Raw genomic sequence first — 139,988 nt, 5'->3', positions numbered from 1 at the left:
TTGTTGCTGTAATGATCAGAGGAAAGAGCCCTGCAGGCGAGATCAGGAGGCCTGAATCACCCTCCCAACACCCATCCTTTCCCCACCAGGTCACCTTCCCATGCTTCAGTTCTCCCACTTGAGAAATGGGAATTCGAATCTCTGCTTTCTCTCTCAGTTCCCAGATGAAGGTCAAATGAGATCGCAACCACAACATGCTTTATAACCCTTCTGTGGGGCAGGGGACTGCCCAAGTCTGGGGAGGAGCGTGGGAACCTACTCCTGGATCCCTGGCAGTACCCTGGAGAAATAATAGACCCCCAGGGGTTAGTGGCTGGAGGTGGGGGGCAATCACAGCCTTGGCAAAGATTTCCAGGTCTACACTTGGCCCCCAAAATAGTAGAGTTGCCTAAATTCAGAGGACAATAGGGAAGGGAGGCTGTCCACGTAACCACGTAACCTGGCATATAGTACTTGCTCAATAAATGCTCATTGGATGAAGTATCAGATGCTCAGATCTGTGACCCATGACAGGGCAGATCTGGGCAAAGACAGGAGCTGGGAGTCTTTTCGGGTCCAGAAACCAGGAAAAAAGGTCCAGAACCAGAACAGTGACAACAAGAGGGTCCCAGCAACTTGAAGTGGAGGGCGCTGTGGCAAGTCTGGGTGAGGACAAGAGAAAGTGGAGGAGGACTGACAGGGTCATGGCAGGGTGGCCTGAGTGACTGGGAGGGAGGTGCAGAATCCCCCAGGGGGCAGATATATGGCATCTGGTGAGGACAACAGGTGAGATGTTAGCATTCAGGTGGGGCGGGGAGGGAGGCAGGTCTGGAGTCAACTCATGGCTCAGAACAAGTGTTCCTTAGAGCTGGGCCCCTGTGGCTCCCTTTGGGCAAATGCCTGGCTTGTTTTTATCAAACCCAGGCCATGCCAGTTTCTGTATTCACCCTTTTCTGAGTCACCTTTTGCCTGGAAAGTGGCCAGGCTGGGAGTTAACAGCTGAGCTGACTGTCACACTTGGCTCATACCTTCAGCAGGGGAGAGAGACAGACTCTTGGGGTTTGGGGGATCCCGTGGAACACCCTGGACTTAGAGGTGGGCATCAAATTCCTGGTTCTACAATCAACTCCATCACCTGCTTGCTGTGTGCCTCTTGCCTTCTCCAAGCCTCAATTTCCCTGACTGCCTAAAGGCAAGAGTGGACTAAAGCAATGTTTCTCCAACTGTCTCTCCCAACCCAGCTGCATCAGACCCACCTATGCAGCTTATTAAACTTGGATTCCAGTTCCCCATTCTGGAACTACTGAGGCAGAAGATCTGGGGAGTGGGGCCCTGGGGATCTGCAATTTTTTTACCTGCTTTCCTGGGCTTCTATGATGAAGTGAGAGAAACTTTGATGATGACTCAGAGTCTTGGTCCTGACCCTGCCATACTACTCCTGGTATGTGGCCCTTTGATGTCCTGGGCCTCAGTTTCCACATCTCTAAAATAGAAAAGGCAAAAATTAAAGGTCTTCTGGGGGGAAGCAGGAAGGGACTTGCATTTCTTGAGCGCCATCCAGGTGCCCAGCCCTCCATGCTGGGGACTTCTAAGCTGATAGTGTCAGTGAACCGCAGACACCCGCTCTGCTCCAGAATCATGTGCAAAATGGAAAGTTTAATCATTTAAGAGCAAGCATTGGTGACATTGGCAGGGTGCCTGCATCCAGTCGGAGAACCTCAGGCATGGCAGAAAGAAGGTGGTAGCTGGGGCATGGGATGGCGCTTCATTCCTGAGCTCAGACCTTGGGGTTTGGCAGTGGGGACACCTCAGGGATCCAGGCGGTAGCACTCATTTCACTCAAGGAGGTCTTATAAAATGAAATGCCAATGTCCACTTGATCAGACCCCCTGCCCTCCCCCCAGGGGTCTCCCCTCTTCCTCCAAGGCCCTGACTCCAGCCTTTCTCACTCCAGTCTACTTTGTCCCTCTCAGCATATCCAATATCAACATCAGGCTCCTCTCCTCCCCAAGAAACTTCCGTAGCTCCCCACTGCCTTCAGGAGAAAACCCAAACTCTTCAGCCAGTCTTCCAAGTATCCATGCCTCCACGATCTGGCACCAATTTACTATATCCATCTCCTGCAGGAAATAATCCAAACTCTTCAGCCAGCCTTCCAGGCATCCATGCATCCATTATCTGGCACCAATTTATTATTCCCATCTCCTGTTGCTCACATGTTGTTATGAGACTAGTCCTTTTTTTCCCCAAACCCTCTTGTTTTTCCTACTTCTGTGCCTCTACTCGCTATGAGGCAGTGAAAGAGAACAGGTTCTAGGGTCATACTCAGGGCCATGTCCCAGCTGCTCCACTTGCTTGCTAGCTGGATGAACCTGAGCTGGTCGCTTAAGCTCTCTGAGCCTCACATCCTCATCTGAAGTGAGGATAAGACTCCTTATTGCCCAGGATGGCTGTGAGAGTTTCACAAAATAATCAATGGGTATATTAGTCTGTTTTCATGTTGCTGATAAAGACATACCCAAGACTGGGAAGAAAAAGAGGTTTAATTGGACTTACAGCTCCACATGGAATCCACCTCAGAATCATGGTAGAAAGTGAAAGGCAATTCTTACATGGTGGCGGCAAGAGAGAATGAGGAAGAAGCAAAAGTGGAAACCCTTGATAAACCCATCAGACCTCATGAGACTTATTCACTATCATGAGAATAGCATGGGAAAGACCAGACCCCATGATTCAATTACATCCCCCCGGATCCCTCCCACAACACATAGGAATTCTGGGAGATACAATTCAAGTTGAGATTGTGGTGGGGACACATTCAAACTGTATCATTCAGCCCCTGGCCCCTCCAAATCTCATGTCCTCACATTTCAAAACCAACCATGCCATCCCAACAGTCCCGCAAAGTCTTAACTCATTTCAGCCTTAACCCAAAAGTTCACAGTCCAAAGTCTCATCTGAGACAAGGCAAGTCCCTTCTGCCTATGAGCCTGTAAACTCAAAAGCAAGCTAGTTACTTCCTAGATGCAATGGGGGCACAGGCATTGGGTGAATACAGCCATCCCGAATGGGAGAAATTGGCCAAGACAAAGGGGTTGCACGGTCCATGTAGGTCTGAAATCCAGTGGTGAAGTCAAATTTCAAAGCTCCAAAATGATCTCCTTTGACTCCATATCTCGCATCCAGGTCACATTGATGGAAGAAGTGGGTTCCCATGGTCTTGGGCAGCTCTGCCCCTGTGGCTTTGCAGGGTACAGCCTCCCTCCCAGTTGCTTTCATGGGCTGGCATTGAGTGTCTGTGGCTTTTCGAGGTGCATGATGCAAGCTGTCAGTGGATCTACCATTCTGGGATTTGGAGGACGGTGGCCCTCTTCTCACAGCTCCACTAGGCAGTGCCACAGTAAAGACTCTGTGTGGGGGCTGTGACCCCACATTTCCCTTCTGCACTGCCCTAGCAGAGGTTCTCCATGAGGGCACTGCCCCTACAGCAAACTTTTGTCTGAGCATCCAGGCATTTCCATACATCTGAAATCTACGCGGCGGTTCCGAAACCTCAATTCTTGACTTCTGTGCAGGCTCAACACCATGTGGAAGCTGCCAAGGCTTGGGTTTCCACCCTCTGAAGCCACAGGCCAAGCTGTATGTTGGCCCCTTTCAGCCACAGCTGGAGTGGCTGGGGCATAAGACACCAAGTCCCCAGGCTGCACACAGCACAGGGACCCTGGGCCCAGCCCACGAAACCATTTTTTCCTCCTGAGACTCTGGGCCTGTGACGGAAGGGGCTGCCATGAAGTTCTCTGACATGACCTAGAGACATTTTCCCCATGGTCTTGGGATTAACATTAGGCTCCTTGCTACTTATACAAATTTCTGCAATCAGCTTGAATTTCTCCCCAGAAAATGGGTTTTTCTTTTCTATCACATAATTAAGCTGCAAATTTTCCAAACTTTTATGCTCTGCTTCCCTTATAAATCTGAGTGCCTTTAGCAGTACCCAAGTCACCTCTTAAATGCTGTGCTTCTTAGAAATTTCTTCCTCCAGATACCCTAAATCATCTTTCTCAAGTTCAAAGTGCCACAAATCTCTGGGGGCAGGGGCAAAATACTGCCAGTCTCTTTGCTAAAACATAACAAGAGTTACCTTTACTTCAATTCCCAACAAGTTCCTCAGCTCCACCCGAAACCACCTCAGCCTGGACCTTATTGTCCACATTGCTACCAGCATTTTGGGCAAAGCCATTCAACAAGTCTCTAGAAAGTTCCAGACTTTCCCACATTTTCCTGTCTTCCTCTGAGCCCTCCAAACTATTGCAACCTCTGCCTATTACCCAGTCGCAAAGTTGCTTCCACATTTTTGAAAACCTTTTCAGCAACACACCACTCTGTAGGTACCAATTTACTGTATTAGTCTGTTTTCACACTGCTGATAAAGACATACTTGAGACTGGGAATAAAAAGAGGTTTAATTGAACTTAGAGTTCCACATGGCTGGGGCTGGGGAGGCCTCAGAATCACGGTGGAAGGTGAAAGGCACTGCTTACATGGCAGTGGCAAGAGAGAATGAGGAAACAGCAAAAGCAGAAACCCCTGAAAAACCCATTAAATCTTGTGAGACTTATTCACTATTATGGGAATAGCACAGGAAAGACCGGCCCCCATGATTCAATTACCTCCCTTTGGGTCCCTTCCACATGTGGGAATTCTGGGAGATGCAATTCAAGTTGAAATTGTGGGGGGGACACAGCCAAACCATATCAATGGGCAATGCCTGGCACTGCTGTTGTACTTGCCAGGCAATTAATAAACACTAGCTCCTTCCCATTTATCCTCTCTGTCACACCTGACCTGTGTCTGTGAATTTACACTCAAGAGGTCACTTCACCTAATCCAAAGACTAACCCACTAACACCAGAAGGCACAAGGATTTTCTCATCCGAGCAGCCCCTAGGTGGAGCTGTGGGTGCTGCCTTGTCCAGGATTCCCAAGTCACTGGGAGAGGATCCTGGCTGGGAGCACAGGGCAGAAGAGGTCTTGGAAAGTCTTTACTCAGAGAGGCTCTCTTGAGCTGGGGCCGCACTGACACTAGTGAGGGCTACACTGAAGGGAAGGCCTCAGCGCAGTGCCTGGCTGCAATCCCCAGAGGGAATAACTGGGTTGTTTTGGTGCCCTTTGGGAATTTCTTTTTTATTAAAAAAAAAAATCAATTTCTGTGGTAATTTTTTAAAGAAAATACAAATTTGCTAAAAGAAAAAAAGAAAAGAAATCAACATCACCCTCTGAGATAACCATCACAAGAATGATGGTGTATGTTCTTACAGAAGCTTTTCTGTGCACATACAGGTAAACGTGGGTAAAATTTTCCCTAAATAAAAATGGGATTATGCCCTGCGCAGTGTTTTTATAAACTCTTTTTTCATGTACCAATGTATTACCAATACGTTTCTGTGTCTTTTGTTGACAGTGATAGAGTACCCCACCACATACATTGAACATAATTATTCTAACTATCCTCCTCCTGTTGTGCATTAGTTGTTCTTCATGTTTACGAACCACTCTGGGATTGACACCTTGGGCTTTCAACTTTGTTCACCTGGTTCACTATCAACTAGAAAGCCTGTGGTGAATTAAAGATGATCACACATTCTTTGCCACCCATTCCATTGCTGGGTGGAGTCCACTTCCTGTCTCCTTGAATCTGGGCTGACTCATGGGCTGTTTTGACAAAAATAATAGTAGAAGCGACATTGTATAATTTCCAAGCCTAGGCCTTAAGAAATCTGTAGCTTTCACCTTTGCCATTCTGGAATGTCTTTGTTTTGAACCCAGCCACCATATTAAGAGGAAACTTAAGCAGTTATATGGAGGAGAACAGAGGCTCCCTAGCCAAGAGTCCCAGCTGAGCCCCTAACCAGTGGCTGACAAAACTACCAGCTGTGTGAGTGAGGTCATTTGGACTGTTCAGCTACCCCAGTGCCCCAGCCAACGCCACACTTAGAACTGCTTGGTTAAACCACAGAAGCATGCAAAATAACAGAGTTAGGTTTGTTAAGCTACTGAATATCAAGGTGGCTTGTGATGCAGTAGTACATAAGAAACCAAGTATTTCCTGGGAATCACCAGCCTGCTGCTTCTGGGGGATGCTCTTTGTCTTCTGAACCTCACTTGCCTCATCTCAGAAATAGGAGGACAGGAGTAGCATAGTACTCTTTCTAGTAGTCAGCGTACAACTAAGACTAGTGGTGTGGGATTGAAGGTCAGGGTGGTGAAGCTAAGAAGAAACAAAGTGAACCACTTCAGAGATGCTAGGGTCACTGAAAATGAGATATGAATAATACTGGGTGGTTGCAAGAGAATGGAAAATTCCAGGCAGCAATTTCACACGACTGGTGAAATCAAACTGTTGAAATAGCTGCGGAGGGTATGGGCTGATAAGATGGTGAAAAATGGTGTGCACCAAGCTGGCTAAGACCAACTGGACCACACATGGCGCTGGATTTGACCTAGGTTTCACCTAGGCCCTCATTATATGCTCATTAACATACCAAATTACACACCCTCCAGCACGATGACAGTTCCAGGAACACCCATATTTGGTGTAAAAATGAATGGCACCACAGTTCCAAGAAACATCCACCTTTTTCAGGAATCTTTTTTTTTTTTTTTTAGGCGGAGTCTCGCTCTGTCGCCAGGAATCTTTATGAATATTCCACCCCTTGATTAAAGAAACCCACACAGGTAGCAGCCTCAAACCCCCTCACATGACTCTCTTAAGGGCACCTGCACTCCCTTTTTTTCGAGTGCGTACTTTTCACTTTGCAATGAATCTCCATACTTCCACTATTTTCTGACTCATCCTTGAATTCCTTCTTGCAATGGTGTCAAGAGCCTGGATGCTGGCTGGAGTCAAGGTCCCACTGGCATTTGGGGACCTTCCCCAGCCCACCAGCATCATCAGAGTTCTATGCCATTGTGATAAGACTGATGAAGTGGCCACTTTGATGAACCTGGAAGGGCTCTTGTGACCACCTCGACTAACTGTGTATAAGCAGAAATGACATGTGACTTCCAAAACCGGATCACAAAAGTACCATGTGCCTTTCATTTTGCTCCCTTGGGATACTTGCTCTTGGAACCCAGTACACAGAGGGGCCATGTGCATGTGTCCCGGCTGACAGCCAACATCAACCAGAAACCAGCAGGCAGGTGAGTGAAGAAACCTCAAAATGATTCCAGCCCCAGCTGTCAAATCACCCCCAGTAGTCTGAGTCTTCCCAGCTGAGGCCCTCAGACATCTTGGAGCAGAGGTGAGCTGTTCTGACCCACAGAAGCTGTGAGGAAGCTAAAAATGTGTTTTGTGTTATTAAGTTTTGAGATGGTTTGTTACTCAGGATTAATAGCAGAAACATCTACTAAGTGAAGTCTTTAGGAGGCTGTTCAAGTTTGTTATGTCATCTACAACTGAATTAAGATTAGCGGAGATACATGGCATATTCTGGCATGAAATCTGCTGCTGCACAAGGCTTCCGGGAGCCCAGAACACTCACAGGCAGACAGCTGGAATCCTGACATTTTAAGGAGCATCTCTGGTCATCAGTGAAACCTCAGTATCATCCCAAACTGGTGCAGATGCTCAGTGAGGCTTTTCTTGTGTTTAAATTTAAAACAACCTTTCACTTGGTTTTGTCATGGTCAACGCAGGGTGCAGTGACAGTTTGATCCACTGTCACGAGCAGTAGAATGGAGCAGTGTGGTCTGAGCCCCGGACCATCAGGCTGGGTGTTAAGGCCCCTCTCCTGAGTCAGCAGCACTAATCACATCCTGCTTCACCCCTCTTCCCCAGAATTCCGAGCCTTGCTGACCATCCACCGTCATCTGGGCACTCAGCCCCACGCTGCTCTGCCCAAATTCTCATCTGGCCCAATCCAGTCTCTTCCTCCTTCCCTAGTCTCCCAAATCCTTCCATTTTTTCACGTTACGAGAACACATGAGCATGTCATTTGACTTTTGAGAAATCAGACCCAATGGAAAATGAAATCGGTTATTTAATTTATTTCTCTATCTATCTATCTATCTATCTATCTATTTATTTTGAGATGGTGTCTCACACTCTCCTCCAGTCTAGAGTGCAGTGGCATGATCTTGACTCACTGCAACCTCTGCCTCTCGGGTTCAAGCAATTCTCCTGCCTCAGCCTCTCAAGTAGCTGGGATTACAGGGGCATGCCACCACACCTGGCTAATTTTTGTATTTTTAGTAGAGACAGGGTTTCGCCATGTTGGGCAGGCTGGTCTTGAACTGACCTCAGGCGATCCACCCAGCTTGGTCTCCCAAAGTGCTGGGATTACAGGCACGAGCCACCGTGCCTGGCTGAAATGAGTTATTTATAACGCCAAAATTTTTTTTAGGGTAGGAGGGCCCCGTGGAGGGCTTCACTTTCCCTTCTTCAGCAGAGGACTAGGGAGAGGTGGGCTGGGGAGATGGGGGAAGACCCTGCAGGACCTTGTAGGCAGTGGTGAGGGTCTAGATTTTGCTCTGGGCCCACGAAAAGCTCATGGAAGGAAAACCTGGGGAGGAAGGTGATTGAATCCGCAGTTTTAAAAATCCAGCCCTGTTACAGCTGGGTGGCAAATGGATGGTAGAGAGGTAGGAGATCACCAGGACTTGTTTTCCAAGCACTGGTCATAACCTTGGTCATGACCCTGCTAATCAGAGCAGGATTTGATCAAAACAGGGTGCAGTGGGGAAGCCAGGGAAAACCAGCAGATGGCCACGAAAGCCACTCTAGTTGCCCTCACTGCTCATTAGCATAAGGACACTCCCACAAGGCCATGACAGTTTACAAATAACATGGCAATGAGCCATGGCACCCACTCAGAAGTTACCTTAATTGGTTCCAGAAACTTCCAGCTCTTTTCCCAGAAAGTTCCAAATAACCCACCTCTTAACTAGCATATAATTAAAAGTGGGTAGACATACAGCTGCCAACAGCCCAACCGCTGCTCCTCTGGGCACACTGCCTGTGGGGAAGCCCTGCTCTGCAAGGAGCAGTACCTCTGCTGCTGCTGTGCACTGCTGCTTCAATAAAAGCTGCTGTCTAACACCACCAGCTTGCCCTTGAATTCTTTCCTGGGAGAAGCCAAGAACCCTCCTGGGATAAGCCCCAATTCTGGGGCTCACCTGCCCTGTATCAGTCAGGGCAGAAGTGGAAGGTAGGGGAGCAGTGGGGAGGCTGGAGCAGCGGCCCAGGGGAGAGATGATGGGAGTGAAACCAGGGTGGTGCAGAGATGGAAACAAATGGATGAATTCATGAGGATTTATAGCAGGTGGTTCTAACACAGCAGAAGGAGAGAGAGGTCAGCCATGACAGGAATGGAGCAGCCGCCTTCCCAAGCACCACCCACTAAGTCAGGACTTCCTCCCCTTTAGCACTTCCCTGGGCAGGAAGTCCCACCTTACTTCTCTCTGAGCCCCTTCCTCCTCCAAGGGGTTAGTTAGGGTTTGGGCATTACCAAGGAGACCAGGAGGGACCTAGACCCAGGAAGCTGCGGAGGGAAGGGTGGTGGGCTGTGAAGGCCCTCGGAGGGGTCTCTGATGATGTGTTTCCTCCTGTTTCCTCCTCAGAGATGCCTTCCCTGACCACCCAGTGGTGCCACCTCCCGTCCCCTTCCCTCCCCGATATGAGTTCCTGTTTATTCCCTTTACAGCTCTTATGACAATCTCAAATGGCCTCTGTTTATTGATTTACTTATTATTGTTTACCTAGGTTGTAATTACTTAATGTCTGTCTCATGGATTAGAAACTAACCTTCATGAGGACAGAAACCCTGTGTCCCTTGTCAAGTGTAGAAATCCCAGTCCCTGAACAATTGCTAGACAGTCAGTGAATTCAAGACTGGATGGATGATGAAGCCAGAAATCTAATATTGAACCCTACAGCCCAGTAGCTTAGATTCCTGATATTTAAGTAAAAGAAAACAAATGAGATATGAAAAAAGGGTCTTTTTAAAAATCACTAGGAGGAAAAAAAAATCCTTAATTATGTAAAAGGGACTTCAGTATTTCTGCACGCACTCAAGGCTGGGATCAAATAACTCTCCTAAACTGCCCTGAATGTGCCCTATGGCTCTACGGGGAGACGTGGCACTGTCCCTAGGAGGGGTCCCCTGGGCACTGTCTTCATCAAGAGACATGCCAAGGACTTCTCCTTGTCCTCAGTTTGCCTCTGACTAGACCAAGGGGTTCCACATGCTCACACTTTATTATATTGAGCACCTACTGCGTGTCAGCCTCAGTGTTAAGCACCTCAGAAATACCTGACCTTATTTAATATCCTCACACTCATTTTGGAGCATAATAATTATTACTATTATCCATTTTACAGATGGGAAAATTGAGGTTCAGGAAGGCTAAGGACCTCATCAAGTCACACAACCAAGTGACAGAGTTGGGATTTGAACCTCATCCTCCCTACTCCAAAATTCCTGCACTTTAATGATCTCCTGATGCCAGAGTTGAGAGTAGTGAGGTTTGAAGCTGTCCTTCAGGGGACCCTCTCTGTAGAATGCTGTGTGGTTGTTTTAATGTGAAGAGACAGGCTGGTTCCCCTGCTGTCCTCAGAGGGACCATCCTCCCCCCAGTTGTAGCTACAACTGCCAAGTGCCTAGGCGCAGCCAATGAGGGAAAAATCCCCAAACCACCCAGACCCTGAGGGAGGGTTCTTCATGGAAACTCGTCACAAGTGCAGGGAAAGTGGAGTCTTTTATTGAAAGCGGGAATATTCAACCTGCTGTCGGGATGGGGTCTGAGAGGCCTCCAGCCCTAAGGTGACTCTCCTCCTCCTGGCAGGCTGACTATGGAAGGGAATCTTTGCCAACAGGGTAGTTGCTGGACGATTTCTCAGGGTTGGGCAAGGGAGGAAGAGGGTTGGGGGGCCAGGGAGGGACCTGTCATGGAGGCCGAGGGGACTCTGGGCAGGGGTCTGTTTCCAGGCTGAGCCTCTCTGGGACTGATTCCAGCTTCTTCCAGCTGCAGCAGCATCTCTGCCTCTGTCACTCATGCGTTCAGCACCAGAAGGTCCTTGGATGGCAGAACAGAGTAGCTGGTGATGGGTGGGGTGGCTCTGGCTAGAGCCTCGCTACTTACCTGCCTACGGATCTGGCCGGCCATGTTTCCAGGAAGCAGTAACTCTGAACAGCGGAGATAAAGGGGTCATGCAGGCCCCAGGAGCACCCGGCTGTGTCATTATCCGGCCCTGTACAGAGGACCCCTTATTCCCCAAAATAAGAGAAGTAGGCCTGAGTTCCTCTTCACAGTCTTCCAAGATCCAGTTTTCATAATCAAAAAAAAAAATTCTTTGGCCGGGTGTGGTGACTCAGGCCTGTAATCCCAACACTTTGGGAGACCGAGGCGGGTGGATCACCTGAGGTCGGGAGTTCGAGACCAGCCTAGCCAATGTGGTGAAACCCCATCTCTACTAAAAATACAAAAATTAGCCCGGCATGGTGGCGCACACCTGTAATCCCAGCTACTTGGGAGGTTGAGACACAAGAATCGCCTGAACCCGGGAGGTGGAGGTTACAGCGAGCCAAGATCGTGCCACTGCACTCTAGCCTGGGCAACAAGAGCAAAACTCCATCTCAAAAAAAAAAAAAAAAAAACTTCAATAATATAGGTAATAAAAGTAAGAGATGATAACCCATAGACCAAAAGAATTATTCATGAGTCTCTAGCGACAGAAATAAATAATTAAACGAATACATAAATACATGGAGGAGAAGGGACAACTCTTCCTTGGTGGAATTCCAACTGACACATGTCAAAGGAACTAGAGAAGCAGAATATTACCATTAGGCACACACCACAGTCATGACAGTTGCAGGCAAAACCATGAACATTGAATGGCAAAAATTAGTGGGAGAAAGTCTAACGAGAAACAGGATATTCGCATGGTCTCCAGGTACCTCCTTACAAGAGATTGATTAGTTACGAAGGGAAAAATAGTAATTTTACAGTGAAGAAACACCTTAAGCAAGCACCCACAGTGAACACCTCCAGGAATAAGTCACATGGACATCGGTACCCGCTGAAAGGATGCACTGGGGACTGCGTCACTTCTGTGGTGCCCTTGCCAAAAAATATAAAACTTCAATCCAATCATGAAAAAAGTGTCCATCAATTCCAGGGCACATTGCACAAAACAGGCCAGACTCATCGGAAATGTCAAGGTCATGAAACACAAGGAAAAGGTGAGGAACTGTCCCACCTTGGAGGACTCTAAAGAGACGTGACAACTGAATGTAAGAGGGGGCCTCGGCTAGACCCTGAACCAGACCAAAGGCAATAGAAAGGAAACTGGCGAATACATCTGCAGATTCTTCACCATTTTGTACCAATGTTAATTTCTGGGTTTTGATTATGGTATTCTGGTTATGTAAGATGTTAACATTAGGGGAAGCTGGGAGAAGGATACTCTGGAACTCTCTGTACTATGTTTGCAACTTTTCTGTGTGCCTAAAATTATTTCAAAATAAAAAGTCAAAATAAATGGCTAAGACCTATATAATCATAATCATAATCATAATCATAATAGCAGCTGCCACTTACAGGGGAGCCTACAGGGCCAAGCCTGGGACTGAGGTTTTCTTTAAACCTTTCAAACCCAATACCCATTACGCATTTATTACAGGCATTTGTGCTATCTTACTATTCTGGAATAAGGTTCACAGATTCTATCACCTGTGTATACATGTATTTCAAAAACCAGTATAATTCCTTTACCAGAATACAAAGGATAAAAAAGGTAAGTCATTTATAATAAAATACTATGTATTTTGATATGAAAATATGCACACATTCAGGAAAGAAACATTCATTCCCATCAATTTCAAAAAGGCCCTGGGGGCCAGGGAGGGTGCAGTACAGCCCCACTGAGAGCCATTGGTTTGAGCTGCTTCACACTATTTCCGTGGAAACTCTAATTCTCACCAGCTGGGTGACCTTGAGCAAGTGGCCTATCCTCTCTGATACTCAAGTCATTCATCTATTAAGTGAGGGCAAACATCAACCAGAGCTGTGATAAGGCCAAATCCATGAAAAACTATGCATGGGGCACTGAATATCTCAGTAAATAGTAGAGATGATGATGATGATGAAGGTAAACCTGTGCCAATCCTGTTTGTGTTTCCTAACCCCTTTGTTGAAGTGAATAATAACATTTTATAATAAAATGCTGTATCTCATTTAATTTATCACCACAAACTGTATGAGGTGGCCATTATTGTTCCCCATTTTTGGATGAGAAAACTGAGACTCAAAGCAATGCTGAGGTCCTGTAGGATCTCAAGAGACGGGGTCAGGGCAGGGGACTGTCCCAGAGCCAGCATCTGACCCCTGCCCACACTGCCCATCAAAGGTCATTGTCCACCTCCCTTGACTGCCCCCGCAATGTGGGAAGGGGGCTGTTCCCTGAGTCTGAGCCTGTCACGAACGTGAGGGACAAATGTGAGGGGCAATTTCCTTTGGCAAAGAAATTGTCAATTTGGTGCAAAGGCCCCATTCATTCCCTTTCTGGGAGTTTGTTCCAAGGAACTGAATCTAGATACAAAAAACAGTTTGTGCATTGAGATGTTCACTGCAGCATCCTTTATCATAGTGATGGTATTTATAATGGTGGACATTTCCAGAAATGCTTATTATGTGCCAGGCCTGTGCAAGGCACGTTACACACAGAATCTCATTTTCTCCTACCCTATGGGTAGGTACTAGGATTAGCCCCTTTTTATAGAGGAAATAAATGGGGGCTTGGAAGGTTACCCAGCTGGAAACTGGCAGAGTTAGGATTTGAACCCGGGTCACTGGGCTCCAAGCCCTCGTTCTTTAACCCCAATGCTACTGATTCCCTGAGCAAAGCCATGTTTAAAAATAAAACTTCAGAAAGACTGGAATGAAAAGCAGCAAAATGTTCTCAAGAGTAATTGCTGGAATATATATATATATATAGATGCATACATGTTTGTTTAATCTTTTCCATATTTTCCAAATTTTAGATATTGACCACAGGTGGTTTTTATTGTGGAAACAAGAGCCCCTGCATGTGAACTTCAAAGCATCTGCCATGATTATAATTAGCCAATTACTTCAGGAATATTACTCAAAGGCCATCTCCCCACTGGACTGAGAGAGCTTTGCAAGGGCCAGGGTTGTCCTTGTTCACTGCTGGATCCCCAGCCTCCTGCACAGTGCCTGGCAGACAGTAGGTGCTCAATAAAAGTTGCTCCAAGAAACTACATTACATTCAATTTTGGGCAAACCCTTTACTGCCGTGAGCCTCAGTTCTCCCATCTGTAAGACGGCAACAGTGATGCCTGTGGTGAGGGCTAAATGAGACTGTGAATGTGAGAGTGTCTTTAAGGATCCTTGACAGCTCCGTTTCTTGTTCCCTCAGCCCCATACTCGGAAGGAAGAGGACCCTGTTTCCTCCCCTTCCCTCCTCTTCTTTTCCTCTTCCCAGTTCCTAGCCTGAATGCAGTGGGCAAAGGTGATGAGCAAAGGGCAGGGAGGGAAAGCAGAATGGAGCTCCATCTCCTCTTACCTCCAACACGTCAATGTCTGCATTGCTAAAGTCAATGTTGAGGATTTTGGGGAGAGGGATGCCGGAACCCAGCAGAGCTGTAAAATAAAAAACAGTCAGACATCGTCAGTGGTCCAAGAGGTGGTGGTCTCACCAGAAGCTGGCAGTATTTATAAGAAGATTGGCAATTTCTTTTTTCTTTTTTAGAGACAGAGTCTCGCTCTGTTGCCCAGGCTGGAGTGCAATGGCATAATCTCAGCTCACTGCCACCTCCACCTCCCAAATTCAAGAGATTCTCCTGCCTCAGCCTCCCAAGTAGCTGGGATTATAGGCACACGCCAACACATCTAATTTTTGCTCTTTTTTTTTGTTTGTTTTTAGTAGGGACAAGGTTTCACTATGTAGGCCAGGTTGATCTTGAACTCCTGACCTCAGGTGATCTGCCCTCACCTCAGCCTCCCAAAGTGCTGAGATTACAGGCATGAGCCATGGCGTCCACGCCTGGCAATTCTTTCATTTATTTATTTATTTATTTATTTATTTGAGACTGAGTCTTGCTCTGTCGTCCAGGCTGGAGTGCAGTGGCGTGATCTCAGCTCACTGCAATATCCACCTCCCGGGTTCAAGTGATTCTGCTACCTCAGCCTCCCAAGTAGCTGGGACTACAGGCATGCGCCACCACACCCGGCTAATTTTTGTGTTTTTAGTAGAGATGGGGTTTCACCATATTGGTCAGGCTGGTCTTGAACTCCTGACCTCGTGATCCACTCGCCTCGGCCTCCCAAAGTCTTGGGATTACAGGTGTGAGGTACTACTCCTGGCCCTGGCAATTTCTTTTATGCCTCTAGGCCTTTGTCCTTGCAGTTCCTCCTGCCTGGCGCACATTCTCTCACCCTAGCATCCGTGGTGAGTTCTGAGCCCTCTCTGAGACTGTTCAGATGTTACCTCCTCTGCAAGGCTTTCTGGACCCCAAACGACTCTAGGCTCCTGCAGCACCCCCAACTCTGAACTTCTCTGTTAGAGAAACCATAAAATATTAATTCTCTGTTTCTGTATCTGTCACTCCCACCACTTTGTGAGTTCCTTGAAGGCAAGAACTGTGTCCCCTTGGGAGGCTGAGGTGGATGGATCACTTGAGGTCAGGAGTTTGAGACCAGCCTGGTCAACATGGCAAAAACCTGTCTCTACTAAAAATACAAAAATTAGCTGGGCGTGGTGGTGCACAGTTGTAATCCCAGCTGCTCAGGAGGCTGAGGCAGGAGAATCTCTTAAACTCGGGAGGCAGAGATTGCAGTGAGCTGAGATCACGCCACTGCACCGTAGCCTGGGCCACAGAGTGAGACTCCATCTCAAAAAATAAATAAATAAATAAATAAATAAATAAATAAATAAAATAAAAAATAAAAAAGAACTGTGTCCCCAGCATCACCCAGCTCTCTGCCTGGTCTGCCTGGTCATAGAGGAGACAGCAAATGTTTGCCAAGTGAAGTAATGGAAAGGTGCACGTGGAGCCCCAACCATTGACTCTGCCATGAGATGTGCTGTTTGTTTTCAGATTGTCAGAGCCTAAGTAAACCTGCTAATTACTGTTCTGGAAAGAGAGCAGGAAGAGAGAAAAAGAAGTGGGATAGGAAAGAGTGGATGGGGAAGTAAATTAAGTGAAATTTAATAGACTTCCCTATTCCAGCAGGACTTTTCAAAAAGCTAAAGACATTGTGAATCTACCCTGCAGGAGTATCTTCAGCACTTCCCAAATTAGGTTGGCCATGGAATCCTTCTTGCAGGGTATTTTGTGGGACTGCTTTACGGAGCTCACTTTGGGGACTATGGACCTAGTCTAAGATCTCATTTTGAAAATGGTGAATTGCATTTCAGTATGATTAAAAGATTCGCCCCCAAGTTCACACCACTCTTAGTGATTAAGCCATGTAAGAGGTTCCATCTCTTCCCTTCCAGGTTGGCCCAGCCCAGCTCCTGACCCCCGTCGTCTCTCACGGAGGAACCACCACTTTCCCCACCAGTGAGACTCAGCGTCCTCTGGCCACAGGGCCCAGAACAAGGGTTAGTTTGACATCAAGATGGCTCCAAAAGAACCCCCTTTGGTGTAGCTGATGATATCAGCTGGGACGTGCCAGCCCTCCTTGTCTTCTCATCCAGGAAGCAGGAGTGGGAGAGAGTCTGGGCCCAGTGGCCTGAGGGATTGGGCAGTTTCCCAGTCCCAGAATGTGAGTAGCCGATGACCCCCATAGTTCAACAAGCAGCCTTCCCAGTAACATTCCTGAGACACCACAGAGAGCAAAGCAAGCTCAGTCTACTCTGCTTATAAAGTTGGGCAAGAAAACCTCCTAACTTGATATGGCCACCTAGCGGGGCAGATTCTAGACTAGGAAGGAGGTTGGGGATGTCGGTGAGAGCAACTTTAGCTTTATCTGTGCCAGTGGAACTTTTCAAAATGAGAATGTATTCCTGTAGTTCCTTTATAATTAAAAATAAATAAGTTTTTAATGTGAGTCAGAAAATATCTCAATCACATGGGAAAAAAATGGAGAAAAAAAGAGTTTAGAAGGAAATATACTCAGATGTTGAGATTCATTGCCTCTGTGAGGTGAGTTTTTAAAATTGTTTTATACTTTCTAAAATTTGCACACATACAATGTCCATACATAATCGGAATTTTCATAGATAATCAGAAAAATAAAACAATCAGCCAAACAAGAAAGACACAAATAAGGAATGTGCTGGAACTTTGGGAGCCTCATTTGGATCTGGAGGCTTTCATCAACACACTTCAAAGGAAGTGCTCAGAAATACTATTGAGGTAGGATAGATGCACATCCAGCATGCCCAACAAGCCAGTATCCCCCAGTACCCAAGCCACAAGCTCCCAGAGGTGCAGGCACCCACTCTCACCGTTCATTGTGGGCATGAATGCCAGGTCAAAAATCTTCTCCACCAGCACCTCCATGAGGCCAATCTGCAGAGGAAGAAGGAGGACTGAGCCTGGGCAAGGGCTTTGCTCAGCTCCAGAGGGCCCCTTGGGTCTGCTCCCCTGGCTCAAGGTGGAGACACAGAGCTGCTCTGGGAAAGTCTAGGTGCTGGCAGTCAGAACCCCTGGGACCCCAGAATTTCTCATAGGCAGACTTAAGCTGCCCCCCGTCCACTTGCACATTGTGCAGATGGGCAGACTGAGGCCCGGCGTGGGCGCTGGTCCAAGGCTCCTGTGAAGCAGGCATGGAGGGAGGCCTAGTTCCTCCCCCGGGAGGCACAGAGCACAGGGTTCAGGGTGGCCCGGCCCCGATGCTACCATCACGGCATCACGGAAGGCCCAATGGCCCTGGGCCAACACCGCGGGTTCCCATCCCAGCTCAGCCTCCATGGGCCTCTGGGCAGGCTCCTTCACCCTCTAACCCTCAGCTTCCTCAGCTGTAAAATGGGTCAGTGAGCTGAGTTTGCAAGGATGCGGTGAGGATGGTGAGTAGATCACGTAAAACTCCTGGCCTCGAGCCTTTTCATATGTTATCTCCCTTAACTTCTCTAAGCCTTGGTTTCCACATCTGAAAACGGGAGTGAGTAACCCTTGCCTCATAGGGTGGTTATAAAATTCAGACTTAAGCCCCTATATGTAAAATGCTGGACGTTCCAATCTGCACAGGATGAGGGCATGGACTCACTTTCCAGCAGTGCCTCTTCTTAGCTCTGTTGCCTTGGGCAAGTCACTTGAACTTATCTTCCTTATTTGCAAGAATGGGTGTAATAATAATACCAAAATCATAATAAGGTGGTAAGGATTAAATGAGAAAGCCTCATTAAAAGAGAAGAAAAGCATAACTCAGTGCCTAGGGCACATCTCGATAGCTTCATATTCATTAATTTCACACCGTCAGCCCCTTTCTTCGCTTGGAGTCCAGAGATTTCAGTTCTAGTCCCAACTCTGCCCCAACCAGCTGGGAAGCCTTGGGCGGTTTCTCCCTATAAAATGAAGCTGGCAAGACCAGCTTCACAGGCTGCAGCTTTTTGGGTTAGAAAGCTATAAAATAAGCAGCACAATGAATGGGTTTGACTTTTTCTGCACATGTGGAAATCTCATCCAAGCTTGTCCCAGAAAGCTAGCAGATGCTTAGCTGTCTATAAAAAGCAGAGGTGAGCCGTGGGGGAGAAGGAGTGTTTCTGAAGCCTTAGGTGGGGGTGGGGCACCCAAGAGTAAACAAACAGATAAAACAGGACCCAACTGAGAATGTGAGCCTCTCCGATTCCTGGACCCTTGGAAAAGCAGAATTCCACAACCCAGGGCCAAGAAGGGAAGAAGGGAGGTTAGGAGTGAACTCAACTTTTATTCATTTTGTAGATGGGGAAACGGAAGCTCAGAGTGGGTTGATACCGCTCAAGGTCACACAGGAGTCAGTGGGCTCCTGACTCCAGGAAGAAAGGGGTCCTGTAGGACAAGCCTGCCTCTGTGCCTCCCCACCCTGAAGAGGAGCGATTTGGGCCAACCGGCCCCCCATGGGGCAGCCAGTTAACGTGGGACAGCACCGGAGGCAGAGTAGAAGGAGCTGCAAGTCTGTCCTCTACCCCTCCCTTGCCTTGTGGGCCTCAGTTTCTCCATCTGTCCATTTGCATAATGAGGGCTGATAGTGTTGACGGGAGCCCTTTGGAATGAACAAACTCCCCGTGCCCCGCCAGCCTCACGGGAACACCATTCCCAGAACGCCTGTCCTGGGCTCCTTCCCAGAAGATCTCGCCCTGGGACCTGAGCATGGTACTTACATCAAAGTTGCCCACACTTGAGGTTCTGAGGTTGAGGCTGGTCCTGTAGATGAAGAAAACAGCCTGTGAGAAGCAGAGATTGCCTGAAAATCATAAGGCTCTTGCATTGCAACAAATTGTGAGAACCCCTCCCCTAACCTCACGATCACTCTCCATCTGCAGCGATTTAATAAGAACAATGCTGGCTCTTACATGCTGAGCGCTAACTACACATCAGACACCATGCTCAGGGCTTCATGCACCACACAGAGAAGGCTCAAATCATAGCTTTGCCACCTACTAGCTTTGTGACCTTAGTCAAAGTACTTTACCTTTCTTTGCCTCAGTTTCTTCACTTGCAAAGTGGGTAGCTACTAGGACTAAAGGGGATATTCCTGTAAAGCGCTGCTCCAGAGGCCCTGCCATATGCGAATGAGTGATCGCCACCGCCTTGTGTAATCCTTCCAGCCATCCAGTGGAGCAGGAGCCTGAGGCTCCAGGGGAGCTTACTGCAGCCACAGAGCCAGGGAGGGATAGCCCAGGCCTCACACCCTGAACCTGCACTCTCGCTATTGTGCTGTTCTGAGACGGGAGGCTGAGGCCAGAGTTTGAGGTCTTGCTCTGCTCTGTAAGGGTCACCGTCTTGCTGCACCTGAATCTTGCTGCAACTGACAGTCCTACGCGAGAGAGGCCAGACCAGGCTTGCCCATGGGGCGGAAATCTTTCGGGGCTTTTCAGAAGCATCAGCTCAGTATCCAGCAGGAGGGAAATAAAGGCACCTTCTAAGGAAAGAAGACTCTCCACTTTAGACATGTTTTCTTCTTCCTGACCTCGTCACCCAGCCCTCTCTCCCCGTCAGGCACTGCACCCCACAGTATCTGTGCCCTTTTCCTCTCTGCAAAGCTTGCCTGTGCTGCTGTCTCTGCAGGAAACCCCCAACTCTTACACAGCTGGCTCCTACTCCTTATCCAGGCCGCAGGCTGATTCTTGCCTCCTTGGGAACTCCTGGATGTCTCTGATGTGCACTATTTTAATCATGAGTAACTGCCATTTGTGGGCTTAAGAAATATTGATTGTAAAAGAAAAGCTTACAATGATCTAGTCACGTGCTAAAAATTTTACATATGACCTCATTTCATCTTGAAATGGAAATAATGATGGTACTTATTTCCATACGCTGGTATCAAGAATTAAAAGAAGGCTGGGTGCAGTGGCTCACGCCCGTAATCCCAAAACTTTGGAAGGCTGAGGCGGGCAGATCACTTGAGCCCAGAAGTTCAAGACCAGGCTGGCCAACATGGTGAAACCCTGCCTCTACTAGAAATACAAAAATTAGTGGGGTGTGGTGGAGCATGCCTGTAAGCCCAGCTACTTGGGAGGCTGAGGTAGGAGGATCGCTTGAGCTGGGGAGGTCAAGGCTGCAGTGAGCTGTGACTGCACACTAGCCTGGGCAACAGAGTGAGCCCCTGGCTCAAAAGAAAAGAAAAGGAAAGAATTAAATGAAGACACACCTAGGACTTAGCCAAATACCTGGCACACAGAAAGCATCCAATGAATAATAACTATTCTTTTTACAACTCCTTTTTTTTTTGAGACGGAGTCTGGCTCTGTCGCCCGGGCTGGAGTGCAGTGGCCGGATCTCAGCTCACTGCAAGCTCCGCCTCCCGGGTTTTTACGCCATTCTCCTGCCTCAGCCTCCCGAGTAGCTGGGACTACAGGCGCCCGCCACCTCGCCCGGCTAGCTTTTTGTATTTTTTTTTTTAGTAGAGATGGGGTTTCACCGTGTTAGCCAGGATGGTCTCGATCTCCTGACCTCGTGATCCGCCCACCTCGGCCTCCCAAAGTGCTGGGATTACAGGCTTGAGCCACCGCGCCCGGCTATGAGGTAGTGACTATTATCCCCATTTGCAGATGAGAAAGCTGAGGCTCACAGGTGAAGCTGGTTGGCCAATATCACACAGCCCGTTAGTGGTCACGTCAGGATTTGAACCCATATTGCTTGGCTCGAAAGCACACGATGGTACCCAGCCAATGCAGCAGGTCACACGAAACTGGGTTGGCTCGCAGCCCCTCTATGTACTTGCTGGGTGGCCCTGGGTCAGTAAATCCACTGTGTCCAGCCTTAGTTTTTTCCCTACAAAGGGAGAATAATAGCCCTGACTTCCACTGGGACCATCGGAGGGGAGAAACAAGATAATACATACACTTCCAGTACATAGAGCAGAGCCTGGTACATCCTCATCACCAGCACCCTCCTCCTCCCCGTCCTCCTCCTCCTCGTCATCACTGTTACTTAGAGACAGGGTCTTGCTCTGTTGCCCAGGCTGGAGTGCAGTGGCACCATTATAGCTCACCACAACCTCGAGCTCCTGAGCTCCTGCCTTAGCCTCCTGAGTAGCTGGGATTACAGGCACATGATACTACGCCCAGTGAATTTTTTCTAGGGCAACAGGTGTGCACCTATGCCCAGCTAATTTTTCTATTTTTGTAGAGATGTTGTCTTGCTGTGTTTCTCAGTCTAGTCTCAAACTCCTGGCCTCAGTCAATCCTCCAGCCTCGGCCTCCCACAGCACTGAGACTACAGGCATGAGCTACTGTGCCCACCCCCTAGCATCATTATTATTACTGACATTGTTGATTTTGGCAGTAGTTTCTTTCTAAGTTCATGGCTTCACCCATCTTGCCTGGCTTGTGACAACGGTCTTGGCAGGCATGAGCCATTGTTACCTTTAGCCGCTCCTTGGGTTTACCCAGCCCTGATGGCCACACAGGAGCCCTCTACCCGCTCCCTGGTGGCTCCTCCGTGAGCAGCACCAGCACCACCGGGACCCCAAGGCAGCATAGCCCCTTACTTGTCCAGCTTGGCATCAATCATGAGTTTATCTCCTTCTACGGAAAATGAGGCCAAGAGTTCTGTGTCCTGGAGGGAGAGGAAAGGAGAAACACGTCACTGCCATCATGTCTTGGCCAGTGCTTGCGGAGGGCTCACTGTGTGCTCTGTGCTAGCTAGGGCTTCGTTAATCCTGAGCATGAAGGCAGGTTGTTCCCCGAGGCCTGGGTCAGACCTCCTTTTATAAGCATGAGACTCCTGGCTAACACTCACCATGTAATGGATTTGCACCCCCTCTGGAGGGAAGGAGTTTGGAATAATAAGTTGCCAACATTAACTATCATTTGCAAGTGAGTCACAGTAAGGGCTGAGTGAACACTTCTCAGTAAGGCAAATGTCACAGGATCCCCATGATTTATAGGGGGTGTTTACCAGGTGTCTCTGGTAAACAGAGAGTGGGGAGTGGCTCACTCCTCAGAGTGGGCGGGGAGTGGCTCGTAGCCTATGAAACTCACTTTAGATGATGAGATTGGGCATCACCACTGCCAATCATAACTGTCTCATCCCCCAGGAGAGGACATAAAAGGCTCAGGCTTGTCTCTGTCTCTCTCTCCAAGTAGAGGCCTTTTTGTAGGAAAATCCCTTTTTCCTTCCCTGTCTCCCACCCAAAATAAATTGAATTTAAAAGTTGACTTCATGAGAAAACAGTAAGCTTCCAACAGATTCAGGTGATGTTATTAGATAACAAAGACCACAATGATTGGCCTGATGAAGAACTGGGGGCTCTGGGTGCACATGGCAGGGGTGTAAGCTGGTGTGGGAAATGGTGTTTTGAACTGAGGACTGAAGGGCATGTAGGACTTGGCCAGATGGAAAGAGGGTGGGGGAGTAATCCAGGCAGTGGAGAAGGCATGGGCAAAGGCACGGAGGCAGGGAAGAGGTTGGCATTAGAGAGGCAGACAAGAGGCCAGAGAGCAAGGAGGTAAAAGGGTTCGTGAGGCTGCAGTGAAATGGGGCCAAACCAGGCAGAGCTGTGGGCTGGGGAGAAGTCAGGGCCGCATCCCTGGGACAGCAGGAGTCACTGCAGGGTGCCGGGCTGGCTCACACAAACCTCTGGGCTGCTGATGGAAAATCTCCACACAGTAGAGGCTGATGGATGGAGGATGGGTTGGGACAGTCATTCCCACTCATGGGCTAGAATCGACCCTTTAAACCTCCTGTCTTATAAGGCCCAGACAAGAACCCCCACACTCTGTGGCTTGGCATGCTCCAGCCTGGAGCACCTGGTTCCCAACTAGAGGTGGCTCATTTGGTCTCCAGCTCTGGGAGTAGGAGGGACTAGCAGAAAGACAGCAGGTGGGACCAAAGTCCCAAGTGTCTGAGTCTGAAGCCTGAAGCGTTAACTATGGAGGGGGAAATGGCATTTAACACAGCTTAACACATATACCTCTGAGCAGTGTTTACTGAGCATCTACTATGTGCTAGGCCTTAAGCTAGACTGCAGCCTAGGGTCTCACCACAGAGTGAGACTCTGCCTCAAAGAGAAAAAAACAAAATAAGGAAGTAAGGGAGTGACCATGCAGATACCTGATACCTGGGGGAAGAGCATCCTAGGCAGAGGAAACAGCATGTGCAAAAGTCCTGAGGTCAGACAGTGCCTGACATGCTGGAGGAACACTGAGGAGCTCAGAGGTGATGAGGGGATGGTCATGAGGACTTTGTGGGCCATTGTCAGGAGATGGGCTTTTATTTCAGAATTGAAGGAATGCAGAGGAGAAACATGGTTCACTTTTTTTTTTTGAGATGGAGTCTTGCTCTGTCGTCCAGGCTGGAGCACAGTGGCGCAGTCTCGGCTCACTGCAGCCTCCGCCTCCCGTGTTCAAGTGATTTTCCTACCTCAACCTCCTGAGTAGCCAGGATTACAGGCGTGTGCCACCATGGTCCGGCTAATTTTTGTATTTTTAGTAGAGACAGAGTTTCACCATGTTGACCAGGCTGGTCTCAAACTCCTGGCCTCAAGTGATCCACCCACCTCAGCCTCTGAAAGAGCTGGGTTTACAAGTGTGAGCCACTATGCCCAGCCATGGTTCACATTTTAAGGGGATCCCTTTCTATGAAATAATTGTGAAAATTGTTGTATTTGTATCTGTCCCCTGCTAGGTACCAGGGAAAAGAGAGAAGGAACCATATGTCTCGTTTACCCTTTCCCCAGAGTCAAGTAGAAAGCATAACACATAGTAGGTGCTCAATAAATATTGCCGAATGAATGACCAAGACTGGCTTGGCCACACACTGGGGTATATATAACCTGTGAGAATAATATAAGCTAACACTTTGGCAGACTTTCAGGTATGTCAGGCACTGCTCTGAGCATCTTACTCTGATGGCCTTACTGCCATCCCTCTGTGGCAGAGGAGAAAATCAGTCTTAATTTCATTCAATCATCATGTGGTATTTTTTCTCCATGTTACAAATGAGAAAACTGGGGCTCAGAGGGAAATGCCAAGGAAATTGTGCAAGGCTGGCAAGAGAGTTAAGATTCCAGTCCAGAGACAGAGAGTGACTTGCCCAAAGTCACGTAGCTGGAAGTGGTAAAGGCTAGATTTGGGTTAGCGCCTCTGGCCCCAAAGTTGGGCCCATAGTCATAAAGGTGGAAATAGAGGGGATTTGAAGGAGTCTTTGGGCTCCAGGAGACCATGTGGTCCTGTCTTGAGGCCCAGTTTGGGGCCACCAGTACCTCCAGACACTCACCACGTCAATGAGGCAGATGGTAGTCTCCACGTCGCTGGGCAGGGAGACCATGACCTCGGCAGTGGCCAACACCTTCACCAGCGCCTTGTCCTTCTGCAGCGTCACAGATGGTGGGTTCGGCACCTGGATCCTGATGATAAGTGGGCAGGACTCGGGGTACTGCTGGAACACCTGTGGGCAGGCACCAGGCCAGGTGGGCGGGGCCCTTAGCATAGGAGGTACCCAGGGGGTTATCAGCCAACCTCTAAACACAGAGCACCAGGGTCTCATGTTGCTTGGGTTCAGCGAACAAACCACAGGCCAAGCCACTGACTCACTGTGAGAACTGGACAAGGAACTGCCCTCTCTGAGCCTTGCACATGGGGTCACTATGAGAAATAACTGTGATCATGCCAGCAAAATTCAGGCTCAATGCCTCACACCTGGAAACGCTCCAAACTTGGTACTGAGTGAAATGGGGTCTCCCAGGGGTGCCGGCCAGGTGCTGAATGGACATTCTTAATTTCATTCAGTTATTGCAACAACCCATGGGGTAATTTTTTTCCTCCACATTACAGATGAGAAAATGGGGCCTCAGAGGGAAATGCCAAGGAAATTGTCCAAGGCCAGGAGGAAAGTGAAGATTCCAGTGCACGTCTGTGGGCTCGGAACCCAGGCCCTCCCACTGCCTCTGAACACTGTTCCTGAAATGAGAAGTCCACGCCTGGGATATCCCACAGGGAGGTCCCAGGCAAGGGACTGGCTGCCCCTGGGCCTAGATTGCTGGAGGGACTTGAGCTTGTTTGCTGCAGTTTGATTCCCTGAAAACTAATTTACTAAAGGGACAATTCACAAAATGGCAGTTTGCCACATTTGCCAAATAGTTGACTTATCAAAAATACATACTTCAAGGAATACACTTCTTAAATATGTTAACTGACCATAGAGAAATGGGCAAAACCACAATATTGCTTTCAAAACAAAGAAGTCCCCTCCCCTGGTGACTGTGCAGCCCAGGTCTCCAGGACACATTGCTCTGTCCAGCCTGAATTCCCCCTGCTGCAGGCCCAGCGCCACTGAGGACTGAGTCTCTCTTCTACCCCAGCTCTGCTACCGCCTCATCATGTGACCCCTCTGAGCCTCTGTTTCCCCATCTGTAAATGGTGTGCTCCTCCTCTCTGGTCCTGTGGATAGAGGGAACAATTAGAACCAAATGAAGAAGTATATTCTGACTGGGCGCTGTGGCTCATGCCTGTACTCCCAGCACTTTGGGAGGCTGAGGTGGGCAGATCACTTGAGGTCAGGAGTTCGAGACCAGCCTGGCCAACATGGCAAAACCCCGTCTCTACTCAAAATGCAAAATTAGCCAGGCATGGTGGTGAGCACCTGTAATCCCAGCTACTCAGGAGGCTGAGGCAGGGGAATTGCTTGAACCCGGGAGGTGGAGTTTGCAGAGAGCCAAGATTGTGCCACTGCATTCCAGCCTGGGCAACACAGCAAGACTCTGTCTCAAAAAAAGAAAGAAAAAGTATACTCTAAAAAACAATTTCATAAGCTGTAAAGTGCAGTGCACATAGGAAGTGACCCATTAAGTAAAAGGTCCAGTGGATTGAGGGGTCCACCTGCTAGCTGGAGCTGCCACAGTTACCACCTTAGAGAATGATGCGTCTGGTGTTCAATTTGCAGCCACATGAGGGCAATAGTGAGCACGTGCTGAGTTTGGTCTTCCCCTAGAGCCTTTGAATTCCACCCGGGACTAAACAGGGCAGGCAGAAAAGAGGTGAAAAACGTCTAAAAAGGCTATAGATTGCAGCTATCCTTCGCACCTGCATGACACTTCTTAGGTACAGAGCACTTTGCTTCCAGGTGCAAGGTAATAGGCCCAGAACCAGACATGGGACCAGAACTGGGGTGGGAAAGGCCTTTGTTCCAACTCTATATGGTCACTAATTAGACAAAAGCACACTTGCTCTTTTTTTAGAAGAAATAATTTGTAATTATTAACAACAGTAATAATAGTTCACGTTGATCAAATGCCTGCTCCTTGCCTTGGTGCAGACTCCAGGTCCACAGCCACCCTCTGAAGTGAACATGGTTACCTTTTTTTTCCAGATGAGAAAACTGAGGTTCAGAGAGAGGAATTGTGTGCCTAAGGTCATATGACTGGGATGTGCTGACTCATGTCTGCCTGTTCCAAAGGGCTGGCTCTTCCCTCTAAGTTACTGTGCACCTGAGTGTGCCTGGCCCGTGTTGACACCTTTATATGCATTATCTCATTTGCCTTCCTGTGATAACCTATGGAATAGGTATCAGCAGCCTTTTTTGGCAGATGAGGAAGCTAAGGCTCAGAGATGTTAATACTCTTCCCCAAAGTCACACAGCAAGGGAAGTGGCCAGGCTAGGATTAGGCCTATGCAGGCTGCACCACCCATAGAATTCAGGGTCTTTCCACCTCAACCCTCTGGGTCCCCCTCCCCACCCATGGTAGTCTAGCCTGCAAGCCCTTATCACTGTCACTGCACTCCCAAGCACTGAGCATCTTCCCTTCCAATCCAGTTTCTCAAACAACAAGATAGAGAATGAGGCTGAAGGCAATGGGAACTGCCCACCTTACATACCTTGGGGATCAGGGCTCCCAGTGTGGCTGTGGTAAGTGGAGGAAGCTCTTCAAACTACAGGACAAGAAGAAGGGCCATGTGAGTCCTGGAGGCTATCGGTACAGACAGAAATTGCTAATACAGTGATTAAACTCCTACTTGCTTTACGACACCGAGCAGGGCATCTTCTCTCCCTTAAAGACCCTTGGGGAGGTCCTGCCTATCCAGCCATCATCGCCATACATAGATCATGGTAGCTGGTTTGTGATTAAGTGGCCTGGGCTGACTTAAGCTAACCAAAGAGTGTCTCAAAGAACAGCAGGCAAAACCTGAATATTTCTCCTCTAAAAATGTTATTCTTGGCCGAGAACAGTGGCTCATGCCTGTAATCCCAGCACTTTGGGAGGCCAAGGCGGGTGGATCACTTGAGGTCAGGAGTTCGAGACCAGCCTGGCCAACATGGTGAAAACCCCACCTCTACTAAAAATACAAAAGTTAGCTGGGTATGATGGCACATGCCTGGAATCCCAGCTACTCAGGAGGCTGAGGCAAGAGAATTGCTTGAACCCAGGAGATGGAGATTGCAGTGAGCTGACATTGCGACACTGCACTACAGCCTGGGTGACAGAGCAAGCCTCTGTCTCAAAAAAAATATTATTCCTTATTAAAACAAGGAGAGCAGCATCAAGTCCATTTGCATAACGCAGGGTCCACTGAATTCATGACCTCTGCCACATCCTTGAACCACCTGTACTATTATTTACTTAGCATCTTCTTTAAATTGGCTTACTTCTTAAGACCTCAAATACTCAAAATGGGGAGCCAGTACACTTGACACAAAGAGAGGGCCACTGTAAAACCAAATACAATAAAAGCAAAACAATACCATTACCTTCTGCATGGATATCATTGTCTGTGGAGAGCTTTGGGCATGAGCTCTGTTCTCTCTTAGTTAAAAAGGGGACAATGACAAGTGCAAGAGAGGGCTAACTATATACGGACACCAAGTGGAGACTTTTCTTTTAATGGAAGCAAATGTTGGCATCATTTGTATGATGGTTTTGTGGAGAATGTCTTCTTCTTAGGAGATACACAGTGAAGTTTATGGAATGAAATGTCATGATGTCTCCGAAAACTCAAATTGCTCAGCAACAGATAGGATAGATGGGTAGACAGACAGACAGGCAGACAGAGAGAAAGACAGACAGATAGATTGATAATGGATGAGTGGGTGGGTGGATATATAAATGGATGGATGGATTGGTGGATGGATGGATGGATAGACGAATGGATGGAGGAATGAATAAATGGGTGGATAGATGGGCGGATGGTTGGGTGGATGGATAGATAAATGGATAGATGGATAGGTGGATAGATTAGTGGATATGGATGAGTGGGTTGATGGGTAAATGGGTGGGTGGGTGAGTGGACATGTAGATGGATGGATAGATGGATGGGTTGATGGATGGATGGGTGAGTTGAGAGTAGATGGATGGATGGGTTGATGGTGGATGGGTGGGTGGATGAGTGGATAGGTGGATGGATGGATAGATGGATGGGTTGATGGATAGATGGGTGGATTGATGAGTAGATGGATGGATGAGTTGATGAGTAAATGGGTGGGTGTGTGAGTGGATAGGTGGATGGATGGATAGATGGATGGGTTGATGGATGGATGGGTGGATTGATGAGTAGATGGATGGATGAGTTGATGAGTAAATGGGTGGGTGTGTGAGTGGATAGGTGGATGGATGATAGATGGGTGGGTTGATGGATGGATGGGTGGGTTGATGAGTGGATGGATGAATGGATTGATGGTGGATGGGTGGGTGAGTGAGTGGATAGGTGGATGGATGGATAAACAGATTGATGGATAGATGGATGAATTGGTGCATGAATGGGTGGGTGGTTTGATTGGTGGATGGGTGGATGGGTGGGTGGGTGGATGGATGGATAGATAGATAGAGGGATTAGTGGATACGTAGATGGATATATGAATGAATGGAAGGGTGGGTGGAAGGATAAATAGATAGAAGTATGGGTGGATGAATGGGTGGGTGGATAGGTGGGTTGATGGATGGAGAAGTGGGTGGGTAGGAGGGTGAGTGGACACATAGGTAGATATGAAGCAACTGTGGCAAAATTTTAACTAGTGGATCTAACTGAAGGATATATGTCCATCAGTTGTAGCATTTTGCAACTTTTCTGAAAGCTTGAAAGTTTTTGAAAGAAAAAGGTTGGAAAGAAAATGACTCTGGAGCATGCCTAAGGGTGATATTTTGTTATGTATCATTTTGTTACTTATGTATTAGTGTTTAGCAAATGAAAACATTCTAAACATTTATATTGAGGTACATATATGTGAATATATGTTACGCTTTTAAAAAACAATTGAAATAAAATTAAATAAAATTGAATAGGGAGCAACTTTCTCATCGTGAGATTTGGTCTGTGGACCACCTGAAATCCTCCCAAGCACCACACTTTGGCTAGCACTGACATAACTGATGCACACCCATGAGCTGGAGGTGAGTCAAGGGGTGGACCATCTACAGTTCTCACTTCACAGCAAATTCTCCAAGTGTGGGGACTGAGAAGGGTCACTGGCAGCTGTGTGCTCCCCACCCACCCGCCCCCCGGTGGGGCTGTGACTCACCATGCCATTGGTGATGTCCAGGTCTAGAGCGTGTTGCTTCTGCAGCAGAGTCAGCACTGAGCCCAGGAAGTCGGCAGACATGGCCAGCTGGGACTTGGTGTTGTCACCCATGGGAGGTAGCTCCGGCATCGGTTTGGGAGACACAGCTGGCCGCCCCAGTGGGTAGTCGATGAGCCCTCCTCCAGCTTCCCCAACCAGCGTCTGGGGGAGAAGAGAAGAAAGGGGTCATGCGGAGGGAGAAGATGGAAAGATGGGAACTGAAGGCTGGAGTGAGGCCCTGAATCTGCCTCCAGGCAGCCATTTTTGGTTAAACCCACTGAGTCTGAGTGGCTCTTTGATGTATGGTCCCGACTCTCCTCCCGTTTGTGATGCAATGGAACATTTTGCAGTTCCTGTTTCATGGTCACTTACAATTACAGCCACGGTATGACAGATCCTCTCCAAACTCAGCCCTGCAGTGATGAACTAGCATGTGTATGCATCTGCACAATGTATATCTACCCTCCAAAGACCAGACTCCTCTCCACAGCCTATAAGGTGCTGGGTGATCTGCTCCATGAGACCTCTCCAGCCTCCAAGCCACTCTACCTCTCACCTTCCCTCTGTACAGCCACCAGGGCCTTGTCAGTCTCCCCGCAGCACCACCACCCCAACCATGGGGCTTTCCCACAGGATATTTCCTTCCCCACATTCTTCTCTTGTTAAGTTCCACTCATCTGGCAGCTCTCAGTTGAAATGTCACCTCCTCCAGGAAGCCCTCCTTGACCTCCCTGGGTGGACCACATATCCCCTGCTTTAAGCTCTGATAGCCTCGGATCCTTGATCACTGTGCTCATGATTTAGAACTGTATATTTGTTTGAGTGATTTTTTTAATGGTCTGTCCTCTCCAAAACATTCTAATCTCCATCAGGGCAGATACTTTGTCTTGTTCATCACTGTACCTCCAGCACTCAGCCCAGTGGCTGGCATACAGTGGGTGACCAATGAATCTCTCTTGAACAGATGTGTGATTATGAATATATTAGGTGTGCATGCACAGGGGCTGGAAATATATGTGCATGCACAGGTGCGCCTGTATACACGGGGGCATGGATGTGCACCTGCATCTCTGTATCTGCTGGAGCAAGTATGGAGGCGTCTGTGTTCGTGAAGCCTAGGGAAAGTACATATGTGTGTGTGCCCCATACAAAACTAGGGGCCGGATGCGGGCCAGTGCTGGAGAAGCCAGCTTATACCAGCTCACAAGGTCAGATTTCACACATCTCTTCCCAATTCTGCATTCACTGACATCACGTTGGTAACTTGAAGCTGTCCATGGTGGAAGTTTTGATACCATGGAAACTGGCCAATGCTAAAAATCAGGACTTTAAAAAAAAAATCATGGAGAGCTGATGGTTAAATGCTTACTAGGATACCTCTGGCCACATTTATTCCTCCAGCACACCCAGTCCCATAGCAGCAGCTCTTTTAGCACCTAGTAGTTTGATTACCTGGGTTCAGATCCCAGGTCCACATTTATTAGCTGTGTGACCTTGGGCAAGGGATTTAACCTCTCTGTGCCTCAGTTTCCTCAATAAGAAGTGCTTCCCTCATATGGTTGCTGTGAGGATAGGCTGAGTTAATCGTCACAAAGCATGCAGAACGTGCCTGGCACACAGTAAGCATTTGGAATGCTGGCTATGATTATGTTTTCTAACACAGCTCTGAGAAGGCCTTCTTTTAATCAGAAAGGGTCCTGTCAAGTGTTGCTTCCCAGGCATTGAGCAGAAGCCCTGGGAGGGCCTCGCCGATACTCCTGCCTTTGGGAGGAGGGCCACCACACTTTGCCCTGAACCCCAGACACTCACGTTGAGGTCCAGCTCCAGGAATTCCCCGGTCACAAGCGGGAGGCTGGAGAAGGTGTATTGGACGCTTCCCAATATCCCCAGAGGAATCAGAGCTGCGGGCAAAGGAGAGGGTCACGGGGAGGTCCCCTTACCATCCAGATGCCTTCCCTCTTTGTACACTGGGGCTGGGGGTGGACAAGTTAGGCCCAGGCTCCAGCTCCAGACACCATGAAAAGAGCAAAAATTCTGGGTTTAAATCCCAGTTCTGCCTCTTCCTTGCTGTGTGAACCCAAGCAAGTCATTGCACTTCTTTGAACCTCAGTTGCCTCCTCTATAAAATGGGTTTACTGTAACCTCTGGGACTATGTTGGCAGGGGGAGGGGGATGCAATGATATCCTGGATGTTGATAAGCTTTGTAAACTCTGAAGTGCTGTGCACCAGGGAAGGAATTTAGGGGTTCCACAATGCGGTGCTTAGTTGAATCTGTCATTTCCTTGACTGTGTAATGAACAGTTCCAGCTTCTGGGCTTTTCCTTCCTCATCTCTGGCCACAAAGGGAAGGAGATTTTCCTGTCTTGGAAAGCCATTCTCAAACTGCCTAGAGTCCCACAGAAATGGGAGCACTATCAGAGAGGGCTGCCCTGTGTGGCTGTGGAGGCTGTGCACTGCACAACTCGAGGCACTGCCATTCCACTGTAATCCATGTGAAAGGAGGTCCCTGGAATGGTGCACTGCACAAATGGCACAGCCATACAGGGCGGGCTTGCTTTCAGGAATGTGACTCAGAAATCCAGGGTCTGAGATGGTGGTGGAGCCTGGTTCTAAGGCCCTGGTCAGTCTCCACAGTGTGTCTCCTACTAGTCACTCTCCAACCCCTCTGTGAATTGAGAGATTTGAGAGATGAGAAAACTGGGAAGAGTCTCTCCAAGTTCACACAGCGGCCGGGGCAGAGCTGGGGCTCAAACCCAGCTTCCTGACTCCCAGGACAGAGCATTACCTCCCAGACCCCGGTGGAAGCTCCTCTTTCTGGTACTCAGGGGGGTGTTTGGGAGCAAGAGTGAAAGCCAGGTGGCACCTCCCTTGTGGCATTAGCCACATGTCACTTCCAGGGCCTAACTAAGGGCAGGTCTGTGGCTCCCACCACGTTGAGCCCTCCTCCCAGAAAGGACCCGGTCCTTAGTGCCTTCCCCAGGGCTGTACTTGTAGATGTTGGCCAGTGAAGCAAAGCAGGAAGGACTTACAATCCACGAGGCCCAGCTGGTCGTTGACAAGACCCAGTACCACGTCCACGATGGGGCAGAGCTGCAGGGGAGAAACAGCACAAAGCCTTGGTGACATTGCAGGGAGTCAGAGCAAGGGAGCTGGGGATGCAAGAGTAACGATAGCTAAAATTTACCGACTGCTTGCTCTGTGCCAGGCACTGTCCTCGCCACAGCCCTGTGGGGAAGGCTGTCTCTAATTCCCACTTACAGATGGGAAAATTGAGGTTCAGAAAGGTGATGCAACGTGTCACCCAGTTAGGAAGTGCCCAATCCAGGATTCAAACCTGGAACTATGCAATTCTCAAGCTCCCTCTCCTTAGCCCTTCACTAATCTGTCCCTTCGTATTCCTCAGGGTCTTTCCCAGACCCTCCAAAAATATGCCCCAGGCCCTGGCTCTCTCTGTCCCTCTGGGTTACCTGCAGGCCCCCAGGAATGGAGGCTGGACTATGGCCCCTTGGTCTGGGGAAAGCCTGTGCCCCTTGCTCCCATCCTGGGACAGCTTCTTACCAAGTCAGGGAGAACGCCGGCCAGGACTCGGTTCACTAAATTGTCCACGAGGTTGGGGAGAAGCCTAAGGAGACAGGAGCGGGAGGAGGTCAAGGCTCGCAGCCATGCAGGCCTCACCAAGGCTGTCCACCCTGCGGGTCACTAGTCCAGGCTCTGAACAGTGAGAACCTCAGAGTGCTGGCAAATTGTTCTGAAAGCTGGGAGGACAGAGTACATTCACCTTGGACTGACTAGACAGGCCACCCAGGCAAATTGTTGGACTTTTCATGAATTCATGCATTTATTCATTCAATAAACGAAGTTTCTGGACCTTTACAGTGGGTCAGGCCCAGGCTGTAATGTTGCTGATTTTCAACTGCAAAAGTCAGTCCCACCTGCTGATCTGACCTTCAAATGGGCCATTTGCTGCAACCTTATAGTGTCCTCGCCAAGCGAAAATGAATGTGTTTATTTATGTAAGCATCTAACTCAGTATCTAGTACATAGTAGGTGCTCAATAAATGTTTATGAAAGGAAGGGAAGGAGAAATACTGGCCAACAAAATGCGCTCATGTGGTCCACAAGAGAGGATGGATAGTTGGTGCTAAAAAAATTGGGAGAGGTGATCCATTTTACAGACAAGGAGGCCGAGGTCCACAGAAGTAACCCACACGGCTCTCTTTTTTTTTGAGACAGAGTCTCAGTTTGTTGCCCAGGCTGGAGTGTAGTGGTAGAATCTCTGCTCACTGGAGCCTTGAACTCCTGGGCTCGAGAAATCCTCCTGCCTCAGCCTCCTGAGTATCTGGGACTACAGGTGCACACAACTGCGCCCAGCTCTTAACTAACCCTCCCAAGCTGTTAGTTAAGGAGGAAAATCGATGATAGACAAGACATATAGATGGACAGACAGATTTTTGGTCTAAGAATTTGTTTCCAGGGGCCTGCAGTGATAAGGAGATGAAGGAAGCATGACCATCCTACACCAAAGTGTCCCTGACAGCTGAACCTCTTGAGAACTGCTTTCCGCCTCTCGCCTCCGAACACTGCCTGGGTCCCCCCTTCTGAGATTGTGGCTGATTGTTCAATGCTGCGCCAATTCAGCAAAGCAAAGAATTTCTTGAGATGAAGCCCGAATTAGAATGTTTCTCCCAAAGCTAATTATGCCTTTCTCCCTTTTAAGTGGATTCACCTTGAGGGGCTTATCCTGGTTCCACCTCTCCTTAGATGATAGGGGCCTTAAGAATATATATGTGTGTGTATGCATGCGTGCTTTTGTGTGTGTGTGTGTGTGTGTGTGTCGAGGGGATAGTTGGACTTTGCTTTATGTACATTCAGGGCACAAACTCTTTTCCTCTTCTGGGAAATTATCCAACAGGTTCATCAACCCTCCTGTGAAATGACATATGTAAAAGGTTAATCATTGTGACCTTACTTGTCAGGGCACAAGATTAGGCAAATTATATCCAACAATAGAGGACTGGCCAAATAAGTGATGGCTCATCCAGGCAATGGAATATTACGCAGCTGTAAAAAGTTAAACAAGGAAGCTCTCAATGTTTGGATGCAGAAAATTCTCCCAATAGGGCAAATGAAAAAAAGCCAAGTGTAAAACAGTATTTATAGTATGTGCCCCTTTGCATAAAAGGAGGGGGGAGATGAGACTCTAGGTTCATATTTGTTTCATGTGTACAAAGAAATTGGAAGGAGAGTTGAGAGATGAATAACTGGTGAGCTTGGTGGGAGGCAGGCAGAAGGAGGTGGGATAGGAGGAAGCCCTGTGCTCTGTACCTTTTTGTCACTTTATGTTTGTGAACCATGTATTACCAAGTATATACTTCCTAGTGAAAATGTGAATTTAAAAATCTGTGAGGTTTCCATGGGTTTCCCTCACCCTCCTCTCCTTGCCTGGGCCCTGGGAACTGATTTTCTTTGCCTTCATTCTCTCTGAAGCAGAAGTAAAGCCTCCGAGAAGCCCACAAGAATCAGAAGGTTTGGGGTTCAAGTTGCACAATGAGTTTGAAGGGCTGGGGGTACTGGGTCAGAAGATGGATAATAATGGAGAGGAAGAAGCGGGGTCGGAGGCCTCCAAGAGAGAAGCCAAAGAAGAGGGCAGGGAGTGGAGAGAAAGAGACTCCGCTCTGAGGGTGTCCTCATCCGGGACCACCACCGGGGGACAGCATGCTGGCCAGTACACGGACACTTGACACCACTTTGCCAGAGGGTGGAGACTTGGATATTTCGTAAGGAGCGTGTCATAGGAAAACTCTCATCCTCTCACCAGGGTTGAATTCGGCAGAACCAAGAGGGAAATGCTCCTGCAATCTGGGGCACCGGTGCACACACAACCCCTGTTGGACGTATGCACATCAGCTCTCAAGAGGTCCCAGCTGATGCACTGTTTTCCATTCATTATCTCAATTCCCGAAGGAAAAAGAATTACCCCATTTCACAGATGAAGAAACTGGAGCTCAGAGAGGGCAACAGAGCTACCCGAAATCACAAAGCAAGGAACCGTGGAACTGAGATGAGTCTCGGGCATGCTCCTGACCATTCAGATCGAAGCCTTTTCAAAGCTGGAAAGAATGTGTGTCACAATGACATCTTTTCCGGGCTGGTCGAAGGCCCCATCCTGGGTTTGGACGTGCAGCCCATGAATTCCCATCAGGCATGTACCAGGTCAGGGACAGAGGTGACAGTGCAGCTGGCTCAGCGTGAGTACTCACCACCCCACAGCATCATCGTCCTGCCCACCCCAGTGCCTGTGGGTAAGTGAATGGCATGTTGTGTGCCAAAGACAGACCACTCCAGCAACCCCCAAGGCACTCCACTGCTGACTGGCACTCACCCTCGCAGCAGCTTGACTTTGATGCTCCCTAGGAGGGTGTCACATCGCTCAATGACCAGCCGAGGATAGCCCATGCGTTCCATGGTCAACCGGACCTTGGCTGTGATGTTCACCTCCACTGCGATGTCCAGGAAGCCAATGAGACTGGAGAAGGCCAAGGGGCCAGGGAGACCTTGAGTCACCCCCCAGCCGCCAGGAGCCCTCCCTTACCCAGGCCTGTCCTTGCTGTTCCTGCCGTCTGTTACGAAACTTGTTCATCTGTAAGGAACCCAAACCAGAAGTCTTCCCTGGTCCCTCAAGTCACATGTGAACAAGTCTATCTGCCCCTCAGCCCATGAGCTTCAAAGCCTGGGCACGGGGCTCAGCACACACTCTGGTTTCCAAGGTGACCCCCAATCGCCTAGCTTGGTGAACACGACCTCATCCCACAGGGATAAGTCCACACAGAAGCCCACCCTCTGAGGTCCTCTAGTCAGCACCTAGTGCATGGAAGGCCATATTCCAGGAGGCATTTTGCTCGCCTTTCCCCACTTACAGCCACGGTCACCTGGAAAAGGGGGTGACCTCATTATCGTATTGCCAGTGAAGACACTGAGGTGACACTGGGGAACTGGCCCAAGGTCACACAGCTTATGAGAGAGTCAGGATTTGAACCCAAGCTATCATCTGACTCCAGCCTCCCAGATTTACTTATTTATTTAGTTATTTTGAGATGGAGTTTCTCTCTTCTTGCCCAGGCTGGAGTGTAATGGCGAGGTCTCGGCTCACTGCAACCTCCGCCTCCTGGGTTCAAGCAATTCTCCTGCCTCAGCCGCCCAAGTAGCTGCAACTACAGGGCACCTGCCACCATGCGCATCCCATTTTTGTATTTTTAGTACAGACGGGGTTTCACCATGTTGGCCAGGCTGGTCTCGAATTCCTGACCTTAGGTGATCCACCTGCCTCAGCTTCCCACAGTGCTGGGATGACAGGCATGAGCCACCACACCTGGCCCAGCCTCCCAGATCTTAACCACTGCGCTAGGCTGTTTTCACAGCTGACAGATGGCCTCTGGTCCGAGTCTGTGGGCATGCGCCGGCAAAAGTTTAGGTCTTCCTAGCCTCTGTGTTACGGATACAGAGGCTGGGCCATAGGGTGGTGGGACCCCTCGAGGGCTAAGGGCACACACCTCTTCCCGTTGATGGCCACACAGGTGTACAAACTCAGGGAGACACCCACGCCGGGCAGGAGCCGCACAGACACTTTAGGGAGGGTCAGCTCCACGACTCGCAGCCTGCTCGGGACACAGAGCTGTGAGAAGAACGCCACCGCAACTGCCACCCGCTCACCCGAGCACCCTCCCCTGCACCCCTTTTCTCTGCTCCCCATCTGCTCCTCCTGATTCTAAAGACACTAGACACCCGCAGTTCAAGGACAGAATGTGGAGAACAGAAAAATTAAGGCAAAAATGCCACGACCCGTAATCCCAATGCCCAGAGGCCCGCTGTGTGCATTCCATATATTTCCTTTGAATCTTTTCTTCATGTCAAGATGCCATTCCCTCCCTCTGCTCATCCCTGCCCCTCTTGCCTGGTTCCCTCCTATACATGTAAGTTCCTCTTGCTTAATTCCCTCCTATACATTTTTCAGATTTCAACTTAAGGTCCTCTTCCTCCAGGAAGCCTCCCTTGACCTCCCTAGGTAGGTGAGCTGCCCTGTTATAGAGATTCTTATTTCTCCATGAACTTCTTGCCACTGTCGAAACTGTATGTTTATTTTTAGGCTTCTTATCAATGCCCACGTACCCCATCAGCCTGCAAGCTCCATGGAGACAGGGAATGTGTCTTTTCTTGGCTTACCATTGGGTCATGTCCCCAGTGCCAACACAGTACCCTGCACATAGTAGGAGCTCTAAATAGTTGTTAAATTAAATGTTGACTATGAGGAGCAGGCTGAGCATAACAGAACTTATGATATATATGTGTAGTTTTAAAATCCTCTGGGTCGGCCGGGCGCGGTGGCTCAAGCCTGTAATCCCAGCACTTTGGGAGGCCGAGACGGGCGGATCACGAGGTCAGGAGATCGAGGACCATCCTGGCTAACACGGTGAAACCCCGTCTCTACTAAAAATACAAAAAAAAAAAAAACTAGCCGGGCGAGATGGCGGGCGCCTGTAGTCCCAGCTACTGGGGAGGCTGAGGCAGGAGATGGCGTAAAACCGGGAGGCGGAGCTGCAGTGAGCTGAGATCCGGCCACTGCACTCCAGCCTGGGCGACAGAGTGAGACTCCGCCTCAAAAAAAAAAAAAAAAAAAAAAAAAAAAATAAAATCCTCTGGGTCTTTTCCACTACACTGTATTACTATGACCATTCTACAGATGAGGAAACTGAGACTCAGAGAGATGATATCAATGGCCCAAAGTGACACACAAACATGAAAAGTTGAACTGGGTCTCAAACTTAGGACTGTTTCATGCCAAGACCCAAACCATGTAACTTGGGGCTCTTAAGATGTCCAATCCTGAGGCCAAGCCCTGAAGTGTGTGGGGCTCTGAAGACCTTCCCTCCCACAACTCCAGGTTCAGGGAGTGATCATCCCCGTTTGGAGGTGCATGGGGGCTTTCTGGAGAGAAGCTGTCCCCTCCTTACCCTGTGATGCCTTGCACAGTGCTGAGGATGCCACCCTCGCCGAGCACGCCCAGGACACCCCCTCCTCCAAGAAGTCCTCCGTCACCAAGGAGACCGCCTCCACCGAGCAGGCCACCTTGGCCTACCAGGATGCCATCGGCTGCCAGCATGCCTCCAGTGCCCAGCAAACCACCTGGGCCCAGCGCCCCAGTGGCGACTCCAGGTGGGATTTCTCCAGGCCGCAGCTCTCGCCGGTGAAGCCTGCCCACAGGTGCCGCCCCCTCAGCTGACCTGTATCGCCTGAGGCCCCTGTGGCTGCCATATGCATTCTCGGCACTGCGATAGCCGCTGTTTCGGAGGTCCCTGATGCTTTCATCGGTCTCAGGGATCTCACCGTATCGGTATTGGACCCCCAGCTGAGCAGTGTTGTCTTTGGTCCCAATGTGATCATACTCGTAATAATCACCAAGCTGTTTGCCGTTGGTATATACTGGGGGGGGTCCTCGGACAGGGAAGTCATTGTAGGGAGTACCACCAACACCTCGGGGTAATTCAGTGCGTCTGTAGTCATTGTAATGGTGTTGGCCACCACCCAGAAGACCACCACCACTGCCACCCAACAGCCCCCCAACACTGCCACCCAGCAACCCCCCACCACTACCACCCAGCAGCCCTCCACCACTGCTGCCACTGCCACCCCTTCCACCCCCACCACCAAGCAGTCCCCCCAGGACACCACCTCCCCCACCACCTCCACTTCCGCTTCCACCAAGCAGACCGCCCAGGAGAGGCCCATCACCATCACCACGGGCTTTACCCAAGGGCACCTCTCTCAGGGCTGAGTGGAGAGTATTGCTTCGCTGCAGGGTGCCCGAAATGGCTGCAGAGAGACAAGGGCATCAGTCCAGGGTTCCTCCCTTCTTTCCACTTCCAGCCCCCAGGCAGCACCTCGCAGTGTTGCTCAGTTCTGTGGGCCTCACTTTTCCCACCAGCGAAGTGCAGAGGCTGAACAGGAAGACTTCTCCAGGCTGATCTAGCCCTGGCATCCTGGCCAACTCATTTTCTGCTGGGTTTTGTCTGGTCTCACTTTAACTAGATTTGGACATCAGCCAGCCAGCCCTTCATGGATTTTCTTCATCGCCCTTCCTTCTAGGTGCTCTGCTCTTTACAACTTTAAAAAATCAACTTCAGGCCAGACGCAGCGGCTCATACCTGTAATCCCAGCACTTTGAGAGATCGAGGCGGGTGGATCATGAGGTCAGGAGTTCAAGACCAGCCTGGCCAAGATGGTGAAACCCCATCTCTACTAAAAACACAAAAATTAGCCAGGTGTGGTGGAGGGCACCTGTAATCCCAGCTATTCAGGAGGCTGAGACAGGAGAGTCACTTGAAGCAGGGAGGCAGAGGTTGCAGTGAGCCGAGATCGTACCACTGCGCTCCAGCCTGGGCAACAAGAGTGAAACTCCGTCTCAAAAAACAAAACAACAACAACAACAACAAAAAACTTTCTTATGTATTATCGCAACTGATTCCTGGGAAATAGCCAAGGCCGGAAGTATCCCCATCTGGTGGACTGAAAGATTGAGGCCTGTGAGGTGCTCAGAGATCACTTAGATAGGAAATAATCTCATTTTTTAAAGCTCGTGATAGCCTGGGATGAGTGTTGAGGGAGAAAATATGAAAGTATGTCCTCACATGCCAGATGACAAAAGCGAGCTCCTAAGAATTGGAAGCAGGAATAATCATAGCTCCCACTTTTGAGGGACTTCTAAGTCTCAGGAGCTGTGCTAAGTTTTCAAAAGGTCATTTCATTTTATTCTCGTATCAGCTCTCTGAGATAGAGACCATAATTACACCTATTTTACAGATAAAGAAACTGAGGCTCATGGAACTCAAGTTACGAACTTAAAGTCACACAGTCAGGATTTGAACCCCACAAAGGCTGATCCAGGGCCCTTAATCACTGTTCTCTATTGCCTCTAAAGAATAAGCATAAAGTCACCAGTATGGTGCTTGGCACATAGTAGGTGCTCAGGAAATGGTAGCCAAAAGAAAAAGGGGAAGCTAAGGCCCAGAGAGTAGAATTCACCCAGCCACCCGACGTGGACTCTGCCAGGAGGAGGAGGTCCCCGGGTATTTCAGAGTTGGCAGAGCTGCCCTGCTTGCCCCGTGCCAACCCTCACCCCTTCGGGGCTGGACTCACCACTGCTCAGCACATCTTTGGTCACCCTGAGGACCGTGTTTGTCTCTTGGCGGGTGCCACACACAGCCGCCACAGACAGTGCAGCCACACACCACGCCGTCCACATGCTGGCACTGCTTCCCTGCGGAGGAGAAAGTGCAGATGCAGATGTGGCTAGGCGCCACCATCCTGGCTGGCAGGTGGCACTAGGCAGCCCTAGCCAAGAGTTATCTCAGGACCCTGGGACCCAGAGAAGGGGGCCAAAGTCACACAGTAAGGCATGGTCCAGAATTCCAGATACCACCTTTTGAGTTTTTCAGATGGAAATGAATCTTGTGACATAGAGCAGACCCATTAAACATACTGTTTCAGAGAATGGATGTCTAATTAACTCCCACGATGGGATTGACAAATTGAGCATCAGGTAGATGGGTAATGGGGATTCCAACCAAAACACCAAACTGGGAGCAGGTAGGCTCTGAGGAACTCTCTCCGGCATCCACCTATCTATTCGCTCACTCATCTATTCCTCTACTCATTCTCCCCCTTCTTAGTTATTCTTTTATCCATTCATACGTTCAACCTACTATCTTTCCATCTATCTATTATCCATCTGTCATGCAAACACCCAGCAAGCCATATATCCATCCATCCAACCAACCATCCATCCAACCACCCATCCATCCATCCACCCATCCATTCACTCATCTCCTCATTCTCCTCCCTCCATTTATTCATCTGTCCACCCATCCAACCATCCATCCATCCATCCACCCATCCGTTCACTCATCTACTCATTCTCCTCCCTCCATTTATTCATCCGTCCACCCATCCAACCATCCATCCGTCTTCCCATATATCTATCATCCATCTGTCATCCAAACAGCTGGCAAGCCATATATCCTCCCATCCATCCATCCATCCATCCATCCAACCATCCATCCACCCATCCATCCATCCATTCATCTTTCCATCAGTTTATCTACTCATCAACACATTCATCTAGCCATCCTTCCACCCATCCAGCTCACCAACAAACACTCTTCCCATCTCTTTGGAGGAGTCAGTTCTACACCATGTGGTTAATATTAACGACTCTGAGTCAGAGATATCTGGGTCCTAATGCTTAGGAAAGAGACTTTACCTTTTTGAACCTCTGCCCCCAAATCACAAACAAGCTGTATCTCATACATAGTAGACACTCAATAAAAAGCAGCTATTGTTACTACTTTGGGACTATTATTTCAGACACCTAAGAAGTGGGTGAGGAATGTTATGAGATTGGTGAGGTGAAACATGCATTTTGGAATGAGCTGCATCGCCTCTGGGAAGCTTCCTTTTGCTCCTTTCATGCCCTCACCCACTTCTTTCACTCCATCAGCCCCAGCTACACACCCACAAGCCTCAGAATCAGCACAGGGCAAGGCCTCTCATCTGAGCCAAAAAAATTGTTGATTTCAGCCACCTGTGTTTAGGCACCTTCTCCTCTTTTTTCTTTCTTCATTTCTCTTGGACTTCACAGAGTCCCCAGATTCTTTCCCCACTCCTATCTGCTCCCAGAAGAATATTAGAGGCATTCATTTACACTAGAATATAAAGGTTATGTGCAAGAATTTTTTTTTCTGGCTTCCTCACCTCATCCCTACCTCATTTTCTAGAGAGCTGTGTTCAAAAAGGAATCATCCCTTTCAGTTAAAAAGATGGGCACCAATGGAAGGATTTCTGGCATCAGCAAACAGCTGAGGAGTCTCCAGGAGGTAATAAGGACCCTCGGTACCCATTATCCCTTGGAAAGATGAAGGCAGCTCTGCTCACGCATGTAATTGGCATGACCCAGGCCTTTCTGCTGATTCCCAAGAGACTTTCCTGACTCGGCCCATGCTACAGACAAGACACCTGAACTTGGAGAGGGGCCATCCTGGTGGATCTCCAGGCTAGGACTCTCTCCTTATTACCTTCCCAGGCCTCTGCCTCCCCTGCCGGACACTGAGTAGAGAAGGGGCGCCTCCTTACCCCCAGGAGGTCCCTGCCGCTGAGTCTTGAGAGGTCCCGTTCCCCAGCCCCTCTGCTTTTGGCTGAGTCTGGTCACAGATCAGACTTATATAGCAGCCTGAGCCTGAACCCGGACCCCAGAGAGGGAAATACCATGTAATTACAAGAGACCGGAATTCAGATTTGCTCTGCAAATTGGGCATTGAGCCCCAAAACCACAAGGGTTTGTGGTTTGTGGCTAGTTCCAAGACCTGCACTCAGCCCCAGATGGTGTCACATGAGCTGGGTTTTATCAACCCTTGGGCTGAACACGTTCCCGGAGACCTCAGCTAGGCCCCAAGCTTGGGGAACTGGAAGCACCCCCAGATGCATCTAGTTTCTAACTCTAAGCAGGCACTAGCCATTCCAGATGATCTGGGTAGACAGGAGGTGCCCAGGCTGGACTCAGCACCAGGATGACCCAGGTCCAAACCCTGCTCAGCCCCCAACTCACTGTGGGACCTTGGGCTAGCCATTTCCCTCCTCTGAGCATCACATTCTTTCCATCTGGTAAGTGAGTTTAATACCAGCCTCACAGGGCTGATTTTAGGACTAAGGGAGACGAATATGAATCCAGCTCCTCAAACTTGGGACTGGTGCATGAATAACGCATTTTTTTTTTATCAGAAAAACATTCCTCACTCATTTCTTAGGGGTCTGAAATATTAGTCCCAAAGTAATAACAATAGCTGCTGTTTATTGAGTGTTTACTATGTACGAGATACAACAAGGTTTTTCCCAACTATTTCCTCATGAAATGTTCACACCTACAGCAAAGTTGAAGGAGTTGTACAGTGGACACACATGGTTGCCACGTTGTTCCCACCAATGATACCCACCATTTACATTCTTGTCACATTTGCATCCATCTGTTGGTCCATCTTTTATTTTCTATGCATCTGAAAGTTGCAGACATCAGTATACTACCACTAAACACTTCACCCTGCATGCCATTCGGATTCTTTCTTTATATCTTTAAATACAGTGAAATGCGCAAAACTTAAATGTTCATTTGCTGAGTTTTGACCATTTTTTACCGTCATGCAGCCCACACTCCTATCACAATATAGAACATTTCCACTACCCCAGAATGTTCCGCCTGCCTTTTCCCAGTTGCACCCTCCAAAACCTGCTGGGACACAGCCCAGACCACTTCACTTGGCATCCAAGGCCTTCCATACACACATCCCAGTCTTCTCTTCACACAGAGCTGCTCATTCCTTCCATCCCTCCTCATCACCCCCTGGCTTCCCTGCCTCTGGGCCTTTGCACATGCAATCTCTGCTGTCTACAAAACCCTCTCCAGATTCTAAGGGTCAAAAGGTCAACAGTTGTAGGAAGCTTCCCCCAGCCCCTACACTTCCTCTGGCCCATCCAGAGACCCCTGGGGCCCATAGTGAGGTGTTCTTTCTCCAGGCGAACCAGCTATGTGCCCCACTCCTAGGCCAGCAGAGGCATAGATGCCAGTGTAACAAATGAACAAGTGAATGAATGAATGAACTCATCTTTTGCTCTCCAATGGACTGAGTGCTCCCTGAGGCCTCCTTGCTTCCTACCCCACAGCCCCACCCCAGGCCCTACCTCCATGTTTAATCAATGCCACCTCCTCCCTGCGCCAACCCTGCCTGTCTGCTAATTCTGAGAGGCAGGGAAACATTTCTCTCTCCACCAAGGCCTGCTTTCAAGTCAAACCGAGAATAAACGTGCTTCGCCCCCGACTCCCCAAGGAGATGCCTCCTCCTTCCTCCTTGGTGGCAGTGGGGGCTCTGAAGCCAGGCGTCTTTGATATAGGTCCTGCCAAGCTCGGCCAATGTCACCCCTCACTTCTTCTGTGCCACTGGGCCAACCCCGCCTTGGAACTCAGTTTCCCCATCTGCAGTGTGTGCACTGATGGAACCATTAAGAGCACAGGCTCTGGAGCTGGCTGCTGGGCTTGACTTCTGCTGCCGGTTCTCGCTGTTTCCTTGGTTGTAAGAGGGTGAGTGGAACCAGCCTGACCTGCAGAGCTCTGGGAACAGGGTCTTGCACACAGCTGGGCTCAGCGAGTGGCATTTGCATCCTTACCATCCTGGGTCCCACATGGCAGCAAGTCTGGAGGGCCATGAGGGCATGAGGAAGTAGCTTCAGCCCAGACCACCTCATTACCTCCTGTGCGGGCTGGAGGGGTTCCTGGAATGGGAAATAGGGACTCCAAGAGTCACACACTCCTGCATTCCCACATCCACCTGCCCTTTCAGCCTCAGCAATCACTTCTCCCCGGCCTCTGCTGGGCCACCTGCAAAAGGGGCATAATCACACTTTCTCAGGAGGGTTTTGAGAATTACATCGGAAATGCGTGGAATGTCCCTGGAGCCTTGGATTTCCGTAAACAGCAGCCCCCTTTCGTTTCCCCTTGATGAAAGCAGGCACTGAGTAGGGGTAAGTTTTGCCCGGCCTGCTAGGAGCATAAACTTGTGACAATGACTTTCCTTCTCTGTGCCTCAGTCTGCACCTCTGTAAAATGGGGAAACTAGAAAGGACATTTCAAGATGATGCTACTCATCTGAGTAACTCAGCTCCTGGGTCTTCCCTGTTTAAAGTCTTTGTGGTTCCCCATTGCCCGGCACTTAGTAAGTGTGATAAAAATGTTTGTGATACAAATATATTACCGTTTTAAATGGAACACAACGCAAAGAGGGCAACTGTGCCTTTCCCCACTCCTAAGAGGACAGAACCAATGCACACTATAAACTGTAGAGTGCGGTGCACACATGAATGTGGTGCCAGTCACCCAAGGCTCTGTGCCCATTCTCAGTCCTCAGGCCAGCCTGTCCCCTGGGTCCTTCCTGGCCACCTTGAGAGGATTAGGGCAGCCCTGGCGCCGGGGAGATCACCTGGGCTTAGCTTCCAAAAGGCACCTTTGTCTGGAGCTGGAAGGACATAGTGGGGGACGGCTGGAAGGACATCCAGATTCCCTGGGAAGTGACTCACCCCCAAGGTACACAGGGGCGAGGGAGTCACACTGGGCTGCTGAGATTAGAAAACAGATCCAGACCCACCACCAACCCTCCACTCAGCCCCTGCCCCCCTGCCATGCACTCTCAGCCCTCCAGGGCTGCAAGGGGCTTCCTTCAGTCTTGCTTGATTCCTCACCGTAAGGGTGGAGTTCGGAGACTGGGGTCCAGAGGCAGGGGTGGGTACTAGGTTCAAACTTTGACCTTGTCATTACCTAGCTGTGGGGCCTTGTGCATATCACTTAACTTCTCTATGCCTCAGTTTCCTCAACTGTATAATGAAGGTGAAGACAGTTCCTGAAAAGCAGGGCTGATTCAAGAAGCTGATGACATGACGTACCTAAAGCACTTAGAACAGCGTCTGGCACTTAGTAAGCGTGCAATAAATACAGCAAGAACTTTCTGGCATAGCAGTGACATCTTTGAGTCAGAGGGGTCTGGTTCAAATCCTGCTTCTGCCACTTAGAAGTTGGCTGATTCCACTTCTCTGAGCTTCAGTTTCCTTATATGTAGAACAGGGTGATAATGCCCACCCATCCCGGGTGCTGTGAAGTTAAGTGCACCAAGGAATGTTAAGCATCCGACCTAGCGTCCAGCACACAGTAAGCGCTCATCAGAGGTTAACTGCTCTCACGTCTACTCTCTGCAGCTGCAGGACTCACCATGATGAAGCAGACACTGTCCCTGACCCTGAGGAGCTCTTGGGCAAGTGGCAGAGTGAGACTGAGGCAGCGCCCAGTGTGGCCCATGCAGTACCGGGCCCTGCCGCCACATGCGGAGGTGCTCTCCTGTGTATGAAGGATGGCATGGGTTTGCCAGGTACGTTTGGAGGAGAGCGAATGTTCCAGGAAGAGGGAAGAGCCGTGCAAAGACCTGGCTGCACATTGCTACTTGTTTTCCAGGTGCCAGGCACTCTTCTCAGAACTTTACAAGGATTGTCTGGTTTCATCCCCAGATGACCCGTGAGTGAATACTATAACAGTCCCACTTCGCAGATGAGGAGCCTGAGGCACAGAGACAGCTCTGCTCCCTCTGCATGCTCCAGGAGGAATCAGCTGAGGTCAGGTCACAGGCAGCCTTAAATGCCAAGCCTCGGAGCTTGGAGACTTTCCTGTTGTCATCAAGAATCCAGCCACTGCAGGGCTGTCAGTAACAGTGAGAGATGGTCAGAGGAGGTCAAGGATGGGCAGGACAGGAATGGGATGGAAGAGAGAAGGGTGGGAGTCAGGGAAGGGTGTTGTGTTCCTTGTGAGAGATGAGGAGGGACAGCTGGAGCTGTGCATGGAGAGGAGATAGAATAATGCAACTGTAATAAGAGCTAACTGGACCTAGGGGCTTCTTATGGATGGGTCACCATCCTGAGTGCTGGTTTAATCCTCAAAGCCATAATAGAACATCCTCAAGTTACTGATGAAGAAACTGAGGCTCAAGGAGATGAAATGACTTGCCTGAAGCCACATGGCTAACCAGAAGCCAGGCTGGGATTTGAACATGGGCAGCTATCTCAAGCCACTGATTTAACCATGATGGGAATCAGTAGCACTGGAAGTGTCTGGAAATCAGACACAGGAAGATAAACCCGAGCATGTCACCTGGCACTGGCATGTAGCAGGCACCAATAAATGTAGGGTGGATGAATGAAAAGCAAGGAGGAGAAAAGGGAAAGAGGAAGGCTAGGAGGAAGGGAAGGAGGAAGGGAAGGAAGGAAGAAGGGGGGAAGATGGATGGATGGATGGATGGATGGATGGATGGATGGATGGATGCATGAGTGAATGGATGGATGGATGGATGGATGGATGGACGGATGGATGAGAGAATGGATGGGTGGGTGGGTGAATAGAATAATGGATGGGTAAACAGTCAGATGGGAGGGTGGATGGATGGACGAATAGGAGGCTAAATGGGAAGGTGAGTGGATGGATGGATAGAGGAGCAGTTGGATTGGAAGGTAGATGGATAAATGGATGGATGGGAGGCTGGATGGGAGGGGAGATGGATGGATGCATGCATTGATGGATGGATGGATGGATGGATGGACGGATGGATGGCTAGCTGGTTGGCTGAATGAATGAGTGGTGGACAAACCTTCAGATGAGCTCCAAGTCTACCCTGCCTATCACCTAGCCTCAAATCCTCTGAGCCAGTGATCGAAACCTGGTTGGCACTTCTTCACTCAGGCCATCCATAAGTGCCAACTTGGGGGCATTTTTCACCAAAGGGGCCCATCTTGAGCAATGGGGAGAAGCCTAGGACCTAGAGGCAGGACCCTTATTCTCTCATCCCAACTCTGCTGTGTGTGGGTCGGGGCCAGCCAAGCCCTGCTCTAGCTTCAGTCTCCCCATCTGTACCAAGAGCGTTTGGCACAGCTCTTTTCTGAGCTGTGTCCATGTCAGATGAGCAGCCAGTAGGGACCCCCCCACCCCCGACACACCACAGGACAAGAACAAGTCTCACTCATCCTTGCTTCCTGGGGTGCTAGTGCCTCTTCTCCCTGGAAAGCTCCTATTCTCCCTTCAAAACTCAGCTCCGATGTCACTTCTGATAAGCATCCCAAAGTCAGAAACAGAGAAAAACGCAGACTCAGAAAGAGAGAGAGAGAAAGGTAAAAGCATTTAGAAAGAGAGAGATAGAGGCGGGAGGGAAGGCACAGAGAGGAGGGCAGAACAGGACACAGGGGCTGTCCAGGCCAACAAGGTCAGTTAGGGACTCAAAGCTACAATGTCAAGGCCCTGAGTCCCCTCACCTCCTAGAAGCTCCTACCTGGAGCTAAGGAGGGCACTGGAGGCAAAGGCCAAGGCAAGTCCTGTGTGACTGGGGAATAAACCAGCCAGGAGATACCGAGATAGAGGAGTCATTTATTGAAAGCACAGGGCTTGCTACTGAGGTCCCAGAGCTCTCTCTGAGGCAGTTCTATGATTACCCAGGCAGTTTCTACCCCAAACCTGGAGTAGTGCTGCAGGGCCAGAGGGCATTTTTACTGTCACCAACACCAGCTACAGACTGGGAGGGAAATTGAGGCAGAGTGGACAGGTGGTCTCTAGTAGTCAACAGCGAGGGCTGGTGGCCATGTCTCAGCCTCAGGATGCTACGGTCAGCACAACAGCATTCTGTAAGGAAGAACCACTCTTGGTTACGCCCCTGAGTCTCTGCAATGCCCCATCCCTGCAGCCATCTTTACCCCCCTGCCCTGGGATTGGTTCTGTACCTGGAACACAGCAAGCACTCATTAAATGAATAAATTAATATGAACAAATGACATCCAGTGTGGGACAGGCTCTGACTTGAGGACTTAATAGACTCAAATTTAAGTGCCATTTCTGCTATTAATTTACTGTGTGATCTTGGGCCAGAAATCTGACCTAGTTTAGCCTTGGTCCTCATCTGAGAAATGGGTACAGAACTCTCTGCTCTGCTCCCCTCCTAGAGCTATTCCACCACCCAGAGTTGTGCTGGTTTGAAAAGGATTGTGAGGCCATATCAATATTCCACAAGAAAAAATGTCATGATCCATTGGTCATATCTGCTGCAGACACAAGATAAGGGAGAGACAGCATATGTATTTGTTGCTGTTGGACCAGGGGACCTGTGATTCTGTGAGTAAATCTTAGGTTCCATTCTAGAGGCCAGACATGTGTCTGAATCCAATGGGAAAGAACTCCGTGATTGATTGATGATGCCTGCCATGGGCAAGTAATGGAGGAGTGGTAGCACACACGTCATATATTTGCCACTCCTAAGTTAGGTAATTTGTAACTCACTGAGAAATTTAGAAAATGCGTCAGGGACAGACAAGAGGATGAAGTAAAGCACTCCCCTCATGAGTTTCAAGTAGGGCTTTCCAGAGACAAGCTTAAGGCCCATCTGCACCATATCTGCAGAGAAGACTCACCTCTATGACCTCCAGAACTGAATTGGAAAAACTGATGTTAAGAACCTTAGGCAGGGGAATTCCAACATCCAGGGCCACTGTGAAGAGAGAATCGTTGAAAACAAAGGTATGTTGGTGGGGAGGTCTTGGACTCTAGGGACTCTTGGACCCTGCTGACCCTATTCCATCACTTTCACTAGCCAGCCAGTTCTCTTCTCAGGGAATCAGCTTCTTATTGGCAAACTCCTACTTATCCTCCTACACCCAAACAAAAATGTCTCTATTCTGTGTTGTGTCAGTGGTGCCCCTGTATCCAGCCTCCTAAAGGCTTCATCAATCCCTTACACACTCTGGGTCATCTATATTCTAATCTTTTGTTTATATGATTATTTCCTACGAGACTGTGGGAGCTTAAGGCAGGACTGAGGTCAGATCAGCTCTTGAAGCCCATAGGCTGGCATGATGTAGGTGCTAATCAATGTTATTTAAATGGAAAAATTGGTGCCTCAGTATCTGCATCTTGCAAATGAGGATCGACCTCTCTCTGGCCTCAGTGCCCCCATCAGAAGCATAAAGAGAGGCAGCAGACTAGACAATCCCAAATTTGGACACTCCATGTGTCCAAGAGAGCAAAAGCTGCCATATCGTTAAGCTTTGGTGCATATACTACCCGGACCACATGGCTGAGCCATTCTTCTAAACACGATTCCTGCAACAGAACACACAAGGTGGTGCAGGTGGTGTTCTGGGGTGTGGCTTTGCAGGCAGCAGCACCCCCTTCCCAGAGAGAGAAACCCGGGGACCCAGCTGCCTCAGCCTCCCCCAAGCCTGAGGCCACAGCTCCTGGCAGGCACAGGGCACTTGGGGGTGGCCCGGGCTGTCCACCAGTGACCCCGAAAGAGATTCTATGATTTAGGCTGGCTTCATCCCAGGCCCCATGAGCTTGGAAGAAGTGCTTTCCTGTAAGAGTCTATGGGGCCTGGAGGTGGGCAGTGCCTAAGAAAGAGGGGAGGAAATGTGCCCAGCTCCAGTCTGTGGGCTCTGACCTTAGATTCCTGTCAGTTTAGGGACTCTGAGAATGTTCTAGAAACTGAGCCCATGGTGAAATTCCAGAACCTCAGGACTCTGTAAGAAGCAGGAACCTCGAGGCTCTGTGACCTCTGAAATGGAATTTTCTGAGTTTGGGAAACTTATTACTTGGGTGCAGTTCCAGAATGATGGACCCTTGTGAGGTTCTAGATGTCCACAACTTTGTGAGGTTCTGAGACCGTGGAAGATCATGAGACTCACTTTCTTAAGATGATCACTGTTTCTCTCTCTCTCTCTCCCCACTGCGCCCACCCCCCACAACACACACACGCCCTGATATTTGCCCACTCTGGCTTATTGGGGCAGAGCCCAATCCTGAGGTCAGCTCAGCCATATGGCCCATGACTCATGGCCACCCCCTTTCCACACCACACCTGAAGACTCTCACCACCTCCAAGCCCCTCACCCTTCCAGGAACTTACATCAAAGGCATGGGTAAAGGAGGAGACCACCTTGACACTGAGCCTGGTGGAGAGAAGAGAGATGCTGGGGCCCCCACTACCCCCAACCACCCCTGTCCCACCCCCAGCCTGCCCCACCATAGCTCTTAGGATCAGGAAACAGAGTTACAGGCCCAACACTCTGCCTCTATCCAGCCTTGGCTCGGAGACTCAGTTTTCCCACCAGTAAAATGGACCCAAAGGGACCTAACCTCCCTTCTGAGGCATCATGACCACCATCTCTGGCCTTGGTGCCTTTGTCTGACTCCCGGCTATTTGACCCTGGGCAGGTGGCTGAACCCTTCAGAGGAGTAGCCCTCCCCCAGACTGAGCACTGGACACAGAGTGTCTTGCAAACAGCAGGTGCCCACTTAAGGCAGCAACTCACTGATGGATCATATCCGGCCCAAGTGCAGATTCAGGGCCATCTCTACTTCCTAAAAGGCGGACGCGTGAACTGCCATCAAGAACGGAGGTGCACCCAGGCAGCAGGCAAGGCCCTCCGTCAAAGTCAGCAATGGGGCAACAATGGAAGGCAGGGGCAGCAGTAGCCTGTTGTAGTGGCGCTAAGATGGAGTCAGAGGAGCACTGGGTGCCTGTGGTACAGGACACCAGGTCTCAGCAATCTCCAGGAAAGTCCCTACTGCCAGGGGAGGGACAGACAGGCCAGGGCCCCGCCATGGTGACATCACTGGGGCCCAGATGCAGACCTGCTCTAGGGACAGCCTGCCGTGTGAGCCTTGGCCAGCACAGTGCTTTGCAAACTATAAAGTACTCTGTGTGTAGATGGTGCTTTGCAAACTGTAAAGCACTGTGCACGTAGATGAAGGACCAACATCTTGGTCATTGTGATTATCATGATGGATGCCTAGTTACCACAGGGCTGAGGAGAGTAGAGAAGTAACAAGTCCGCATGAATAACAACACACTTCCTGACACTCAAGGCCGGTTGTCTCTTGGTTAGCCTCTGGGGCTGATAACTCAGGAGTTTGGACTCCACATCCTGGCAGCAGCTTTATCTCCCAGAGGCAGGTTTTCAGCAACAAGGGGTGCCGTGGAAGAAGTCCACTCTTGAGCCTGCTGCTCTGAGCCCCGGATTCCTTGTCTATAACATGGACTAACACTGCCTCCTCCCCGGCAGGTGCTGAAGGCAAGGAGGATGCTGGGAAAACACCTGGAACTTCACTGATGCTCAAGAAATGGTAGGAGGATCCTGCCAGCCCCTAAGTCTTGTTCCTAAAGACAAGAGCAAGATCCTGTCCCCAGGATCCCACGTAACCATTCCAGGCACAGGGAGACGTGCAGCTTGGTAGCCAAGGGAGTCAGCTGGGCACACAAGAGTCATGACCTGCAAAGCAGGCAGAGGTCACCCCCAATCGGCAGAAGGAGCTTGAAGACAGGTCTGCCTCCATCCATCTGTTCGGTCTACTAAGCTTACTAAGGCCCTACTGTGTGTCACGGTCCGTGCTCAGCTCTGAGGAGGTAATTTGAAGGTTTTGCTGTTCTCTTAAAGAGCAGAGAACCACAGTATTAAAACTGAGGGCAATTGGTATTGTAGGAGAGGAAGCTCTGGGACTGCAGGGGCTTGGAGAGCCCCTCAAGCACGCCTGCTGTGCGGTGAGGGAAGGCCTCTCCAGTGAGATAGCAGCTGAATCATGAAAGATGAGGAGCTAGTGGAGGGAAGGGGGAAATGGCACTCCAGGTGGTGGACCCAGCACAGACAAACCAGAGACGGAGGACCTGGTAGACTTGAGTAGCTGAGGCTTAGGGGGCAAGGATGGGCAAGGCGAGGATGGGACAGGAGGACAATGAATGTTAGGCTCAAGTGTTCGGCCATGGGGAGCCAGGGCAGAGGGTCCCGGGAGGGGCCTGCCTCCGTCCAGATGTGTGCAGAGGTCCGGTGGAGGAAGCCGACTGGAGCGGGAGGGTCAGAGGAAGCTGGAGCGTCATCAGGGAGATAGCTGGGCAGAGAGAGGCTGGGGAGATGGGGAGCAATGCCTGAGACCCCCAAGAAGCAGCGTGGGCAGCCCAAACAGGCCCAGGCAGACATGACAGGAGGGAGCAGGCAGGAACTGAGGCAGGGTCTTGGGGCTCAGCCCAGATGATGACAATGGTTGTTGGGGGGGCTTCCTGTGCTGGGCTATGTGGGGCTCCCACCCTGAAATCAGGGGGGCGGCACCTCCACAGTCCTGGAGACGGTCAGCCCCATTCGGAACCCCAGTGCCAGGCCCCCACCCACCCCTTGACCACTCACCGAGTTCAGCTCGAAGAGGGATTCAGGGGTCCCCTGAGGGACATAGAACAGCACATGGATGTTGGCTGGGAGGGAGACCAAGGCCTTCTTGTTGTTGAGTGTGACTGTGGGAGCTTCCTTCACCCGCAGGGACAGCAGGAGGTGCTGGTGCAGGGACAGCTTCCCCAGGGCCTAGAGAAATGCAGGGGCAGAACTTAGATGCCCCAGGACTACAGTCAGTCAGTCAGTCAGCAAACACTCACTGAGCACCTACCAGACACCGGGCAACGTGCTGGGCAATGAGGTTACAGCCTGAACAACACAGGCCTGGTCTCAGCCCCCATGAGGCTACCCTCAGGGGTGGAGACACCAACCTGCGGGACTGCCAAATCAGACTTCCTGTCTCACGCAGAGTCAGAATCCTCCCTGAGGCCACAGGGTCTGTGTCCATCACCCCTCCCCCGCCTCTCCACTTCACCTGCTCCCCTCCCTGCATTCTCCCTCCAGACTCACTGGCCACGTGGCTGCTCCTCCAGCTGCCAGAGATGCTCCCGGCAGGCCCCAGGGCCTTTGCACTTGCTGCTCCCTCTGCCTGGAAATATCTTCCCAGAGAACTGCAAAGTTCCCTCACTCACCTCCTTCAATCAAATGTTACCTCCTCAGTGAGGCCTTGCAGAGCACCCTGTCTAAAAGCACCAGCCAGCACTCCTAAGCCACCTTCACCACTCCATGCTCTTCCACCTTCTGACACTGTTTCTGTTTTTGTTTATTTGTGCACTGTCTGTCATCTCCAGCAGAATGGCAACCCCTCAAGTGCAGAAGCTTTTGTCTCCTTTCACTGTTTGCCCTCTGTGCAGCCCCAGCTGCAGCTATGCCCGTGTTCCACTGCAGGGCCTGTTACATAGTAGGTGCTCAGCGGATATTCGCTGACTGCCTAAATGAGTCACACAATCAAGAAATTCTGAGTCTCACGATTGCAACGTCATGAAACTAAGGAAATTACAGAACCACAGAAGCTTAGAACACATAATTACGTCCCTTGGGACGCTTACCTGCTGGAATTTGAGTCTAGGCTTCCTCAAGCCCAGAATCCCCAAGTGGCAGGATCATCAGGACCAGAAATGGCCTCATTCCACCCTCACGTGCCACAGAATCTGAAGCCACATGGGGCTCTGAAGATGCAAGGCCAGCAAATGGCGGCCAAAGGATTCAGCCTCCTGTAGCAAGGAGGGGCAGGCCCCACTTGCTACATCTGGATACCCCTGCCCCAGCCATCTTTGCCTGCCCCATGTCCCTCTCCACTCCTGCTCTCTGCAGGTTCTTCTGAATGTCTGACTCCAATCACATCCCTTCCATGAGGCTCCTATGCCCTTTAGCCAAGGGACTCTGGAAAGCCGAGGCCCCCACCTCATTCATCCAGACTGCTTTGAATCACCACCTTCAAGGACTCACAGGGTTTGTCCTCTGTGCCCCCAAACCCAGCTTCCATTTTCATCCTCTCTGGTGAGAGCCCAGGCCCCCTAGGCCTCTTTCCAACCTGTTTCAGAATCTGCTGTTATGTAAGGACCTTGTAGTAGACATTTTAACTTCAGTACAAATTCCAGTTCTCACAGCTGGAAAGCGGCTGGTCCAGCCCCAATTGAAGGATGGGAAAGCTGAGGCCAGACCTTGAAGTCATGTATTCATGTCCACTAGGGAGACCTACCTGACCCTCTCCATTTTCTTTCCTCTCCAAGACCAGTGCCCTGAGTCTTTTTTCTGGGGACATTGAAGACTAAGGTCAGGATGAAGTAAGCCAGTTGGAGGAAGGGAGCTCAGTAACCTGAAAAGAATTTTGCCCTTGTGTGCTACAGAAACAATTTCCACAGGATAAATGCCCAGTTGATTTCTGGGACAGTCAAACACTAATCCTTTACTCTCTAAACAAAATCTGCCATCAGGAAAGGATGCTGTGTTAGTCATTCACATTAGTGTGAATTTGGACTCAACTGTTCAATTGCAGTTGCCTGGAGAGCTGTATTGAGAAAGATTCTGGACCCATTCATGGTCATCAGGAAAAAGCTACAATGATCAAAACTCATGAGAGGGTCACTCACCTCAGGGAGCAAAGCTGCCAGGTCTGTAGTTGTCAGTGGGACATCGCTGGGAACCTGGACCCCCAATGGGAGAGAAAGTTGGTGAGCACAGAGACAGAACAGGAATCCCTCGGCACACACAGAGCAGTTTTGTTTACCACTCTTCCCCCCCACCCTGTCAATTTCATACACATATCACTATAAGCACTCAAGTTTGTTCTAACAGCTAGCGATTACTGAGCACTTACTGCATGCTAGGCAGATGCTAGGGGCTCTGCACGCCTTTCTCATTTCACCTTTACAACAGCTCAAAGAGGTGAGTGCTGTCGTTGCCTCCATTTAACAGATGGAGACACTGAGGCTCTTGCCAAGGGTCACACAATTGGTAAGTGGAGACACCAGGATTTGAACACGGGCAGGCTAACTTCAGAACCTTTTACTCACTCTGCCAGGGCTCATAATCTAAAGACCCAGAGATCTGACCCCAGATCTTTTTGCCTTTTACCCAAATAGTATTTCCAAAAACTATGAATTTGTCTCTAGTATTTATAAATCAGGAAGTTGTACGTAAATTTTTCAGTTTCTGGCTAAAGAGTTGGAAAATCTGGTCACACTGTACCCCCTCCCCTTGCACAGCTGAGTGGCAATTGCCTGAGAAATGGGGCACAGGGCCCCCAGTTCACTACAGTCCCATCAGGCTGCTAATTGATGATGGTCCAGCCTCCGGGGTCCCTGATGTTTGAGACCTCCCCGCCCCAAACTACACATGCCCACTTCTCAGAACAACCCTGTTCACACAGGATAAGCATACACACAGCACCAGGACGAGGCCTCTGACACTCCTCTCTCTTGCCATGATGCTCATACGCACACACCCAATGCTCCTATACACACACCCACGTCTGCAGGCCACTCAGACAGGCACGTTCTTACACTCAGAGTCTCTTCCTGGCTATGACTCCCCCCATCCCCCAGCTAGAAGACACCTTCCCCCCAGCTCAGGGTCCTATTCCAGCCTCCCAGAGGCCTTCAGAGTGCTGTCTGGACCCACTTGCAAGAAGTGAGTGACCAACCCCTGCTTCCTTGGGCCTGAGCTACAGGTGGGGAGCCCAGGCTGAGACCAAAATAAATGCCTCTGGGTGGGGCCTCTGGGGTCTGGGCTTTCCAGGATGTGAGAGGGGCCAGAATGGACAGAATGGAAGTTGGGAGGTACTAGAAGCTGCAGAACAAAAGTTCGGGTAACTCTTGGTACAATCCAACCCTAGTTTTTTCTTTCTCTTTCTTTCTTTCTTTCTTTTTCTTTCTTTCTTTCTTTCTTTTCTTTCCTTTCTTTCTCTTTCTTTCTTTCTTTTCTTTCTTTCTCTTTCTTTCCTTTCTTCCTTTCTTCCTTTTTCTTCTTTCTTTCTCTCTTTTTTCTCTTCCTTGCTTTCCTTTCTTCCTTCCTTTCTTTTCCTTCCTTTCTTTTTCTTCTTTCTTTCTTTCTCTTTCTTTTTTTCTCCTTCCTTCCTTCCTTCCTTCTTCTTTCTTTCTTTCTTCTTTTTCTTTTCTTCCTTTCTTTCTTCTTTTTTTTCTTTCTTTCTTTCTTTCTTTCTCTTTCTTTCTTCTTCTTCTTCTTTCTTTCTTTCTTTCTTTCTTTCCTTCTTCCTTCCTTCTTCTTTTTCTTCTTTCTCTCTTTCTTTCTTTCTTTTCTTTTCTTTCTGAGACAAGGTCTCATTCTGTGACCAGGCTGGAATTCATTGGCACAATCACAGTTCACTTCAGCCTTGACCTCCCAGGCTCACGTGATCCTCCAACCTCAGCCTTGCAAGTAACTGGGACCACGGGCATGCACCACCATGCCTGGCTAATATTTGTATTTTTTGCAGAGATGGGGTGTCTCCTGGGCTCAAGTGATCCTTCCCCCATCAGCCTCCGGAAGTGCTGTGATTACAGGCATGAGCCACCCTGCCTAGTTTTCTTTTCTCCCACTCAAATCTGCTCTTGAGAAAGCAGTGGAAATGTTAGTGGTTCACACTTTAGTGCTTAGACTCTAGAAAGGCTCATCTGATACAGGGATGGAAAGTGGGCTTCATTCCATATGCCAGTCCTGACCAATTGAAAGTGACCTCCTGGAGTGCCAAGTTGAGAAGGATTCAGAGGTCCCAGTCAGGTTTAACCAGGTAGAGGACCACGATCGATTAGCAATGTCTTGCCTAAGTACAGGAGTGGACAACAGCAGTGTACACACTCTAAACGTGTTCAAGTCCCTTTTATTATAGAGAAGAGGGCTCAGCAAGGCTGATCAGTGCGTAGGTCAGCACTAGCAATGCCAAGGCACAGCAGGGCAGGGACCCCCCCATCCCATCCCCCAGGTGCCACACTCACCAGCTCAGGGGTGATGTCCATGTTGAGGGCACCATTGGTCTGCAGGAGTCCAAACATGGTGTTGAAGAGGTACAGTGGCACTGTCACCTGGGATGTGTGGTCCTCCTTGGGGGGCACCTTGGCTGGGGCAGGGGACTTGGGGAAGTCAATGATGTCACCAGCTACACTCTTCATGATAGGCTGCAGGGGCAGGAAACAGAGCCGAGGAGGGTCTTGAGGTGCTCACCCACCCGTCTGGACCCGACATCCCCTATCTAGCCTCCCCCAGCAGCAGGAGAGGCCCCTCTGGTTACTCACGTTGATGTCCAGTTCTATGTACTGGTTGGAGATGAGAGGCAGTGTGGCCAGAGAGAATTCCAGGGACCCAAGAGCCCCAAGGGGCACCAGGCCTGCACGAGAAAGGGAGGGGCGAGAATGACCCCATAAACCCGGTTCCCAATCCTAATAGCCCCATTTCCATTTACTGATGTCTGCTGAGTGCCTAGCACTCTGCTAAGCATTCACTTGGCCGCGACTTCATCCCCATTTTACAGATGTGGAGCTTGAGGCTCAGACAGGGGAAGTCACCAGGCCAAGGCCACACAGTCACAGCATTCAAAACCAAGATTCCTGTTTTCCAGAGTTGGGGCCACTAACACACTGCTACCCTGCCTTTCTTACATAACACCACCTACAGAGACATACCGGCCCCAAGTTTTCTATTCTTTTCCTGGTTGTGCCTTTTTATATTTTCCCAAACCCATTTTATGAACACCAAAGGCACTTGTGTCTCCATGAGGCACAGAGAGACTGGGGTCTGCTGGGGCTGCGGGGCCTTGGGTTCCTTACTTGAGCTCTCTGGGCCTCGGTCGTCTAGTCTGATCAGGTAGTCATCATATCTTCCCCGTTTCTGACAGTGCCAAGCACACACTAGGTGCTCAATAAATGTTGGTCTGCAGCACCCAACATAGAGTGAACCGATGGTTCTGGGTCTGCAGTCCCTGCTAGGCGGCCTCAGCCCAGGCCTCCTCCATGAGGCTCCTCAAAGGGGCAGCCTGTCAGTGTGAGGAGGAACTGAAGGACCCCAAGATCCTGCCCCTTCCGGCTCCCCTTAGTACCCTACCCCATTGGGGTCGTACAGAGAGGGGTAGAAGGGGCAAAGAGGAGGGCGTTGTGCCCTAACTTACCCAGCACAGCCCCCAGGAGCTCATTCACCACGCCCAGCACACTGTCCACCATGGGGCACAGCTGTGTCAGAGAGACGGATGTTACAGGGCAAAGGAGCTCGCTGTGAGGACAGCTGCATGTTCTTTAAATGCTTTGCTATCTGGTGCTATGTGGTGCTGGGGACCAAGGCAAGGCAGAAGGCAGAGACAGACAGGAGACACGCAGGTGGGAGGCAGGGGAGGGGCTGGAGCTTGAGGTGTCAGAGGGTTGAGTGGACCCCCAAGCTGTCTTTCCTTGGTTACAAGAGCCCCATTAGAAAACCCTCAAAGGTGGCTGGGGGACCATGGGAGACACATTTCAGAGGCTGGTTTGGGCATGCGGACGAGGCCTTCACCTGAGGAGGCAAAAGTGGCTTTGGTTCCCCATAAAGTCACAGGCTATCCCTGCCATCCTGTGTGGGCACTGGGAAGCCTAGGATCAAGACCCCAGAGCAGGGCACTCCTCACCTCCACCCAGAGAGTCAGGCCTGGATCTGGGGTGTCCATCCAGCATATCATCATGTGTTCATTCCTAACCCCTGTGCTAGGAGAACAGGGAGCAAGTGGTTTGACTTGCAGAATCCGAGTCTGGGAATCACAGAACCTGAGTCCCATAGCCCACCGGAGTGGGAGCCTCAGAGAGGACCATTCCAGCCCCTTCATCCTCCAGCTGAGGCCAGAGAAGAAGGTGACCTGTCCAAGGTCACAGCTGTTTTCAGAGAAACAAAAGAGGGCTGTTGCATGTCAAGTGGGGGCCCCAAACTCCAGGACTTCTGAGGTCAGGCAAGTCACAGAAATGAGAGGAGACGAGAGGGACTCTGCTGGGGGTGGAGAAAGCAAACCCTCTGAGCACCAGATGGGAGGTACCAGAGGTACTTCCCACTTACAGGAGGGAGGTATCAGGCAGCCAGGGTGACTGATTGCACAGTAGAAGCCAGAAATCTGGACTGTTACGAGAAATCTTCAATGCTAAATGTTGGCAGTGAATGCTCATTTTCAAAACCTCTTTGTGTCACACAAAACCTAGCTGCTGGCCAGCTGCCCCAGAGACTAAGTTAGCGGCTGCAATTGAAATGCACCCTCATGCCCTGGTGGAAACCTGCCTGACACGGTCCTGCCTAGGGGCCCCTCCTCCTGCTAAGCTTTTTTTCTAAGCTGGCTTCCTCAAGCCCAGGGCAGTTTTGCCAACCCCAGGCTCCCATTCCTCTGCCGCCCCCACCGGCGTTCACAAGAACGCACAGGGAGAGCCAGCCAGGTGGTGGGGTCAGGAGGCCTGACTGCCCTTTGCTGTCTATGTGGCCCTCCCCTCTCCCTCGGTGATATGGGGCTTGGGCCAGACCAGCTCTCTCGAGTGTGGAAGCCAGGATGGTCTGGAGCAGGCCATGGACAGACATCCTTTAATCTTAATATGTTTATATATGACGTATGAATATAGGTACATGTTTTTCTAGACATGATTGCCAAGCACAGGGCTCAGTTTAAAACCATCAAGTGATTCAATTTTCATTTCAAGCTAATTTAAAGAAAAACATAAAGTAAGTACTAATACAAATGGCAGAAACAGAGCAGGGGGTAAGAAGGAGCCTCCGATTTGGGAGCAGGGGACCCAGGCCACCTGGAGCCACACACTTGGGCTTGAGGATCTGAAAGGATCGTGTCATCCACCCCCAGACTAGCAGGTGCGCCAGGGAGGCCGGTCAACAGGCTCGGATGGGATTACCTGGTGGGTGTGGAAGGGAAGTACGGCCTAATCCCGCCTGGTGCCCAACTTTACTCAAAACTGGGGGAGAAAGAGGCCCAGTCCAGGGAGAGGGCATGCTGGCCCACGGCCCCTACACTCACCCGTCCCGGAAACACCTTGAAAAGCATCTGTTCCACGACTCCAAAGAGTGGCGTGGGCAGCAGTCTGAGCAGAGGGAGACACGTGTGGGTGCGGCTGCCAGGTGGATGGTTCCACTTGGATGACAGGGTCGGGGGGACACTAGGGGCTCTGGATTTCTCCTGTCTCTTCTCTTGGGGATGGGGTTGGCTAAGGCTTTGGAGACCTGAGTTAAATCCTGGCTCCACCTCCCCAGGAGACCCAGGGAATGGCTTCATTTTCCCCAACTATACAGTGCCCACCTTCGAGAGTTGCTGCTGCCAGGGTTACATGGGAGTGTGTATGTGGCTGGTGTACAATCTGTGCTTGACAAATGTCTGTCTCCTTTGTCCCTCTAATATTTGTAAACAAGAGACACTTAGGCCTAGGACAATGATTGCTATTGAGCTCCCAGAGTGGGGGTTCAACAAGTATTTGTTAGATTAATAAATGAATGAATGAATGACGCCTGAGGATAAGTGCATGTAGATGGGCTCAGGTCTGTTTGGAGACCATGGGGGTGCAGGGTGGCAACCACAGAGCCCCAACCACAGGACACCAACACTGTCCTGGGCTCCACTCCTCCCCAGGCCCCCTGTATCCTGGAGGAGCAGGACAGAACCACTGGAATTTAAGGAGCCCAAAGCCCTTGCCTGGAATCCCTTTCTTAGGGCCCTTGTGGAGACAGGAGCAAGCTGGTTACCCTGTTCCTGGGAGCTAACGCAGAACTGCCTGATGACCCCCACACTGCTCAGAGTTACCCAACAAAGATGGGGCAGGGGCTGGGATTGGGCCTGGAAGGTGGACACAGAACAGTAGACACAAGTGGGAGGCAGCTGTGGGCTGGCTCAGAGTGCTGACAGAGGCCTTGGACCTAGCCAGAGAGCAGTCCCTCTCCACCCCTGCCGGATCTGTGCGTGTGACCCTGGGCAAGGAGACCTCTGGGCCTCCACGGTCCCATGAAAGTGATGATTCAGAGGCCAGGCATGGTGACTCACACCTGTAATCCCAGCACTTTATGAGGCCAAGGCAGGCGGATCACTTGAGGTCAGGAGTTCAAGACCAGCCTGGCCAACACAGTGAAACCCCATCTCTATTAAAAATACAAAAATTAGCATGGTGGCGTGTGCCTGTAATCCCAGCTACTCAGGAGGCTGAGGCAGAAGAATAGCATGAACCTGGGAGGCACAGGTTGCAGTGAGCCGAGATGGCACCACTGCACTCCAGCCCGGGGCACAGAGTGAGACTCCTTCTCAAAAAAAAAAAAAAAAATTGTGATGATTCAACAAGGTGTAGGGAGGGCCACCTGGCCAGCCCCTGGGAAGAGATGATGTCATAGCGCCTTCCGAGTCATCAAATCCAGCTCCACATATACAGATGGGGACACAAAGGCCCAGAATGGAGAGATGGGGAGTGGGTCTCCCTGGGGTCACACAGCAAGTCAGAGGCAGAGTTGGGCCTCTCATGTGCTGAGAGCAGGGGTTGAAATCCTGCAGATGGAGGGATCCCAGCAGACCCCGGGCCCGCTCTGGAGGAGAGGGGACGGCAGGATCCGGTGAACCAGAATAGGGGAATGCCCAGGAGTGGGTGGCGCAAGCTATGGATTAAGCCGGAGTCCCTGTCGGTGGTGGGACTCAATCTGTCGGTCTGTGGAGCGGGTTGAAACCGGCGGGGCAGGCAGGGGTAGGATGAGTCCAGGTCTACGCAGCTGGCAGCTCCAGGGAGACCCGGGAGACGCCCAGATGGGTGCAAGATGATCCCGAGAGGGTCGGGGCTGCAGGCTGGATCCTGCAGACTGGAACCTGCAGACTCACCCCGAGAACAGGCTGATGTGGCCCAGGAGCGTGCTGCAGCGCTTGAGGATAAGGATGGGCGTGCCCCGCGAGCTCACACCCAGTGCCACCCGCGACGTCACGTTCACCTCCGCAGCCAGCTGCAGAAGGCCCCTAAGGGGGCTGCAAGAAAGGACGCTGGGAGCTTGGCCAGGCAGCCAGGCCCAACCCTTGGCCCCGCCCACCAGGGTCGGCTGTGTCCTGAGCAGAGGCGGGTTGAGGGTGGCCCTGCCAGTGCCCTAGGCACCGCGTCCCCTTCTCAGCCTCTGCCTCCCAACCCCATTTGCGCCCTCTTCCCCCACCCTCTCCGGTGAGCCTGGGCAGTGGGGTCCGGGTCTGGAGGAAGAGGGAAATGGAAGTCCCTGGGGAAGGGCAATGGCATAGGATCCGGGGGGAAACAGTAGGATTGGGAGTCCCTTGCGGAGGAAATAGGGTGAAAGGAAATGGGGGGTACAGGGGGTGGGAGTTGGGGGACAGCAGAGTAGGAGTCTCCAACAGGGCAGGGGGTGGAAGCAGGACGGTAGAGGTCCCCAGGACGCACTCACCCAGGGCAATGCCCACTTTGGAGTGCAGGTTCAGCTGCACCCCAGACCCCGGCAGCAGCTTCAGCGACTCCTTCGGCAGCGTGAGCTCCTCAATCTTCAGACTGGGATGGGAGTCAAGGAGAGGGGCTGCCCACTCCCAGGCACCCCCCAGTGCCTCCACCATCCCAGACCAGGCGGCGCCCAGAGTGGCTCTTGGTGGTGTTTCCTATCTCACCTCAAACCCACAGAGCCAGCTGTGAGCCCTTGGCCCATCACTTAATCTCTCTGGGCCTCAGTCTTCTTATCTGTAAAGTGGGGCAATACTAGTTCCTACCTCGTAGATGTGTTGCAAAGACAAGTGAGATAATTCGAGTGCAGAATCTGGTACAGTGTGTGCTCAACAAATGTCCTATCATCATCACCGCTGGAGGCTTGAAGAATTAAAGCTTTTCCCCACTCCATCCCCACAGTCTCAGCCCTGGTTTGGTTTCTGGCCTTGACATTGCGCCCCACTATACCCCCGCACACTCACAAATGCAACCCAAGTGGGTTCTCAGACACGGCCCCTCACGAGTCATTACTCTGTCTTCTGGGTCTTTGCCTAGGCTGTTCCCTCTGTCTGGAACACCATTCCCTTGACCCTCCTTCCACTCTGCATCCCTCTTCAGCTTGCTGACTCCTCCCAGTTCACATGCACTCCTCCAGGAAGCCTTCCACCTTGGTTTTCTGCCTTAGGCAGATGCCCTCTGAGCGCCTGTCCCACCCTGCCTGGGCTGCCTCCGTCACTGCCCTGAGCCCATGGGATCTTCACTGGCAGACTCCACCACCTATGAGAAGCTCTTCGAGGCACGAACAATGCCAGGTTCATGTCTGAGACTCCAGCCTCACCGAGAAGGCAGATTTCACAGGGGAGGGAGAGTGAATATTGTATCAATAATAATAATAATAATATCCATCCAGCACTTACTGTGTGCCCGGCTCTCTTTCAGCTGCTTGGCACAGATTGACTCACTGTCCTGGCAACCACCCCATGAGTAGCTGCTAATACTGCAGCCAGTAAAAGGCAGATGGTTCAAACCCCAGCTCTGCCACTAACTGACTGGATGGGCTTGGGTGAGTCACAGTGCTGCTGTGCCTCGTTTCCCCATCTGTAAAATGGGGACGTTGACAACACCTACCACAGAATGACACACAGCGAGCCTCGAGCAACATCAGCATTTACCAGCCCACTTTCCGGACATTATATTCCGTTTAGGGAAGTGAACACCCATCCGCTCCCAGCACCCCATTGCCTCCTGTCCAGTGACTCTTCTCCATACGCTGGGCTTCAGCCTTGCCTGAGCCCTGTCATTTGACCTTCCTCTAATTCGCCCACCAGCCATAGACTGGTTTCCATTGGACTTGACCAGGCAGTATGGGCTGTGGTGAAACACACAGACACATTCCCCTCTCCTCCCCTAGCTGGGTGAGCTTGGGCAGGTCACTTCACTGCTGGGAGCCTCTTATCTCCTCACCTGTTAAATGCAGTTCGTAATAGTCCTACCTTTGGACTCAGTGAGCTAATTCATTTACAATGCACAGTGCTAGACACACAGAAAACCCTGAATAGGTGGTCACTGAGTTAGCACATGTTAGCTATAATGTGGTGCTCTTCATTCATTCATTCAAAAACACTTTTTGTGCCTGGGCACAGTGGCTCACACCTGTAATCCCAGCACTTTGGGAGGCCGAGGCGGGCAGATCATCTGAGGTCAGGAGTTCAAGACCACCCTGGCCTACATGGTGTAACTCCATCTCTACTAAAACCACAAAAATTACCCAGTCGTGGTGGCGGGCGCCTGTAATCCCTGCTACTCAGGAGGCTGAGGCAGGAGAATCACTTGAACCTGGGAAGTGGAGGTTGCAGTGAGCCGAGATCACACCACTGCACTCCAGCCTGGGCAACAAAGCAAGACTCTGTCTCAAAAAAAAAAAAAAAAAAAACCGTTTTGAGCATCCACTGTGCTCAAAAATCCATAAAATGGAATTTATGATCCCAGGGACACAGTGGTGACAAAAATCCTACCCCTCCTATAATCTAGCAAAGGAGACATAAAACAAACCTGTAAAATGTATGGTGGGGATAAGAAAGGGCTAATCAGTGCAGACCTCTTTTGAGCGGACATCTGGAGGAGGTGAGAAAGGGAGCCATGCAGATAGCTAGATTAGCCCAGAGAGACTAAGCAACTTGCCCAAGGTCACACAGTGAGTAACAAGTGTTGACCCAGAGCTGGAACCCTCAACCACAGTGGCCTTCTGCTGTTCTTGTCCTGCCAGGCATGCAGTAGAGTCATCGTTTTTACACCTGGATCACGACCCTCCCACACCACCCTCACTGCCTATCAGACAAAATAAAAAGAGTCAGTCTCTTCTCAGTTCCCGAAACAAAGCCAAGTCTTCCTGTAGGGCATGCAGCAGCTGGGACTCACCCAGAGAGCTCCTCGACAGTGTCAAAAACCCCTCCATGGCCCAGCAAGCCGCCTCCTCCAAGCAGCCCTCCTGAGCCCAGGAGGCCCTGGTTCACAGCTGCGACTGATCCCAGCACATTCTGCAGAATGGGCCCCCCAACCAGTGAGCTCTGGATGGCTGCAGAGAGAGTGGAAATAGGAAGGTACTAGAAACTGCAGCCTCACCCCCAGGACCACGGCAGCTGCCTCCTTCCTCTGAGATTGAGTTGGCTTCTTTTTAAAAATGGAATTAACCCAGAGGTTACACTCAAATGGTGGAACCCACTAAGCCATAACAGCCTCTTACTCCCGCTACAGGGCCTGTGGCCACCCTCCCTGCCTGGCACCTGGGAGGTATCCAGTAAGTGTCTGGAGAATGAATGAGCAACTCTCATGACAATCCCTTCATTTTACCAGTGGGGAAACTAAGGCTCAGAGAGGGGCAGAGACTTGCCCAAAGTCACACAGCAAATTGGGTTGGGGTCAATAGTGTAACTTGGGCTCCTGATCCTGGACTGCCCTGCAGCACTGAAAGGGAGGGCAAAGAAGGGGTAGCTTGTAGCCACCAGGGCTCAATCAAGCTGGAGGAGATGGTCCCTGCTCCTCTCTTGGGCACTCCAGGCCTGACTCAGTGCAGATTGTGGGAAGGGCAGGATGGAGGAACAGCCCTGTAGAAGTAGGGGCAGGCCGGGGGCCTCCCTGAAGCATTTCCTGCTCATGACCCATCTACTCCATCCCTGAGACTGTCATCACGGGCCACTGGGCTCTGTAGTACCAAATGCCAAGTACAGTTCCTCCACCCTAGTAATGTGAGGCAGACACTGGCCCAGCTAGCGCCCTCCTCTCGACCTCCTCAACCTCACCCTGTCCCTGTCCCTGAGCCACACACAGTCCCCACACAGCCTCAGCCCATATCACCCAGTCCACCTCCCAGAAGAGGGAATTCATCACCCATTCCAGCCTGCAAAGGAAACTTTCACTCCTGCACAGCTACTCCCAGGAGAAAGTGCTATCTGAGCAGCTGGGAATTACAGCCTGCTCTTATTTGCTCTTAAAACAGATGCTCTGGCCGGGCGCAGTGGCTCAAGCCTGTAATCCCAGCACTTTGGGAGGCCGAGACGGGTGGATCACGAGGTCAGGAGATCAAGACCATCCTGGTCTACACGGTGAAACCCCGTCTCTACTAAAAAATACAAAAAACTAGCCAGGCGAGATGGTGGGCGCCTGTAGTCCCAGCTACTCGGGAGGCTGAGGCAGGAGAATGGCGTAAACCCGGGAGGCGGAGCTTGCAGTGAGCCGAGATCGCGCCACTGCACTCCAGCCTGGGCGACGGAGCTAGACTCCGTCTCAAAAAACAAACAAACAAACAAACAAACAAAAAGACAGATGCTCTAAGCACATAGATTGAGTTGTTGACATTGCAGCAGCCCCCTCACAGACTGCCCACCTGGGGCTCACCTTTGCCGAGTTCATCCTTGTCAATCCGAGCAAGCATGCCCACCGTCTCTAGCAGCCCCTGGCATGGAGTCGCCAGGCCCCAGAGCAGAAGCAGGGACCACAGGCCCAGCATGGCTGGCTGCACGCCTGTGAGGAGCAGAAGCAGGAACTCTGAGACCCTCCTCCTGCTCTAGTCTTTCCCCTCTCTGTTCCCATTGTCAGCCTTCCTCCTCCCTGCCCACCTGGCACAGCCCAAATCCAGCTTCACTCCCAGGAAAGCCTTCTCCTCCCAAATGTAAGCAGGGCCAACACGCAGGTGGCACAGTGCAGCTGCCAATGCACTCAAATCTCCAAGGCACTTTCCAAGCCTCTCCCTCACTGGGTTCCATTTCGCAGATGGGAAAACTGAGACCCAAAGGGGTAGGGGACTAGACCAAGGCCACAGAACTAATCAGAGACAGTCAGAATTCAAGCCTGAGTCAATCTGACAGAAAAGTCTTAGTCCTCAGTGGCCCAGTGAGCCTGGCCGGGTGTCTGGAGTGACAGCTATAGACAGAGGGGCTTCCCCTTCAGGACAGCAGGATGAGAACTTTGTTTCCAGGACCTGTTTCCTACTGGCTCACGAGGCTGTTTCAGAAGGTCTAGCTGACTGGGGACACCCTACACTTAGACTTAACATGTCCTGTCTTTCTCCTTCCCCCACCTCCACCCCAAATCTTGTTGAAGAAGGGAATGGGGTGGCAGGTGGGGGCATGGCTAATCTGCTAAGTTCAGAGAGTGGGATTTATCTTTAAGGAGTTCCCTATTTGCCCAGCCAATCACATATCCATCTATGCCCACCCATCACTCCTGCTTAAACCCTTCAGTGGCTCCCCACTGCCCTGGGTTGAAACCCAGGCTTCTTGCCGTTACCCACAAAATCTCTGCCTGCCTCTTTGACCTCCTTGAGCTTAAACATGCCAGGCCCCTTCCCACCTCAGGGCCTTTGCACATGCGGTTCCTTGTTAGGAAGTTTCCTCCCCTGTTCTTTGCATGGCTGACTCCTTATCATTCAGGTTCCAGATAAACATTGCGCCCCTGGAGAGGCCTCCCTCCTTCACTTTGTCTAAAGAAATCCATCTGTCACTAAACATCACCCAGAATACTTATTTTAAGGTGCTGATCTCCATTTGCAATTTTGCATCTGTTTGTGTCCTCGTTTCTCTTCCCTGTAAACTCCATGAAGGCAGGGACCTTGTCTAAGGCCTCTGTGCATGGTTGTGTGTCAGAAGGGGGTCCCTGCTGAGGAGGCAGCGGATAGAAATTCAGCAGCATGTCACTGGCCAGGAGAAACATGGGCACTCCTGGAACTCTCTCCATACACAGGGATCCCCAGCCCACCCCTCCGGCTATGAATGTATACAAGTCTTTGCCTCTCTCTCGGCTCCAGATCTGTAACATGGTTTTTCTCTTCAGCCACCCTTTTGGTACCCTCCTAGGGTGAGTTCCTCCTCAGGTGAGTTCTTTCCGTGCCCATCAGTCATACGGGAGGGCAGAAGGTGGTGGGGTCCATGGCTGGGCAGCAGGACGAGCCCAGGGCTGCCTCAAGCTGTCTTACCCTTGCTCCTGCAGCTCCACAAGGGGCAGATGGGGGCTCCCGGCCTCCTGTAGGTTCCTCCACCCACCCGAGCTGAGGGGTGGTCCTTGTATGCCCACACGGCTCTGATGACACAAAGGGGCCACGGCCACCAGAAACCCATCAACATGTCATGTCAGAAGCAAACTGCGGTTTTCCCCGAGGGCCTGGGCTAAGCCTTCCTGCTTGGAGGAGAGTAAGGGGACTGGGGTCGGTGCCCAGGAGTGGGAGTGAAGGCTTGGGGACTGCACAGGCAGCCGCCTCCCTCAGAGCCAGGGGTGAGGTGTGAGGCCCTGCCACCTACCCGTTCAGCCATCTCTTGGGCTCCCTCCAAGGCTCCCCAAGAGCCATTCCAATGGCACAGAATCCACCCTGCCTACCCCACCCCTTCCTCAGCCAGCAAAGGCCTAGGGAGGGAAGGAAGGGACCTAAAGCTGCTGGGTCTTCTACCCTCCGCCACCCCCACCCCAGGCCTCACATGGAGAGGGCTGTGGGCCTGGAGGCAGGGACTCTGGGCACACTTGGGGGAGGTGCATCAACTCCACCCCCACCTACCAAGGCTCGGTATCCCCAGAATTCCAGAGTCTGTCCCCTTTCCGAGGCTGGTCCAGATGACAGCAACGAGACATGCACGCATTCATTCACTGCACTGCAGGCATTTGTGAGGCACCCACTGTCTGCTAGATGCTGGGGAGATGGCTGTAAATAAAAGAAACAAACTCCTCTGCCCGAAGGAGCCAACTAGCGGAAATGCAACGCAATTGAAAAATTTCTAGTAGCCACATTCTTTGAAAGGTAAAAAGAAACAGGTGAAATTAATTATAATAATCTAGTTTATTTACCTCCACCAAATCCAAAATATTCTCTTTTAACATATAACCAACAGAAACTTATGAATGGGGTTTGCTTTCTTTTTCTCATCCTAAGTTTTCAAAATCTGCTTACAGCACACCAAGATTTGGACTTGTCACATTTCAGGCAATCGCCTTGTGTGGCTATTGGCTGTCGTGTCGGACAGCACAGCTCTGAAAGGGACAAATAAGCACATAATACAGTAAGTTGGGGCCAGGCGCAGTGGCTCACGCCTGTAATCCCAGCACTTTGGGAGGCCAAGGCGGGTGGATCACCTGAGGTCGGGAGTTTGAGACCAACCTGGCCAACATGGTGAAGCCCCATCTCTACTAAAAATATAAAAATTAGCCAGGTGCGGTGGCTCATGCCTGTAATGCCAGCACTTTGGGAGGCCAAGGCAGGTGAATCACCTAAGGTCAGGAGTTCGAGACCAGACTGACCAACATGGTGAAACTCTGTCTCTACAAAAAATATAAAAATTAGCTGGGCATGGTGGTGGTTGCCTGTAGTCCCAGCTATTTGGGAGGCTGAGGTAGGAGAATGGTGTGAACCCAGAAGGTGGAGCTTGCAGTGAGCCAAGATCTCACCACTGTACTCCAGCCTGGGTGACAGTGCAAGACTCTGTCTCAAAAAAAAAAAAAAAAAAAAAATATATATATATATATATATATGCCAGGCATAGTGGTGCACGCTTGTAATCCCACCTACATGGGAGGCTGAGGCATGAGAATCGCTTGAACCTAGAGGCGGAGGCTGTAACAAGCCAAGATTGCCTCACTGCACTCCACCCTGGGCCACAGTGAGACTCCATCTCAGAAAAAATACAGTAAGTTAGAAGCTAATGACAAAAATAAAGCAGGGAAGTGGCTTGGGAGTGTGGGGAGTGGGTGCCATTTTCAATAGGGTGGTCAGGGAAGGCCTCGTATTGGATCAGGGGTGACTTTTGACCCGAAGGAGAAGAGGGAAGGAGTCAGATGGCTGTCTGGAAAGAGCCTGCTGACAAGAGGGACCCCCACACAAAGGCCTAGCATGGTGTTCCAGGAACAGCAGTGGGGCCATGTGACTGGAGGGGGGTAACAGAAAGGGGGCCAACAATGTGTGGTGAGGCCTTGGAACCTACTGTATGGATTTACTGACTTTGGCTTTCGTTGATAATTCCTCTGAAGGCACCAGCTCAGGCATCCCTTCCTCCAGGAAGCCTTCATGAGCCCCAAGCTGCATGACGTATCACCTCTGAGCTCCCACATTCCCCTGGGATTTCCTCTCTCAGAATCTGTGACATGCCAAGCTGTCACTGTGTCTGTGGCTCTGTGAGTCTGTGGGTCTGTCTCCTATGTGGGGCCCTGAACCTCTGCCTGTTGAGATGGAGAAGAAGGATGACATTTGCCTTGTTTACCTCAATCATCTCTAAAATCCTCACCCTACAACGTTCATTCTGATGACTTTAGGCCCCTGGGCCAGGTTACTCAACCACACCACACTTTTTAAAAAAATAAACTTTTTACTAAAATCTAAACCATGTACACAAAAAGGAGCACGGATCACAAGTATACAGTGTGATGAATTTTTACAAATGGAGCCCTCTCAAAGCCCTCTTTGTGTCCCCTCCAGGTCACTGCCCACCTGGGGGTGACCACGGTCCTGACCGCTAACCCAGTGCTGAGTCCAGCATGTTCCTGGGGGTCACTAAGTGCAATTGCAGTGTGCTGTATGTGCACGGCTTTCTCGCTCCCGTTGTGTGAGGCAGTGACTGGGTCTTCTTGGCTGTGTACTACTCCACTGTGTGAAGCCCCACAGTGTGTTGATCCATTCTCGTGTCCAGAGGCGCCTGGGCTTTCCGGGTGTTGGCTATTATGAATGAAGCTGCTATGAACACTCTTGTTTGTGGACATTTTTTTTTCTTTTTTGAGACAGAGTCTCGCTCTGTCACCCAGGCTGGAGTGCAGTAGTATGATCTCAGCTCACTGCAACCTCCTCCTCCTGGGCTCAACTGATTGTCCCGCCTCAGCCTGCCAAGTAGCTGGGATTACAGGCACATGCCGCAACACCCAGCTAATTTTTGTATTTTTCATAGAGACAGAGTTTCGCTATGTTGGCCAGGCTGGTCTCGAACTCCTGACCTCAAGTGATCCTCCCACCTCAGCCTCCCAAAGTGCTGGGAATATAGGTGTGAGCCACCACACTCAGCTTGGGCATATGTTTTTATTCTTCATTTCTTTTGGGTAAATAACAAGGAGCGGAATTGCTGGAGCACAGCATGCATGTGCATGTTTAGCCATACCCTCTATGGCTATGGTTTCCCCAAGCATTATGCCATTGCACATGGTCACTGCTGCTACTCCACAGCCTCATCTGTGCTGGGCATCCCGATGTTTTTAAGGCATTTGTTTGAAGGAAGAGGAAAGAAAGCTAACACTAGCATTTATTGAACACATACCGTGCACAAGGCACCTGCTGTATGTGAGCACATCTAGTCATCACAAAGACCCAGTGAGGTCAGTGCTGTTATTATTTCCTCTTCTTACACTCAAGGAGCCAAGGCTCAGCAAGGGTAAGCAGCTTGCTGGATGTCACACAGGAGTCCAGCCAGCCCGCCTAACACCCATTGTCTTAACCACTGCCCAGCCTAGCCTCCTGGAAGAGAGGAAAATGCTACCTAGTTTCTGGCCTGCCTCGTCTCTCCTCCTCCTTCCTGATCCCCACACCACAGGGGACTCTGACGCCCCCATAAGCTCCCCAGGCATCCCTATATCCCCTCATGCACCAAAGCCGGGTCAGGGATTGGGCCTTCCCACAGGAAGGGATTCATTAAAATGCATATGTCTTGGCCTCACCTCTGGCAGCCCTGACTCCACTGACAAGCACCTAGGGGGACGTTTAACAAGCCCCCAAGGCAATGCGATGTGCAGCCCTTTTGAGATCCCTGGTGAGGGTGATGGGGAGCCAGGGAAGGGATCAGAGCAGGGGAGGGACTTGATGAGGAAAAATACCCTGGGGCACGAGTTCCTAGAGTGAAGGTTCTGGAGTCAAAATTTCTGGGTCCAAATTCTGGCTCTGTCACTCACAATTGAGTGACTTAACTCACAGAGCCACAGTTCTCCCATCTGCAAGATGGGCTCATATTAAAGGTGGCCACCCTCACCTAATTGGTATGGCCGTGAGGACAGTTATCCTAGAAATGAACTTTAGGGCATCAAGGGAGGGGGGCCAAAGGTGCAGATGGTGGTGAGATCCCTGGGAGGCCTCCCCATGCTACTTGAGCTGAGAGTGGGCTGAGAAGGGAGAAGGAAAGGTAAGTGGGGACTGGCATGAACACAGGTGTGGGGAACGTTGTGTGGTCTTCATTTTCCAAGGGTGACGCTGTCTGGCAAGTTCCTGGAGGTCAATAGCTGTGGCCCCCCGGACTGAAGACCTGGCTCTGCCCTTTTCTCACTCTGTGGGCTTGAGCCTCAGTTTCTTGAAAGGAGGACACTGCATTCCACTGCTGAGTGTGGTGTGAAGCAGCGAGGAAGAGACTTGGACTCAGGAAGACAGGGTTCAAGCCCAGCTCCACGTGTGCCACGTGCCCTTGGGCAAGTCACTTCATCTCTCTGGGCCTCCACTTCCTTATCTGGGGTTGGAGGAGTCTGGGAGGTGAGCAGTGTCCAGCAGACTTCTTATCACTGCCTCCCCAGGGAGTGCGGTCATGGAGTAGGGCTCCCTTGCTGGTCCAGCCCACATTTTCTGCTCAGGGTGAATCTGGAGGAACTGACCACTCAAAGACTGTTGACATCAGATTAGAGGTCAGAGCATCTAACCCCTTCCTCACTGTAAAGATGAGTAAACTGAGATTCAGAGAGGAGCTGTGGCTTGTTCAAGGCCGTACAGTACCGAAGGCTTGGCAAGAAGCCGGGTCTTCAAACCCTAACAGTTTGTGCCCTGGCTTCCCCATCAGCACACTGAGCCTGGAGAGGGTGGCAGCAAGACTTTAGGGAGCCATAAGTATGCTGTGGGAACATCCAAAAGTGGGGTTGGGGGTGGAGGGGTGTCTCTGACATGCCCAGGGCCAGGCATCAGCAGCCCATGGATTACCCAGTGTCTGCACCTGCCAGGCCTCCCTCAAGGCTGCCATTGTCCCAGAGCTGGGGAGATGATGAGTAACAGGATTAGAGCTCATGGTGAGGGACAAGGGGACGGCCCTGGCATCCGGGACGAGGCAAGAGGGGCCCTCCCGCCTCTGTGGCATGGGCCTGGGCCAGGCTGGGACAGGGTGTACCTGCCAGGGCCCCATGGCTAGGGCAGCACTGACCTGATCAGGCCTCTGGCTACACCACACCACCCACAGACACATGTATGTGCCCAGACACAGACCCACTCACAAAGACACCCCCAATCTTCCACATCCAGAGCCTCATCCCAGGGAGACAGACATTCTGATACACACACACACACACACACACACCCCCAGACATATGGACACACGTAGCCACCATCCCCATAATTTCCAGGGCTGGGGCACCAGCTGATCATAGGAGGCCCATGATACATTTTTCCCCAAAGTTATACATTTTTTTTTGAGACAGAGTCTTGCTCTGTCACTCAGGCTGGAGTGCAGTGGTGCCATCTTGGCTCACGGCAGCCTCCGCCTCCCGGGTTCAAGTGATTCTCCTGTCTCAGCCTCCCGAGTAGCTGGGATTACATGCACGCACCACCAAGTCTGGCTAATTTTTGGATTTTTAGTAGAGACAGGGTTTCATCATGTTGGCCAGGATGGTCTCGATCTCCTAACCTCCTGATTTGCCCGCCTCAGCCTCCCAAAATGCTGGGATTACAGGCTTGAGCCACTGCGCCCAGCCTAGATCTTTTTAAAAGACATTCTAGCAAGGGACACTGATTTGCGGGCTTAGAAGTCCTTTGCGGGAACTCGCGGTGCGCATGCGCGGGGCTGGTGGGTGCGTGCACACCTCCGGGTTGCCCCGACGTGACCCAAGGCAGAGGTGTCATGGCTGTACCCCTGTGGCCTGCTGCCCACCTCCTCTTCGACGTGGATGGCCTGCTTCTGGATACTGAACGACTCCGGGGGTGTTTCAAGACATATGTGATCGCTATGAAAAGGAATACACCTGGGATGTGAAGTCCCTGGTCATGGGTAGGAAGGTGTTGGAGGTGGCACAGGTGGTCATGGACGTCCTGCGGCTCCTGGTGTCCAAGAAGGAGCTGCTGGAAGAAAGCCAAGCCAGGCCGAGGGACGTGTTCCCCACCGTGGCGCTCATGCCAGAGGCTGAGAAACTCATCCTCCACCTGCGGAAACACAACATCCCCTTTGCCTTGGCCACCAACTCAGAGTCCGCATCCTTCGAGTTAAAGACAAGCAGGCACAAGGAACTCTTCAGCCTGTTCCATCACATTGTGCTGGGAGACGACTCGAAGTGAAGAGCTGCAAGCCCGACCCTGCCATATTCCTGGTTTGTGCCAGGAGGTTCTCTCCACCTCCTCCTGTGGAGGAGTGCCTTGTCTTTGAAGATGCACACAAACCTCCACTCTTGGCCCTGCCTCTGCACAGACCCTCCCGCCAGGTCACCTTATCCACAGGCCATTCATACACTGATACATGCACTGGTTCAGAGCCACATGGTTACCTGTCCACACGCCAACACAGAAACACTTGTGCACATCTCTCTGACTCAAAAACCCACCTGTGACTAACATCTGTTGAACACTTCCTGTGCCTGTGTGCCAGGCACTGTGCTAAGCACCTTTTATGATTTCATTCATGTGATCCTCACAACTCTGCTGAGGTTGGTCTGAAGTTGGTACTGTCATCATTCTCATTTTACAGGTGAGGAAACGAAGGCTCAGATTGGTGATGTGACTTGCCCAGGACACGCAGCAAAGAGGAGGCAGAGGCAGGATTTGAACCCAGGCAAGCTGGCTTCACAGCCTGAATTCCAATCCCAGCTCTGCCTCCTGACTTGCCAGGTGGCCTAAGCCAGTCATTCCACCTCTCTGAGCCTCAATCTCATCAGTGCAATGGGGACAGTTCCCAGCCCTGTCAACTGCTGTGAGGATTAAAGAAGGTGGTGACACAGGGAAGGCTCCTGGGGTAACAGGTTCCAAGTGAATAGAGCCATCTTTAAGCTGCCAAGATTTTGCACATAGCTAAGGTAGGAAGAGCTTTGCCACTTGCTAAACTGTATGACCTTGGACAAGGGAGTTGGCCTCTCTGTGCCTCAATTTCCTCATCTGTAAGGTGGGGATGACACTTGCCCTCCACCCATAGAGTTACTGTGTAGATTAAGTGAGATGGTGTAAGTAAAGCCCTGGGCATGGCACTGAACAGGTACTCAGTATGTGCTCAAGAACTCCCCCAAGCTGTGACCAGCTGCCCTCCAGATCCCAAGCTGGTCTTAGACCCCAAAGCCCACCAAAGGGAAAGAATAGCCACACACAGATTTGTTACTTAAAAAAATAAAGAGATCGAAGCATCAGATATTTGTAAGAGCCTTTCTCTTATTTATTGGCAAGGCTCCAGCCCGGACCTGATCCATTCACTCCTTGTAAAAGGAAGCAGCCACAAGTGGTAAGGGGCCAGGCCCACCTGGCTCCAATCAGGGGGGCTCCTCCATGGGGTGCAGGCGGTTGGCAGTAAGCAGGCAGCTGGCAGGGTAGTCCTGCCATGGTCAGCCAAGCTTCAAATCCAGCATCAGAGCATTCTGGCAAAAGGCAAAGGGGTAGGGGAGCAATGACCAGGGACCACCTAGGCCTAGGGATGGAATGGAACTGGGCCCCTTGCCAGGACATGGAAACCAGTGTGGCATTTAAGCAAAGGTTGCAGTAGACATGCCTTGTGACCCTGGGGAGGTCTCTTCACCTCTCTTACCCTCAATTTTCTCAACTGTTAAGTGAGGACAAGCACCCCCACCTCCCAGAGCAGAGAGATCAGAGAAGAAAAATGTACATTTACCACTTCAAGCTCAAAGGCTGGCATGCAATACAAAGCTAATATTTATTGAGTACTTACTATGTGCCTTTAGGTAAATGATCTCAATGAAGCATAACAGCTCTATGAGGACAATATCTGTATTATCATCTCCTTTTTAAGCACCAGAAAATGGAGACACAGAGAGAGATGAAGTAATTGGCCCAAGATGGCAGAACAAGAAAGTAGCAGAGTCCAAATATCCTTCTATGGAATCCCTGGTCAAGGAGGGTTCTAGGTTTTGAGGAGCAGGATTACAATGATGGCCTCCTGCCCTCCCAGGCTCTACCCCTTCCAGTTTGAGAGAGGTAGGCTCTTGCTCATCACTCATTGGCTGACAGTGTTGATTGACATGACCTTCCCCAACCCCTCCTCTCACCTCCACTACATCCAGCTCAGCCAGGTTGTAATTCATGGCCAGAAAGTCTGGGAGTGGAAGCCCCACTTGGAGCACATCTGAGAAATAGAGTAAGAGTCATATCAGTCTGACCGCTGTGCAGTTGATTAAAGAGTGGCAGCCTGGGGTAGGGATAGTGGGAAGTAGTGCAGTGATTGATTCATGATGCCTGCCAGCTGTACAGGCAAAGAGCTAATAAGCCTGATTTGCCATGTATTTACATCCCAGGTCAAGATGTAGGGTTATGATATGGGGCCGCGTCAGAGCCCAAATTGTGGGAGAGGCATTTATTTGTCTTCAGACAGGTGACATTAAGACTACATTCACTTCAAAGATTCAGCAATTATCGTCCACCCCCTTTTAGCTTCCCCCATCTGGAGCCAGTGATAGGGCTTTGAGACCACCCAGGTGGCATCCCTTCTTGCTTAAAGTGCTTCTTGGCACCATGGTCCAAAGCCTTTTGGAGCCCTCACCATTGACAACTGGGATGTAGGCTTCTTCGAGATAGTCGGTGATGAAGCCAGTTAATTCCTTCTCCTGGAGAGAGGAAGAAAGAGAAAACATCCACATTCCATTCAGTCCAATACCATTCGACAGATCTTTTCGGTCCTCTCTGGCTAGGCCTGGGGACCACAGAAGTGAATATTAGACACCAAATGGTCTCTCCAGCTGGCATCAAAACTGGGCCTGGCCTTGGCTCTGTTTGGACGGTAGACCCATGCCCATCACCTCTGCTTACTACTATGACATGTGGGGCTTTGGGCCATGGTGCAGGAAGAGGAAAACTCCAGAGACAAGAAGTGGCTTTGTGGACCCCACTCCTGATCCTATAGAAACTCAGTAGCTTTGATGAGTCACTCACTTACTACCTCTCTATAGCTGAGTTTCCCCATCTTTGAAAGTGAACTGTAATCACACCTGCTCCCAGGTGAGGGTTTCCATGAGGATTAAAAGAGGTTGGATAAAGCATACCATCGCAGAGTAAGTGATGGTGGTGTTGGCACCTATTGGCGTCAGGTTCTGTGTTGGGCCCTGAGGCTACAGAGACTAATAAAATAACAGCTTGGCCAACCAAGGCCAACCTAGGTTCCCACTGTTCATGACAATGTTTTTAAAACCAATCCAGGGAGATGTCCAGATTCTATCCAGAAAAGGAAACAGGGATTCAGAGAGGCTAAGGGACTTTCCTGAGCTCACATGGCAAGTCAGGTGCACCAGGCCTCACAGTGGCCTTGCTCTGTTCATCTGCCTCCATTTCCAGGCCTCGGCCCTGCAGTTCCAAGGGAGAATAGGCCCAGTCTTGTCCTCATGCTGGACCAGGCAAGAGCACTTGGGACACTTACGTTGAAGTTGCCAACCGATGAGGACTTCCGGGACAAGCTCAGTAATCTGTAGGGGAGTGGGGAAGCAAGCCAGGTGGGGAGGGGAACGAACCATCAGAGCCAGTGGCCCTGGCCCTGGAGAAGGGGGTCCCAAGCACCCCAATGCCTCCCTGATGCAGGAGCTCCCTCTACAGTCTTCAGACCAGGTGCTCCTGAGTCTGCTTGCCTGCTGCCTGTGATGGGACACTCACCACCTTTCATGACAGCACATGATTTCTCAAAGCTCAAACCAGTAGACTGGTCCTGACTCTTCCCTCTGGGACCCCCATTTGTGTCTATTGCTCCTGCCCAAGGCCAGCTATGCAGAGGTTTACAGCCCAACTGGGCAGTCTCAGGTCCTTGCAGGACACAGAGCAGGAGCTCCTTCCCCCGACCCCCTCCCCTGCACAACCTCCAGGAGGCACTAACATATGTTGGCACCAGAACAGGCCATGTGATGACCACCTGGTGGCTCTGTCCTTCTGTTCTGTATTCCAGTAATACGTCCTCCATTTTCCACTCTGATTCCAAGTCATTCATATGGACTGAACCCAAAGTCCCTCGGGTGAGTCTATGACCCAGGCCTGGCCAATCAGAGCATATTCCATCTCTCAGTCAAGTGACTGGCTTAGAGTTGGTCATGTGACCCAAACTACATCCAAGCCTTGGTAATTTTGTCAGAACCACTGGACAAGAGGCTTCGCTTGCCAGGGTCACTCTGCCACCTTGAGGGCAGAAGTGCCTGAGAATTTACCCAACAAAGTGGGTAGCAAAGTCAACAGGAAGAGGGAGATAGATTCTCGAGGAGTTTGTTTGTGTGCCTGGATCCAACCACACCTGAAGGCAGACCTACCCCTAAAGTTAGGGCAGGTGCGGTGGCTCATGCCTGTCATCCCAGCACTTTGGGAGGCCAAGGCGGGTGGATCATGAGGTCAGGAGATCGAGACCTTCCTGGCTAACATGGTGAAACCCTGTCTCTACTAAAAATACAAAAAATTAGCCAGGCGTGGTGGTGGACGCTTGTAGTCCCAGCTACTCTGAAGGCTGAGGCAGGAGAATGGCGTGAACCAGGAGGCAGAGCTTGCAGTGAGCCGAGATTGCACCACTGCACTCCAGCCTGGACGACACAGCGAGACTCCATCTCAAAAGAAAAAAAGAAAAAAGAAAGAACTACCCCTAAAGTTTTCAATTATATGAGCCAGGGATTCCCTTTGGGGCTTAAGCCAGTTAAAGTTGGAATTCTCTCTCTTGCAACTGAAAGAATCCTGACAGAATGACTCCTGAGGTGCTTCATTATTAAGGCAAGTACAAGAATTAATAGAGACTGAGTATTAAGCTAAGATGTTTGTAGTATCCTCCTCCCAAAGTGTAAGAATGAAATAGGATAATGAATATAATGTATGCAGCCAGTGCCTCCCATGTAGAGAGAGTTCCGTAAATAAATGTTAGCTGCTATTAGTATAAGGAAAGGCTTTGTGGAGGAGGTGGCATTTGAGCTGGACCCTGACTCTCAGGGGACATTGGAATGGCATGGGTAAAGGCTTATTAATGGAAAAGGGGACGTGATGACCAGATTCACTGTAAAAGAGCCTAGGGGAAGGGTGAGGGTAGAGGTGAAAGAACTGAGAAGGGCCTTGAGTACCAGGCTAAGATTTGAGAAAAGATTATGCAGACAATGGGGAGCCATTGAGGGTTCTAGAGCAGGAAGAGTAACTAGAGCAGCCTCGTAGTTGGGGGTGTGCTGGGTGGATCAGCTGGTAGTGTGGGGTGTGCTGCAGCGGAAGGCCAAATGTGAAGGTAACAGGGATGCCAGCATGGGGCAGCAGGGTCCTACCTGTCCAAAGAGGTGGCCATCTGCAGTCGGTTCTCACGCACTGAGTACTGGACTTTCAGATTGAAGTGCTGGCATGGTGGGGAGGAAGCAGGGAAAAGGCAGTGTGTTCCCCACCATCAGGGCTGGCAAAGCCAGAGATGATCACCCTCCCAGCACCACCACAACTGCCAAGACAAAGCAGGAGATCTTCTCTCTGCCCATCCTCAGGAACTGTACCCAGCCATCTCCCATAGCCCCAGCCCAGGGTTCTCATCCCTCCTTGTCCTGAGCCAGGGCAGCACCCCCCAAAATACCTGGCACTGTCAGTAGGTCCCTGCACACATCATACTATTGATCCAGGCCTTTGCATATGCTGGAAACTCTGCCTGGGGTGTCCTCTGTCCCCAGTCTCCCTGGTAAGACTCTTTGTCCCCAACCCTTCTCTGTCAAGCTCCTACTCAACCTTCAACACATAGCTCAGCTATCACCTCCTCTTGGAAGCCCTTTGTGATTTCCCCAAATTGGATTTGGGATCTCCCTAGGCACCCATAGTCCCTTCAGTGTACCCTTCACTGCCTTTGTAGTTGCTGAAGAATATTGCAGGGAGGAAAGAGAAAGGAAGGACTAAGCCACTGACCCTCCATTTGCTGGGCTTTCCAGCCATTCCAAGGTTTAATGGCAGAGTCAAGGATCAGACATAATCAAAATTAACTGAGAACCCTCTGATCCATGACTTGGCTATCAACTAAAAATCCCATCCTCCAGCCTTGAATATCCAAGAGCTTGGGAATAAATGGGGAAGGGAACGATTTCCCTCACCACTTCTAGGAGAAAGAGGGACATTGGAGCCTTGCCCCTCTGCCAAGCCGCAAACATCTCTAGGGTGCCGTGGAAGTGTAGCAGGCTCTTGCCTGTCTTCATAGTGACCTTGGGAGGCTTCTTTATCTTGATCTGGGTTGTCAAGGGCTTTGACTTGGGATAAGCTACAGACACCTACAGAAACCAGAACACTTCACTGAGGGCCAGTCCTTAGACTGTTGGCTTCAGTTGAAATAAGGGCTCCCTCAAGACATAGGTACTTTCTACCTTGGACACAGGAAGTACAATATGCAAAGGCCAGGATGTGTCTATCAGGAAATAAAAGAAACAAAAATACACAATCTGGCTATTCTCTAATGGACATAGAAAGTACAATGCAAAAAAGTAGAACTGTTTTCTATGTTGGACTCAAAAAGTACTTTATGAAGAAGAAAAGATGTTTCAACATTGGACAAGGAACATGTGGCGTGAAAAGCTGTCTCCCAAGTCCCACTGGAGGACAGACTGGAGGACAATAGGGCAGGACAGAGTGCAGTGGTGATGAGGAGGTGGGGCACTCACTTCAGGAATGAAGCCAGCCAGTGTCTCAGTGGTTTGTGGGGGCAGCTCACCAATCTACAAAATAAAAGTCAAGGTTAGGGTTGCTAGAGTCCTCCCTGGCCCATCCTAACAAACATCTCCACTGATGTAATAAGGTGTACCCTTTGAGGCTCCCTTCAACACAGTACTTACCACTCTGAATTTAACTAAATATTGTGCTTTCTTGGTAGCCCAGGTGATGACTTACACATTTCAATGCTCATAACTCTTAGCACAAGGTCAAATGCTGAGAAAATGTTGTTGGATGAAAACGCAGGAAGATAGATGGGAGAGTGGTAGATGTGATGGGTAAAGGGGATGGGTAGACCTATTTGGAGATGAATAGACAGATGAATGGGGAAATGGATAAACAGATAAGTGGGTAAATGGGTGGGAGGATATGAATGGATGGATGGGTAGGTGGAAATCTAGGGAAGAATACATGGATGGATGATGTGTGGACGGAAAGACGGGTAGTGGATGAATGAAAGGAATGGTGGATAGGAGGATGGGTGGATGGGAAGATGGTGGAGTAGAATGATAAATGGATGAGAAAATAGATGAATGGACTGCTGGGTGGGAGGATGGATGGGAAGGTACATGGATGAATGGTAAACAGATGGTTGGGAAGATGAATGGATAGATCAGTGGGGAAAGAATGGACAGGTGGGTGGATGGTTGGATAGATGGATGGCTGAATGAGTGGATGAGTAGGAGGATGGATAAGGGAAAGTTGGGCGGATGTAGTGGTGTCTGGGTGGTAAAAGGCAGGTACATACATTCATTCATTCAACAGTATCAGACTTTGTAGTAGGTGTTATGTGGATGATGTGACGGGATGGATGAATGCTAGTAGGAAGGATAGAACTTAGGGTGCGAATTCATGACAGCTAGAAAGATGAGAGGGTGGGTAAAGCTTGGATAAAAAGAAGGTGGATGGATGGCCAAGATATTAGAGATGCAGGTTGATAAACGGTTGGTTGTACAGACAGATGGATGTACAGATGAGTAGATGGTAGTTATATGGACAGAGGGATGGTGGGTAGTGAGATGAACTTCTGAGAGAAACTCAAATCAGTCCTGCATCTTCCACTCCTAGTGTCGCCCACAAGGCCAGGATAATTTTCGTAATAGAAAAACTAGGCAGGGACTGCATTGCAATGGACAGAGGCAGATGGGATGGGGAACTGGACAGCTCACCATGGTATCCTGGACGTTCACATGAAAGGACTTCTGCAGAAGGGCGAGCTCTGCGGAAAGGAGGGCGTCTGGGAGCAGCAGCTGCGACGAACCTTCGGCATGACCCTTGGGGAACACGAGGGCCTCCCCGGCATCAGCAAGCTTGATGGTTTTGCCCTTTTGCTGCTGCACCACAGGCTGTGGGGCAGCCGGAGGGAGACACTCAGCCTTGGCCAAGAGGGATGGTGGCCAGGAGTGTCTCAGTTCTCCGAGCAAATGGGGCTCCAGCCAAACCCAAAGTCAGCAAATCAATAAATGTTATTAATAGAACCACAACGGGCTACAAGTGGGCCAACCCTCCCAGTGTACGGGTGGGTAGACTGAGGCCTGGGAGGATAAGGGAGTCCATCACTAAACCACTGGCACTTTCTCCTAGCACTGCTTTGGTAGCCTCAGTTGCTCTGAGTGGTTGGGGCCTTCATTTATTCAGAACATGATTTCTGCCTTGTTCTCAAAAGAAAGAGGCAGGCGGAAGTTGACACGGAGCATGTAAGAACCCTGCTGGAGGAAGACTTCACAGGGAGGTGATGTCTTAGCATTTTACTTCGCATTCCTGGAAGATGCATCTCACCCCTTCGCCTGGAGCTCTGGAGATCTGGGTGAGGGCCCAATTCTGACACCAACTCACTGCAGAACCCTAGCCCAGTCCTACCTTCCCCCTAGGCCTCAGTGTTCCCATCTGTACAATGGCAGGGTGCAAGTGGGTGAGCCACTCACTAGGAGAAGCAAACAGCCTAGCGGGCAACATGAGTGTGAAGTCAGCAGCCTCAGAAGCCATCTAGGGCATGAAGGTTCACATTTAGAGCAGAAAGAGGGAGAGGCCCAGGGCCCACAAACACACTCATGGCATTGACCTCCAGGGCTTGAGGGGCCTCCCTCCCTCCACAGCCCTAGTCCAGCCACCTGTCCTGGCAGAAGCAGCACCCACTACCCAGACCAGTGAGCCTGAGACCCCAGCTCCCAGGTGGCCCCTGTCGCTTACACTGAAGTCCAGTTGGATGTAGCTGGCTGTGGTGGCCGGTGTGGACGTCAGGACATATTTGATGGTGCCCATCTGGCCCACGGGCATGGGGTCTGTGTGAAAAGGAGGTTCCACTAAAAGAGGCACCAACCCCAGGTACAGCCCAGAGAAGCTGGCACCAGCCAGCTGCTACCTACGCCTGTCCCTCCATGTGACTCAAGGCAAATTGCTTAGCACCTCTGGGCCTCTGTAACTTCATCTGTAGAATGGAGGCCATGGTGTCTGGCCTGGAAAATCACATCACTCAGCCAGCACAGAGCTTGAGAGCTCACCAAGGGCCGTCACTGCTTGGACCTTGCAACAGACTGGCATGGTCAGGATTATCAGCTCTGTTTCACAGCTGAGCAAACTGAGGCTGAGAAGAGTGAAGTGACTTTTCCCAGTCCACACTGCTGGGGACATGAATGAGTTTTCTTCAGTCCCAGTCACGGAGGTTTCCTCTCTCCCTCATTGGGACCCCAAAATGATGGAGGCAGTATATCCCCTCAGCAAAGGCAATTCAGGCATTACCACCAGCGGGATTACTATATAGGCACGAGGCTTGTGGATGAGCAGAGAAGGGCTGCTGTCTCTAGAGTCTTGTGGGGCTTGGGATGCAATATTGGATAAGGAGATGAGAGAAAAGAGCCCAGATTCCCTGGGGACTTCAGGCTTCCCATTGGGACAGTGGGGGGTTGAACATCATGACCTCAAGCCTCCTCTAGTCCCAAGCCTGGGCTGCAAGCAGGCACTCGGATGGGGAATGGGACAGCAAAGCCATCTGTCCTGATGTCCCTAGGTAGGGGCAAAGTGTGAGCAGGGCTACACTCACCACTGAGGTTGGTCCACTTCTTGTTCACATACACCAGGACCTCATCGATGGCAGGACACATCTGGAAGCAGAGAAGGTACTGGGCTGAGAGGGTCCCTGCATGGAGAGCCTCCACACAGCTGAATGGTACTCCATGGGGCATCCCAAGAGCCCCATGAGATAGGGGCCGGTGAGGAAACTGAGGTCCCAAGTCCCACAGAAAGTCAATGGCAGAGCCCAGACTAGAGTGCAGATCTGTTGACCAAATCAAAGTCTGCAAAAATTAGCAGGGACTCTTTCCCTGGGACTGGACATCAAAGCAGGGTTGGCAACCTGTGCATGCAGGCTGTCATTTTCTCCTCCCCTGTTCATGGCAGACATCACTACATGACTGTGGCACTTTCTTCCACTGAGCCAGCCACAGTCTCAGAACACTTCCCAGCCACTATCAGCCAATCAGGGTCAGCACCCAACACGAAATGCATTTGCCAACCCTTGCCTAGGCAGTCCCAGCAACGAGGGGTGGTGGCTTTCTCTGGGCCACTCACCAGCCCAGGGAGGACCTTGTGCAGTGTGCTGTCTAGGAACTTGTTGACCACCTTGGGCAGCATGCTAGATGGACACAGGCAACAAGGATAGGTGAGCAGGTGCATCAGGGCAGGAGTTTAGGCACAGGATATGAAGGGGCATGGTTAAGGAGGCTCCACGGCTCAGGAAGTGATATACCGGGGGGTATAGCAATACGGACCGGCCTTCCTCCCCAGCCACAGAGCCCCTCACTTGCTAGGCAGGTTGGTCTTCACATTGACCAGGATGACCTCACAGCCCTCACTCTTGAACACAGGGAGGCCAGTCTCCTCATCCCGCAGAAGCTGGTTGGTGGCTGTGATGTTCAGGGCCACAGTGATCTCCATGTTCCCTCCCATGAAGCTGGAGGACAGAGCACACAGGCACCATGGGCATCTCTGCCATGGTGTCCACCCTCCCTGCCTTCTCTTTGCTCACAATCTCAGCAGCTGAGAGGGGGAAAGGGTAGGAGACCACCCCTACAAGACAGGTCATACAACCAGCTTTTCTCCCTCCCTCTTTGTTTCGGTGAACCCCTACACATCCTTTAAATTATGCTTTGCTATCATTGCCTCCCCAAAACCTTTTCTGACCATCCCCCACCACTGCTCAATGCTTCTTCTGCCCTAGACCAGTCACTCAGTCTGTGATTGTGCTTAGGTTTGGTTCCTGACAAAGGTAGGGACCAAGTCTACATTATCCCAGATTATAACACTCAGATGGTACGCAGTAGGCACTCAATAAATGTGCATGTAAGGATGAGACAGGAAGGCTGTTCTCCTCCCCTCTGCCCCTCCCCTCCACACTCACCTCTTGCCAGTGATGGTCATGCCTGTGGACACACATTGGAAGATGCCCACTCCAGGTACAAAGTTCAGTGTGATGATGGGCAGCTGGACATCCTTCACCTTCAAACTGGGAGGGACGGGCAGCCACACCAATAATATCTGAGCAGGCAAAACCCAGGACCTCCACCCACTTCTCCACCACTTTACTGGGAGGCCTTTCCATAACCCCAGCCCCCCATCCCATGTCACAGGGGTAAGCCTGCCTCATGGGGCCATTATGAAATGCAAACAAAAGGCTGGACACGAGTCAATTTGTATATAGAAAGCGCTCATTATAGGGAGGTGGGACACATGGCTGACTCTGTGTGACCTTGGGCTGTGTCATTTCCTTATGTGGGCCTCAATTTCCCCATCAACAAAATGGGAGGTTTGCTTAGATCAGGGCTTCTCAAAAGTGGCACTATCCACATTTTGGGCAGGATAATTCTTTGTCATGAGGCTGATTTGTTCATTATTGGATATCTAACAGCATCTCTGACCTCAGCACACTAAATGCCAGTAGCATTCCCCCAGTCCCCACAACTTGTGACAACCAAAAATGTCTCTGGACATTGCCAAATGTCCTATTGGAGGCAAAATCACCCCTGGTTGAGAACCACCAGTTGAGATCCAGGGTAACAAAATATGTGGCACGCATACCCCAATTTGCCCATCCTGAGCTCTTGGCAGACTTTGCTGGTTGATCACAGTCCTAGTTCCTGCTGAGTGCAGAGAGTGCCTCAGAGCCCTCCCAAGTGCATCGTTTCAGGCAGCCCCTACTGATCAGTCCCATGTGGCACTGGCAGAGGAACCAATTTCCTCTTGTCATTAGATGATGGTTGACACCTTTCCAGCTCTACCATTTGAGGACGTTTTCATTTAATTTCACGTACATTCAGTGAGCTCATGTTGCATGCAGAGCTGACATTTGACTTTCCAACCTCATTTCCTCCTCAAAATTACCCTGCTCACTACAGGGCAGAAATTTTCCCCAGTGAATGACTGAGGAGGTCCAGGCACAGGCAGAAGCAGTGACCTACCCAAGGCCACACAGCAAGACAGCACAAGGCAGGGAAGAGACCCCACGTCCCTCACCAGCTCCATGACCTGGCCTCCTGAGATCTTGGGCACAGCACTCCCCGCCACCCTCTGCCCTCACCACCACCCTCCAGCTCCCCTCACCCCAACTTACTTGGTGATGCCCTTGATAGGCTTCATCCCTGGCTGTTTCCTGCCTGCCTCAGCTGCCATCTTCTCCAGGATATGACTCTCATCCACGGTGTTCTGGACCTCTGGAGTGGAGACACTTAGTTGGAGAGATTATCCCTGGGCCAATCTCTCAGGCATCCCAGGCCACTCACAGTCACTGTGCCCCACCCTGGGCTGCACGATGGCAGAAACCCAGAGATGAGTCCCACAGTGCCCCAGCCTAATGGGGGAAGATGGAGTCCCCAGCAATGGCAGTGACAAGCTGTAGGAGCCACACGAGCGTTTAGGCAGGAAGAGAAGAGCTGGGGAAGGCTTCCAGGAGGAAGTGACACATCAGTTCGTCCTTGAAGGGGGAATAGTAATTTTCAGCAGGAAGCAAAGGGATAAAAGGTATCAGTCTGGGCAGAGGGCACAGCAAAGTGCAGAGGTGGTTGGGAGAGAAGATGGCACAGTGAGAGGAAGAGGACAGATTCAGCATGGCTGGAGGGTGAGGACAGACATGACAGAGAAACTGGAGCAGTTTGTAGCGGGCATGAAGTGAAGCTCTTGAACCCTAGGGTACTGATTTTGTCCTGTGGACCAGCCACTCCCAGGCCTAGGTGATTAGGGGACTCCTCCGGGGACTTGAATGCAGATTTTGGGCCTGAAGCAGAGAAATTCTGATTCCCCAAACCTAGAGGCCCCAACCCCAAGTAACACCCCACCAGAAACCCCTCCATTATGGCCACAGGCTAATTCCAGAGAGGGGGCAAACACTGAGTTGGTAGAACAGTCATTAGCCTTTTGTACCTGGATGGGACTCCCTTTCCCTTGTGCTAGTGGAGTGGCGGGTGGAGGTGGAAAGTACATTTTACTAAAGTCTCCTCCAAGAGATTTTAATCTCACATTTTATTCTGTCCTGCTAGGGACAGACTGGTCACCCTATTTTACATTTCTTTACATTTATTTCACCTTTACAGATGAACAAACAGCAACACAGAGAGGCCAAGTAAGTTGCCTGAGGTCACACAGCAAGTTGTTGCTGGGATTTGACCCTTGTCTGTCACTCCCACAGCCCACTTGTGGCTAAACACCCCTGCCATCAGGGCCAAGGAGAGACTCCAAAGGAGCAGGATTTCCAGCTCTGCCTCTAACTTGAAGAGGGAGCATGGGAAAATCACCCCATTTTCTCTGGTCCTTGGTTTCTCCCCTCTGTAAAGTGGGAGAATAATAATAACTCTTGCTTATAAGTTTACTTTGAGCTCACAGGATGCCCCAGGATGCGCAACCATGAGCAGCGACTACCTACCATCTACCCCAAGCACTGCCTCCCAGCCACACGCCCGGGCCCACAATCTCACCGTGGTTCATGATGTCCATGCCCAACCGCAGCAGGGCCCCAGGGTCAGCTTGCGTGCAGGTCAGCAGGCTGCAGAGTGCCAGGCACAGGATCCGCAGCATGGCGCCACCTGTCCTGAGGGGCCTGAATTGGATGCAGCCCACCAGACCAGACCCTGGCTCCCTTGGGGACCTCCTGTCTCTGAACAGATTGAGCCCCCTGGATGTTTCTGGGGTCCAAGAGGCTTTGGACTCCAGCCAGTTCAGCAAACATAAGCACTGCCCTCTCCCAAGGGATTGAGGAACCCCCAGATTAAACACAGGGCCTCTGGAGCCACACCCAGGTAGCTCATTTCCCTCTGTAAGCCTCAGTTTCCCCATGGGCATGATGTGTTCTGACCAGCCTGCAAGACGGGGTTAGAGGAAGGTTCAGCTGCAGTTTTTCATGGATTCAAGGGCAGCTCAGTGCTGGAGCCACAGAGAGAATTCCAGACCTTCCCTGAGCCCCACACTGTGTTGTGGGAGTGGGGAGTCCTGTGTTCCCACCTTGCTCCTACAACCAGTGCCCCACCCCGACCTCTTCCAGCTCAGCTCACTTCCATGTGGAACTCAGAAAGCTCAACTCAGAGCTCTGAAAGGCCCCTTGAGACATCACCTCACCAATAGAGAAACCGAGGCACAGACATTAGGTGTCATGGCCAGTGAACAGTGAACTGAGTAAGGACCTCCCACCGCAGACCTTTTCAGGTTTCCAGGAAAGTCCTACCCCAACCCTGGGCCCATAGAAATCTCTCCCTCTTACTTACCAAGACCTGAAACTCTCCCAACCAGGGACCAAGCGTATATTTCGGTTTTGAGCTTTGGCTGAAAAGAATGAAGGCAGGGCCCCTGGGAGCAGGGCCTGTTTCCATCCAGAGAGGTGAGGTACCGGCCAGACTCTCTTGCTCTCAGCGGGCTAAGTCACTGAGGGCTCCCCTAATGCACAAACTAAGATGGGCCCTTACCATGGGCCTCCCTTCCCAGTCTGAGCCGATGCCTGCATTCATTCACTCATTCACTCATTCACTCATTCATTCATTCGGCTCACATCTATTGAGTGTCTTCTATGTGCCAAGCAGACCCGGCTTGTCTTTTTTGTCTCTGTGGCAGAGACAGCCCTGCTCCTCCTAAATCCTAAAGTCTGGCGGGGAATGAGAAGCAATAGCGTGGGATGTGGGATAAAGGGGTCAGGAACAGACTCTCTGCGGAGGAGACATTTAGGCTGAGACCTGAGGGATGAAAAGGAACTTAAGTATCAAGAAGCGTTCAAGCCAATAGTCAATATTCACTAAATGGAAGATACATCTGGGTTTAAAATGACCCACAGTAGCATTTCTCGAGCCCCGTGAATGCACAGGCGTGTGCCATGACACATGCCCACGTCCCTGCACACCCCATGTCAAATCTTTTTGAAAATCATCCCCAAAGGGGCTGTGAAATTCTGAGCCAGGCAACAGAGCTGGGAGGGGCTTGGTGAAGGTCTCCTCCAGCCCCAGCCCCATCTCACAGATGGGGTGACTGAGCCTCACCCCAGTCTCCCATGCCCAGGCCAGAACTGATGCCAGGCCTTATGGTCACTCGGCACAGGGTTTTTTTTTTTTTTTTTTTTTGCCCTCTCAGAATAATAAGTGGCTTCAGGGAACGTGGTCATACAGGTGTCTCTGGGACAAATGGCTAATGCTAGGGTTTTGTTTCTGAATGTGCATGTCCTAAGCTGTCCCTCCCTTTTAGAATGCCTTCCCTCCATCCATCTATCACCGGCTCAACCCTCAAGTCCTAATTTCAGCCCTTACCTTATCTACCACGAAGCCTCCCTCAACCCCTTACTGCCCCTGTCCTCAAAAATCACAAATTGAACCTGATCGTGCAAATAATCCACCCTACCTGTGATGAGCGTTTCCTGCTACCCCAACCACCCTCATCCTTTGCTCATGGTTTCTCCCACCAGAAGACCCTTCCTCCCTTTCTCTGCCTGGCACATACTCCTAGATGCCCTCCCACTCCTAGGTGCCCAGCTCGGCTCTGAGCTCCTACAAAGCAGAGCCTGGGGTTCCCCTCCCTAGTCTCCCTTCAACCTCAGATGGAGCCCAAGGGAGACCCATTTGATCTGCTGTCTCCTTGATCTTTCCTAACTCCTACAGCATCGGAAAATTGCAATGCCCAGTGGTCACCTGTGAGGTGGGGAGCACTGGTTGGAGGTGAGGACATAGATCCAAGCCCTGACCCTGCCATCCATTTGCTGTGTGACTTCAGGCCAGTCTCTTCCCCTCTCTGGGCCTCAGTTTTCTCATCTGTAAAATGACAAAGCTGGATAAGACCGTCTCTGGGGAGAGCTCCACAGGTAGGGGACTGTCCTTACCTTGCTGAGCTCAGGGAAGTTCTGCAGATGACTGACCCCTTCTTCCTGACCCTGAGCTGAGGAAGCCCTTATATTAGGGAGCCTGATTAATGGCTTGGAATAATTAAAGGCTTAATAAGGCCCAGATAATTATCTAGAGGCTTGAAGAACAGGAGCCCCATTGCTCACGTGACGTTTCAGTCTGTTCCAATGTAAATAGCGTGGAAGACAAGAGTGGCTGGGAATCCTGGTGGCTGCATAAGAGCGGGTACCAGGGGCAGGATGTGGCTGCGCAAGCGGCCATCAGTGCTCACACTGTTCCCTCTCCTAGACCCAGCACCTCCCACAAGTCTGGGCACACAGAGGGCATGCATTTGTTTCTTCGAGAAACATTTATTGAGCACCTACTGTGTGCCATGCCTGTGCAGGGCACTGGGTTTATCTCAGTGAGTAGGCAGTTGGGCTTCCTGCCCTGAGAGAGTTTCTGGTGGCCAAAGGGGGAGACAGGCACTGTGCAAGTCAACAACCGCAAAGCCTATTGTTCCCGAGGGAGGCAAGGGTGATGAAAGCTACTAAACCAGAGAGATGGGACAGAGATGGAAGAACAAGGTGATCATCAGAACCCGGAGACCCGTGAGCAAGGGTTGTTGGAGCTGATGCCAGTGGGTGAGCAAAGACAGCTCTGCAAGACAGGGGCAAAGGTGTTTCAGACAGGGGCCAGCAAGTGCACAAGGCTTAGGAGATGCTGGCTGAGCCCACTGGGGTTTGTGTCCCCCAAGGTTCATTCACAGGGGGCACAAGGAGCTAATGGCTAAGTGAGGTGTCTTCAAAGGGACCCCCTGAAGATGCTATCATGCAGGACCAGGTGGGGGGGGGTGCTTTCCCTCAAGATCCAAACCTGGGAGAACTGAACGCAGGGGTGACTTCAGAGGCACAGGGGGAACCAGTCACAGACCTGGGACCAGGCGGCCTGGGGGTTTTCAGCCTCTGTTCTGCCCATCATGAGCTTCTTGGGGAGGCTTGGCTCGGAGGCCCCTTGAGGGCTTTTGTGCTTGAGGAACAGTCCCCAGGAGGCTGCTGGGGGCCTGGGGTTTTCCTTTCCCACCCCACACGGACTCCACAGGTCCAGGAAGATGAAGGAAGCCACTGTGCTCGTGTGCACGTGGGGCCACTGAGGCGAGGGCAGTGAGGGCCTGCCTGAGGTCACAAGCCGCGGCTGAAGCCAGGCTGGGAAGGATGAGAGCAGGACCCAGGGTGGCCAGACGGTCTCTACCCTGATCCAGGCCCTGAGCTGCAGGAGCCAGGTCCACAGATAGCATCGTCTTATCCCTGCTGACCCGCCCCCGACAGACAGACAGACAGGACTTAAATCCTCTTACTGCCCACAAATCCACCCTGGTGTGTCTTGACTGCAGTTTCCTGGCTCTCCCTGCCTCCCACCAGGGCCATCTGGGTATTAAGGAGCGTATTTGGGGTGGACAGCAGAAAGGACATGGGGCGGGAGAAACAGCAGAAACCCCTTGAATGAGTTCAGGGACCTGACCCAGTCCCAGCCACTGCCCTTGCAAGCTGTGTGGCCTTGGGCAGCTCCCTCAACCTCTCTGGGCCACTTTTGTTTAATCCTCTTTATGATGGATGAGGGAGTAGAACTCTATGCTGCTGCCAATAACAGCAGGACCCATGTACTGTGCATTCCCCTGTACCAGGCATCATGCTAAGTGTTTATTTACACTCACCTGCTTAATCCTCAGAACTACCCTATGAGGCGGGCACTTCAGCAATTTTCTCCATTTTATAGCTACAGAAACTAAGGCTCAGAGAAGTCAAGTCATTTGCTCAAGGTCATACAGCGAGTGAATGGCACAGCTGGGGGTTCAATGTGGATCCAAGGGCTCCAGAGCCCAGGCCAACACCTTCCAAGGCATACCCAACAGGGCTCCTCTCTTCTCCCGGGCCCCAGAATCGCCCTGCCTGGTTCCTTATAATGCCCTCTCTGCCTCCAGCTCTAAATTCAGTCATGCTTCCAGGACCAGCTGAGGCTCCTTCCTCCAGGGAGCCTTCCCTATCCTCCTTTCCTCCCTCTAACTCTCAGACGCTGGAGACTGGGCCGGTCCTGAAGCTCAGTGTCATCTTTTCCCTTCCCCACTGACCCGCCGGGGACCCAACATAGGGGACTCCAAGTCTAGCAGCCCTCACCTGCCTATGAGGATAGGGCTCTCCACATGGCCTGCCCAGGGCTTAGGGTTGAGGCAAGCCTGGGCCAGAGCTCCACCATCTATGTGTGCAAACAGCTCACTCGCTGCACATTTATGATGCACTTGTGTGCTGGGCTCTGGGAGGGGTCAGGGAGGCGCGGTGGAGAAGGAAGCCATGGACACCAATAACCATGGTGTGCAATCAAAGGGCATCAGAGTGATTGGGGAGGAGGGGTTTGAAGGCTGAAGCAAGGCAGGCAGATCACCCCACACTGCGCCCAGGGGAGACTGCATCTGCTGCTGCGTGGGGGTAGCAGGCACATCCCATGTTGGGCAAAGAGCCTAGCAAGGAAATATGCAGGGTAGACATTCAGGGCGAAGAGTGGGCCATGCAAGTGGACAAGTGAGAGATTTGCAAAGGAACCTGAGCTGGGAAAACACAGACCTTTTCTCCTCTGCCCCATTGTGTCAGCAATTTATTACCGCCCCTCAGCTCTGAAAGCACATTTCAGTGTATGTTCCATGATAAGCAATGGGACTCATTTAAGCATTTCTCCTTTACAGTGAGCATGATGTCAACCTTTCTTAGGAGAGGGCAGTGCACGAGGAAGAGGCTTCCTACAATTTCCAGTGTGGGTTGTGGTTGGCTATGTGAGTGTGTGCAGGTGAAGCCTGTCCCAGCCATGGGTCCAGAACTCAATCCCTCTGCAAACTTGCAGCTTCAGCCTGGGGCCAGCCCTTCCAAACAGAAATTAGAGCTACTCCCCATACCCTCACCCATCTGGCCCAGCCCCTCTGAAGGCCTCCTGCCCATGCCAGTGCCCAGACTCCTCTGTAAGTAGCCTCATGTTACCTCTATCCAGTCACCGGTAGCCCAGAGAGCCACACCCTGAGCTGTTCCACACGCAAGTCACACCCCAGCGCTCCCCTCTTTCATCCCCCCATGCTGCTTGCACACTGGTTCCCAACGTCTTAGTTGCCTGTTGTTTGCCCAGAAACTCTAGGCCAGCTCAGGCCATCTCCAGACTGGCCACACCAGCCAACATCTGTGCTATCCAGCAGGCTGAGCAATGCCTTCTCTAATGAGGCCTGAAGCCCTTCCGAGTTTGTCTTTCCTTGGGTACTCTCCCTCAGCCCTAGAGGACCATATAGAGCTTCCTTATGTCTTGCAGTGACTCTTTTATCATAGTTAATAACGCTTCATGTTAAACTTCCCCTGTTTGAGCTCCTGTGTGATTTCTATCCTCTAACTGGACTCAGACTGCTACACCCATTTGTCCCTCTCAGCAGCCAGAGCCCATCAGGCACCTAACTGAATGACCAAAGGGCATCCCTTAGGATTAGGGCAACTCTCTTTGGACAGACCACCAGCTTCCTTCAGGGCAGGGAGCTTGACTCAGGCATTTTCATCCCCCATTCTCCTAAAAGAATATGTATTATTGAAATAGGTATATCATGAGTACAAACAAAGCCTGGCTGGTTGGAAAAAATGACTGAATAAATGGGTGGATGGATGGATGGATGGACAGACGGATGGATGATGAACAAATGGATGAATGGTTATATAGTCTGATGGGTAGTGAGTGGATGGATGGATGGTTGGATGATGGACAAATGGATGGATGGTTATATAGATTGATGGCTGGGTGGATGGATGGATAACCAAATGTATGGATGGTTATATGGATTGATGGATAGTGAGTAGGTGGATGCATGGATGGATGGATTGATGATAGACAAATGGAGGGATGGTTATATAGATTGATGGGTGGGTGGATGGATGAATGGATGGATGAACAAATGGATGGATGGTTATATGGGTTGATGAGTGGGTGGGTGGATGGATAGATAGATAGATAACTGGACTGACATATTGAGCTCGTAATCTTTCCCTAGGTTATTAACTTTATAGACTATGGCTCTATCTTAAGATTTTTGTCTCTTTCATACTCCAGACCACTCTGAGTGCCTGGATCTCCCTTCCTCACTTCTAAAACTGAGCCTATTTTAACCCTCAATAAAAGTAGGATGAATGACTTAATTAACCAAATAACCAAATGAAATACAAGTCACATTCTCCTGAGCAAACTCATGGGGGTGGATTTTCCAACCTGCCCCTTGCCACTCTCTCAGTACTACCCCCAACCTGTTCTCCACCACCAAGCCTCCTGGCTTGGTCCAGTCCCTTCAGTCTCTCACACTGGAAACTTTAGGAATGAACCTGAACCTGAACCCTCACAGGAAGAGTGACTAGGGTCACACTGTACCAAAGGCTTTGCTTACTGGTGGTAAAAATTGAGGCACTTTTACTCCCCAAGGGAAACATAAACAGAACATAAATCCCATGTATCTAGGCAGGAAGGAATCCTGTCTCTGGCTAAGAGATTAACTTATCAGGGTTAGAAAATCACATGACTTTGACTTGCTGGCATTTACATCCCTGGGTGTTTCTTAGGTCATCTTGTCCTGTGTGATTCACTGGGTGTGAAGGGCATTCAGAGGGAAAAGGGGTTAGACATGTTCAGTGTGACCAGAAGGGCAGAGGCCTGGGAAGCAGATGCTGCCTCTTTAGGACAAAAATCTTGCTTGTAACTGGAGTAGACCAAAGACGGGGAAGCTGCCTAGAAGAGCAATGAACTCCCCATCACCTGAAGTTCGTGGCTCAGGGACAAGGTCCAGCTCTGGGAGCTGGAGAGTGGGAGAGGGAAACAGACAGCTCATGTCTGGATTGCAGGAAGGTTGTGTCACCATCCAGCTCTCAGACACCATGCATTCCCCTCCTCAGTGGACCTTAGTCCCCACATCCATAAAATGGAACTCCAGTCTCTGCCTGCCTGATTCATGGGGCTCCTATGAGGTTCTAGTTACAAGATGGGGCAAGCCGCCAGGCAAGGAGCACCGTGCCCAAAGTGCCACCATGGTGCTCTAACTTCAGACTCATCGTGCAGCTCTCCAGGGTCCTTTTTCAAAATAGGAGCGCCCCCAGGCAAAGAGGTGATACAGTCAACAGAGATGTCATCAACAGAGATGTCATCAACAGAGATGTGGTTATGTCTTCTTCTTCTCCCAGGCAGCGTTTGTGGCTCCAGGGACAGACAGAACCTGGAGACTGTATGTAGGGAACTGGCCTTAGGCACACAAAGAGTTTGCCTTGCTTGGCTGAAAGTTGCAGCTCAAGAGAAGTTGTTTAATGCAAGAGGGCAGTTCTATACAGCCTGTAGGAGCAGTCTGCTCCCCCTGGGGGTTGGACAGAGGAAGGAGCGGGGAGGTGAGGGAAGAGGGAGGAGGAGAGGAGGAGGAAGGGATAGGGCAGAAGTGAGGGAGGGAGACCCAGGCACTCAGGGAAGATAAAACAGCCCAGCTGGGCAGTCCAGCTTGTTGGTGATTACTAAGTATGGTTTTGCCTCAGTTTCCCCAGTGACTTGAAATAAGAAGTTCGCCTGAGCAGGGAGCTGGCCCACTTTCAGGCCTCCCAGTGGTCCTGCCTCAGCTCTGGTAGAAGAGTTCGCTGGATATCACCACGTAGCCCTGAAGGGCAAAGGAAATGATGGACCAGGTCAGAGGGTCAGAGGAGGCACAGGCAGGACCCCAGCCGCCCCCATAGCCTGGCTCTGAGTTCTGCTCTGCCATTCTTGTTTTGGTTTGTGAGGAGAGTCCTTTGCCTCTCTGGGCCTCAGTTTCCCAGTCTGTCACTTTGGGGGTAGTAACAGGCTCCACCTCACAAGGCCACTGTGAGGAGGCAGTGAGACCCCCCAGGAAGGCACTGGTTGCTCTTCCGACGGTGGATACCATTGATGCTTTATGAATGGGAGCCCAGAACCATGGATCATCTTCTCCAAGTCCAAATCTCTCCAGCAGAGTCAGGCACGCCCCCCCGATAGCTTCCCTATGCTACACTCCACTGCAGGAGCATTCTGGAGGGCTGCCGATCATTCATTCATTCATTCATTCATTCATTCAGTAAATCTTCATCAAGCCTCTACTACAAGCCAAGTTCTGTGGCAAGTGCTGGGAACCAGCAGAGAAGAAGCCAGACCCAGTTCCTGCCACAATGTAGCTCATAGTCTAGGACTATGTAGTCCAATAAGGCAACCACAATTGGTGGCTATGGCTAATTAGTCCTATGGCTAATTAAATTGAAATTCATTAAAATGAAATAAAATAAAAAATTCAGGTCCACAGTTGCACTAGCCACACTTCAGTGTTCAGTAGCCACACGCACCCATGACTGATCATGGTTACTGCTTTGGACAGTACAAACTTCCATCCTTGCAGAAAGTTCCATCAGACAGTACTGGACTAGGGACTTGTCACCTCTGACCCAGGGGCTGGGTCAAGGGCCAAGGTGGGTCAGCCACTAACCGTGCCTATTTTGGGAAGTCCCTAGGGAAATTCCCAAATAGCCCTGCTCCTCTGGGTACCAATTGTTCCTTCTCGTGGGGGCGGATCACCCAAGTGCCTTGAGACAGTAGTTCTTAAGGAGCAAGGGCATCCTCCCTGGAATTACATCAGCAGGCCACACTCATGGGGTATGAACGGCACAGGAGACACTGGGCTTGAGAGACCTGGGTTCAGCTTTCTGTCTTACGCATGTCTTGTTGAGTGAATTTCCTTTTATATCCCAGGTAGGATCTCTCCCTGGGCAGTGTTGTGATTGAATCTCACCCTGGGCCCATGATTTCAGATCCAGGGAAAGCAATTTTAGAAAGTTCAGGAAGTTCCCTACTCCCACCCAGCCTGCACAGTTTGTCTACAAAGCAGAAGGAGTCTCACTGTCATCTGCCCCAGATACCAAAGGGGTCGTGCCCATCCCAGGGCACAGGATCATGGGATAAGTGAAAGCCCCAATTCCCCGAGTGTGGCCTGGGATGATATTTTATGAGGACTAAAGGAAGAATGAAACCTTCGACCCAGCGTCTCTTGGCATCCTGGACTTTTCATTTCATTGTAGTTAAGGATTCATGGCCCGGTCTTTGCGGCAGCAGGTGGGGAGGGAGAGAGGTGACCCCCACGTCACTCAGTCCCTCTGAGTGAAGAAGGCCCCTCTCGTCACACCCAAAGGCTCTCACCTCATAGACAAAGATCTCAGGGGCAACATATTGGAGGTTGACCACACCAGGGAGGGCAATTCCCATGGCCAAGAGAGCTGCAGGCGAGAAAGAAGAAAGGATCGTCCCCTGGAGCCAGCCTGTGCTGAAGCCCTCATATGCATCACGGCACTGAGTCCTCACAGGCACCTGGGAGATGGATGCCATTATTATTATACCCATTTTACAGAAGGGGAAGCTGGGGCTCAGAGAGAAAAAGGAACTTGGTGAAGATCACACAGCTGCTACACAGATGTGTGCCAATGGGCATGCACACATGGGCTGCTAGACTTCAGAGGCCCCCTCTCACCCTCTGAGTCTGGAAAGTGGGAAGGGGGCTGGGATTGAGCACTGAGCAGATGTGGGGTACGGAGGGGGCCAGAGGGGCCTTGCTGGGGTGGAGGGCAGGGCTTACCATTGAGATGGTCCAGCAGGGGCTTCTCAAAAACGGTGCCCATCAGTGCACGCACCCGATCTGTCTGTGGCCACGGAGCCAGGGAGATGAGCCGGTCCCAGCCGAGGGGCCAGGAGAGATGGACAGTAAGGTGCATACATAAATACACACAGAGACAGACAGATAGACAACGGATGGGTGGCAAAGGCTGAGGCAGAGGGAGGAGGGCAGATCACCCATGTCCTGGGTTCAAGTGGGGCCCAGCAACACTCCCAGGGCTGGCTCTGCCTCCTCAGGATCACACCCAGTGGCAGTGCTCACCGGAGGACTGTGAACACTCACGCACTATGTGACCCACAGGTGGACTGGCCAGCAGACTGCCTGACACAGATGACCGACAGACAGACAGACTGACAGCTGGGCAGAAGGGGGGCATGTTGATGGCATGCCAGCTGACAAGTGGATGTATGGTGGCCGATGACCCAGTCACATCACCTGGCTGAAAGGACAGCTAACATTCATTGTCCAACCGACCGATGGACTCTTGGGTTGAGGGTTGGGTGACAGACCATCGACTGCCAGGCAGACTGACTGACTGGCCACTGTCCCCAAGCAGCCCGGGGAAGCCTGACTATAGTGGCAGACAGAAGCACACGGGTCCGCACACATACACAGACATGGCTTCCCCAGGCTTAAGACATGCCCCACCCAGGAGGGGGGTCTCTAGAGGCCACAGCCGCACACTCACATCAATGAAGCCCACGTTGGAGGAGGCCACCGTGAGCTGGACATCCCTGAAAGAGAAGCAGGAGAATTCAGGACAGGGTCTGGCACCTCCCCACCTCCAGGCTCCCTGGCTGACACCGTGACCTGGGGTAGTGGTGGACCCATTGCACACAAGAACACACTGAGGCTGCTGGGTCCAGGTGGGCTCGCTTACCCCAGCACAGACGTGGTCCCCTGAAGCTTCACCTTGGACACAGAGAGCTGGAGGCTCAAGTTCACTACCTGGGCATATGGGGAGAGCAGGATCAGAGGGCACAGAGGCACGAGAGGGGCACCAGCTACCCAGCCTCTCACCCATCCCCCGACTCATTCAGGCAGCAGGTGGCTGTGAAGTCCCCTCTATGCGCCAGGACCCACGCTGAACGCTGGGAACAACACAGTGTGAACAAGACAGACCAGCTCCCTGCCCTGGGAACGAGCCGCCAGCTGTGGGAGAGAGGGACTGTAACCACTGTAACCAGAAGCCATCCTTTCAGAGAGTGGCAGGGGCCAAAAACACAGAGAGGAGGTGCTGAGAAGGCTGACGGGGACCTTCTTACTCAGGGTGGGCCAGCAAGGCTGCAACATTTAAGCTGAGACCTGGAAGAGGAGGGGGAGCTGGCCATGCCAAGAGCCAGGGTGGGAGAGTCCTAGGCCAAGGGCTCAGCACATGCAAAGGTCCCGGGGCAGGAGTGTCCTGACATGTTCAAGGAACAGCGAAGACACTAGTGTGAGTAGAGCAAAGAGGGGACAGCACAGCAGGGAGGGAGGTCTCCGTGACAGTTACCCGCCTTCCGGCCAGCCCCACCGCACTCACCACATCCAGGGAGAAGAGGGACTGGAAAGCCGAGTTGGAGGCTGCGGCCAGGACCTCCACGAAGGGCTGCAGCCGCAGGGTGGCGTTGTTGGTGTGGAGCATGGCCACAGGTGTGGCACCCAGCCGCACCTTGAGCACCACGGGCATGGGCTCGGGGAACTGGCGGGCCACCTGGGGAGGCAGAGGCGGAGGAGGCCCTGCTGGGGCAGCGGCTGGCAGGCTCTCTGGTCAGTCACTCCTCCAATGCTGATTGGGCCACCATGGTGCCGCATGTGACTGGGCACAGAGGTGGGTCCCCCACAGGCCGCTGGACCAGACGAGGGGGTTGAGTCTCCCCGAGGAGGTGACCCTGAGCTTGGTCTTGAAGAAGGATAAGGGAAAGGGAGGAGAAAGACCTTCCAAATAGCAGACACTCACTGCTCAAGTGAAGGCACGGAGAGACAGAGTGTGATGTCTGGGCAGAAGGTGGAGCCTCCCCAAGATGGAGCAGTAGGTTTAAGGACAGATGCTGAACTTCACTTGGGGACAGATAAGAGCCAGCAGAGATCCCACGACCCGGAGAATCCCCACCCCCGTCCCCTATCTCAACCCCTGGAATGATCAGAAACATCACCGACCTCTGGGATGAGCCAGCCCAGTGCAGAGGTGTTCAGCAGGTTGTCATCCGACCTCTGAAATCAGCCCCCCAGGCCACAACAGGTTTTAGGGCAGCTGCTCCCAAGATAGATCACCACTGTCTCCCCCAAGCAATCGCTCCCCATAGCCCCTGTTTAATCCTTCCAACAGCCACCCTGTGGCGCCAACTCTAGCAGTCCCATCCCCCCACAATATGGCCTCTGGGGGGTCTCCCTAGGCTGGGCCACAGGGAGCTCTTGCCCCACAGGCCCTGGGCTGCAGGTCAGGCCCTCACCAGCTGCCCTGTGATGTCCAGGTTGAGGGCGCCGGACTTCTGCAGCAGCAGGAGCGCAGAGTCAAACAGGTGCTGGGAGAGGCCCACAGTGGCCATGGAGCCCTCAGTGCCCACATGCCTTGGCAACACAAAATGAGTGGCATCCGTGGGCAGGACGATGGGCTTGCCCAGCAGGAAGAGAACAGCCTGTGGGGGTAGGAGGGGGAAATGGGAGAAAAGCGGCAGGGCCTCAGCAGGGAGGTGGCTCCATGGCAGAACCTGGGCTCCTAGATGCCACTTCCTGCCCCCCCACTCCCTGCAAGATGCCATATGTCTAGCTCACACTTTTGCCCGTGTGGCGTGCCCCCCGGCTGGGACACTGTTCTGGCTCCTCCTCTCATTTCCCACTCCCCCACTCCTTTAGGAATCTTCTGGAACACCAAGGACTCCAGGGGCAGCAAGCCCCCAGCTCTGGGCTGGCCAGGAGGCACTTACATCGACTTCCAGGGAAATGTAGTCACTGGTGACAGTGGGCACATTGACCATGGAATAGCGGATCTGGGACTCAGGACCCACAGGGTTGAGGCCTTCATGAAACCAGGGTGGAGAAGAAAAGATGACATATTTAGCACTGCTCACCAACGTTTCACCTATCCAGAAAAGTTTATTTATTGTCTGATTATCCTGATTAGCCAGAGCCAGGCCACAAAACAAAAGAGGCAGAGCAAGCCTCTGAATAAGCAAATTTAAGTGGCAAAGTGCACACAGCCAGGATTAAACTACTCACAGCCTGCTGACTCTTAGTTTAGACACAATTCTAACAGGTATGGTTTCTGCTTTCCCCCTCGGTGGAAGACTAGTGACTCCAAGTTAGAAGGAAGGAGAAGGGCCCAGTTCAGGCACAAATATCCCCTGAGAAAGGTGAAAAGCAACCACAGAAAAAGAAGAGAGCTCTCACTTATCAAGGTCCAGACATTGGACTTACAGTATCTCATTCAATCCTCGTTACAGTCCTGTAGGGTTATTTTATACACATGCATGCACACATGCGCACACACACATACACACACGCACACACGGTCTGGTGAGGTTCAGTCTTACCCAGGAGTGTAATACCTAGTCAGTCTGACCCCAAGCTATGCTCTCCCCACCCCATCACACTGTCTTCTATGGGAACTCCAAGGGCACACCCCACTGGAGCCAGTTATGCAAGATCACAGAAGTCCAGCTTCCCTAACAGACCCTCCGAGCAGCCTTCAGGGAGGCACAGCTCAGAGCCCAACTCCTCTGAGCCTCAGAATACTCTTGCGGGGAAGTTTCAAAGGGCGAGGCCAGGCACGGTGGCTCACGCCTGTGATCCCAGCACTTTGGGAGGCCGAGGCAAGAGATGGTCTTTGGAATGAGGATTCTAGATTCTAGAATGATTCTAGATTCTAAGTGTCAATGGTCCTTGGATTCTCCAATGTTAAGACTCATGATTTCAAAATTGTAATTTTTTTCAGCTTTTTTGATCTAAGATATGCAGATTCTAGAACCAAAGACTTGGTTTTGGTTCTAGAATTTGGAGATTCCCAGATTTCATGAATAATTTTACTGTTTTGGGAGCTCACAATTCAGTCACCCTACAACTGACCCTCCTAGAGGTCGATCGTGATCCAGAGTGGAACCTTTGGAGGGTCCCAGGGGCTCCAGGGGGTCCCAGAGGCCCCACCCCCCTCCCCCGGCTCCCAGATCTTACCAATTAAAGTGCCCAGGTGGACATTGACGCCCTGCACTAGGTTGGAGATGCTCAGGCACAGCTGTGGTAAGACAGAGAGAAGGAGGCTGGGGTTAGGGCAGCCCTCAGGCTGGAGGGCATAAGGCTGGGAGGGATCTAGAGTCCCTGTCTAGAAGCCTTCCCAACCTGTACGCCATGCCTGGAACCCCTTCCTCCACCGGCCAGTGGGCATCTCCTAGGACCCCTTCCAGGCACCAAAGAAACAGAGGAGAAGCAGCCCAAAGGCTGATGGCAGTGTGAGCATAGGTCGCCAGGCACGGAAGGAAGAACAGGGGCCGTGGAGCCCAGCAGAGGTGGTCACAGCTGGGCTTGAGCAACTGAGGCAGGGAGTCTGCTGCAACGGGGCTCAGAGCTCACTCTTGAAGCTCAGCTGGTGGGAGGGTGGTGCCCACGCAGGGGCAGGCAGTGATCAGCAAGCCAGACCAGCCAAGCTTCAGATGCCAGGCCAGGGAGTTACAGAGGTTTCCCCTGGGCACCATGGGCAGCCAGATAAGTATATTATGCTGGAATCCGTGTGATAGAAGATGGGGGCAGAGGAGGAACTGCAAGGCCAGGGGCACTCACAGCCTTGACCAGGCAAGAGCTGGCGAGGCTGTGCAGGGCGAGGTCAAGAGGAAGAGGAGAGGGTGGGTCTTCTTTCCTGCAGTGCTGCCTGAAGCCCCTTGCCCAGAAGAGGCTGGCTATGAGAGCAGCAGGGGGACTACAAGGAGAGGAAGAGGCTGGACCAACAGGCAAAGTCAAGCCATCCACTTGGGCATCCCGCAGGACTCTCAAGAGGAGCTGCCCCACCTTCACCCCTTGAGCCTCGGTTTTCTCATCTGTAAGGTGGGCATGCTGCAGTCGCCCTCTGGGGGGCGTGGGGTGGCATGCAGGAGGTTGACTTCGTCTCTACTACTGCCCCTTAAAGCTGTAGTGGGGTTGGGATGGGATAGGGCAGGGAGAAAATGAGCTCCCCCGGGCAGGGGGACCCTAGCCCCTGCCTGGGCTACCCTCTCTCACCAAGTCAGCTCCATGCAGACAATGACAAGAGCTAAAACAGCAATAATAATAGCAGCACCCACTCTGTCCACCACTGTCCCGAACTCTTCTGAAATGTTAATGCATCGCCCCACAAAGGAGGGGCTTTGTCTCTTTCAGTACAGATGTGGAACCAGAAGCAGAGACCATGCACATCTGGAAAGGACCAAGACCCATCCAGGCAACAGCTGGCCCCATGCCCACACCCTCTTTCACTCTCGTTCTGTCTTCTTTTCACACACCACAGGCCCACGAACCCCACTCCATCTACCCTCTGGCATGAAATTGGGGCTGTCCCAAGAGGATGAACCTCCTTCCCCTCCAACCCCATAAACTCTGCCCTCATTTGTATCTCCCCATCACTCCCCTGGACCCTGGCACCAGCCTCCTCCCTGCCTTCATGGGGACCATGAAGGGGCTTCTTTTTTTTTAATCCCAAGCAAAGTACCCGCTGCCTGAAATCCCACTCTTTCTTCACTATGCCTTCTTGGTGAAGCCATGCCCTCCTTTCTGAGAAATCTGCAAGCCCTTTACCTTGTTACTCAAGACAGCTTTAATGTGCTTCTGCAGCAGGACCAGCAGTGCATGGGAGGTGCTGAGGGAGAAACAGAGAAAGAGTTCCTGGGCTGCCAAACACATTGGGTCCCGTCGCTCAGCACAGTCGCGCGTCTGGGAAGAGAAGTCTCTGTCCTCAGCCAGGAGGTCCATCAATCCCATTCGATGCCCTGCCACCTGCCACACACGGTGCTGGCATAATTGGCCCCATAGATAAGGAAATTGAGTCTCAAAAGAGAGGGTCATTTATCTCAAGGTTTGGAAATGGCCAAGAATGTGGCAAGTGAGACCGAGAGGGCATTGCAAAAGCCAGACGTGGCCATGACCTCGGCCAGCTGGCTTCGTGGCCACTCTAAGCCTAGTGAAGGTTGGGTTAGGGGCTCGAGCTGGGATCCTGGGTCTGCTTCATGCTTTGGGTCCAATTTTCTGTAACACACCTAATAAAATACCTTCCTGGCTCTGGGCCTCCGTTTCCCCTTTAAACAACTCAACAGTGCTCCATAGGCACCAATGGTTCCTTGATTTGCAAAAATGTGGATCCAAGCCACAGCCCAACCTTGCTGAACCAGCTCCCTGGGGAGGTAGGAGGGTGGTGTCTGTGTTTCCAAAGCCTCTTGGCTTCCATCTCCCCTTCAATCAGCTGTGAGCATCCCTTGCCTGTGAGGACAGTGAGGGGTCACGAGTCACACGTGATGATCACGGGACACAAGTGTGAATGGATTTATACAGCCACACCCCTCTCTGGGGAAAAACCTCAGTCTTGATGCAAACATTGCATTCTTCTAAGCCTCCAAGATGCTCAACACCTCAGCAAGCCCTGCTCACATTGGGAAGGTACAGACATCATCTAGGGGGATTTGCAAGCCATGGGATTAGTCAGGCTGCCTGGGCTTGAATCTGGCTACACCATTTGTCAGCTGGTAGTCTTAGGCAAGTCACTTAACTGCTCTGGGCCTCCGTTTGCTCTCCTGTAAAATGCAGGAAATACTTAACACCTACCTGGTAGGATACTGTGAGGATCAAACGCAATGATCCACCGAAAGGGCCTGGAACAGTGCTCAGCACACACAGGTGCTCTGGAGGCCGGAGCTGCGGTCAGCCTTTATGCAGAAGGGAGCCGCCACCTGCGAGAGCTCGCTCTTGGCGGGTCCCGCCCCTCCCTGGCTTCCATCTCTGTAAGGAGCGGTGGGTCTCCAAGGTCCTAACAGCCAGTCTGATCCACCCAAAATCTCTCCCCAAAGAGTGTGCTAATAGCCAGTGTGTATTGTCACGTGGTGGAAAGGGAATGGAAAGTGTATTGTCAAGGGGATGGAAAGATCCCAGGTTCTGGCTGCTCACTTACTGTGTGACCTCAGGCATGCCTCTCCCCCTCTCTGAGCCTCAGTGTACTCCATCATAAAACAAACACAATAATGGGGGCCTCTCAGGCCCTTGTGGCCATTGGTGAAAGTCCTGAGTGGGCAGCTCAGAAAACAGCAGCACAGCTTTTGCATCTGGGATTCCTGTGGCCCTGCCCTCACCAGACACCCACCTGTTACTGCCATCAAACTCGTTGGCGTGGCCTGAGAATGAAGAACAGGTAGAGATGCTGACCACGGGGGTCCTGATGGAGCTCTGGGTTACACGGGTGTCAGCCAGCAGTTCCACAGGCAGCGTCAGCTCCAGGGGCTCTGCGGCGCTGCAGGGAGGACAGTCCTGAGTCCGAGCAGCACCGCCCAGCAGAGCCTACGGTGACTGACAAGAGATCTTACAAACTCCCCAGCCCCTGCCTGCCCTCCACTTGGCCCAGGCAGGCCCCCCGCTCCCAGAGTGAGATGGCCGTACCTGGGGCAGGCCCACAGCCCCCGGCCCCAAGACTCCACTTGGGGTCATGGACGTTGCAGCAGTGGGTGTGAGCACTGGCTGTCCGGAGCCTCTCACTGTGAGACCCTGGGCCAGCCATTTACCCTTCTGAGCCTCAGTTTCCTCTTCTGCAAAATGGACATAAGTTTGGTGGGACCTATGTCGCAGGGCTGTGCTGAGTTTCCTGTGAGATAATCACAGAGCCTGGCCCACAGGAAGCATGCATACAATCATAGTGTCAGGGTAGAGGAGCAAGATAAAACACCCCTCTGACTGCACGGCTCATGGTGTGAAAATTCAATGCGGTAACATGTAAGATGCCAGGCACACAAAAATAACTCTGATCATTATGCTTATTGAGCGTCTCTCACATGCCTTGCCCTGGGAAAGGGAGGACAGTCATTATAATCACAGCAATGAACCCATTGGCACGCTGCAGAAGTTCATCCCATTTTACAGATGAGGAAGCTGAGGGCTAAACAAGTGAAGTGACTCTGCCCAGTTGCAGAGCTGTTGAGCAGGGTTCTCAGAAATGCTCTCACTATCTTGCTCCCCTCCAAGGGTGAGGCGAGACAGAGCACTGGACAGGGAGTCAAGAGGCCTGGATGAGAGTCCTAGAGGGGTTGCTACCCCCCATCCCCTCACTGTGCCCCCTCGGAGCATCCCCGAAACCCTTCTCACCCCCTAACAAGGAGATCTGCTCACCGAAACACCTTGAAAGTGAAATTAGCTGCTGCCAGCAGGCGCACTCCAAAACCAGCAATGAATTTCAGGTGGAGGCGGGGCACACGGACATTCAGAATCCGGATCCTGCAGGGTAGTAATCAAGATGACAGGATGGCCCCCATTAAACCATGAGATCAACTCTGAGGTGGGTGCTCTGAGTCATACCCACACGATGTTATGAAGAAGGGCTTTCTGACAATTGGAACCATGAGGTGAGGGGGAGGTGGTGAGTTCTCCATCACCACGGGGCAGGCAACCAAGGTTGGACACCAGCTGGTAGGGAGAACATGCAGAGGGGGCCCCTGCTTTGGGTAGGACTTGGGTGAGATGATTGCTCAGGTTTTTGACAGTTTCTGACACCTGCCTGGAAAATTGGAAAGGTTGGAAAAGAAAAACTTCAGGAACCACAGAAGGCAGAAATCCTCTCTCTGGTATCCTAGTCAATGTCTGCAGCTCGCAGCCTACAGCAACAGAAACTCCCCCACTTCAAATCTCCAAGCACTCTCCAGCTAACCTGTGATATCTTTTATTTCCTAAATGAAAGTCATTTCTGCACAGTACAGTTCAGGTCCCCTGTACAGAAGCTGCTTCTGTGCACGCAACAATCCTGGGTTCGATCCCGTGTCTACAAATGAGAACCATGGGTGCTGTTTTCAAACAGCCACGTGGTGTCCATTGTGTGACCAGACCACAAGCGATTTAGGCATCTTTGGTCGTTGGGTATTTACGTCCAGTTCTCTACCTTTATTAACCGTACCATGAACTGCATTTCAGCTCTACCTAAGAGATCTCAAACTGGTGGCCCCCAAGCCAGATTTGTTTGTTTGTTTGTTTGTTTTAACCACCCACCCATTGTTCCAGGGTCTTAAAGTCTTAAATGTTTTTTGTTTGTTTGTTTGTTTGTGTTTGTTTATTTTGAGACGGAGTTTCACTCTTGTCGCCCAGGCTGGAGTGCAATGGCACGATCTCGGCTCACTGTAACCTCTGCCTCCCAGGTTCAAGAGATTCTCCCACCTCAGCCTCCCAAGTAGCTGGGATTACAGGCACCTGCCACCATGCCCAGCTGATTTTTGTATTTTTAGTTGAGATGGGGTTTCACCATGTTAGCCAAGCTGGTCTTGAACTCCTGACCTCAGGTGATCCACCCGCCTCAGCCTCCCAAAGTGCTGGGATTACAGGTGTGGGCCACCAAGCCTGACCTTTAAATGTTTTTTAATTAGTTGCTATCATTCCAAATTTGATGGATTCTAGATGTATATTTTCTCTTGGAAACCCAAAGATCCGACAGTAGTGAGCCTGAGTTCCTATGTGGAAGGCAGCTATTGACCAGCCCTGGGGGTGTCTAAGTTTGGGATGCTCCACCTCCCTATGCCTTTAGTCTCTGCATTAAGCAGGGTGGCGTGGAGGTAAGGGAGGCTCAGATTCATGTCTAAATTCAGTGTCCAGTTTCTAGAAACAGAGGGTCCTGCCAGCCCTGGGGACCCAGGAGCCAGTCTTAGCCTCTGAGGGCAGAAATTCACTAATTCAGAGGCACCAGGCACCAGCATCTCCACCTTGAGTCCGTCTCTTAAATCATCTTGTGACCCACTCACCTGGTGGGAGGGAGCACTCACCTTCAGTGAAGAGTGCTCATCTGGTGGACTGGAACACTTTGCCTGGTGGATAGGAGCACCTGCCCAGCAGGCAGGAGCACACACCCAGTGGACTGAAGCACCCACCTGGCAAGCAGGAACACTCCACTTGGTGGCAGGAGCACCTTCTCTGGACAAGGGGAGCACTCACCTGGTAGGCTGAAGCACCTCTCCACTCCAGTCCAGGAAATGAGGGACAGTGACCTGCAGGGCCCGCTGTAGAGGGGCTTTCCCAATTTCAGACACTGTGGGGCCAGGGTAGACTGAGGTCAGGGTGCCCTCGAGAACCACCAAGTAGCAAGAACACACTGCCTGCCATCTACCCTGCACCTTGGGCAGAGGGTACTCAGACTGGAAGGGGTAGACTTGCTCCAAGCATGTGTGGAGGGCAGCTGACTCCCCACGAGCCCACCTTGGGTGCGCCACTCGCACCAGGCCTTCTCCCCCTAGGCATGACCTCCTTCCCCCACTCTGCCTCTCAAAATCCTGCTGATTCTTCCCATCCTTCAAAAGCAACAAAATCCTTTGCCCTCTTGCAAGGTTCCAACCAGATCCCACCTCCTCTGGGAGCCTTCCCTAAGTTCCCAAGCAGAACGAGCATCTCCCAGTCATTCCTGGCCTGCTGCGGAGGCACCCATGGGAGCAGAGGGGACATCCCTTGGGAGGGGAGGGGACAGCCTCACCTGGAGGCTGAGGACTCAAGAGTCTCTTAGATCCTGGGTTCCAACCCCAGTGCTCACTGTTACTCACTGCCTCTGTGCCTCAGTTTCCCCATCTATACATTTGCAATGATTCTAATGTTATCTGTCACGTAGGATCATTGTAAACACTCACTGCACAGCAAATGCTAGCTACTACCATTGCTATTTATTTTTGTAATAATAGCGGCGATCACTTATGTCATGATCCTGTAGTGCCAGGCCCTGTTCTGAGTGCTCTACTTTTCCTACTATCATGCCCACTTTACAGAGAGGTGAGGGCACCTGGCCGGGAGAAGCTGGCTTTGGACAAGGGACCTGGTTGCCGAGCCTCTGGGCATCCTCACTCACCTGTGCTGCTGGGCCCCGGAGAGGTTTTAATTAAATGGGAGTTGAATTAAAATAAGAGGTAATGGTGCTGGAAGTGAGCTTCAGATGAGGAGTCAAGAGGCCTGCCCACTGCTGAGACTCACTGTGGGAACTTGGGAAGTCCCTGCACCTCTCTGGGTCTTAGTCTCCCCCAACAAGAAGCATAAAGGCGGCGGTTTCCATGTTTCCCAGCACCCCTCTCCCACCTAACCATCTGCAGCTGAGCTGGGACTCACACCCAGACCTCAGACTCCATCTACAGTGCTCCTTTGACACAGGGTTTGAACTCTGGGGCTTGCAGGATGGGGTGGGGAGGACACTGGAAGTAGCCACTAAGCCCAGCCTGTGGAGCAATGCGTCCAGCGTGGGCCTCCAGCCAGATTTCTGCCAAGAACAAACACAGGCAGGCAAGCGGGGGAGGGCTCCCTAGGAACACAGGAGGCTTGCACAGGACAGGCAGAGGGCAGGAAGGCAGCAGAGGGCGCGGACCTCATGGCCCTACCTGCGGGCATCCATGAATGGCTCCATGTCACGCTCTGGCACGGATCACTGACCCCTTTCATTGCCTGCCCATCAGCCCGGATACAAGGTCCCGGAAGGCTGCGTGTACCCAGGGGTGAGGGAACCCGGCTACTTCCCTGAGCCCCTGCTTCGTGTCCTGGGCCACTGAAAGTCCCATCTACTGTCTGACCTGACTTTCTCACACGATCATCTGAGTTTGGCCTTGGGGAAAACAGCTTCTGATCTCCGGCTTTGGTGGGAAACCAAATTCTCACCGAGAGGCAGCTCGAGGTGAATAAACATGTTTGTGCTGGCGTCCTGGACCTTGGCAATGTCTGTGCCTCCCTGGGCCTAAGTTTCCTCATTGTGCCCTCCGTAGGGGATTGGGGCAAGACTTGGAAGGATCTAGCAGCAAAGCCATAAGACAGAGCCCTCACACAAGCGGGACCCAGTGAGCAGATGGTTCTCTCACATGGAGCTCAATAACTTTAGAACACTGCCTGCATCACGGTGCTGGACAGATCTCTCCCAAGCACACATGTGCGTGCACACGCCACATACACAAACCTGTACACCCAGGGTGCACAGCCGTACCTGTGCACACACATCCAGGCAGTGTCATGGGCTTGCACACTCCCCGACACTTAAGTACACACGTGGGCACAGCTCTATGAAATTTCAAACTCTTAAGTAGACACACACAGGTAAAAACAGCCCCTCAAACCGACCTATGCCTACATCACTAAAGCACGTGAGCAAACCATGTGTGCACACTTGCACACTGGCCACGTGACGTACTCCCCCTCACGCATTTATGTAATAAGCATTTGTTGAGCAGCGCCGTGTGTCCGGCACTGTCTGGGTGCCAGGGACACAATTTCCGATTAAAATCTGGGTCCTCATGGGGCTTTTGAGTTCACAGATGCACACACACACCTAGGACTGCGCACGCATGTACAGGCTCGCAGGTACTCGCTGGGTGGCACACCCCTTACCATAGCTCAATGCTGCTTTGTTGAGTCGGACCACGGTGCCTGGTGTGGAGGCACTGACCATGGGCAGCAGCAGTGCCAGCAGCAGGCCCAGCCTATGTGCCCAAGCCATGGCTGCCCTGGCCGCTGGCCACAGGATCTGTGGGCTGGGTTAGAAACAAGCATCAGGGAGCTCAGCCAGAACAGCCCACCCCTGAGCCGCCAGAAGCCCACTCCAGCCTGGAGGGAACAAGCCCTGACTGGTGACCCCAGCCCTACCCCAGGCCCACAGACATCCGTTTTTGCATCTCTGCATTGGTAACCATCATCCTGCCTTGCTTGCTTCATCAGGAATCACGGGGGAGTCTCTTCTGGAAATGACCCCGAATGCCCAGAGAAGAAAGTCTTGTCTAGGGCCACACAGTGGACTGGGACCAGGTGCAGGACCCAAGCCATGGCAGAGAAGGATGGTGAGCCTCCCAAATGGGGAGACTGAGGGTAGTTTCCTGTCCTAAGAAGAGGCCCAGGACTGTGTCACCTGATGCCGGAGTCCAGCCCAGTGTGACAGCCCAGCCTGGTGTCCAGCTGTCCAAACTCAGCCAGGGGAAGACCCAGGGTGGCTCCTGTCCTCATCCCCTCCTGGCCAGGTGAGAAATGGCCTAAGAGTAGGCCTCTCACATGGCCCGCATCCACTCCTGACGCAGTCTGGCCAAGTAGGCAGATCTGTGTCTGACTCAGGGAGACGGAGCCAGGCAGGAATGAGGGACTGCTGCTCGGGTGGGTCAGCTGAGACCCAGGATGGTGGCACTTGCCCAGGTCCCGCAGCAAGGCCAGGGATGGAAGGACCCTTCTGCAGAGGGTGGCTGGAGGTAGCATCCCCACTGAACAGATAAAGAAGCCGAGACTCCTCGGAGGTGGAGTACCAGCCCAATCCCATGCCTACCTCAGGTGGTTCCTGAGACAGGTGAACTCTCAGCCCCAGGGTAGCCCTCCTCTGCCCCAGGCAGGCAAATGCAGAGGCTACTTTATAAGGCTCCTAATGTGCAGGGTCCACTGGGAAGGGACCCAGGGCGCGGCAAGTTTGCTTGTGGTTGCAAGTGTTTTCCCTGCAAACATGGCCTTTGCCAAAGTGTCTCATCCCACATGTGTGCTGGGGCTGCCACGTAGCCAGTAGCCGGGCCCAGCTCCCAACCACTACGAGCCCCTGGGGCTACGCAGCTATGGCCTTAGGGGCCAGGAGATCTCTGGAAGGAAAACTGCTTCTAGGAGGGTACCCTTATGCCCAGCCAAGGCCTGGGAGGATGGGGCCTATGAGGACCCTATCTCCCCTCCATAGGCAGGGGGATGCCTGCAATGACCCCTCAAGCCTGGTACCTCCAAGCTCTCTCAGAAACATGACCCTTTTCGGAGGGGCAGAAGGTTACCTGAGCCCCATCCTCAGTCACTGACTGAGCCCTGACCCTGTCACATATTCACACACTGAGTGCTGACCCCAGTTACCAAGCTCTGACCCTGATCACATGCTGAACCCTGAACCCAGTGACAAACTGAGCCCTAACTCAGTAGGGAACAGAAGAGAAAGTGTGCATGACCCATCCCCACAGCTTAACACCCCAGCCTCTCTCCAAATGCACATTCCACTCACAATGGATTCGTCCACCGTCTCTTTCCACATTACAAACGCCAGCCTCTGCCTTGACTATATGGGACCCAAGGAACTGTGTGTGCACATGAAGGAATTTGCACATGCACATGTGTGGATGAGGGTTGTGTGTGTTGATATGTGTGTGTGGTTGTGTGTGCATAGTCACATGTACACATGTGCAGGGAAAACGTGTGCTCTTATGTGTGGGTGTGGACATGGAATGGGCGCGTTGGCGTCTTGGTTTATGGTGTTGCGTGTCTATTCACACAATCCAACAGGACCACAAAAGTGGGGAGTTCTGTGCACATGCATGCATGTGTGGGCTTGGCCTACTGCGTGTTTGTGGGTCTGTGACAGGACCACAAAAGTGGGGAGTTCTGTGCACATGCATGCATGTGTGGGCTTGGCCTACTGCGTGTTTGTGGGTCTGTGACAGGACCACAAAAGTGGGGAGTTCTGTGCACATGCATGCATGTGTGGGCTTAGCCTACTGCGTGTTTGTGGGTCTGTGACAGGACCACAAAAGTGGGGAGTTCTGTGCACATGCATGCATGTGTGGGCTTGGCCTACTGCGTGTTTGTGGGTCTGTGACAGGACCACAAAAGTGGGGAGTTCTGTGCACATGCATGCATGTGTGGGCTTGGCCTACTGCGTGTTTGTGGGTCTGTGAGTGTGTGGTGTTAGGTGCATGTGTGTATGTGAGTGGACTGTTTCCTGGGATGGGGAGGTACATATGTGTCTGTGCATACACCTGTGCACAGCAGGTGGTGGCCTTGCCATTTTTCTTCATTGGCACAGGATGCCTTGGGGCCTTTTCCCAACTCCAGGGCACTCCTTGACTCCCACTGACCCCACACCAGCTCAAATATCAGGCCCAGCTCCTAGGCCCACCCTGTGCTAGGCCCCCACCAGTGCCTACAAAGCTGACCACAGACACCATCAAGCCCTCCCCTGGGCAGCTGGAGCTCACTTGAACCAGCCCTGCCTCCCAACCAGTGCTCCCCTGCCCCTATTCTAGAGGCAAAGAGGAATGAGAAGAGCCTGCTGTGAGCTCCCTGACACCCTGCTCCTGGCCTTGCTCTGTCCGTCAGTGCATAAGACAGGGCCCTCCTGCACCCTCACCATAGCTAATGCAAACAGCAGACTCAGTGGACAGAGGTGCAAATATTGACCAAAGCCGCTCTTGGTGTTTGCTCTTGGCCTGGATACTTCCTTTTCCTAAATATTTCCAGCACAGGAGCCATCTGGGTGACAGCCAGTAGACATAAAAGAGGGAGACTCTCACCAGCCCATCCCAGATCTCAACCAGCTCCCTACAGCAATGGTAAGCACCATTTGGTGAGCACCTGCCATATGCAGAATGTTCTGCCAACCACTGTGCCTGCATCTGCAGGGATGGGAGCTGGTTCTGCTCAGCCCTGTTTCCAGCACCTGGACCATACTAGATGCATAAATATTTGTTGAATGAATAAATGAATGAGTATACATTTGAAAGACCCTTGTAACAATTGTAGTGGTGGCATTTCAGAGTTTCCCCTTCACTGAATATTCTCAGGGGGTTTGCATTGGTGTCCTCTTGCTGCAGTAATGTATTATCACAAACTTAGTGACTTAAGACACAATTTATCATGTTACCATTCTGGAGGTCTGAAGTCCCAGATGGGTCTCCCTGGGCTAAAATCAAGGAAGTATTGGCAGGACTGCGTTCCTTGCTGGAGGCTGTAGGAGAGGAACTGTCCACCTGCCTTTTCCAGCTTCTAGAAGCCACCCTTATTCCTTGGCTCCTGGTCCCTTCCTCCATCTTCAAAGCCAGCATGTTGAGCTGAGTGCTTCTCGTGCGGCCACCTCCCTGCCTTCCTCTTCTACTTATAAGGACCCTTGCAATTACATTGCACCCACATGGGTAATCTAGGATATTCTCCCCATCTCAAGATTGACTGATTAGCAACTTAAATTCCTCTTCTAGCTTTAGCTCCCCTTTGCCTTGTGACTTAACATATTTACATGTTCAAGTTTTAGTATGTGGACCACTTCCCATTGGTCATTAGTCTGCAATTTTAAGCAATCGCCACCAGGGGGTAAAAGTGAATTCATTTTAGTTTTGCTGTCCAAAGAGTCAAGCTCCCTACAGGCAGGGCTAACAGAAAAAACTTAGCCTGACATTTCCATTTGGTTATGCTTTTATTTTTCCCCAGTAAAAAAGTAGAACTTTCTTTTATTTTTTTTATTTTTTATTTTTTTGGAGACAGTCTCACTCTGTAGCCCAGGCTGGAGTGCAGTGGCGCAATTTCGGCTCATGGCAACCTCTGCCGCCTCCCGAGTTCAAGCAATTCTCATGCCTCCCTCCTGAGTAGCTGGGATTACAGGCACACACCACCACGCCCAGCCAATTTTTTGTATTTTTAGTAGAGAAGGGGTTTTGCCGTGTTGCCTAGGCAGGTCTCAAATTCCTGAGCTCAGGCAATCCACCCGCCTCGGCCTCCCAAAGTACTAGGATTACAGGCATCAACCACCATGCCCAGCCAAAAAGTAGAACTTTATTAAAGCAACAACACATGCCATGTATTTTGTGTTATGCACAATGTCCACCAGTGAGCAGCTCAGCATTACAAAATGCATTCACAGGCAACCTAAGAAGGTGAAAAACCTGGGAAGCTTGGGGCAGGAAGGGGTCTAGGGAACATGGAAAAGCATGACTGGGTTACTGCAGCTTCAGCTCTCGCCCCTGTCTAGCTCCTGAGACCCCGGCATGGCTCTTCCTGTCTTGATGCCTCAATTTCCCCATCTTATAAAAGGAAAGTGGGTCACAATGGCTTCCTCTGGGGGAGGTTCTAGAGCCAAGCTGGAGACTAGCCCCCACCCCCTGTCCCTTCACTCACCTGCTCTGTGAGGTCACAGTGCCAACTGCTCCACTGATCCTGGTAGATTCCACTGGCACTTTTCAGAGGACATTCAGAGGCATCAGCCACTTCCTTCTCACCAGCTCCCAGAGATCCCCGCCTCTATCCCCAGTCCTAGAGAAGGATATCGATGCCACGGTCCTCAAGGAGCCCTGGGGACCCAGGTGCCCCACTCGAAGATGTGGCCCACAATCCCAGACCCCGGAGGTGAGGATGGCATCCCCTCCCTTTGCCCAGCCCTTTACAGTTTACAAAATGTTGCCCCTCCACCCTGTCCTTGGAGGTGAGCAGCATTGTCAACTGTACTGCACAGAGGCAGTCACCAAGACCAGAAAGGTTCGGCAGTGATATTCCCAAAGTCTCCCAGCCAGGAAGTGGCAAGGCAGCCATCCTTTCAGCTTGTATTTATTGAGCGTCTACTGTGTGCCGGGCAATGCACAGAGGACAGAGAACACGGTTTGGCATCAGCCTGATGTGCTCCCTTCCCTGATGGAGCGCGTAGTCTAGTGCAGGAGACTGATATGAAACAAGGAAACAAGTGTTTTGCCATCTTTATTTGTCAGAAGACCTCTGGCTGCAGGTGACAGAAATTCCAACTCAAAATGACGCCTATCTCTGGGCACCCAAATCTGGGTGTATATCCCAAGAGAGTATACCAAACAATCCGCAAAGGTGAGAAAAGAAATGGCCATGCTAGAACGTATGTCTTTCATCCTCTTTTAATTTGTATTCTTCAGGAATGTTATCACTAAATCTGCACATTTGGGAAGGGTAAATAATGTGTTAGTATAATTGGGTGTATATATAATTTATTAATAAACCAATATAAATACACTGAGAGTATGATAAACAAAAATGTTGAGAGAGCTTTGACTTAATAAGGGAAAATTTTAAATCTCACATATCAAGAGGTCCCAAGGTGCAGGGGGCTCCGGAGTGCATTAATTCCTCTGTTCTGCCACCCAAGACCCAGGTTCCTGTCATCATTTTGCTCTTTTAGTCCCCTCTCATGATCACAAGATGGCCACCACAGTTTCAGGTATCACACAGAAATGTGGCTGTCTAGGGGAAGGAAAATAAGTATCATTTTCTGTGGTTCTCATTTAGCTAATCCTAAACCTAACTTTTCCCCCAAGTCCCTTACCTCATAACCACTCCCCTACTCCACCCCGCCTCACCCCTGCAGACTTCCTCACGCTTGAACCAATCACAGCACAGGGAATGGGAGCACGACAGCAGGCTTCAACCAATCAAAATGGCCTAAAATCACATGGGGTAGGAGCAGACAAAGGAACAAAACCAGGCTTCTGCCAACCTCTGGGACATGGCGACAACCACCTGTGACTGCCACTGCAACCTGGGTCTTTTCCTTGATGGATACCTGGATTTGGGGTCAGCCAGACCTGGGTCTGTCCCTGAATCCCAGGCTGGTGGTGTTGGGAAACCTTCTCTGCCCCTCAGCTCCCCAGTCTGGAATGCGGTATGCACATTTCAAGGACACTACGTTCCTCATAATTGTAAAATGCAACCGTGAATCTTATCATCCCCAGGATTGCCCAGCGAGGCCGGAACACCAGCAGAATGGTAGAGGACACCTCCTCAAACATGAGTGAGCAAGGACAGGTGCCCTGGTATTTTCACGGGCAGCTGAGGGGCTGAGGCTCAGGGATGTCAAACGGGCAACCTGGGGCTACCCAGCAAGGGGCAGGGGGCAGGGATGTTTGCACCAAGCTCTGGGTGCTCCCCAGGTCTCTGCAAGCACCAAATCCAGAGGCTGGCAGTGACATGACAGTTCTGTGCTCTCTGCAGATGACAACTTCCTGTTGCCTGTCCGCATCAATGCCCAAGCCCTAGGCCTGACTCAGTGCATGCTGGGATGTGTGTGTACGTATATACTGAATAATTGCCTTGGTCATCAACATGGGCCTGGGGAGAGGGTCCAGCCTCAGCCCAGGCTGACCTGGGGGTGGCAAGGCCTGCTCTGGGCTGCAGGGCTGGTGGGGAGCTGCAGGTTGAACTCTGGAGTTCCACCCATCGGAGGTGTCATTCCTGCCAATGTCTTTGGTGGTTGGAGAGGGGAACTGGGAGGGAAGCTTACTGTCTGGAGGAGGGGTTAACTGCCAACCCTCCTCTACCACCAGTCTGGCTGCTGGTTTCACTCATCTATCCACCTGTTGAGTTCATCAATTCACCCAGAACTTATTTCATAGGCACATCCACCCAATCGTCCCTCTTTCTGTTCATCCACCCATCCTCTCAGCCTCCCATTCTCTCATTTATCTCCCAATTCATCCATCTTCCAAGCCAGACAGCCATTCCCTTCTTCCTTCTTCAATCCACCCCATGTCCTCTCACGTTTCTGTCCATTCTGAGTCCGTACTTTTTGCCTAGCTCCATAGTGGGCATTCTGGGATAAACCAGACAAGGCCCCCACTCTTGCCAAGCTCCCAGTGTCTAGAAATGGGCATTGTTACCTTCCAGGCCTTTTATGCTCCTGAGTCACTATTGTCTATCGGTCAGGCACGGTGGCTCAAGCCTGTAATCCCAGCACTTTGGGAAGCCGAGGTGGGCAGATCACGAGGTCAGGAGTTTGAGACCAACCTGGCCAAAACGGTGAAACCCCATCTCTACTAAAAAATACAAAAATTAGCCGGGCATGGTGGCTCGTACCTGCAGTCCCAGCTACTCAGGAGGCTGAGGCAAGAGAATTGCTTGAACTCGGGAGATGGAGGTTGCAGTGGGCCAAGGTCACGCCACTGCACTCCAGCCTGGGCGACAAAGTGAGACTCTATCAAAAAAGAAAAGAAAAGAAGGAAGGAAGGAAGGAAGGAAGGAAGGAAGAGAGAAGAAAGAAAACGTCTGTTAACTGCCAGTGGCAAGCAGTGTCCACCTGTAGTGATCTGTACTCACTCCAGGATAGTGCGTACCCATAAGCAGAGCCCAGTGCTGTCCTGGGCTCAGCCAACAAGTCGAGAGGGTCGCCCAGCTCCAGGGCCTCCCCCAGCCCCAGAAAGGTCAGCAGGTCCTTGTAGCGGAACAAAAATGAGGGCACAGTGACTCACTGCTTTTCTGTCTCCTGTGCAGCCTGGTTCACCTGTTTTGCTTGCTCCCTGAGAACTCAGGCCCAGCAGGTTCTGTTCAACACGTGCAGGTGAGCAGGGAAGGCAGTGGGAGGGTGATGGGGAGTGGGAAATGGCAGCTGGGGACCATAACAGCCCCTCCACCAGTTTGGATCTCCCTTTGGTAGCCAGACCAGAAAAGCTATCCCAAACCTGGCTGTTATCAAACACCCCCACCCCAGAACCACTGTGGCCCCCCATTGCTCCAGCCCCTCAGCCTGCAGTGCCCTGGAATCCTGTCCCACCCTTCCTTTCCAAGCTGCTCTCACTTGGCTTCCTGCCAGGGACCCACTGGGCAGCAAGGCCAGGGTTCTCACTCCCTGGACACACCATTCCTATTCCTATTCCCACCTCCACACATTTGCACGTGCTGTTAAGTTTTTTTTTTTTTTTTAGACAGGGTTTCACTCTAAACCAGGGCTGGAGTACAGTGGTGCCATCACGGCTCACTGCAGCCTCTACTTTTCAAGTGCAAGCAATCGTTCCACCTCAGCCTCCCAAGTAGCTGGGACTACAGGCACACACCACCACATCTGGCTAATTTTTGTATTTTTTGTAGAGACAGGGTTTCACCATGTTGCCCAGGCTGGTCTCAAACCCCAGTGATCCTCCCACCTCAGCCTCCCGAAGTGCTGGGATTACAGGCATGAGCCACTGCACCCGGCCCACCTCATGCTGTTCTTCCTGCCCCGACGGCCTGCCCCATTCTTTCCCTTTTCCTTTCCTGTCCTTGGAAATTCTTCCCAGCTGCAGCAGAGATAGCCACCTCATTCATTCATTCATTTGAAGTTTAAATTTTAAATGTTTTCTTAACATCTATTCTGAGCCTAGCTCAGCCCTGCCACTCATGAGCTCCCACTCAGGTGGGAAAGGCAGGCACCAAAACATGCCAAGCTTGGAGGGTTGGGAGTGTTGCCTGTGGAGGTCTTTGGAGGAGGGGACATTTGAGCTGAATCCTGAAGGACACGTTTACCAGGGAGAGAAGAAGGGATAGGGCAAACAGCATGCCTACGGAGACAGAGAGTGACAAAGAGGAGGGTGAACACTTGGCAGGGCCTCGCCCACCTGACCTTGACCACCACTCCCTGCCTTCCAGATGCAAGCTGCTGTGCCAGAAGCTCATGGAGAAGACAGGCATTCTGCTCCTCTGTGCTTTCGGTGCGTCCCAGGGCCCTCCCCAGTCCCAGGTCGAGGTATTCCTGGGCCCTGGCACTGATTATAGGACACTGAGCAAGACACTGCCCCTCCACATGACTCAGTTTCCCCATCCGCCTGATGGGTGTTGCTGTGAAAATTATGAAATTAAATGATGACAATGAAAATATTTTGGAAGCCAAGAAATGCTTCGGAAATTATAAAGCTCTCCCCAAACCATGTTATAAACATTGTTACTCCCGCTTTCTGGGTTTCCATGGCTTCTTTCCAGCCACCCGCCCCCAACCTCCTACTACACAGCTTAGCTTTCCCAAGCAAAGGAATCTCCTCCCTCCACTGAAATATACTGGCTTTGGAGTGGAGGCTGGGGTTGGGGGAAGGAGGGAGAATCAGCTTCCCATGGGAAAATGAACAGTGAATCCTAGAGAATTGTCTTGCTTTAAAATCCAACAACTAGGACTTCGATAAATGACACCTTTTTTTTGAGACAGAGTCTCACTCTGTTGCCAAGCTGGAGTACAGTGGCACAATCTCAGCTCACTGCAACCTCCATCTCCCGGGTTCAAGCAATTCTCTGCCTCAGTCTCCTGAGTAGCTGGGATTACAGGTGCGCACCACCACTCCCTGCTAATATTTGTATTTTTGGTAGAGATGGGGTTTCATCATCTTGGCCAGGCTGGTCTTGAATTCCTGACCTCATGATCCACCCGCCTCGGCCTCCCAAAGTGCTGGGATTACAGGTATGAGCCACTGCGCCCGGCCTAAATAACACCTTTATTGTGATGCTATTAGAAATGGGTTTCTTAATTTTGTTTTCAGGTTATCTATTGCTAGTGTATACAGCTGACTTTTTGTACCTTGATCTTATATCCTGCAACTTTGCTGAACCCAATTTTTAGTTACAACACAAGACACCTAATCTCAGATCCCTTAGAATTCTAATGCAAGATCATGTCATTTGCAAATAGTGGTAGTTTAACTCTTTTCTGCATGATAATCTGGACGAGCTTTACTTCTTTTTTGTTTTTTAAGACAGGGTCTCCCTCTGTCACCTAGGCTGGAGTGCAGTGTGCATTGATAGCTTACTGCAGCCTCGAACTCCTGGGTTCAAGTGATCCTCCCGCCTCAGCCTCCTGAGTAACTAGAACTACAAGCATGCACCACCACCCCCAGCTAACTTTTTTATTTTTGTTTAATTTTTTTTTTTTTTTGTAGAGATGGAGTCTTGTGTTGCCCAGTTTGGTCTAGAACTCCCAGCCTCAAACCAGCGTACCTCAGCCTCCCAAAGTGCTAGGATTACAGGTGTGAGACACCATGCCTGGCCTACTTCTTTTTCTTGACTAATTGGCCAGGCTAGAACCTCCAGTACTGTGTTAAATTGAATTAGCAAGAACAAGCATCCCGGTCTCATCCCTGATCTTAGGGGAAAAGCACCCAGTCTTTCACCATTAAAGAGGATATGAGCTGTGAGTTCTTCATAGATGGTCTTTATCACGGTGAGGAGGTTCCCTTCTATTCCTAGTTCGTTGAACGTTTTATCAAGAACAACAAATAAATTTTAAAGGCTGTTTTTGGTTTTTGGTTTTTGGTTTTTGGGGTTTTTTGAGACAGAGTCTCTGTCGCCCAGGCTGGAGTGCAGCGGCATGATCTCTGCTCACTGCAACCTCTGCCTCCCAGGTTCAAGCGATTCTCCTGCCTCAGTAAAAGCTGGGTTTTTTAGGCGGGGTCTCACTTTATTGCCCAGGCTGGAGTGCAGTGGATCACAGCTCACTGCAGCCTTGACTTCCTGGCACAAGTGATCCTCCCACTTCAGCCTCCAGGTAGCTGGGACTACAGACGTGCACCACCACACCTGACTAATTTTTGAACTTTTTTGTAGAGACCAGGTTTCACCACATTGGCCAGGCTGGTCTTGAACTCCTGGGCTCAAGTGATTTGCCTGCCTCGGCCTTCCAAAGTGCTAGGATTATGGGCGTGAGCCACCGCGCCTATCAAGACTTTTAAATAATGGCTTGAATGGTGGCTTTTCAGCCAGCATGGAGATCATAAAATGCAGAGTGCCTTCTTCTCTTTGCCAATTGTCCCCAGTAGAGTTGGAACAGGGAAGGGGGAGCCACAGATGACTTGGTTGATGTGCCACATATTACACATTTGATATCATTTGATCACAAAGTGGATATTATTGTTATTCATATTTTTACAGAGGAGGGAACTGAGGCATAGAGCATTCAGTAATTCCCCCAGTGTTGCACAATGCTGGCAAGTGGCATAGCTGGGATTTGAGCTCAGACGCCTTAACTCCAGTGCCTAAGCTCTTTATCTTGCATGTTAAATGGCTCATTCTTATTCTCATGGCCTCACAGGATTCTGGATGTTTTCTATTCACTTACCATCGAAAATGAAAGTCTGGCAGGTGAGTGTGCACCCCCCTCAGGCCCCACGGCTGACTGGTCTCACCCTAACCAGTCAATATCACCTCCATAGCTCCACTCATTCTCACCAAATCAGGCCCCTAATCAGTTCCTGACTTAACCCGGATGCAGATCCAAATCTCTGTCTTCATCGTGCCACCCACCTAGAACCCATCTCTTCTGCCAGAGGTGACTTTCAAAGATTGGATGCGATAGTCCCTTCTCCAAGATGGCTCTCCTGTCTTTTACTCTCAGAGATAACCCATCTCTCCTTTCTCAAGGCCCCACTTAAAGTGGGGTGGTGATAACAGGGAACACATTTCTGTACTTAGGGCAGCTTGCCATTCTGCTTAACAGCAATAATACTCATTTGCTTTTGGGTTTCTGAGGAGGAAGGAGGAGGAAATAAGTGGCGAAACTCCTACTTGAGGTCTGCAAAAAGTCTCAGAGGACCTCAGAAAGGGGATCTGAAAGGCCTGTACCTCCCTCTCCTCTTTTCCTCCTTCTGAACCCCTTCATATCCATCAAGGTCCAGCTAAAATGTCACCTCCTCTAGAAACACCCAGGCAGAAGTGGTCACATTCCTCTTTCCTCCTATAATTTTCTGTGGTCATGACTGTCTCTCCAACTGTACTGGCAGCTTCTTGAAAGAAGGAGCCAGGTCCTATTCACTCCAGCAATGTTTAGTTTGGTGCCAGCAAGAGGGTTGCCACTGTCAATGTTGGGTGACTGGATGGCCAGATGGGAGTGTGCATGGAGAGAGAATGGATGGGAGGATGGACGGATGGAAGGTTGGATTTGATGGATGTAGGACTGGGGGAAAGAGATAGGAGGCTAGATGAATACATGAATAGGTGAATAGATGGATGAAATGATGGGTGGATGGAAGAGCAGATGGGATAGATGAGTGGATGGGTAGGTTGGTGAATAGATGGATGGATGAAAGAGTGGGTAGATGGATAGTGGTATATGGGTTGGAGTGTAAACAGATTGGGGAAGTTGGGGAGTTGGAAGAATAGATTGATAAGGGAGGGTGGTTGGGTAGAAGGGTGGATGGATGAAGGTGTGGTTGGATGGATAAAAGTGTGGATGGATGAATAAAAAAGACAGTAAATTAGAGTTTGGATAAATGATAGGTGGGTAGATGGATGGAAGAGTCAACAGGAAAGTGGATGAATGTATGGGTTTATAATTGTGGGAGAACAGATGGATGAAATTCTCCTGGGGCCAGATTAAGCCATCTGAAGGAGACCCCTTACTTTTCTCAATACTCCACCAGGATGACAGCATAAATGGTCCACTGCAGAGCTTGAGGTAAGAGGAATCTTCTGAGTAACCATATTATTACCTAAAAAGCAGAGCTGTAGCCAGAATCTGAGGTGTATTGGCTACAAATGTAGGCTCTGCAGTCAGACCAACCTGGGTTTAAATCCTAACTCCCATATCTTCTACATGGCTGACCTTAGGCAGGTCACCTCTTCTGTCTGGGCCTTTGACTCCTCATTTATGAGATGAAGCATAACACCCATCTTGCTCTTGGCAACTATGGGCATTAAAGAAGATGTGAAGTGTCTTGATTAGTTCCTGACCCATAGTCAGTACTCGGCAAATGGTAGCTGAGAAGAAATTTTAACCAAGACACCACATGATGGCAGCATCCTTAATTGCAGACAAAATACTCAGGAATATTTGGAAGGAATGAGCTGGGCATAAGGATATCCCAAGCAGAAAGAAGAGAATGAGTAATGTTTTAGAGATAATAACCTGGTGAATGGGTCGAGGGATGGAACCAAGAGAGTAGGAAAATCTGAAACTCATTCTTTGAGAGCCAACTAGCAAAGGGAAAATCTGAGGGTAACAACAACAGTATCACAAATCAACCTGTTCTTGTTATCACTCCTTCCTGATAAGGTTGTACCAGGAGAAGGTGAGACATCACAGTGGGGAAATCCAGGACCTCCGAGGTAGCATGAACCTGCTCATTGCCAAGCTCCAGGAGATAGAAGCCATGTCCGATGAGGTGAGACACTGGCCATTCTGCCCCAAACATCTAATTTCTCTGTTTGATGTCCTGTTTCCTATACCTCAAGTCTTCTTTCTTGGTTTTATCTCTCATTTTGATGGAGCACACCTCCCAGTGACTTCCAGGAAAAGAGTGAAAGAAGTATATTTTTTAGTGCTTGTATTTTTAAAAGCATCTTTTTCTATCCTTGCACTTGGTTGATAGTTTGGCTGGGTATAGAATTCTAAATATGAAATAATTTCTCCTGAGATTTCAGAAGGAAGCCCACCACTGTATTATAGTTTATATTGTTGCTATTGAGAAGTCTAATGTCAGTCTTATTATTGATCCTTTGAGTCTGATCTATTTTTTATCCCTGGGAGCTTGTAGAACGCTCTTTTTTGTCTCTAATGTTCCTCATATAAACTGGTTTGGGGTTTGCTGAGCTTACTGAATCTGTGGGTTGATATTTTTCAATAGCTTTGGGAAACTTTTACCTTTTATCTCCTAAAATATTTCTTCTTTCCATTATCTGTCTCCTTTCCTTGGATTCTAATTACACGTATGTTAGGCCTATGCTTTGAAGGCCTTTAGAGTGCTTCATGTGATTCCTATGCTATTACCTGGTTTGCTTTTTCATTCTTTTTCTGTATGTGCTTATGTTTTGATATTTTCCTATTAACCTTTCTTCAGGTTTACTAATCTCGCATCATTCTGTCTCTCCAATTTACTATTAAATTCATGCATTTAGTTCTTTCTTTTTTTTTTTTTTTTTTTGTTTATTCCTTAATGGAGTCTCCCCTGTGTCACCCAGGCTGGAGTGCAGCGGCGCAATCTCGGCTCACTGCAAACTCTGCCTCCTGGGTTCAAGTGAATCCTGTGCCTCAGCCTCCTGAGTAGCTGGGATTACAGGTGCGTGTTACCACGCTCAGCTAATTTTTGTATTTTTAGTGGAGACAGGGTTTCACCTGTTGACTTGGCAGGTCTTGAACTCCTGACCTCAAGTGATCCATCTGCCTCAGCCTCCTAAAGTACTGAGATTACAGCTTGAGCCATCACATCCAGCCTTAGTTATTAATTTCAGATACTGCATTGTTTAGTTCTAGGATATACATTTGATTTTTTTTCACAGACTTTAATTCTGTGGTGAAATTCTCCAACATTTCACCTATGTTGTCCATCTTTTCCTTTATTTTAATTAACACATTAACAACAGTTATTTTAAAAATCCTTGTCTGCTAACTCTAATATCTGGATCATCTGTGGCCTCCCTCTGTTTTCTGCTTTTTATCTTGGGTATCAATCATATGGTCTTGCCTCTTCAAGTCTAGTAACTTTTATGGTTTCTGAACATTGTATACGAAAGAACTGTAGCTGTTCCGAATAATTATAATTCCACTAGAGAAAGTTCCCCTTTTCTTTATAAGGAAGATGAAATAGACTGGTCACTTCTGTCTAGACATGTGTTAAGCTAGTTCAGACAGACCTGGATCACAAATTTTAAAAGATTTATCCAGAGGTTTTAAGCTTCATTCGTTAGACTCCTTCCCATGCAGCTTCAAAAATTTGGCAACTGTCTTAGTGGCAAAGACTTGCCATATGTTTGAGGCCTCACAAGTCTCCAAATGTGTCTCTCACCCCTGCATGAACACAAAAATCTCCGGACCCGGTGGCAGCCTTCTCTGCCAGGGGCAAACGTGGATTCTTGGTTGCTAATTGTGCCCAGAATTGGTTTAGTGCCCCCAGGTGCAATGCAGCTGAAGCACAGTGTTGACTCACTACCACCCCTTCTAGGGCAGTGGAGCGCCAAGCACGGCCCACGTGCCTGCATCACCAGTATCACCTGGGAAAATGTTAGCAATTCCAATTAATAGGCCTCACTCAGACCTTCTGAAGCAGAGGCTCTGAAGAGGAGAACCAATCATCTGCGATCCAGCAAGCCTTCCAGGTGGTTCTGACACATACCAGAGAGAATCACCGTTCTAAGACTTTGATCTCTTGCTTGTGTTTTGGGGTGCCCTCCCTCAAAGAGACTTTGTTTCCGAAGCACTGTGAAGATGTGAAGTTTTATTCTGCCTTTCAGAAACATTTGAAGTGGCCTATAGCCTCCTGTAGTCTTGAAATTCAGTTAACACCTTGTGAAGAAAACTGGCCATATTTGAGGCTCCTCAAGTCCCCAATTTTGTTACTTTAGCTCTTTGTCACCATTAAAAACTTTGCTTCTTTCTCTTTCACCAGTAGCAGCAGCCCATTGTCTGGCCTAAGCCCAGATCCTTAGCCCATGCCTAGAATTGTCAAATGCCTCCAGAAATTTAAAACAGACAAAAAAATGAGCCAGTCCTTATAATCACTCCGCTGATTGTAAGAATAAAATTCTGCTCTGTAGAATTTTAGTTCATCTGGTCCTTGTTGCTTCCACAGATGTGCCTATGGGCTGGCCACCCTTTGGAACCCGTCAATCTGGAAACTCCTGGCCTTCAGGCCTAAGAAATGTTATTTATTCATGTGACTAAATTGGTGATTTCTCCCAGCACCATTTGCTCTATTCTCATTTTTGAAGCTCCTGTTATTTGAATGTCAGCGCCTGAACAATTCTAATTTTTTTTCCTATCACTGGGTGAACATATATGCTTATTGATCTTGGGAGTAGATATAACTAGGAGTGGAAATGCTGGATCATATGGTATGAGTGTGTTCATGTTATTAGATGCTGCCAAATAGTTTTTCAATTTACACTCCTGTGAAAAGTATATGCAAATTCCAGTTGTCCCACATCCTCACCAATTGGTATCATAAGTCTTTTTTACTTTATTTATTTTATTTTATATTTTTTGAGACGGAGCCTTGCTCTGTCGCCCAGGCTCCGTCTCAGCTCACTGCAAGCTCCGCCTCCCGGGTTTACACCATTCTTCTGCCTCAGCCTCCCGAGTAGCTGGGACTACAGGTGCCCGCCACCACGCCTGGCTAATTATTTTTGTATTTTTAGTAGAGATGGGGTTTCGGTCTCTAGTAGAGACCGTGGTCTCTATCTCCTGACCTCACGATCCACCTGCCTCGGCCTCCCAAAGTGCTGGGATTACAGGCGTAAGCCACCGCACCCGGCCAAGTCTTTTTTACTTTATTCTGTAGGGTGAGAAGTGGTATCTCACTATGGCTTTAATTTGCATTTCTGGTTGTTAATAATGTGGAGTGTCTTTTCATGTATCCAGTGGCCATTTGGATTTTGTCTGTTGCCTTTTGGGGGAGAGTGTCGTTTCTTATTGATATGTAGGAGTTCTTGTGTGTTCTGGGTAAACATATTTTATTGGATGTACATATTGCAAATATCTTCTCCTAGGCTATAGTGTGGCTTTTCACTCTCAATGGTGACAAACAAAAATGTCTAATTTTAATTAAGTCAAGTGCATCTACCTTTTATGTGCAGTGCTTTGGGTGTCCTATTTAAGAAACCTTCACCTGTCCCAACAGAACCCCTCTGTTTTACCCTCTCCGGAGAATAACTTCTAGTCTTCTACTGGGGAACAGAGAAGTCACTCAGCTTCTCAGAATAAGAGGGAGTCCCCAGGGAACCTGGAGATTCCTCTTAAATGACTTAACACCCAATCCTCCACCCCAATTTCAGAAGCACCTAAGGCCACCAATCCTGAGCTTTTTGAGGATGGCCAGTTTCAGATTCAGATTTCTCATTTTTGCTAAATCAGTGGTTCTCAATTGGGGATTATTTTGCCCCCTGGGGAACAGTTAGCAATGTCTGGAGATGTTTTGGGTTGTTACAATGTGAGGAGGAGATGCTACTGGCACCTAGTGGGTAGCCAGGGATGCTGCTAAACATCCTACAATGTGTAGGACAACTTCTAGAATATTACTGCTGTCTCCAGGGCCACTGCTGGGACACATGGTGCCTTTTTGCAGATTGGAAAAAGCTACCTGTGCTGGGCAGATGAATTTGCAAAATGCACCTTCCTCCAAATCAAAGAACAGGTGAAGAGCTGGGTTTCAGCCCACACACAGGGCCCCTTAACTGGGAACCTTTCTGCAGTGCACAACATGCACAACCATATGCAGCAGGCTGGTTTTCTCCTCTCCTATGCTTCCTGTTCATATGGGTTTGGGTCTTTTTAAATCCCTTTACTGAAGCTGTAATGGGGCGTTAGGAGAAAGTAAAATTAGATGATGTCTTCAATCCATCATCTCTACCTAGAAGCTGAATTTTTAAAAGAGTTCACAAAGGATTCCATTGTGGAAGATTCAGGAAAACTTTGCTAAAACTCATCTTTATCTTTTATTGTCCCAAAGTCCTAGGTCTCCAGTGCCCCTGAATCTCCTCTCTAAGCTCTGTTCAGACAGACCTAGGAGGAGAGACCGTGTCAGTCACTCACTATCAAGTGAGGCTCTTGGCAGGTGTTTCCTCTGCAGTGGGGAGGGAGGCCCCGCTACGACTTACAAAGGCAGTAAGGCATAGTGATTAAAAGGACTGGCTCTAGAGTCAGTTTGCTAGGCTTTGAATTTCATCCCCACCACCTATAAGCTGTGTGACTCTGATCAATTTACTTACCATCTTTGTGCCTCAGTTTCTTCATCTAGAAGATGAGTTGTAAGGATTAGATGTGGCAATTCATGTAAACTTAGACTAATGTCTGTCATATGGTAAGTGCTCCCTAAATGTTTGTTGCCTTTAAACAAAGGTAGAATCCAAAGGCATGCACTGTGCAATCATTAAGTGCCTGCTGCGTACTGGGAATCCAGGATCGGGGATCAACTAGAGCTCGTTCTTGCCCTCAAGGCAGTCCCAGAACCTGTGGATCCCAGAGAAGAAGACTGCACCCAGCCTTGGGGCAGAGAGAGGGTGGGGGCCATCAGGGAAATTCCCTGGGGTTGGCGACCCAGTTTTGAAAAGTAATAGGTGAGATTATTGTCCCCAGCCAACGAAGGGAGGAGTTGGGGATTTTTTGCCTTTTGAAGCTGTGTAACCTCAGGCAGGTCATCAACCTCTCTGAGCCTCCAGTTTGCACATCAACAAAATAGAATCATAATCACTGCCTTGTAACACCCTGACTATTGTTCTGGTTACCATTGCGTAGCAAACCATCCCAAAACTTAGTGGTGTAAAACAACCACTTGTGCTCAGAGATTCTGTGGGTTAGGAATTCAGACAGGACACAGTGGAGATGGCTTGTCTGTGTTCCATGGTATCTGGGGCCTCAGCTGGGAAGACTTGAAAGCTGGAGGTGACTCTACATCTGGGGCTGGAATCATCTGGATTCACTCACGTGAATGGAGATTGATGCCGGCTGTCCACTGGGACTCAGGGCTGTTGATCAAAGCACCCATCTGTGGCCTCTCCGTGTGACCTGAGCTTCCTCTCAACATGGTGGCTGGCCTCCAGGAGTGAGTGTGCCCAGAGAACCAAGCAGTGCTGTATCTTAGCCCCAGAAGTCATACAGCATCACTTCTACTGTAGTCATAAGCCCAGACTGGTGGGCTGAGACCCCAACTCTCAGTGGGAGGTCACACTGAAAGAAGAGCCTGAAATGGGAGACCCTGTTGCAGTCGTTTTTGGAAAACAGAATCTTCCACCACTGGGAAGAGTCTAATAAAAATAACAGCTGGTATTTATCGTGCACCTACTATGCTAAGTGCTTTGACATCTGCATCCAGCAGCAGAGTGGAATGGTTAAGGGCCTGAACTCTGGAACCACAGTGATCGCTCTGCCTCATACCAGCTGGGTGATCTTGAACAAGCTACACCTTTGTGCCTCAGTATTCTCATCTTTAATACAAGGATGATAATAGTGATACTTCTTAGGGGTGCTGGGAGGGGAAAGGGTGAGCGTATGTGAGGCCGAGAACAGCCCTGGCACATAGTAGGGGCTTTATAGACCTACAGTGGAAGGCAGACACGATTATTGTCCCAGTCTTACAGGCAAGAAAATCGAGTCTCAGAGGGGCAGTAACTTGCCCAAGGCCCCACAACAGTAAAGGTTGGCCTGACGTTGGAGCCCCTGTCTGAACCACACTGAGACTCCGGGACCCCCGTATGACATCCACTCACAGGGACTTGAAAGCACCCAGTGAACCCACGGGTGGGGTCGGGATGGCTTTGTGTCTCCTGGGCTTTCACAGAGCCACAGGCTTCCACAGGCAGGGGCAGGCTGTTAGGGAGAGGACAGCATCCTGCAGCCCCCTGTTACCTCCCGTGGACACGTGGAGATCACAGTCCATGACGACACACCAGGGGACAACTTGTGTTTTCTGCCTTCTCAGCAAAAAGTGGCCCAGAAAATAATGAAGATGATACATGGTGATTACATCGAAAAGCCAGACTTTGCCCTGAAGTCTACAGGTAGGTGACCCTCTTCCCCACCATCTGACTGCCTCAAGTGTCCTCAGAAGCTCTATAAAGGGTGGGTTTCAGTTCTGGTGTGGTACTCCATCTGCCACTGGGAAGTTCATCCTCAGAGCTGACCTCGGCTCCAAGCTGGTTTTCTTGCTACAATTTTGTTTTTTCTCAAGTGGGTCTGGGACGGGGTGGGGTATGGGGGATGGGGGTGGGGTCTGGGGGATAGGGTGGGGTATGGGGGATAGAGTGGGGTATGAGGGATAGGAGTAGGGTCTGGGGGATAGGGTGGGGTATGGGGGATAGGGTGGGGTGGGAGCGAGCACAGGAATCCATAGACCCTCCACATTACAGAAGATCTATAAAGCCCCTACTATGTGCTCGGGCTGTTCTCGGCTTTACCTCTCCACCACCCCCACCCACCAATCTTCTCCAAACCCGGTGCTGGGCACGCAGGTCAGCAGGACAAAGCCATCCCCACCCCGCAGTCAAGAATCAGTGCTTCAGCCGGGTGTGGTGACTCACGCCTGTAATCCCAGCACTTTGGGAGGCCAAGGCAGGTGGATCACCTGAGGTCAGGAGTTCAAAACCACCCTGGCCAACATGGTAAAACCCCGTCTCTACGAAAAATACAAAAGTTAGCCAGGCGTGGTTGTGGGCACCTGTTATCCCAGCTACTCGGGAGGCTGAGGCAGGAAAATTGCTTGAACCCGTGGGGCGGAGGTTGCAGTGAGCCGAGATCACACCACTGCACTCCAGCCTGGGCACAGAGCCAGACTGTCTCAATTTAAAAAAAAAAAAAAAGAATCAGTGCTTCCGGAAGAATAAGGCAGGTGGCGAGGAGGGAGGGGACCTGGGCAGAGAGGCCTCCCACTCAGGAGAACATTTGGGCTGAGACTTGGTGAGGAGAGAAAGTATTCCAGACCAAGGGAGGCTGTGAGAAGACGGGTGAAAGCCATTCAGGGACAGCCAGGAGGAGGTGAAGTATGGGCTGCAGGCTTGGGGCACAGACCCCTACCAGGCAGCACCGCCAACTCGGGCACCCCAGGATCAGTGAGACATGGGGTCAGATAGTGTCAGCCCAGCCCGAGTGGTGCGGGGCCTCACTTAACCTCCCAGAGGTTCCTCCTCTGGGAAATGTGCACATTTCCTCCGCTGCACAATGGGTATCAGTCGTCATCACAAGACTGTTACATGGGGAGCGCTCACCCTGTGCCAGGCACTTTGGGAAATGTGCTCTGATGGCTCATCTCAGCGCCACAGCAGCCCTATGACATGGGGGCCATTGCCACCGCCATGGCTCTGCTAATAATAGCCACCATGAGGACTGCTTGAACCTGGGAGGCAGAGGTTGCAGTGAGCCAAGATCGCGCCACTGCACTCCAGCCTGAGGACAGAGCAAGACTCTGTCTCAAAAAAAAAAAAAAAAAAATTAGCCACCATGATTACCATTATTAACATGGCTGTAATCCCATTTCCTAGAGGAGAACAGGACCAGTGACTCATCCAAAGTGCTCACCCAGCACATAGTGAGGGCCCGTCAGTGGGGTCCCCTCCACCAGGCAGAAGCCCGGCTGCTTGACTAAGACCCCCTTCTCCTATACAGGAGCCAGCATTGACTTTGAGCACACATCAGCCACCTATAACCATGAGAAGGCCCACTCCTACTGGAACTGGATCCAGCTGTGGAACTACGCACAGCCCCCAGACGTGATCCTCGAGGCAGGGGGGATGGCGGGAGATGGGACAGCGGCAGGGAAGTGGTCCGGGCAGGGTTTGGGGACAGGAGCTGGCAGAAGAGGTAGGGGGTGGGAGCAAAGGGAGTTGGGGCAGGGGCGGGGTTAGAGGTAGGAGCAGGAGACACGCAGGGGCAAAGGCAGGGAACAGAAGGAGGGGGCTATTGACAAGGCGGGGGCTGGGGAGAAGGCCGGGGCAGGAGGTGAGAACAGACAGCAGGGGCTGCTGGGGCTAGGGTAGGAGTGAAGCAGAGGGACAGCTTGCTTTGGCATTGGAAGAGACCCCACCACTCAGCCCTCAAGACTTGAGGATCAGAGAAACCTTGGGACTACACTGGGCATGGACCCATCATAGACTCATTTTGCAGAAGAGGAAACTGAGGCTCAAAGAACCAGGTCACTTGACTGCGGCCACACAGCTGGTCACTAATATGTAGCAGAGCCACAGTTCAAACCTGAACTCCTCACCCTTCCAGGATCCTGCCTCACAGATGAGGAAAATGAGGCCCAGAGAAGGAAAGGGCTTGTCCTGGTCACAAAGCAGGTGCCTTCATTCAGTGAACACCAGCTGAGAGTCTCATCCCAGTGGCCGACCCTGGGTGATGCCAGAAGTTCCCAGGCCACTCCTCCGTGGGTTCTACCTTAAGGAGCTCCAAGATCTTGGCACTCGAGGTCAAGCTGGGGTATTGACTTTGCTCAGCTTGGACGGGGTGAAGGGCTTCCTGGTGGAGGCAGCCAAGGACTAGCCGATCCGCAGGCAGAGAGAACCCAGGGGCACAGGCCAAGCACAGGGCCTGGGAGTGCAGGGTGGTGCCCACATCCAGGCTGGGGCAGGGGGCATGGGGGGCAGTGACTGGGTTGCAAAGCGCTGGCTACAGTCAGGTTTGGAGCAGTAGTGAAAGGCAGCCCAGGCAAGACTCTGCCCCTCCTGGGCCCTCTCCCAGCTCCGGCCTGACTGAGCTCTCCAGGTCCCCACATCATCAAGCCTGGTTCGCCCCTGGTCCTTCCCCGTGCTGTTCCCTCAGCTCCCTTTCCCAGCTGGCTCCTCAACTCCCTTGGCCCCAGCTCCTCAGGAGGCCTTCCCTGACGCCCACAGCCCCCTGCACCCCTGGGCTAGCATCTACTATTCAGATAAGGACTGTCCATGCCATGGCTCCAAAAGCTCAGAACCCACCGAGTAATCTCCTTTCCTGGATGATTTCCGTCAAACCTCTTTCTCTCTCTGGGCCTGTTTCCCCTCCTGTGGGGCAGGAGATTGTGGTAGTTAATGGCAAGTTCCAAGGTCAGATTCCCTGGGCTGCACTTCCAGCTCTGCATGGCCCTGGACCAGTCATTGTCCTGCTCCCCCAACTCAGTTTCCTCACCTTCAAAATGGGGATAGTGATGGTGCCTAAGTCATGGGCTGATTGTGAGACCATGTAAAGAATAATGGGAGGGATGAATGAATGAATGAGTGAGTGCGTAAATTAATGAATGAATGGGTGCCAATGGGGAGCAGGTGGAGGCTGGGAGGCCCCAAGCAGGCCCCTCCCTTACTGCATTGAACTGAGGTAAGGCTTACCCCTGCATGGGCAGTCAGGAGAGCTTCCTGGAGGAGGTGGCACTTGAGCCAAGCTTTGGAGACAAGAAAGGACTGGCTTACCCAGGAGGGCCCAGGAAGTGCAGAGGATCGAAGGTGGGATGACCCCCCCTACCCACCCAGCATATCCCTTATTGTACTTGCCTCTTCTAGCCCAACGTGACACCTGGCAACTGCTGGGCCTTTGAGGGTAACCGCGGCCATGTGACCATCCAATTGGCTCAGAAGGTCTACCTGTCCAACCTCACACTGCAGCACATCCCCAAGACCATCTCGCCATCAGGCAGCCTGGACACTGCCCCCAAGGACTTTGTCATCTATGTGAGCACTCCCCTGTAGGGAGCTATGCTTAGCTAAGGGGACAACCTTCCAATGGTGGTATTCCAGGCCTGGGGTAAACAGCGTCTGCACAACGCATGCAGCCTGGAGGGGCTGCATGCAGCTTGGTTAAGGCTGGAAGTGGCCAGGGCTGGGGTCTAATTTTAGCCTTCAAGGGTAGGGGATAAACAGCTACTCTATTTCAAACCCAGCTTTTCAGAGCCAAGATAATCTTCAGAGACCATGGAGCCCCCATTTTGCTAAGAAGGTCCGAAGCATTGCCTGAACTATTTCAGTAAAATAAGGTCCAGAGAAGGATCAGGGAAACACCCCAATCCTACAAGTCAATGGCAGAGCTAGAAATAGACCCTCAGCCTCTGACTCCCAGGCCAATGCTCTTTCCTGTTCATTACACTGTGCTGCAGTGAAACGGTGTCCAAAGAGGTAGTGAGCTCCCATCCTGGGGAGTGTGCAAGTCTCCACTGGAGAGGGGAGACACCCTCTGAAGGCCCTGCTTGTATCTGACACCATCACCTTGGTTCTGGTTCCACAGGGCATGGAGGGCTCCCCCAAAGAGGAGGTGTTCCTGGGAGCATTTCAGTTTCAGCCAGAAAACATCATCCAGATGTTCCCACTCCAGGTACCCGCGAAGAGCTGCCTGTGCTGAACACCTGCTGAATGCACAGTGTGTAGTCTGTACCCCGGGACCCCTCTTCATCCCCCAGTATCCCCAGGAGGTGCCCAGTCATGACTAACCTGTTTGACAGACAGGGAAACTGAGACTCAGAGAGTGGGAGCCGCTACCCAGGACCAAGCAGGACTCCAGGGAGACGCAACGCCTGTGGCCGTGTCCCCTTTTCCCTGATGCGCCCGGGAGCCCTCTTGCTGCGTTTCTTCCCAGGGACAGCAGACCTTGAGCAAGAGGTTCCTATTGGACAGGGGCTGCTGGTTCCAAAGGCAGAGTCTCCATAGTGGGTGGCCCCATAATCAGCACCTGATCCAACCACAGCTGGGGAAACTGAGGCGTGAAGGAGAGGGATTTGGAGACAGAAGCAGGTCCGGAGGAGTGACCACTGGAATGGCCCTGGGGCTTGACAGGGCGAATGTTCAGGTTTGGGAATCAAACCCACACTGACCCGAATCTCGGTCCAACTACAAATTATGTGTGAGCTTGGACCAAGCCCTGCTTCTCTGGAGCCTCAGTTTCCCCTTCTGTCATTCCCTGGGAGGTTGAAACCATCCAGTGAAGGCCAAGCCTGCCCCACTTTTTGCACTAGATAGGGAGAGTAATAAACACAGGCTCCACCCCCTCTTGCTTGGCAAAAACGGGGAGGGGCCTCACTTACAGAGCACTTACTATGTGCCAGGAGTCTATGGGTGAGCTGCCTCTGTGACTGATTCGCTTGCCTCTGTGACTGACTCGCTTCCAGAGGCCGCCTGGCCCCCAAATCTCATTTCATGCCCACGGCAATCCTGGGAAGCAGATATTACCACTCCCATCTTACAGGGGTGGGTGGGGGCAGGGCAGGAGTGGAGGACTGAGGCCCAGAAAGGGTGGAGGTTTGCCCAAGATCCCATGGCACCAAGGCTGGGACATTTCCTCACCCACAGCGTGTCCGTCCTTCTGGCCTCAGCATCTTCAGTAAGAACTCCTGAATACTGACTTGCTGTGAGGCCTTGGGACAGTCCATCCTCCTCTCTGGGCCTTAGTTTTCCCACCTATGAAATGCGAAAGTTCCCACCTTTGGACAGGCAGGGTGGGAGTCTATGGGTAAGCTGCCTCCGTGACTGATTCTCTTCCAGAACCAACCGGCCCGGGCTTTCGGTACGGTCAAGGTGAAGATCTCAAGCAACTGGGGGAACCCAGCCTTCACTTGCCTGTACCGTGTGCGAGTGCATGGCTCTGCGGCCCCGCCCGGAAAGCAAGCCTCACCAGAACCCCTACCTGAGAGAGATTAAAATTTATTCTTTACCCCCAGACCAAGTCTGAGTGTCTTTTGGCCCCAAAGAGAGAGAGTGGGCTAGCCTTTGACCTCTGAGCATTTGATGGTTAGCAATGGTTGATCCCATGCTGGGTGCCCAGGCACCTTCTCAACAGCCCCAGGAGACCCCATTCACAGATGAGGACAGTGAAGGCTCCAAGCAGCAAACTGACTTGCCGCAGTTGACAGCCAACAAATGGCAGCTCCAGGATTCAAACCCAAGCAGTCTGACTCCTGCACATGAGAAGCCTTTCTTGCTTCAAGTTAAGCTCTGTCCCCAAACTGGGTGTGACATCGGCCAAGACCCTACCCTCTAGGAGCCTCGGTCTCCCTAGCCATAAAATACAGACAGGATTACCGTTATTGTGTCAGACAAGGTGACAGATCAGAGGTCCCAACCCTACCCACTGTGGAGTGTTTCAACATCATACTGACAATATACTGTGTGACACTGAGCAAGTCAGACACCCTCTCTGGACTTCAGTTTTTCCAGGTATGTAAGCATTGTTTTGCAAACTTCAGTCACTCATATTTTGTCCGTGTAATCTTTGCCATAGCTGAGGTCCCTCCTGCTCTAGCATTGTCCTGAGAGCTTATAGAGGTGCTAAAAACAGTGCCTATTCCTGGTACCTACAGCAGCTGTGTGCACAAGGCTCTCAGCACAGAGCATGACACACGATGGGTGCTGGGTAAATGATCCTCGAGGTTATTGTCAACCTCTGGCCCCAGACAAGTGATAGGAGGCCTAGTCCTCTGGGAGGGGCTAAGCTCCAGAATAGGGCAGACTGGCCCAGCCGGAATGGCAGCAGGAACTGGAGCCTTCGAAGGAGGGAATTTCTAGTAGGCAGGGGCAGGGAAGTGGAGATGCTGGCACAGGGCCAGCTGGGCATTAGAAGGGTGGACAGATCAGAAATATGCTTGTCTCCAGGGAGGGCACCCTGCACCAGCCCTCCCTGCTGCAGAATCTGCCACTCTGGCCATCTGCCAGGCCTCCATGCCAGCACCCAGGACTCCTCCAGCACCTGGCCCAGGCCCATCTCTGATGGACCTCACAGTGGAATGGGCTTCAAGGGGTCACCTCACATCCCTGCTGCTCCCTGCTCCTCCCAGCAATCAGGGGACCTGGAAGCCACACACGTCCAGCCTGGCATCATTAGGGCAGTTTTTCTGTAAACCATTCTTGTTATTAAAAAGCCAAATCAAACTGAGGTTGCTAAAAAGCGAATCCATTGAGAAACCCCACTTCCCCCACCCCCTCCTGCCCCTCCCAGGCTCACTCCTCTAACTGGTGTGTGTTTTTTCCCAATCACTTGTCTTTTTTTTTTTTTTTTTTTTTGAGACGGAGTCTCGCTCTGTTGCCCAGGCTGGAGTGCAGTGGCCAGACCTCAGCTCACTGCAAACTCCGCCTCCTGGGTTTACGCCATTCTCCTGCCTCAGCCTCCCAAGTAGCTGGGACTACAGGCGCCCGCCACCTCGCCCGGCTAGTTTTTTGTATTTTTTAGTAGAGACGGGGTTTCACCGTGTTAGCCAGGATGGTCTCGATCTCCTGACCTCGTAATCCGCCCGTCTCGGCCTCCCAAAGTGCTGGGATTACAGGCTTGAGCCACTGCGCCCGGCCCACTTGTCTTTTAAGTGTCTTTTGTTCAACAGATTTTCTCGAAAATATTATCAACTCAATGTTTTTCTTTATGGCATCTAAGTTGTGTGCATTGTTGGGAAGGACATCCCCAGTTGCAAGTTTATAGACATATACTCCTGTATTTTCTTCTACTAATCTTTTTTTTTTTTTTTGGAAACAGGATCTCACTCTGTTGTCCAGGCTGGAGTGCAGTGGTGTGATCTCGGCTCCCTGCAACCTCTGCCTCCCAGGTTCAAGCAATTCTCCTGCCTCAGCCTCCTAAGTAGCTGGGACTACAGGTGCCCACCACCACACCCAGCTAATTTTTGTACTTTTTGGTAGAGACGGGGTTTCACAATGTTGGCCAGGCTTGTCTTCTATTAATTTGATTATACACATATTTTATACATACATATATATGAATATATATACACTTGTTAGTGCATAAACCCACACAAGATATAAATGTATAATACCTCCTTAATGCATTTGGAATTTATTTTTGCATGGTGTGAGGTAGGGAATCCAATTTAATTTTTGTATGTTACTACCCAAAGACCACAATATGGGATCATCATTGAATGGTTCATCTTTTCCCAGAGCTTGGAAACACTCTCCATGCAGTGCCTGGCCTCTTTTTTGTTTCATTGAGCCCTGTCTGGTCCTGCATCAGCATCATGCTCTGTGACTCCAGCTTTGGAATACATTTGGTACGTGCCAGCACCCCATCTTTCTTCCTGTTTCAAAACTTTCTTGGCCATTCTCATCCACTTTCTTTTCCAGGCAAACTGAGGATCAGCTTGTCAACTTGTATTTTTAAAATGCTGCTGAATTGACACTGGTTTTATGCATGAAGAACAAATCTCTTGGCCACGTTAGCTCTTCTCAAAACATGGACTCTTCTCCCATTTCTTAAGATTTTCCTTCAACATCCTTCAGTTAGGTGTCCTCACGTTTTTCATATGAATTCTGTACTTTTCTTGCCAGATTTAATCCTGGATACTTTACCAGTTTTAGGGCTGTGATGAATGGGATCCTTACCCTTGGTGACATTCTCTATGGTCAGGGCTGTGGTGGAGGAGGCTCCTGCTGCCTGACACTCATGTGGCACTCGCCCCAACCCCATGTCACCCTCCTGAGGGTTCACGTAATTCTCCCAGATGGACACCTGGTACACAAACACTACGTAATCCACGGTGTGTCACACCTGTCACCACATCTCCCCCCCTCACCCCACCACAGGGACTGAACATTCCCCTAAACAAGGAAACCAAGGCACAGAAAGATGTAGCAGCTTCCCAAGGTCACACAGTCAGGCACAGTGATGCTCTGACCCCCAATCCAGACCTGCCAGGCCCCAGAATGCTTGGTCCCCGCTCAACCCTTCCTACAGCCATTCAGGTCCCAGTGGGTTTGGCTGAGCCAACTCTGTGGAGCCGTGAGTAGAAGGTGGAACCTTGATTCTTACAGTGATGTCCCAGGGA

General features: G+C 51.0%; 5 protein-coding genes and 1 pseudogene across 7 annotated transcripts; 2 read left to right on the top strand and 4 right to left on the bottom strand.

The window, feature by feature from the left end:
• Window positions 1-10,718: 10,718 nt before the first annotated feature.
• Window positions 10,719-41,449, bottom strand: BPIFB4 (BPI fold containing family B member 4). Its single transcript, XM_033185355.1, has 16 exons — window positions 41,335-41,449; window positions 39,949-40,011; window positions 39,153-39,672; window positions 37,695-37,799; window positions 36,527-36,670; window positions 33,703-33,766; window positions 33,174-33,234; window positions 31,953-32,044; window positions 30,105-30,305; window positions 27,470-27,523; window positions 24,873-25,043; window positions 22,144-22,211; window positions 19,313-19,355; window positions 17,459-17,522; window positions 14,570-14,646; window positions 10,719-11,055 (listed from the first exon to the last, which is right to left on the bottom strand). Exons 1-16 carry the CDS (start codon window positions 41,438-41,440, stop codon window positions 11,032-11,034), a joined length of 1,857 nt encoding a protein of 618 aa, XP_033041246.1. The 5' UTR covers window positions 41,441-41,449; the 3' UTR covers window positions 10,719-11,031.
• A 7,765-nt stretch (window positions 41,450-49,214) lies between these two features.
• On the bottom strand, window positions 49,215-69,693 carry BPIFB3 (BPI fold containing family B member 3). The gene is made up of 17 exons (XM_033185377.1): window positions 69,647-69,693; window positions 69,325-69,428; window positions 67,749-67,874; window positions 66,273-66,429; window positions 63,822-63,926; window positions 63,263-63,403; window positions 61,433-61,496; window positions 59,573-59,633; window positions 58,704-58,795; window positions 58,407-58,586; window positions 56,064-56,117; window positions 53,982-54,159; window positions 53,014-53,074; window positions 51,717-51,759; window positions 50,852-50,914; window positions 50,227-50,304; window positions 49,215-49,444 (listed from the first exon to the last, which is right to left on the bottom strand). Exons 1-17 carry the CDS (start codon window positions 69,691-69,693, stop codon window positions 49,415-49,417), a joined length of 1,584 nt encoding a protein of 527 aa, XP_033041268.1. The 3' UTR covers window positions 49,215-49,414.
• A 5,482-nt stretch (window positions 69,694-75,175) lies between these two features.
• On the top strand, window positions 75,176-75,875 carry LOC117068309 (annotated as a pseudogene).
• Window positions 75,876-76,750: 875 nt separating this feature from the next.
• BPIFB6 (BPI fold containing family B member 6) lies at window positions 76,751-89,214 on the bottom strand. The gene is made up of 16 exons (XM_033185353.1): window positions 89,115-89,214; window positions 87,758-87,857; window positions 87,226-87,536; window positions 86,549-86,653; window positions 85,952-86,101; window positions 85,720-85,783; window positions 85,193-85,253; window positions 84,343-84,434; window positions 83,322-83,498; window positions 82,104-82,157; window positions 81,543-81,716; window positions 80,745-80,812; window positions 78,893-78,938; window positions 78,023-78,086; window positions 77,532-77,608; window positions 76,751-76,886 (listed from the first exon to the last, which is right to left on the bottom strand). The coding sequence occupies exons 3-16, from the start codon at window positions 87,237-87,239 to the stop codon at window positions 76,854-76,856; spliced, it is 1,179 nt and encodes a 392-aa protein (XP_033041244.1). The 5' UTR covers window positions 87,240-87,536; window positions 87,758-87,857; window positions 89,115-89,214; the 3' UTR covers window positions 76,751-76,853.
• A 7,609-nt stretch (window positions 89,215-96,823) lies between these two features.
• Window positions 96,824-112,828, bottom strand: BPIFB2 (BPI fold containing family B member 2). Its single transcript, XM_033186114.1, has 16 exons — window positions 112,646-112,828; window positions 111,727-111,869; window positions 109,315-109,408; window positions 107,512-107,616; window positions 106,496-106,642; window positions 104,944-105,004; window positions 103,354-103,414; window positions 102,111-102,202; window positions 101,637-101,822; window positions 101,344-101,397; window positions 100,727-100,897; window positions 100,085-100,152; window positions 99,893-99,938; window positions 99,166-99,229; window positions 98,733-98,809; window positions 96,824-97,191 (listed from the first exon to the last, which is right to left on the bottom strand). The coding sequence occupies exons 2-16, from the start codon at window positions 111,833-111,835 to the stop codon at window positions 97,150-97,152; spliced, it is 1,377 nt and encodes a 458-aa protein (XP_033042005.1). The 5' UTR covers window positions 111,836-111,869; window positions 112,646-112,828; the 3' UTR covers window positions 96,824-97,149.
• Window positions 112,829-116,231: 3,403 nt separating this feature from the next.
• SUN5 (Sad1 and UNC84 domain containing 5) lies at window positions 116,232-136,887 on the top strand. 3 transcript variants are annotated; one of them, XM_033186112.1, is made up of 14 exons: window positions 116,284-116,454; window positions 117,798-117,856; window positions 118,057-118,131; window positions 119,332-119,398; window positions 120,463-120,524; window positions 122,885-122,934; window positions 124,212-124,246; window positions 124,844-124,952; window positions 131,199-131,277; window positions 132,878-132,993; window positions 134,740-134,907; window positions 135,458-135,544; window positions 135,672-135,828; window positions 136,708-136,798. In XM_033186112.1, the coding sequence occupies exons 1-13, from the start codon at window positions 116,378-116,380 to the stop codon at window positions 135,819-135,821; spliced, it is 1,134 nt and encodes a 377-aa protein (XP_033042003.1). In that variant the 5' UTR covers window positions 116,284-116,377; the 3' UTR covers window positions 135,822-135,828; window positions 136,708-136,798. The 3 variants fall into 3 exon arrangements, with proteins under 3 accessions (XP_033042002.1, XP_033042003.1, XP_033042004.1); XM_033186111.1 differs by lacking the exon at window positions 135,672-135,828 and having other exon boundaries at window positions 116,232-116,454; window positions 136,708-136,884; XM_033186113.1 differs by lacking the exons at window positions 116,284-116,454; window positions 135,672-135,828 and adding an exon at window positions 116,505-116,919 and having other exon boundaries at window positions 136,708-136,887.
• The last annotated feature ends 3,101 nt before the right edge of the window (window positions 136,888-139,988 follow it).

The sequence above is a fragment of the Trachypithecus francoisi genome, unplaced genomic scaffold (genome assembly GCF_009764315.1).
Source record: "Trachypithecus francoisi isolate TF-2019V2 unplaced genomic scaffold, Tfra_2.0 Lachesis_group21, whole genome shotgun sequence".
NCBI classification, from domain to species: Eukaryota; Metazoa; Chordata; class Mammalia; order Primates; family Cercopithecidae; genus Trachypithecus; species Trachypithecus francoisi.
This window is presented reverse-complemented; position numbering and strand designations above follow the sequence as displayed.

Coding starts and splice junctions, on each gene's coding strand:
- BPIFB4 (XM_033185355.1), bottom strand. CDS start 41,440: ATGTGGACGGCGTGGTGTGTGGCTGCACTGTCTGTGGCGGCTGTGTGT. Junction 25,044..27,469: donor TGGGAGCCCTGATCCCCAAG/GTATGTAAGGTG, acceptor GCCTGCCCACAG/GTGTTCCAGCAGTACCCCGA. Junction 14,647..17,458: donor ATTCATGCCCACAATGAACG/GTGAGAGTGGGT, acceptor TTTATTTTACAG/CTCTGCTGGGTTCCGGCATC.
- BPIFB3 (XM_033185377.1), bottom strand. CDS start 69,693: ATGGCTCTTGGGGAGCCTTGGAGGGAGCCCAAGAGATGGCTGAACGG. Junction 63,927..66,272: donor ACTGTCGAGGAGCTCTCTGG/GTGAGTCCCAGC, acceptor CTCCCATCCCAG/TCTGAAGATTGAGGAGCTCA. Junction 53,075..53,981: donor CGAGCTGAACTCGGTGAGTG/GTCAAGGGGTGG, acceptor GCAGGTCATGAC/TCTTGTGTGCCCAGCTGACT.
- BPIFB6 (XM_033185353.1), bottom strand. Junction 85,784..85,951: donor AAGACCAACCTGCCTAGCAA/GTGAGGGGCTCT, acceptor GTGTCCATCTAG/CATGCTGCCCAAGGTGGTCA. Junction 80,813..81,542: donor CCCTCTTTCTCCTAGAAGTG/GTGAGGGAAATC, acceptor CCACCATGCCAG/CACTTCAATCTGAAAGTCCA.
- BPIFB2 (XM_033186114.1), bottom strand. CDS start 111,835: ATGGCTTGGGCACATAGGCTGGGCCTGCTGCTGGCACTGCTGCTGCCC. Junction 103,415..104,943: donor AAGCTGTCTTGAGTAACAAG/GTAAAGGGCTTG, acceptor GTCTTACCACAG/CTGTGCCTGAGCATCTCCAA. Junction 102,203..103,353: donor CCACCTGGGCACTTTAATTG/GTAAGATCTGGG, acceptor GGTTTCATGAAG/GCCTCAACCCTGTGGGTCCT.
- SUN5 (XM_033186111.1), top strand. CDS start 116,378: ATGCCACGGTCCTCAAGGAGCCCTGGGGACCCAGGTGCCCCACTCGAA. Junction 124,247..124,843: donor GGTCCACTGCAGAGCTTGAG/GTAAGAGGAATC, acceptor CTTCCTGATAAG/GTTGTACCAGGAGAAGGTGA. Junction 132,994..134,739: donor CCCCAGACGTGATCCTCGAG/GCAGGGGGGATG, acceptor TGCCTCTTCTAG/CCCAACGTGACACCTGGCAA.